Source organism: Nycticebus coucang, chromosome 8, assembly GCF_027406575.1.
Source record: "Nycticebus coucang isolate mNycCou1 chromosome 8, mNycCou1.pri, whole genome shotgun sequence".
Lineage (NCBI taxonomy): Eukaryota > Metazoa > Chordata > Mammalia > Primates > Lorisidae > Nycticebus > Nycticebus coucang.
The window spans coordinates 77032508-77176686 of record NC_069787.1 but is presented as its reverse complement, the minus strand read 5'-3'; the positions used below and the strand labels follow the sequence as shown (position 1 = coordinate 77176686).

General features: G+C 45.6%; 2 protein-coding genes and 1 pseudogene across 2 annotated transcripts; 1 reads left to right on the top strand and 2 right to left on the bottom strand.

Annotated features, from left to right (window-relative positions):
• Window positions 1-5498: 5498 nt before the first annotated feature.
• On the bottom strand, window positions 5499-8225 carry CCR4 (C-C motif chemokine receptor 4). The gene has a single exon (XM_053599853.1). The coding sequence runs from the start codon at window positions 8180-8182 to the stop codon at window positions 7100-7102; it is 1083 nt and encodes a 360-aa protein (XP_053455828.1). The 5' UTR covers window positions 8183-8225; the 3' UTR covers window positions 5499-7099.
• Window positions 8226-11354: 3129 nt separating this feature from the next.
• On the top strand, window positions 11355-12615 carry LOC128591370 (SWI/SNF-related matrix-associated actin-dependent regulator of chromatin subfamily E member 1-like; annotated as a pseudogene).
• A 55212-nt stretch (window positions 12616-67827) lies between these two features.
• TRIM71 (tripartite motif containing 71) lies at window positions 67828-141508 on the bottom strand. Its single transcript, XM_053600067.1, has 4 exons — window positions 140533-141508; window positions 80693-80860; window positions 71755-71889; window positions 67828-69737 (listed from the first exon to the last, which is right to left on the bottom strand). The coding sequence occupies exons 1-4, from the start codon at window positions 141391-141393 to the stop codon at window positions 68286-68288; spliced, it is 2616 nt and encodes an 871-aa protein (XP_053456042.1). The 5' UTR covers window positions 141394-141508; the 3' UTR covers window positions 67828-68285.
• Window positions 141509-144179: the final 2671 nt, after the last annotated feature.

The window sequence follows — 144179 nt, the reverse complement described above, 5'->3', positions numbered from 1 at the left end:
CAAATCAACAAGAAAAAAGTCAGGCTCAGTGCCTATAGCTCAGCGGCTAGGGTGCCATATACACTAGAGCTGGCGGGTTCGAACCCGGCCTGGGTCTCCCAAACAACAATGACAACTCCAACCAAAAAATAGCCAGGCATTGTGGTGGGCACCTGTAGTCCCAGCTACTCAGGAGGCTGAGACAAGAGAATCGCTTAAGCCCAAGAGCTTGAGGTTGCTGTGAGCTGTGACACCGCAGCACTCTACCCAAAGCTAAATAGTGAGACTCTGTATCAAAAAATAAAAATAAAAAATAAAAAAGTCAAACAACCCTATTAAAAAGTGAGCAAAAGGGTGGCGTCTGTGGCTCAATGGAGTAGGGCACTGGCCCCATATACCAGAGGTGGTAGGTTCAAACCCAGCCCCGGCCAAAAACCACAAAAAAAAACAAGTAGGCAAAAGACATGAACAAAAGCCTTTCAAAGAAGATAGTCTGATGGACAATAAACATGTTTAAAATGCTTAATGTCACTAATCATCAGAGAAATGCAAATCAGAACTACAGCAAGATATTACCTAACCCCAGTGAGAATGGCTTTCATCAAAAAAGTCCCAGAACAATAGATGCTAGTGTGGATACAGAAAGAAAGGAACACTTGGCCCAGAGCCTATAGCTCAGTGGCCAGGGCACCTGCCACATACACCAAGGCTGGTGGGTTCAAACTTGGCCCCGGCCTGCCAAACAACAACAACTACAACAACAACAAATAGCTGGGCATTGTGATAGGCGCCTATAGTCTCAGCTGCTTGGGAGGCTGAGGCAAGAGAATCACTGAAACCCAAGAGTTTGAGGTCACTGTGAGCGATGATGCCACAATACTCTACTGAGGGCAACAAAGTGAGACTCTGTCAAAAAAAAGAAAAAAAGATTTGCAGCTAGGTGTTATGGTTTATGCCTGTAATCCCAGCACTTGGCAAGAAAAAAAGAAAAGAAAAGAATACTTATATGCTGTTGGTGAGACAGAAAACTAGTACAACCTCTATGGAAAAGAGTACAGAGATTCCTCAAAGAACTGAAAGTATATCTACTATTGAATCCAGCAATCTCATTACTAGTTATTTATTCAAGAGCAATAAATCATTTTATCAGTGCGGTGCCTGTGGCTCAGTGAGTAGGGTGCCGACCCATATACCAAAGGTGGCAGGTTCAGCCCCGGCCAAACTGCAACAAAAAATAGCCGGGTGTTGTGGTGGGCTCCTGTAGTCCCAGCTACTCAGGAGACTGAGGCAAGAGAATCGCCTTAGCCCAAGAGCTGGAGGTTGCTGTGAGCTATGATGCCACAGCACTCTACTGAGGTTGACAAAGCAAGACTGTCCTTTAAAAAAAAATCATTTTATCAAAAAGATAATTGCAGTCAAATGTTTATAGCAGTGCACAATTCACAATCACAAAGATGTGGAAGCAACTCAAGTCCCATCAATTCATGAATGGATTAACAAAATTTAATATATATACACCATGGAATACTACTTAGCCATGAAGAAAGATGGCCTAATCCCTTTGCACCAATTTGGATGGAACTAGAGACCATTATCCTAAGTGAAATACCCAAAGAATGGAAAAACAAATACCACTATCAACTTGGGAGTAACCAATCATCACTCATGTGCACAAATGGCAGTAAAACTCAATGGAAATCAAGCAGGTGGAGGGGGGAGAGGAAGGGTTGGGGGAAATCAGACCTAACAGGTACAGTGAACACTATACTGGGTCTGAGCACACTCAGAACCCCGACCCGAGCAGTATAACCACACATTTATACCCCCATAGTAATCTGAAATTTTAAAAAGAAGGGGAATTTGGAACCATTTTAATCTTTTAAGGAGTAAAGTATTATGACCACAAAAAATGACCTATAATCATAGCTACAGCTGAGGATCACTTGAGTCCAGGAGTTTGAGGCTATGGTGAATTATAATTGTTCCACTTCATTCCCACCCAGAGGACAGGGTGAGGAAAAAAGGAAAAAGAAAAAAAGGATAGAGCTTGTATCTGGTTCATTTGAGCAGAGAAAGGTTGGAGATGGAGATGGAGTGGACAGTCAACTGGCCAGTACAGGATCTACCCTGTTTCCCCGAAAATAAGACATCCTCCGAAAATAAGACCTACTTACAGGAAAGATAAGACGTCCCCTGAAAATAAGACCTAGCGCATCTTTGGGAGCACACCTTAAAATAAGACACTGTCTTATTTTCAGGGAAACAGGGTAGGAGTCAGGTATTTGTGGGATGGCCAAGGGTACAGAGGGGCCATGACAATAACAGCAATGAAGTGGCATAAGGGAAGATGCCTCAGGGCTTGAGGTAGGTAAATTATTGGGGCCAAGGAGAAACTGAAGGAGAGGAAGTGCCAAAAGTCAGATGGGGTTGATGGTGAGGGGGCAGTGAATGAAGGACATCCCTGACTCCAAGACTATACCTCCCCATTTTCCCACATCTGGGTCAGTTTCTGTTTATGTTAGGTGCTCACTAGTGTCCAGACTCCAGAGTGACCAGAAAGTCCCTGTTATTGTAGATTGGAATTCCCAGAACCAGACCAGGAGACCCTGAGATTAGACTGCAAAAGATTTCAATAAGAGCGCCTGTAAGGGCTTAACACAAGGGTGTCCAACCTTTTTTCATCTCTATCACACATTGGAATAAGCATTGTCCTGGGCCACACATTAGATACACAAACACTAACAAAAGATAATCAGCAAAAAAAGGTCCATGCATACTTTTCGTGATATCCAACACCACAGATAAGCAAAAAAAGTCCTCCTACAATCAGGTAGGGACTTCCTTCCCTAACTTAAAGGAAGCAGGACGGGGCAGGAGGAAAAAGTAAACCCCAATGTAGTTGCATTTGAGGCCTCCGCTGACCTGGGAGCTCTGGAGTAGCAATGGCCCTTAGAGTTGCCCCAGATCTAAGCCAGGGGGAAAGTGCTTGGATCCCTTTACTCAGTCATTATGAGCTGCCCGCAGGGAGGACGATTCTGACCGGAGGCCAGCGGAGAGCCATCAGCCAACACCCATAACTGGCTGGTAGAGCAAACGCTTCAGCCCTGCGCAGGTGGGTATGTGGCCAGCGCCCCACAGCACCCCACAGTCTCCTCAAGCCCAGGGTAGCTGACTCATCATAATTTTTCTTTGGTGTCATCTTTCTCTACTTTGCTCCGCTCCTCCACTCCCACGTATTCACTTGAACTACCAAAAACCCTACTCATCACTCTCTGAATACGCAGGGCTCCCTTGATACCACCTTTGCTTTTCATTTGCTATTTCATCAGCCTAGAAAGTCCTTCCTCCCTTTCATCTGTCAAAATCTTGCTTCTCCTACAAGGTCTACTTTGAAAGCTAACTGTAGGTGAGGTGTGGAGACTCACGCCTGCAATCCTAGCATTTTGGGAGGGTAGGGGGGTGGATTGCTTCAGCTCAGGAGTTCAAGAATAGCCTGAGCAAGAGTGAGACCCTGTTTCTACTAAAAATTATCCGGGCATTGTGGGGGCACCTGTAGTTTCAGCTACTTCAGAGGCTGAGACAAGAGGGTTGCTTGAACCCAGGAGGGTTTTTTTGTTTGGTTTTTTGTTTTTTTTTTTTTTGAGACAGAGTCTACCAAGACTTTGGTAGAATTTTACTTTGAAAAAAGTCTACCAAGGTTGCCCTTGGTAGAGTGCTATGGTATCATAGCTCACAGCAACCTCAAACTCGGGCTCAAGCAATCCTCTTGTCTCAGCCTCCCAAGTAGCTGGAACTACAGGCGCCTGTCACAATACCTGTCTAATTTTTAGAAATGGGGTCTGCTCTTGCTCAGGCTGGTCTCGAACTCCTGAGCTCAGGTGATCCATCTGCCTCAGCCTCCCAAAGTGCTAGGATTACAGGCATGAGCCTCCGCACCTGGCCCTGAACCCAGGAGTTTGAGATTGCTGTGAGCTACGATAAGTCCACACCATTCTACCCAGCATGACAGAGTAAGATTCAGTCTCAAAAAAAAAAAAAAACAAAACTAATTGTATTAGGACAATTTGAAATCAAATCCATTTCTCCTTCTTCTGGAGTCCCAAATAATCCTTTACCATATTTTCTTGCTTGCATTATAATCTTGGTTTGTGTTTTCCCTTATCAGATTGTAATTTCTGTGAATGCAGAACTCAATGCTTTATCCTTTTATTCACTCTGTAACCTAATATTCTGCTTGGTACAAAATAGGCATTCAACAGATAGGAATTAATTGCATCAAATAGTTCCAAATTGTTAGTAGAGTTTCTTGCATAAAATTTTTCTGAAAGTCTGAAGAGCCTTTGGCTTCACCCTATATTGTTTTTTCTCAGGGGAAACAGATGAAATTAATTTATTCACTAGAATTTGAGTGCCTACTATGGGACAGATATTGGCTGAGCTAGTTCCAATTATTTTTTTATTATCTAGATAAAATTTGCATAATATAAATGTAACCATTTTATAATGTGCAATTAGTGGCATTCAGTACAGTTCACAATGCTGTGCAGTCATCACTCTATCTAGTTCCAAAACACGTACATCAGCCCAAAAGCAAACACATTTCTATTGTTCTTAAGCAAATTACACCTCATCTGTGGTTCCCAGAAGCTAAGCATGTTGTAACAAGGACGGGTAAATCTAATGTCTGAATATTTACAGTTAAACCCACCTTTGTGTGGAAATCATGCTGGCTTGCTTTCTATAGTTCTGTTACTGAATTGAAAGAAACTTTGTTTTCTGTATTCTGGGAGTTATGTTTGAATGTCACTAGAGGTTCTAAATTCTTATCCTAAAGGAATACTTACCTGCCTGCCCCCCAACTTTGGAGCAAGGGGAGCGCTGAGCAACTTGAGATGAAGGAGGAAGGCGGACGCCTCCTAGTTGCTTAGTATTGAAAGTGATGGGAAATGAAAGGACACTAAAACCCCTCTGGCCAGCTTGTCTTTTTGGTGCCCTAAAGTTTTTGTGACTCAATGAATAAAATTATAAGCTCCATCAGGAAAAGGGAGGCAACCCCTGGCTGGGCAGATCCAAAACCATGCTTTATTCTGACCTAGGAACAGAGGTGCTTTGCATTAATCATTCATTTTTTCCATCACTCTGAAGTAGATTCCAGTTTACAGAGGAGGAAACTGAGGCTAAGAGAGGCTAGTAGTGTACTCAGGCTCACTGAGGAATGCGCAGTAGGATTTGGCAGATCCTAGCAACCCCTCAGAGGTCTTCTAAGGAAACACTGCCTGGATAAGATCCACTCTGATCTCCAAGTGCACTGCAGCAGGCAGAACTCCTTTCCCACCCAAGTGGAGGTGGAGGTCTCACTCTGGGCAGGCTGTGAGGGGGTGACACGCACATCAGCAGCTCTGATTCCCACCCACATCAGATCAGACACAAACAGGATCAGGAAAGGAGGCTCTGTGGGGCTGCAGACAAATTTACTTTGCTTTATTTTCTATAAAGGCAACACAGCTTGCCCTCTTAAAACACTTTTATGAAAGTAAAATTTTCTGGAAATGCATTCTTCATAAATGTAGATAGAGCATGCAATAAGGTGTGAATATAACTGAAGCATTTGAAACTGGTTAACTCAGTAAATCGCTTGTGAGATACGTTTTTGTTTTGGGAGGAATTAGAGGTCTCCCAGATCTTGTTGACATCTTTGCTTAATTCTAATGACAGCCGTAAGGGCAGAGATAGCAATTGATCTTAGTGGTATAAATGATTGAGATGAGTAAAATAATTTGTAAGAAATGGCTGACCAAGCTTTTGAGTCACCCGAAAGTTAAACAACAAGGACAGGGCCAATATTTTAAGAGAGATGACATTCTTCAGAATTTCATATTTGTTTAACAGCTATTTTTTTTTTTTTACCACATCAGCAAGAACTTTTAGTTGATTAGTCTTACCTCAATTGATGGCAGGCGCTTCAAAATGATTAAGGAAGTATTGTTATACTTTACTAATCCTCCTTATTTTTAATTTTGAAGGCACTATTTATAAACAAGCAAAAGATCCCAAACAAATGTATTCTTGGGCTATGTGTTATTTTTAAAATTTGAATTTTCATCTGTTATATTTAAAACAAAACAGAGTCAGATGCAGTGGTTTGTACCTGTAATCCCAACACTTTGGGAAACAGACATGGGAGGATTTACTTGAGGCCAAAGATCAAGACCAGCCTGAGCAACAGTGAGACCCCATTGCTACAAAAAAATAGAAAAATTAGCCAGGCATGGTGGGGCGCTCCTGTACTCCTAGTTACTGGGGATGCTGAGGCAGGAGGATCACTTGTGCCCAGGAGTATCAGGTCGCAGTGAGCTATGATGATGCCACTGCACTCTTGCCTAGGAGACAGAGTGAGACCCTGAATGTATGAAAAAAAAGAAAAGTCCACAAAGGAAACTGTGTTTGAATTTTTGCAATTATGTTAGGATTTTGAATGTCTTGTAATTCATGTTTGGAAATCGAAGCACACTAACGTCTTCATATCCTTACTCTTCTAATTAGCACAAAAATAATTGGCTTCAGTTAGCAAATAATCCTTTACAATAAAAGAATTACCCAGATCCTCACTTCATGATTGTTTCCACATACTTCTGACTGCATGGAATATAACATGCCCCAGAGATGTCAGAAAAAACAGTAGGACAGCATATCAAAAGTTTCTGTATTGTTCCACAAAAGCTAGAAATTGATTGCAGAGCCCATTTTCCACGGCAGAAGATAGCAATTTACTCCATCAGTCTGTGCTCTCCAATTCCCTCTGGAGAACACTGTCAGTTCTGGTTAGAAGGGAATGGTCTTTCTCTTGCAGCATTATCCACAACCTCATTGAAACCCTGCCCAGAATTCTCCTCGGATTGACTTATCCCTGCAGGCAAGTCTGTGCGAGGAAGGACTGTTCAGTCCTTTGCTGGGCTGGGCTGGTCTGCTGGGAGAGGAGAAGCTGACTGCAGGGTGGGTCTCTTTACCATGGAGGTTAAGCCTTCTTCCTGACACTGGCTCAGGCATCTCTTACTAAAATACAACTTCAAGTAAGCTCTGCACGCGGGAAGCTCACTGGCTGTATTTGCATTTTCCTTTTTTACAGAGCATCGTGGAGATCATGATCCACAGTGGACTGCGTGTAAGATGAGCTGGGGGTGTCGGCAGGGTAAATTTGGAGGAGTCCGCAGTATTGGCAGAGTACAAAAGGGCCCCTGCAGGTTTTGAAGAGCTGTATGATGTACTTGCGAAATTTCTCCCCCAGAAAAAAGTAGATGACTGGATTAAGGCAGCAGTGAACAAAAGCCAGGGTTTCTGTGGCCTGCATGGCATAGTCCAGGTATCTTTCAAAGGTACAGTCCTGAAGGACTTCCAGCTCCACCAGGGTCTCCAGGAACAGCACTATGTTGTAAGGCGTCCAGAACCCAAGGAAGAGGACCACCACGGCAAAGATCATCTTCACCGCCTTGTTCTTCTTCTCGTTCTTACAGTGCTGCAAGGTCTTGATGATCGTGGAGTAGCAAAAGAGCATGACCCCCAGGGGGATCACCAGTCCCAGAATGTTGATCTCCAGGGAACTCAGAACCTTCCACGTCGTGGAGTTGACAGAGTACTTGGTTTTGCAGTAGGTATAGTTTCGCTCAGTATAACAAGTACTGAACAGAAGGCCAGGAAGAGAGGCAAATACAGCCACTGACCATGTAGCCAGACTGGTGATGACCCCGTAAGTCAAGGTCCTCGCTCTCAAGGAAAACACAGCGTGCACAATGGCCAGGTATCTATCGATGCTCATGAGCATGATGAAGAATATGCCACTATAAAAACCCACCAAGTACATCCAGGAAATAATCTTGCACAGGCCTAGTCCAAAAATCCACTGGTCCGCAGCATAGTAGCCCCAGAAAGGGAGAGAAAATACGAAGAGCAGATCCGAGATGGCAAGGTTGAGCAGGTACACGTCAGTCATGGACCTGAGGCGCTTGTATCTGAGTAGGACCAGAACCACCACGGAGTTTCCAAGCAGACCAAACAGAAAGACCAAGGAGTAGAGTGGAGGCAGGAAGAGCACCCCAAAGGCCTTGATACCTTCTTTGGTGCAAGGTTTGGGCATGCTTTCATACAGGTAGTAATTGCTGTATATGCTTTCATCTGGCGTGGTGTCTGCTACATCCGTGGAGTTCATTTTTTAATTCCACAGGCTCCTCAAGGCAGATCAGGGCCCGATAAGAAGCTAATGAGGAGAAGAGCAAACAAGATTTCTGTAAGAACAAAAAGAAATCGTGCTAAATGCAGATGAAGCTACATCCTGTCTCACCGCAGATTATTACACATCCTTTGCAAGACCAGGGGGCTCAATTCCTCACAGGGCCCTGGCTTTTTGGACCCCACATGAAATAATTCTGGCTTTGGACTCACATAGATTTGTTTCAAATGCCTGCCCTGCCACTCAGCAGTTGTCCTCCCCCTCTGCTGGGAGCTTCAGTTCTCTCATTTGTAAAGTGAGGGTAGTAAAACTTCCTTTTCAAGGATGTTTCTAACAGATATTTTATAGTTTGGGCTTACTGAAAGCACTTTCAGGGATGACAAAATCAGGTGATATTCCCAACAGTACTGCACCCAGGGCCTTTCTGACATTTAAAAAAAAAAAAATTAAAGATCAACATTGTGGGACTGGTGATCCCCTTGGGGGTCATGCTCCCTTGCTATTCCTTGTGTCCCCTCCAAATTGTAACTCCAAAAGGTCAATAACTCCTTAGGTGATCTCATTCAGCTAGAATGAAACCAGCTTGGTCACCTGCCTTTCTATAAAAATTTTAATACCTCCTGTATACTTCGCATTTTGTATTTTTCAAAGCAGGCTTACCAGCACTGTGCATTTAATCCAATCCGCTTGCTCAACAAAAATCTTATGCTCTAAGCCAAGCCAGCATCTTGGTCTAGATGACTCATGAAAGACCTAGTCATCAGAAAGGTTAAGTGACTTCCAAAGACCACACAGTTGTGTTTAGAACTTGCTATTTGAGCCCCAAGTCCCAGTGATGTGCTGGAAAATCAGATCTCTGAGCCAGGCAGATAAAAGCTCTGATTTTTTAGCCGGGCGTTGTGGTGGGTGCCTGTAGTCCCCAGCTACTCAGGAGGCTGAGGCAAGAGAATCGCCTTAAGCCCAGGAGTTGGAGGTTGCTGTGAGCTGTGTGAGGCCACGGCACTCTATGGAGGGCCATAAAGTGAGAGTCTGTCTCTACAAAAAAAAAAAAAAACCTCTGATTTTTAGTAGTTGCTGGTTTCTGTGATGTAAATTCTTGCACCATGGCCAATTCCAAGCTACCAACTGCCTCCCCAAATTCCTGAGTATATATGCCAATCGATTCTTGGGCACTGGTGCAAGCCAGCCGCAGCACAGCCCTGCCTCTTGCTGTCTCTTCTCTAGGGCATGTGCCTGGCTGTCCAGGCGTGGCAACCAGTGGTCCCAGGTCAATCTGACACTAATCCAGCAAGTGCATTTTCAAGACCTTTCAGAAAATTGCAATAATCAGTTAGGGAATTTGAAAAAATTTTCTGGTCTTTTCATCTAACGTGATATAGAGAGCAATTCTATGCACAGAATCCTATTAGAGTGCAAATGAGCCTGATAAACCAGGAAAAGGCACATCATAGCCGGAAACAACTACCTGTATTTCCTATCTTAATCGGCAGATAGGCTGGGCACGCAGCTCATGCCTGGAATCCCAGCACCTGAGGAGGCTGAGGTAAAAGAATTCCTTGAGGCCAGGAATTCAAGACCTGCCTGGACAATGTGGCAAGACCCCCATCTCTATAAAAAAAATTTTTTTTTAATTAGCCAGACCTGGTGGTACCTGCCAATAGTCCCTGCTACTTAGTAGGCTGAGGCAGAATTGCTTGAGCTCAGGAGTTCAAGGTGATAGTGAGCTATGATTGTGCCACTGCACTCTACCTTGGGTGACAGAGCAATACCCTCTCTCTTAAAATAAATAAAGTATAAGAATAAATTTTAAAAATTAAAAAAAAATGGTAGATGAGGAGGTTAACCTTCTTAAAGTTCATCATATGCTCATATGTTTATGGGAGCAATTCTGGAATGAGCTGCTCTCGGACTCAAGGCCACCCCCTTTGCTTCCTTCTTGATGCTTCTGTGGCTTCCCAACGTTCCTTATAAAAACTCTGTTCGTATCATTCAGTAATTTACATCTACTCTCTCCCCCCACGCTCACCACCACACACCCAAACCGTGTGTTTCTCAAGAGAGAGATTTTGACTTATTCCTGTAAATGGATGCTGAAGACCTGTTGTATCACAGGCTCTCCAAAAAAAGTTTGTTCAAGACAATTCTAGTCTTTCTCCACCATTTTAACAGTGAAAATTCAAGGAATAAATGAGGCTGAGGAATTAAGAAATTATCATGAGAATAAACGAACAAGAAACAGGTGGTTAATGTCTGGAATTATTCTGTAAGCCCTGTGTGCGTAGTGTGTCTTGGCCTGGGAGTCTTGCTAGAAGGAAGAGGTAGAAAAGTGTGTGTTTTTGATGAAGATTATATTTATGTGGGGCATGTGGAATTAGGCCAGATGTGTGCAGGGGGAGAGCCCCATATATATGAATGCCTATCAGATGAGGCTTGGAAAGTGTGGGGACAGGTAGAGGGTGTTGTGGGCTACAAGGTAGGTGTCAACAATGAGCCCCAGACTGGTGAGGGACCTGAGTGTCTGGGCTGGGCAGTGACCAGCCAGCGTGCAGGGCTTCCTCATGTCCACACACAGAGAAAGCAGTGTGGAAATGATCCTGTCCCCACTTACCTTGCTTTCCTGAAGACAGCTCTGAGGAAGATCTACGAGGCAGTGCCAGGCTTGCTCAAGAAGCCCAGGGCTGAGAAGGACAGGTGCCTTTGAAGGATGTGTCGCTTCCTGTGAGCACCACTCTCTGCCTCATCCATCTGTGCTGAGTTCAAGTGGGGGTTTTTTGACAGAGTAAGAAGCAGATAACGAGCGACTCTTAGTCATTCATTTCCTCAAACTGAAAGCCAGGAAAGTTTGCCTCTTGCCAGATGGAAGAAAATGAAGTCAGTTTTTAAAAAGAAGGTTTTTAATGTTTTAAATTTTATTTGTTACCTTTTCAACTTACAGAAGATTTCCCTTTGACCGGCTACATGTGCAGCAGTGACCACTGAGTGGGTCCAGAGGCAAGATGTGCAACGTTCTCCACACGGTGGGCTCTGAGGAGGCCCCAGGGAGAAGACAGGCCAGAGACTGTCAAGAAAAAGGATATTCAAAAATAGAGACGAGAGGAGGGGCACGTGCGCCCGACAAAGGGAAGCGAAGCCTGAGCTGCAGGCACTTTTCCTGCCCTCAGTGTCTCAGATTCATTCTTAAGGAACTGAGAACTTAATCTTCCAAAATGTCAAAAAGACCATCTTATGCCCCACCTCCCACCCCAGCTCCTGCAACACAAATGCCCAGCACCAGGGTTTGTGGGATACAATCCATACGGTCATCTCGCCTCCAACAACTACAGGCTGGGAGGGAACCCGGGCACCAAAAGCCGGGTCACAGCATCCTCTGGCACTACAATTTCAAAACCCCCAAAGCCACCAGATAAGCCGCTGATGCCCTACATGAGGTACAGCAGAAAGGTCTGGGGGAAAGTAAAGGCTTCTAACCCTGACCTAAAGTTGTGGGAGATTGGCAAGATTATTGGTGGCATGTGGGGAGATCTCATTGATGAAGAGAAACAAGAATATTTAAACGAATATGAAGAGGAAAAAGAAAGTAAAATGAATCTATGAAGGCCTATCATCATTCCCCCGGGTACCTTGCTTACATAAATGCAAAAAGTTGTGCAGAAGCTGCTTTGGAGGAAGAAAATCGACAGAGACCGTCTCACATGGAGAAAGGAGAACCTTACTTGAGCTTTCAGCCTGCTGAAGATCCAGATGATTATGATGATGGCTTTTCAGTGAAGCATATAGCCACTGCCCGTTTCCAGAGAAACCACCGCCTCATCAGTGAAATCCTCAGCGAGACTGTGGTGCTGGACGTTCGGTCAGTTGTCACAATAGCTAGGATGCTGGTCCTCAAACGGCAGGTCCAGTCTTTAATGGTCATCGGCGAAAACCAGAAGCTGAACTTCTTCAAATAGAGGAACGACATCAAGAAAAGAAGAGAAATTTCTGGAAAGCACAGATTCATTTAACAATGAACTTAAAAGGTTGTGCGGTCTAAAGGCAGAAGTGGATATGGAGATTGCACAGGCAGAGGAGCAGGCCCGCAGGAGGAGCGGGAGGAGGCGAGAAGGAGGCTGCCAGGCAGGCCGGGCAGTCAGGGCAGTGTCGTCCCCGAGGAGGAGCAAGTGGCTAGCAAAGCTGAGGAAAAGAAAGACGACGAGAATATTCCAATGGAGACAGAGGAGACTCACCTTGAAGAAACGACAGAGAGCCAGCAGAATGGTGAAGAGGGCACAGCAACTCCTGATGACAAGGAGAGTGGCCAGGAGGGGGCCGACGGCACGGCCGAGGACGGAACCAGTGACAGCAACACGGGCTCAGAGAGCAGCAGTGCCTCTGTGGAGGAGCCACCAGCAGATCCCATACCAGGAATGGAATAGATGTTGCCTCGTTTTAAGTGTTCTAAATACTTTTTTAGACGACTCTGTCTAAAAAAAAAAAAAGAAGAGAAAAATACGAGTTTGTATGTGTCTGTGAGTCACTCAGGTGATGTTAGACAGCAACATTCTTTGATTCAATGATTAAAATGCCCTCAATCTTATGTAAATGACATGAAAACATAATTTTATTCTTTTGAGACAGAATTCTTACTATGTCACCCTGGGTAGAGTGCAGTGGCATCACAGCTCACAGCAACCTCAAACTCTTGGGCCTAAGCGATTCTCTTGTCTCAGCCTCCCAAGTAGTTGGGACTGCAGATGCCCGCCACAATGCCCAGCTATTTTTTTTTTTTTTTTTTGGTTGTAGTTGTCATTGTTGTATGGCAGGCCTGGGCCGGGATTGAACCCCCCAGCTCTGGCTTCCCAATACTAACGTCATCTTGGGCCTCCGGAAGCCAGATTTACAATGAAAATGTTCTAGGTGTATTTGACTAGCTAATCTATGTCCATTATGTGGGCTCATTTATACACTGAATATATTTTCAGAAACACAGAGCCTAAAGAAGGTCCTAACATGGACTTATAGACTTTGAGGAACAAGTTACAGGGCTGGGGGTGCAGTGTGGAGGGGGTGGAGCACAGGCCCTGGCGAGGCCCCGGGCAAGGCCACCAGGACGCACTGCCTGAGCTCCACGGGGGCATTAAGGTTCTAGAACATACACTCTAGAGGTGCAAATCATCATCTGTGCTCGTGGCTCGTGGGTCAGCGTGGTTCTCTAGACAGTCCCTGGAAAGCCAGTTAGTGCTCCTTGCCTGAGCCCAGCCCCGTGCCTACCATCCTGATTCCGTGAGTGAGGAAGCATGAGCTCTCGTGTCTGTGTTGGCCAAGAGCGCTTGCTGTGAGTCTGGGTTTGGATTATAGTATCACCACTTACATGCTGTGTGAGCCTCAATTTTCTTACCTAGAAAAGGAGGTGATAATGAGGATGTGAGGGAATTAAATGAACTCAGATTTGTAAAGCACTTAGCATAGCGCCCTGTGTATACAGGTGTTCAACAGTGGCACTAGTAGTGAAAATTAGTACGATAAATAAAATACACAAGAAAAGCTTCCTCTCTTGAAATAGCTGAATCTGGCATGTTGCTCTTAGCCATTACCAAAATCCCAAGAAATCTTTCTTCTTCTTTTATTTTTTAGCAGGTTTTGGCTGGGGCTGGGTTTGAACCCGCCACCTCTAACATTTGGGGCTGGCACCTTACCCCTTTGAGCCACAGGTGCCGCACACCCCCCCCTTTTTTTTTTTTTTTTGGAGATAAAGTCTCACTCTGTCAGCCTCGGTAGAGTGTTGTGGTGTCACAGCTCACAGCAACCTCCAACTCTTGGGCTTAAGCAATTCTCTTGTCTCAGCCTCCCCAGTAGCTGGGACTACAGGTGCCTGCCACAATGCCTGGCTATTTTTAGAGACGAGATCTTAGGTTTCACTCTGGCTCAGGCTGGTCTGGAACTCGTGAGCTCAGGCAATCCACCTGCCTTAGCCTCTCAGAGTTTATTTTCTTTTTAATAGAGACAGGATTTTGCTCTGTAGACTGGGCTAGAGTGCAATGGCGACATCATAGCTCACAGCAACCTCCAATTCCTGGGCTCAAGTTACCCTCCTCCCTCAGCTTCCTAAGTAGCTGGATGCACACCACCACACCCAGCTAATTTTTCTATTTTTTGTAGAGACAGGGTCTCACTATGTTGTCCAGACTCATCTGGAGCTCCTGGCCTCAAGCAATCCTCCTGCCTCAGCCTCCCAGAGTGCTAGGATTACAGTAAAAGCCACTGTGCCTGGCCCCAGGAAATATTTTAATTTAGAATTATTAGGCCACATTTCAATTTCCAAAACAATTTTCAGGTTAAAAGCAAGTTTCAGATTTCCAAGTTGCAGAGGTTACTATTTGCTCTGGAGAAAAGATAGTCTTCAGGTTGACAAAGTAATGACTTTATTGTGTTGGATAAACATTAAATATGTTTCCCTCCATTTAGTAAGGGTTTCAAAACTAAATATCAAAAAAACAATCCGACCCCCTCAAAAAAGGACCAAATTTTCAGTAATGCCTATTTCATAGATGGAGAAATAAGAACCCAGAGAGCTGATGTGTTGTGCTCAAGGCAACACAGTCAGAGACAGTCCTAACATTTTCACAAACATGTTCCATTGGGCTTACTTTCTGAAACCTGGGCAGAAAGGAGCAGATCAATAAAAGACTCAGGGCAAACCCCACCCCAAACCATAGTGACACACAGCACAGCTAGGGCAGCTAAGAAAGAAGTCGTAACATGAAATGACAGCGCCTTCTGGTGTACAAAATCTTTTTTTCTTTTTTGAGATGAGGGTCTCACTGTGTTGCCTAGGCTAGAATATCCAGGCGTCAGCCTAGCTCATAGCACCTCAAACTCTGGGGCTCAAGTGATCCTCCTGCTTCAGCCTCCCAGACAAAACCTTATTTCAATCCCAAAGACGTCAAGGTAAGTTCCCTAGGCCACACATACCACAATAACTCACAGGGACCAGCACATCTAAAAGTGGAAACCACGACCTCCCAAAACCTTCACAAGAGCACCACAGGACTCAGCTGCAGAGTTGTGGGGGTTAATCATTCCAGGTTTGGTGTCAAACCTGTTATTACAGCTCCAGATGGGAGAAGTCTGCCAGGCAGAGCCACACAGGGATTGCACCCAGGAACAAAGTAGCAATAAGCCTGGAGCTACAGGGGCAGACTATGCATGGCAAGCTCATCAAATCAGTCAGGTTTCAAGGACTCTCTGTGGATTGGCTAAATTGAGTAATTTTGTGCAGTCAGAGCAGAGGGGCTGACCCTAGAGTCTAGTACCTGGCCTCAGGACAACTAATGTATAGTGATCACAAGAGTAGGAGGGCCTGATAAGAAGCAATTGGGGTATGGACTTAGCTGCTAAAAAGGAACACTGACTGACCTCTAGCCAGGCTCTCAAAACTGGGTCAAGATAGCATTAAAAAAACAAACAGAGTTGGCACCTGTAGCTCAGTGGTTAGGGTGCCAGCCATGGGTTGGAATCCAGCCCGGGCCTGCCAAACAACCAAAAAAAAAAAAAAAAAAGCCAGGCATTGTGACGGGTGTCCCCTAGTCCCAGCTATTTGTGAGGCTGAGGCAAGAGAATCGCTTAAGCCGAGAGTTTGAGGTTGCTGTGAGCTATGACAATACAGCACTCTACTGAGGACGACAAAGTGAGAGTGTGTCTCAAAACAAGCAAACAAATGTCTGGGCACCCATAGCACAGTGGTTATGGCACCAGCCACATATACCTAGGCTGGCAGCTTTGAACCCAGCCCAAGCCAGCTAAATAATAATGACAATTACAACAAAAAATAGCCAGGCATTGTGGCAGGCACCTGTAATCCCAGCTACTCAGGAGGCTGAGGCATTGCTTGAGCCCAGGAGTTTGAGGTTGCTGTGAGCTATGACACCAGGGCACTCTACCAGGGTGACAAAGTGAGATTCTGTCAGGAAAAAAAAAAAAAAACTAGCAAAAGTTGGTTTTACAGGGAAATTCTATCAAACATTTAAGGTGTCTACATTAGGCTCCTCTTACCCTCAGGGGATATATTCCAAGACCCTCCGTGGATGGCTGACACCACAGATGGTACTGAACCCTATGTGTAGTACTATGTTTTTTCATCTTAAGCCAGTGACTAAGGGGTGGAGAGTATAAACAGTGTGGGTACTGGACAAAGGAATGATTGACGTCTCCTGCAGGATAGCCAGAGATTTTATCATGCCACTCAGAATGGCATGCTATTTTAAATGTATGAATTGTTTATTTTGGAAATTTTCAGTGTAATATTTTCAGACCAAGGTTGTCCATGGGCAACTAAAACCCCAGAAAAGGAAATTGCAGATAAAGTGGGGACTATTATATAATTCTAATCTCATGAATCTTCTTTTCCAGAGAAATACATAAAGAAAATACTCAAAACTCATTTGATGAAATTAGTGTAACCTTAATAACCAAATCAAACAGAAAGTATGGAGAAAAAGATCACTCCATTTCACTTGTAAATATATTGATGCAAATATCTTAATACAAAATATTAACAAACCAAATTTACCATGGTAGAAAAAATACATAATGACCATGTTATTTCATTGCAGAAATGCAAAGTTAGGTTATTGATGCAAACCACCAAATTAACAGAATAAGAAAGAAAAGCTACATGCCACAGAGAAAGCATTGAATAAAAACACCAGCCTGTCGTGTGTGACCACCTAGATGAACCAGGGGACGTTATGTTAACTGGAATAAGCCAGGTGCAGAAAGACAAATACTGCCTGATCTCACTTATATGTGGAGTCTAAAAAAGTCAAACTCCAGGCCGGCGCCTGTGGCTCAAAGGAGTAGGGCGCCGGCCCCATATGCCAAAGGTGGTGGGTTCAAACCTAGCCCCCGCCAAAAAGTGCAAAAAATAAAAATAAAAAAGTCAAACACATAAAAGCAGAGAGTAGAACGGTAGTCACCTGGGAATTAGGGGCAGAGGTGGACAAGACCTGGAGAGACTTGGTTAAAGGATACAAAATTTCAGTTAGGAGGAGTGAGTTCAAGGGCACTATTGTACATGATTGTGGCCATAGTTAATAACAATGCATCATATACTTGAACAGTATTACAGAGAGTAAATTTGAGTGTTCTCACTACAAAATTAAAAAGTGAGGTAAGGCATACGTTAATTAGCTTTATTTAACAATTCCACAATGTATATATATTTCAAAATATAATGATGTATACCATAAATACATAATTTTGTCAGATTATATTTCCAAATATTCCTATTTTGGAGAAAACGTTAATTGCACACATGGGGCTTTAATCTAAGGGTAAGACACTTTTGTTTTTTGGTTTTGTTTGTTTTGTTTTATTTTGTTTTTTTTGAGACAGAGTCTCACTTTGTTGCCCTTGATAGAGTGCCGCAGTGTCACAGCTCACAGCTACCTCAAACTCTCAGGCTTGGGCGGCACCTATGGCTCAGTCGGCAAGGCGCCGGCCCCATATACCGAGGGTGGTAGGTTCAAACCTGGCCCCGGCCAAATTGCAACCAAAAAATAGCCGGACATTGTGGCGGGCGCCTGTAGTCCCAGCTACTCGGGAGGCTGAGGCAAGAGAATCGCTTAAGCCCAGGAATTGGAGGTTGCTGTGAGCTGTGTGATGCCATGGCCCTCTACCGAGGGCCATAAAGTGAGACTCTGTCTCTACAAAAAAAAAAAAAACTCTCAGGCTTAAGTGATTCTCTTGCCTCAGGCTCCCAAGCAGCTGGGACTATAGGTGCCTGCCACAATGCCCAGCTGTTTTTTTTTTTATTTTTTTTTTTTTTGTTTGTTTGTTTTTGGCCAGGGCTGGGCTTGAACCCGCCACCTCTGGCATATGGGACCGGGGCCCCACTCCTTGAGCCACAGGCGCCGCCCGATGCCCAGCTGTTTTTGTTTTTGTTTATTTTTTTAGTTTATTCACTTTATTGCCCTCGATAGAGTGCTGTGACGTTACAGCTCACAGCAACCTCCAACTCCTGGGTTAGGCAATTCTCTTGCCTCAGCCTCCCAAGTAGCTGGGTATACAGGCAGCCGGACAACACCCGGCTATTTTTTTGTTGCAATTTGGCCAGGGCCGTTTTCTAACCCGCCACCCTGGGTATATGGGGCCAGTGCTTTACCCATTGAACCACAGGCACCGCCCCCAGCAATTTTTTTGTTGTAGTTGTCATTGTTGTTTTTAGTAGGCCTGGTCTGGGTTCAAACCCGCCAGCTCTGGTGTACGTGGCTGGCACCCTAGCCACTGAGCTACCAACGCTGAGCCAAGTAAGACATTTTGGGGGGGTTTATGTTCATATTTTGGAAAAAAACAAACAAACCCTTAGCTTATTAAGAAAAGGGAATTCTGGCTCAGCGCCTGTGGCTCAAACAGCTAAGGTGCCAACCATATACACCTGAGTTGACAGGTTCTAATCCAGCCCAGGCCACCAAACAACAATGACAGCTGCAACCAAAAAATAGCCGGGCATTGTGGCAGGCACTTGTAGTCCCAGCTACTTGGGAGGCCGAGGCAGGAGAATCACTTGAGGTCAGGAGTTGGAGGTTGCTGGGAGCTGTAATGCCATGGCACTCTACCCAGGGTGACAGCTTGAGGCTCTGTCTCAACAAAAAAAAGAAAAGAAAAGAAAAGAGAATTCTACTATAGTCCCAGCTACTCAGGAGGCTGAGGCAAGAGAATCGCCTACGCCCAGGAGTTGAGGTTGCTGTGAGCTGTGACACTACAGCACTCTACTGAGGGCGACAAAGTGAGACTCTGTCTCTAAAAAAAAAAAAAAGAAAAGGGAATTCTAGGCTGGGCATGGTGGCTCACCCCTATAATTCTAGCACTCTGGGAGTCTGGGGTGGGTGGATTGCCTGAGCTCATGAGTTCGATTGCCTCACCAACCTGAGCCAGAGCCAGAGCAAGACCTCATCTCTAAAAAAAATAGCCGGGCATTGTGGCGAGCACTTGTAGTCCCAGCTACTTGGGCGGATGAGGCAAGAGAATTGCTTAAGCCCAAGAGTTTGAGGTTGCTGTGAGCTGTGATGCCACAGTAGCACTCTACTGAGGACAACAAAATGAGACTCTGTCTCAAAAAGAAAAAAAATTATACATAAAATGTTATTGAAAGAAAGTAATGATGACAGACACAATTACATGAAAAGACACCTTGTGTTTGTGACTTGGAAGATTGAATATTGTTAAGAAGTCAGCACAACCCAAATCTACAGATTTAATGCTACCCTATCAAAATCTCAATGGCATTTTTTTCAGGAAATAGAAAAATCCATCCTAAAATTCATATGGAATTTCAAGGATTTTTATAATACCCAAAACAATCTTGAAAAAGAACAAAATTAAGAGGTCTTACACTTCCCATTTTCAAAATGTATTACAGAGCTACAATAATCAAACCAGTGTGGTATTTACTAGCAGAAAGACATACAAATAAATGGAATAGAATAGAGAGCCCAGAAGTAAATCCTCACCTATATGGTCAAATTTTTTTTTTCTGCATTATGTTTACTTTGTCTCCACTCCCATTGTGTAGTAATAGTGTCCCTCAGTATAATCTTTGGGGGTCCTGGTCAAATTATTTTTGAGAAGGGTGCCAAAATCATGGAATAGGGAAATGACAATCTTTTCAATAAATGGTGCTGAGAAAACTGGATAGTCACATGCAAAAGAATAAAATTAATTAACTCAAAATGGATCAAGAATCATAAATGTAAGAGTTAAAATATAAAAATCTTAGAAGGAAACAGGGGAAAAGTTTCATGACAGTAAATTTGGCAGGAATTTCTTGTGCCAAAAGTACAGATAACAAAAGTAAAAATAGATTCACTGGACTGCATTAAACAATTTAAAACTTCTTGGCTCAGCACCTACAGCTCAGCGGCTAGGGTGCCGGCCACATACACCGGGGCTAGTGGGTTCGAACCCAGCCTGGGGCCTGCCAAAACAACAATGACAGCTACAATTAAAAAAAAAAAAAAATAGTTGGGCATTGTGGTGGGCTTGGGAGGCTGAGGCAAGAGATTCATTTAAGCCCAAGAGTTTGAGGTTGCTGTGAGCTGTGATGCCACAGCACTCTACCCAGGGCAACATAGTGAGACTCTGTCTCAAAAAAAAAAAAAAAGGAAAGTATAGTAGGGGAAAGAGAATATCAGGAATTTTTACCACTGAGAAATAGCTACCATGGCCCTCAGGAAGGTGACATGAGGAGCTCCCCATCAGGAAAGGAGTTGAAAAGAGATCTTATTACTCCTGCAGCTCTGAGAATCCTTGGGTGGGACCTGGGCAGGCAGCAAGTGGCCATGGTGACTGCCTGACAGACTGCAGAGGTCCTCTCTAATCTGTTGCTGCCATCTTTTTTTTTTTTTTTTATTCTAGGGTGAAAAAAGGAGGAGAGAAACCTGTCAGGAAATAATGCACCATGATGAGCCAAATACTGGGCCCCAAACTGCAGAGCCTCAGCAAAGAAAAATGAGCATGTTTAGAAGCAGTGGAAGAAATCCTGGGCCAGCCCCTTAGGATCACTCCCTCCGCAGTGTCCTCAAACACTGTCCCTCCCATCTCTTAGGGAATACATATCCTTTTTCTCCTCTCCCTCCTCTCCCCCAGCCTCCTCCAGCCCCTGCCATTTCCCCACACTCCCACAGCAACACTCAATCACACACGTGGCTTCGATATTTGCACCACAGGGTTAAGGGCTGGGATGTACTAAGCCTCTCTAAGTGCCAGGTGTCAGAGGGGACAGAGAGCTGAAATTCAAAAGGCTGAGTATTTACCTTACATTCACATGGTCACTGTGGTTCTCTCCTGCCATGATAAATTTGAGAATGTTCCAAGGTAAGGAAAGATACATAATATAAAATAAAATGTAAACATTTTCATATATTTCAGTGGTACACTTAAAAACATGGATTTTTCTCTTTTCAGAAAATATTTAAACTTTGTGTAATAAAACGACATGAATGATCCAGTGCGCATGTTATTAAAGAATGTGTGTGTGTGTGCGCATACGTATGTGCATGCCTGTGTATATATATAGTATATAATTTGGGGTGCAAAAATTATGACATGAGTGACACTCCCCACACATAGAGCTGATGTAACAAGTTTGTGTATTAAATGCATCCACAGCACAATGGTTTGTCCTGATGATAAAAGCCCTGCCTCCTTTACCTCTTTTGGAACTGGAGTCGTTTGCTTAATGAAACATGTACATGTTGTTAGAAGTTCCAAGACATATTTATTTCAGCATCTTGGTTTATTTAAGAAGGATAAAAAGAAGGGGTGCTGTGATCAACTATTGAGGCCGATAAAGGAGCACTCTTGCATATAATTGGAAAATAAGAATGATGTGGTCAAAAGTGTCAAACTACATTATCAAATTTAAGAATATGCCTATAAAAATAAACATATATTCATTTTGAGACAGAATCTTTTTTTTTTTTTTTTTTTACAGTTTTTGGCCGGGGCTGGGTTTGAACCTGCCACCTCTGGCATATAGGGCCAGCACCCTACTCCTTTGAGCCACAGGCACCGCCCTTGAGACAGAATCTTACTCGTCACCCAGGCTAGAGTGCAGTAGCATCATCATGGCTCACTATAACTTCAACCTCTTGGGCTCAAGTGATCCTCCTGCCTCAGCCTCCCAAGTAGCTGGGATTATAGGTGTGCATCACCATCCTGGCTAATATTTCTATTTTTTGTAGAGATGGGGTCTCATTCTTGCTCAAGCTGGCCTCAAACTCCTGGCCTTAAGCAATCCTGCCTCAGCCTCCCAAAGTAGTAGAACTCCAAGCATGAACCACTGGGTCTAGCAAAGAATTTATTTTAAACCACAAAACTGATTTCATGGCTCAGCACCCATAGCTCAATGGTTAGGACATCAGCCACATATACCAAGGAAGGCGGGTTTGAACCCAGCCAGGGCCTGCTAAACAACAATTACAACAATAACCAGCAGTCCCAACTACTGGGAGGCTGAGATAAGAGAATCACTTAAGCCCAAGAATTTGAGATTGCTGTGAGCTGTGACGCCACCGCACTCTACTGAGGGCAACCAAGTGAGACTCTGTCTCAAAAAAATAAATAAATAAACTGATTTCAGAAATATGAGAGTGAAACAAAGAAATATGTTTTCCACTCTAAATATAACATATCACTTATTCATCAGCAAATCCACAAATCAGCTATGTTTTACAAATAAGAATAACCAAATGAAAGTCATAGTATTTAAACTCACCAATGTAATATATTTTTAAATGCCTTAGTGTAGGGACCATGCACCAGGCTTATAGAAGCAACCACTGGTTCTTGAAGAAGGTGCTGGGAACAAGACAATCTCACAGGCGGCATGGAGATGTTTTGCTGCCCAAAGACAAGCCCTCAAGGAGCTGCAGATGTTAATGAATTAAGATTGGTCGCTCCTTAGCAAGCAGGTGTGTTATACTTAGAACGTTTGTGGTACAGCAGGGTCAGAGTTGAGCCTGTGGGGAAAGAGCACGTAGGGATCATTAAGCACGTGATCCTAGTACGTGAGCCCCCACACATGTTGTGTAATGCTTCAATAAAAGGCTATAACAGAGGTTGCTCAGGGCTCTTCTTGGAGATATGGGAAGCCGCCCTCTTGTAGGCATTTGTACCTTCAATCTGGGGTCCCGGCTGTTTTTATTCACGTGGTGACTGGGCGCCACAGCAGGCACCAACACTTTAGCTTCTGTCAGCTTCTCTAAGAGTTCATATTTGGTGCTTTTATTGCCTCCAGAATTGACTGCCACTCCAAACTCACTGTCACATCCCCATGTGCTTACTAGGGGCCCTTGTGGCTCATGTGCTAGAAAATAATATAAACAGCTTTCACCTCAATCTTATTTTATATCTAACATTTCTTTTTCTTTTTGTTTTGTTTTGAGACAGTTTCACTTTGTCACCCTTGGTAGAGTGCCATGGCATCACAGCTCACAGCAACCTCAAACTCCTAGGTCAAGCAATCCTCTTGCCTCAGGTTTCCAAGTAGCTGGGCCTATAGGCACCCGCTACAACACCTGGCTATTTTTACAGAGTCTCATTCTTGTTCAGGCTGGTCTTGAACTCATGAGCTCAAGCAATCCACCCTCTTTGGCCTCCCAGAGTATTAGGATTCCAGGCATGAGCCACTGAGCCTGGCCTTTATATCTAATGTGTAAATTCAGAAGTTCAAAATGAAAGGCGGCGCCTGTGGCTCAACGGAGTGGAGCGCCAGCCCCATATGCCAGAGGTGGCGGGTTCAAACCCAGCCCCAGCCCCAGCCAAAAAAAAAAACTGCACATACAAAATGAATCTAGAGGATCTAAAGAATATTACCATTCTCAGATATGTAGAAAAATACATTTGAAAATAGCATATTCCAGCTTGGTGCCCATCACATGCACTGAAGGTGGTGGGTTTGAACCCAGCCCTGGCCTGCTAAACAACAATGGCAACTGCAACCAAAAAAAAAAAAGCTGGGCATTGTGGCAGGCACCTGTACTCCCAGCTATTTGGGAGGCTGAGGCAAGAGAATCACTTAAGCCCAAGAGTTTGAGGTTGCTGTGAGGTGTGACGCCACAGCACTCTAACGAGGGTATCAGGACTATGTCTCAAAGAAAAAAATGAAAAAAGAAAATAGCATATTCCTTCTCTTAAAACTGAGAAGTATGTGGTCCCAGCTACTCGGGAGGCTGAGGCAAGAGAATCGCTTAAGCCCAGGAGTTGGAGGTTGCTGTGAGCTGTGTGAGGCCACGGCACTCTACCGAGGGCCGTAAAGTGAGACTCTGTCTCTACAAAAAAAAAAAAAAACTGAGAAGTAAGTTTCAGAATTCTTACACATGTGCTCAAGTTGACCACCAACATCATTCCCATATATCTCACGGCTCAGCAGAAGTAGTTTATTACTGCATAGCTTAGCCTCTTGTATGGGCGGGACTCTTACTATAGGCTAACACCTAGAAAAGTTCACACAATTAGTTTTACGATAAATATATCACTCTAGCTGTCATTTCATACAAAGTCTTTACTGGCTTGGTACCTGTAGCTCAGCCGCTAGGGTGCCGGCTGAGTTCGAACCCAGCCCTGGCCTGCTAAACAATAACAACTACAACAACAATAACCAACAACAATAACAACAACAACATAGCCGGGCGTTGTGGCAGGCACCTATAGTCCCAGCTACTCGGGAGGCTGAGGCAAGAGAATCACTTAAGCCCAAGAGTTTGAGGTTGCTGTGAGCTGTGATGTCACAGTACTCCACTGAGGGCAACAAAGTGAGACTCTGTCTCAAAAAAAAAAAAAAGAAAGAAAGAAAAAAACTCTTTACTATTGTTCTTGCACCCAAGTTGGAATTTAATCTTTCCATTTTTGCGGTTATTTTAGGAATCATAACCTGCTTACATGCATGAACAGTCTTTTTTACCATTGAGTTTAGAATTAATAAGTTAAAGATAGGAATTTATGGGTGGTGCCTGTGGCTCAGTGAGTGAGGAGCCGGCCCCATGTACCAAGGGTGGCAGGTTCAAACCAGACTCCGGCCAAACTACAACAAAAAAATGGCCAGGCCTTGTGGTGGGTGCCTAGGATCCCAGATACTTGGGAGACTGAGGCAAGAGAATCGCCTAAGCCCAAGAGCTGGAGGTTGCTGTGAACTGTGATACCACAGCACACTACCGAGGGCGACAAAGTGAGACTCTATCTCTAAAAAATAAAATAAAATAAAAAATAGGAATTTATATTCAGGGCTACTTGAATTTATGCTCCCAAGTTGAAAAACAAAATTTTTAAGTTAGGCCAGGCACAGTGGCTCATGCCTGTAATCCTAGCACTCTGGGAGGCCAGCAGTTGAATTCAGCAGTTCAAGACTAGCCTGAGCATAAACAAGACTCTATAGCTAATAAAAATAGAAAAAAAGGGGGGGAAACTAGCTGGGCATTGTGGCAGGTGCCTGTAGTCCCAGCTACTCAGGAGGCTGAAGCAAGAGGATGGCTTGAGCCTAAGAGTTTGAGGTTGCTGTGAGCTGAGATGCCATAGTGCTCAACACCAGGGCGACAGAGTGAGACTCTGCCTCAAAAAAAAAAAAAAAGAAAAGAAAAGAAAGAAAAATTTAAGTTAAAGACAGATATATGTACTAATTTATTTATTCATTTATTTATTTATTTTTATTGTTGGGGATTCATTGAAGGTTACACTGATTGCAATTGTTAGGTAAAGTCCCTCTTGCAATCATGTCTTGCCCCCATAAAGTGTGACACACACCATATATGTACTAATTTAAAATGAACAGAATCGGGAACTGATCCCACAGCAGGGAGAAGGCCAGGATTGTCCCCATTGCCCCCTCGTCGGGCCCTGTCAAACCTGTCTAGAAAGTATCCAGAAGCCAAGCTGTGGATCCAGCTGCACATAAAGAAGAACCCAAAGTTAAGGAACCTGTCAGCAGAGTTGAGAAGGCTAAGCAGAAATCAGCCCGGCAGGAGGTGAAGCAAAAACAAAGAAGTCCTGACCCGGCTGGAGCAGCAACAATTCAGGAGTTCTGTAAACAGATGCAGCCTCGAGAGAGGGACCCCTGCTGTGTTCAAGTTGCTTGGGACCCTGAGAGTTTTGTTTGCCAGCCTGTTACCAGTTTTAACCAGAAATGGCCCTTTGGATCCTCCCTGAACTAGACAAGAAGAAATTTGTTGATAGTATGAAGGTACATATGTAACTTCTACTTCACTCCTTCTCCATTCTGAATTGGCCCCCTGCTTGGTGAAGAGACTTGTTTTCTTCTTTTAAAACAGTAGATTCTTTTATTAAAAAACTTCTTTCTGGGCGGCGCCTGTGGCTCAAGGAGTAGGGTGCCGGTCCCATATGCTGGAGGTGGCGGGTTCAAACCTCGCCCGGGCCAAAAAAAAAAAAAAAAAAAGTAAAAAACTTCTTTCTATTGTTTTAGAAAAATCAGTGTTTCTTGTGAAACTGTATAGCTTTTCCAAAAATGTAAATAAAGTACTAATAAAATGTTAAAAAAAAAAAAGAACAGAGTCATAATGATATAGTAACCGATACTGATATAAATTTAAAGTGCATTTCAAGTAATTATTCCATCAAAAGATCTATTGCAGTAGTATAGTGGTTCTCAAAAGGTGATCCTAGGACTCCTAAGGGTCAAAACAATTGTTATAATATTATTACTACTAAGTTAAATACTTTTATATTTTCTCCTTTTCTCTAATGAGTATATAATGAAATTTCCCAGAGGTTACATGATGTGTAATGATGCCAGCAGCTTTACCCAGTGTCCCTACCATGCAAAGGTCAGCACAGTAAAAAAGGAAAATAGGGGCGGCGCCTGTGGCTCAGTGAGTAGGGCACCGGCCCCATATGCCGAGGGTGGCGGGTTCAAACCCAGCCCCGGCCAAACTGCAACAAAAAAATAGCCGGGCGTTGTGGTGGGCGCCTGTAGTCCCAGCTACTCAGGAGGCTGAGGCAAGAGAATCTCCTAAGCCCAGGAGTTGGAGGTTGCTGTGAGCCATGTGACGCCACAGCACTCTACCCGAGGGCAATAAAGTGAAACTCTTGTCTCTACAAAAAAAGGAAAATAGGCTTGGGCAAGGCTGAGAGCTCAGGAGTTGGAAACCAGCCTGAGCAAGGGTAAGACCTCCTCCCTACTACAAAAAAAAAAAAAAAAATGAACTGGGTGTTGTGGCAGGCACCTGTAATCCCGCCACAGCACTCTACCCAGAACAAAAGAGTGAGACTATCTCAAAAAGGGGAAGGGAGAGGAGAGAGAGAAGAGAAGAAAGAAAATAATATCTTATTTTCATATCTATTATGAAAATATTTTGGCCTTGTAAATATTCTTAAAGCATCCCTGGTTCCTCTAAAGCTCCACAGTTTGAAAACTGCCGTCTTAGTAATGAATCCTGCCAGCACATGACAGCAGATATAGTGTGGCATCTTCAAATTAATGTTGACCACGATTTAGGATATTGTGAGTTATCTTATGAACAAAAATTAAAACTTTGCCTCATGGCGGTGCCCGTAGCTCAGTGGGTAGGCGCCGGCCACATACACCAAGGCTGCCAGGTTTGAACCTGGCCCGGGCCAGCTAAAACAACAATGAGAACTGCAACAACAACAACAAAAAAATAGCCGGGCATTGTGGCGGGTGCCTGTAGTCCCAGGTACTTGGGAGTCTGAGGCAAGAGAATCACTTAAGTCCAAGAGTTTGAGATTGTTGTGAACTGTGATGCCATGGCACTCTACCCAGGGTGATATAATGAGACTCTGTCTCAAAAAAAAGTCATATTAAAAATTACCAACACACGGGCGGCGCCTGTGGCTCAGTCGGTATGGCGCCGGCCCCATATACCGAGGGTGGCGGGTTCAAACCCGGCCCCGGCCTAACTGCAACCAAAAAATAGCCGGGCGTTGTGGCGGGCGCCTGTAGTCCCAGATGCTCGGGAGGCTGAGGCAAGAGAATCACTTAAGCCCAGGAGTTGGAGGTTGCTGTGAGCTGTGTGATGCCACGGCACTCTACTGAGGGCCATAAAGTGAAACCCTGTCTCTACAAAAAAAAAAAAAAAAAAAATTACCAACACAGGTCAGGCGTGGTGGCTCACAACTGTAATCCAAGGACTGTGGGAGGATGAAGTGGGAGAAGCACTTGAGGCCAGGAGTTCGAGAGCAGCCCGGGCAACATAGCAAGATCACAGCTCTACAAAAAGCAATTTCTTTTTTTTATTATTATTATTAAATCATAGCTGTGTACATTAATGCAATCATGGGGCACCATACACTGGTTTTATAGACCATTTGACATATTTTCATCAAACTGGTTAACATAGACTTCCTGGCATTTTCTTAGTTATTGTGTTAAGACATTTATATTCTACATTTAGTAAGTTTCACATGTACCCTTGTAAGATGCACCGTAGGTGTGGTCCCACCAATTACCCTCCCTCTGCCCATCCTCCCCTCACCCCTTCCTTCTCTTTCCCCCTTCCCCATATTCTTAGGTTATAATTGGGTTATAGCTTTCTTTTCTTTCTTTTTTTTTTTTGAGACAGAGCATCAAGCTGTCCCCCTGGGTAGAATGCTATGGTATCACAGCTCACAGCAACCTCCAACTCCTGGACTCCTGGATTCTCCTGCCTCTGCCTCCCAAGTAGCTGGGATTACAGGCGCCCGCCACAATGCCTGGCTATTTTTTGGTTGCAGCTGTCATTGTTGTTTGGCAGGCCTGGGCTGGATTTGAACCCACTAGCTCAGGTGTATGTGGCTGGCGCCTTAGCCGCTTGAGCCACAGGTGCTGAGCCTGGGTTATAGCTTTCATATGAAAGCTATAAATTAGTTTCATAGTAGGGCTGAGTACATTGGATACTTTTTCTTCCATTCTTGAGATACATTGCTAAGAAGAATATGTTCCAGCTCCCTCCAGGTAAACATGAAAGAGGTAAAGTCTCCATCTTTCTTTAAGGCTGCATAATATTCCATGGTGTACATATACCACAATTTATTAATCCATTTGTGGATCAATGGGCACTGGGCTTCTTCCATGACTTAGCAATTCAAAAAGCAATTTTAAAAATAGCCAGGTGTGGTGGTGCACATCGGCAGTCTCAGCTATTTGGGAGGCTAAGGTAGGAGTCCAGGAATTGGAGGTTACAATGACCTATGATTGGGGCCACTGCATTCTAGCCTGGGTGACAAAGTGAGAACCTGTCACTTAAAAAAAAAAAAAAGAGGGGGCGGCGCCTGTGGCTCAGTGAGTAGGGCGCCGGCCCCATATGCCGCGGGTGGCGAGTTGAGACCCAGCCCCTGCCAAACTGCAACAACAAAAAAAATAACCAGGTGTTGTGGCGGGCGCCTGTAGTCCCAGCTGCTCGGGAGGCTGAGGCAAGAGAATCGCGTAAGCCCAAGAGTTAGAGGTTGCTGTGAGCCGTGTGACGCCACTCTACCCGAGGCACTCTACCGAGGGTGGTACAGTGAGACTCTGTCTCTACAAAAAAAAAAAAAAAAGAGGGAGGGGCGGCACCTGTGGCTCAAAGGAGTAGGGCGCCGGCCCCATATGCCGGAGGTGGCAGGTTCAAACCCAGCCGTGGCCAAAAACTGCAAAAAAAAAAAAAAAAGGAGAGACAGATCAATGAAATAGAATAGAGAACCCCAAAATAGACTCACATAAATATAGTCAACTAATTTATAAAAAAGGAGCAAAGGCAATACAGTGGAGAAATGATATTTTCAATCAATGGTGCTAAAAAAACTGTCCATTCTCTCTCTCTCTCATGTATACACACACACACACACAAACCTAGACACAGACTTTATATCCTTCATAAAAATTTAACTCAGGCTCGGCGCCTGTGGCTCAACTGGCTAAGGCGCCAGCCACATACACTTGAGCTGGTGGGTTCGAATCCAGCCTGGGCCCGCCAAACAACAATGACGGCTGCAACCAAAAAATAGCTGGGCATTGTGGCAGGCGCCTGTAGTCCCAGCTACTTGGGAGGTGGAGGTAGGAGAATCACTTAAGCCCAGGAGTTGGAGGTTGCTGTGAGCTGTGATGCCACAGCACTCTACCCAGGGGGACAGCTTGATGCTCTGTCTCAAAAAAAAAAAAAAAAAAACAGAATTTAACTCAAAATGGATCACAGACCTAAGTGTAAAATGCAAAAGTATAAAAGTTCTATAAGAAACATAGGAGGAAAAAACCTAGAAGAACTTGGGTGTGGTGATGATTTTTTTTTTTTGGAGACGGAATCTCACTATGTCGCCCTCACAGTAGAGTACAGTGGTGTCACAGCTCACAGCAACCTCCAACTCTTGGGCTTAAGCGATTCTCTTGCCTCAGCCTCCCAAGTAGCTGGGAACTCAGGCACCGGCCACAACACCCAGCTATTTTTTTGTTGTTGTTGTAGTTGTCATTGTTGTTTAGCAGGCCCGGGCTGGGCCATACCCACCAGCCTTGGTGTATGTGCCTGGCACCATAACCACTGTACCATGGGCACTGAGCCAACTTTTTTGTTTTTAGACAGAGTCTCTCTGTTGCTCAGGCTAGAGTTCCCTGGCCTCAGCCTAACTCACAGCAACCTCAAATTCCTGGTTCATATGATCCTCCTGCCTCAGCCTCTTAAGTAGTTGTGAGTACTGGCATCAGCCACAATCCCCAACTAAGGCTAATGGTGATGACTTTTTAGATATAACAAGAAAGCCACAGTCTACCAAAGAAATAATCGATAAGCTAGACTTCATTAAAATTAAAAATTTCTGCTCTAGCCAGGTGTGTGGCTCATGCTTATAATCCTAACACATTAGGAGGACAAGGTGGGAAGATCACCTGAGCTCAGGAGTTCAAGACCGGCCTGAGCAAGAGTGAAACCCCTGTTTCTACTAAAAAAAAAAAAAAAAAAAAAAAATTTAGCCATTGTGAGAGGTGCCTGTGATCCCAGCTACTCAGGAGGCTGAGGCAGGGCAATCACTTGAACTCAGGTGTTTGAGGTTGCTGTGAGCTAGGCTGATACCACAGCACTCTAGGCCTGGTAACAAAATGAGACTGTCTCAAAAAAAAAAAAAAAAAAAAAAAGGCTCTGTGCCCGTAGGTCAGTGGTTACAGCGCTGGCCACATACACCAAGGTTGGTGGGTTCAAACCTGGCCTGGGCCTGCTAAACAACAATGACAATTACAACAACAAATAATAGCCGGACATTGTGGGGGGCACTACTTGGGAGGCTGAGGCAAGAGAATCGCTTAAGCCCAAGAACTGGAGGTTGCTGTGAGCTGTGACATCACGGCACTCTGCTGAGAGTGACATAATGAGACTCTGTCTCAAAAAAAAAAAAATTCTGCTCTATGTAAAATAGTCAAGAGAATAAGAAGACAAGCCACAGACTGAGAGAAAATAGTGGCAAAAGATGTATCTAATATGGGAGTATTATCTGAAATACAAAGATCTCTTAAAACTCAACTTCATTAAAATCATGGGCAAAAGATCTGAGCAGCCACCTCACCAAAGACATACAGATGACTAAAAAAGTATCTGAAAAGATGCTCCACACCATGTGTCATCAGGAGATTGCAAATGAGCAATAATAAGCTCCTGCTACACATGTATTACAGCCAAGACCCAAAACTCCGACAACACTGAATGTTGGCAGGGATGTGGACCAACCTCGTTCATTGCTGATGGAATTATAAAACGTACTGCCATTTTGGAAGACAGTTTGGAAGTTTCTTACAAAACTAAATACATTTTTGCTATGTGATCAAGCAATTGCGTTCCTTTGAATTTACCCAAAAGGAGCTGAAAACTGATGTCTGCACCAGAACTCTGCGTGCAAGTGTTTTATCAGCTTTACTTCTAGTTCTTTGGCAGGTGAGTAAATAAATACACTGAGGTACATTCAGACTATGGAGTATTATCCAGTACTAAAAAGAAAGGTGCTAACAAGCCATGAAAAGACACGGAGGAAGCTTAAATGCGTATTAGTAATTAAAAGCCAGTCTGGAAAGGATACACAGTCCTGGAAAGGAAAAGGTAAAATTGTGAAAGGATACACAGTCTGGAAAGGAAAAGGTAAAATTGTGAAAGTAGTTAAAAGATCACCGGGTATGGTGGCTCACACGTGTAATTTTAGCACTCTGGGAGGCTGAGGCAGGTGGATTGCCTGAGTGCACAGGTTTGAGACCAGCCTAAGAGCAAAACTCTGCCTCTAAAAATAGCTGGGCATTGTGGGGGGCGCCTGTAGTCCCATGACTCAGGAGGCTGAGGCAAGAGAATCACTTGAGCCCAAGAGTTTGAGGTTGCTGTGAGCTATGACGCCATGCCACTCTACTGAGGGCAACAAAGTGACACTCTGTCTCAGAAAAATAAAAATAACAAAGTTAAAAATTAATGGCTCAGCACCTGTGGCTCAAGCACTAAGGCGCCAGCCACATACACCAGAGCTGGCAAGTTCGAATCCAGCTCGGGCCTGCCAAACAACAATGATAACTACAACCAAAAAATAGCCGGGTGTTGTGGCAGGCACCTGTAGTCCCAGCTACTTGGGAGGCTGAGGCAAGAGAATCACTTAAGCCCAGGAGTTGGAGGTTGCTGTGAGCTGTGATGCCACGGCACTCTACCTAGGGCAACAACTTTAGGCTCTGTCTAAAAAAAAAAAAAAAATTAAAAATTAAAACAGCCGGGCCTTGTGACAGACACCTGTAGTCCCAGCTACTTGGGAGGCTGAGGCAAAAGAGTCAGTTGAGCCCAAGAGTTGGTGGTTACATGAGCTATGACACCATGGCATTCTACCAAGGATAACAAAGTGAAACTCTGTCTCAAATAAATAAATGATTAAATAAATAAAAGATCAGAGGCTGCTAGGGGTTAGGAGAGAGGGAGGAATGAATAGGCAAGGCACCGCGGATTTTAGGGCAGTGAAACTACTGGGTGTGATACAATTACGGCAATGCATGTCATTATACATTTACCCAAACCCACAGAATGTACAACACCAGGAGTGAACTCCCGCGTTAACTACGGACTCTGCATGTTGGTGACGTATCGACATAGGTTCATCAATTTTAACAAATGTACCAGTCTAGTGTGCAGTGATAGTGGGGAAGGCTGTGTGTATGTGGAGACAAGGGTGGGTAGGAGGGAAATCTCTGTATCTTCCTCTCAATTTTACTATAAACCTAAAACTGCCATAAGAAAGTCTTATATTTTTGGTGGCGCCTGTGGCTCAGTGAGTAGGGCCCCGGCCCCATATACCAGGGGTAGCAGGTTCAAACCCAGCCTCGGCCAAACTGCAACCAAAAAAGAGCCGGGCATTGTGGCGGGCGCCTGTAGTCCCAGCTGCTCCGGAAGCTGAGGCAAGAGAATCGCGTAAGCCCAAAAGCTGGAGGTTGCTGTGAGCCGTGTGACATCATGGCACTCTACCGAGGGTGGTAAAGAGAGACTCTGTCTCTACAAAAAAAAAAAAAAAAGGTCTTATATTTTTAAAGGAAGAGAAAATAATTATAATAATAATAACAACACTCTGGGTGATGGAGGCAGGAGGATCACTTGAGGTCAGGAGTTTGAGACCAGCCTGAACGAGAGAGTTCAAGTTGACTATTTATACTGTTCAGATCTATCCTATCATTTATTCACTGCTAAGAGAAGTCTTTACCCTCGTGATTTTATATTTGAAAGCTTATCCTTATAATTCTCTCAGTTTTTCTCTATAATCTTTGACTATGTTATTTCCACTTTTCTCCAGTTTTAGGCAGCTAAAATCAGTCAATGCATGTAGAGTTCACCCTTAAGCTTTAAACATACAAAATTAAAGGCCATCAGATAATCTTTGAACCCTTAAAAACCTTCCCTCCTATGTTTCATGCTATTGATCAGTGTTTTAATTCTACCTCCTTTTGAGTTACCCTCCAAAATTAGAGGATGCTATTTTTGTTTTAGTCAACGTTTATTTACTGTTATTCACACGTCTGCCAGTGTTGCCCTCACTTGTGGCATCTCCTACTCACTTTCTTTGTTTTTGCAGTTTTTGTCCAGAGCTGGGTTTGAACCCGCCGCCTCCAGCATATGGGGCCGGCGCCCTACCCCTTTGAGCCACAGGCGCCGCCCATCTCCTACTCACTTTCAGGGATCCTTCGCAGTACTTACCACGAAAATTTGTTGCTTTGAATATAATTCAAAACTTTTTTTTTTTTTTTTGAGAAAGAGTCTCACTTTGTCACCCTGGGTAGAGTGCTCTGGCATCACAGCTCACAGCAATCTCAAACTCTTGGACTCAAGTGATTCTCCTGCCTCAGCTTCCCACAGCACTACAGGCGCTCACTACAATGCCCAGCTATTTTTAGAGGTGAGGTCTCACACTGGCTCAGGCTGGTCTGGAACCTGTGAGTTTAGGCAATCCACCCGCCTCGGGCTTTCACAGTGGTAGGATTACAGGCGTGAGCTACCTTGCCCAGACTTTTAATTCAAAATTTTTGTCTGTAAAGTACAAAAAATGTATCAGCTGAAGTCTTTTTTTTGAGACAGAGTCTCAAGTTGTTGTCCTTAGTAGAGTGCCCTAGCATCACAGTTCACAGCAACCTCAAACTCTTGGGCTTAAGTGATTCTCTTGCCTTAGCCTCCTAAGTAGCTGGGACTACAGTTGCCTGCCACAACACCTGGCTATTTTTTTGCTGCAGTGGTCATTGTTGCTTAGCTGGCCCAGGCCAGGTTCGAACCTGCCAGCTTCAGTGTATGTGGCTGGCACCATAACCACTGTGCTATGGGCGCCAAGCCAAGACTCACTTTCTTGCCCCAGATAGAGTGCTGTGCAATCATAGCTCACAGCAGCTTCAACTTCAAACTTTTGGACTCAAGAGATCCTCTTGCCTCAGCCTCCCAAGTAACTGGGACTACAGGCACCTGCCACAGCACACAGCTATTTTTTTATTTATTTATTTATTTATTGAGACAGAGTCTAAAGCTGTCACCCTGGATAGAGTGCTATGGCGGCACTGCTCACAGCAACCTCAAACTCTTGGGCTTAAAACATACTCTTGCCTCAGCTTCCCAATTAGTTGGGACTACAGGCGCCCACCACAACACCTGGCTATTTTTTTTTTTTTTTTTTTTGTAGAGACAGAGTCTCACTGTACCGCCCTCGGGTAGAGTGCCGTGGCGTCACACGGCTCACAGCAACCTCTAACTCTTGGGCTTACGCGATTCTCTTGCCTCAGCCTCCCGAGCAGCTGGGACTACAGGCACCCGCCACAACGCCCGGCTATTTTTTGGTTGCAGTTTGGCTGGGGCTGGATTTGAACCTGCCACCCTCGGCATATGGGGCCGGCGCCCTACTCACTGAGCCACAGGTGCCGCCCAACACCTGGCTATTTTTGGTTATAGTTGTCGTTGTTTGGCGGGCCAGGGCTGGATTCGGACCCTCCAGGTCCAGTGTATATGGCTGGTGCCTTAGCTGCTTGAGCTACAGGCACTGAGCTGGCTATTTTTTTTTTAGAGAAGGGGTCTCACTCTTGCTCAGGCTGGTCTCGAACTCCTGAGCTCAAGCCATCCACCTGCCTTGGTCTCCCATATTGCTGAGATTACTGGCATGAGCCACTTTGCCAGGCCCCAGCTGTAAGTCTTAAGACAATATACATGTGAGTGAGTTACAATAATTTTAAGGTTTTTATTTGTTAAGCTATTTTATGATGCACTGTTAAAAGTGTAATAAAAATTATAAAGGACTGGCTCGGCACCCCTAGCTCAGGGAGGAGGGCGCCAGCCACATTCACCAAGACTGAGGTTTAGAGCCCGGCCTGGCCAGCTAAAACAACAATGACAACTACAGCCAAAAAATAGCCACGCATTGTGGTGGGCGCCTGTAGTCTCAGCTACTAGGGAGGCTGAGGCAAAAGAATCACTTAAGCCCAAGAGTTGGAGGCTGCTGTGAGCTGTGACACCACAGCACTCTACTGAGGACGACACAGTGACACTCTGTCTCAAAAAAAAACAAAAAAAAATTAAAAAAGACCAAGCAGTAACATTAGAGAGAGATTTTTTTTTTTTTGAGACAGAATCTCACTTTGTTGCCCTCGGTAGGGTGCCGTGGTGTCACAGCTCACAGCAACCTTGAGCTCTTGGGCTTGGGTGATTCTCTTGCTTCAGCCTCCTGCATAGCTGGGACCACAGGCGCCCACCACAATGCCCAGCTATTTTCTGTTGGATTTTGGCCAGGGTCAGGTTCGAACCCACCACCCTCGGAATACGGAGTCAGCGCCCTACTCACTGAGCCTCAGGCACTGCCCTAGAGAGAGATTTTTATTTTTATTTTTTATTTTTTTTATTTATTATTTTTTTTGTGTGTGTGATTTTTTGGCCGGGGCTGGGTTTGAACCCGCCACCTCTGGCATATGGGACCGGCGCCCTACTCCTTGAGCCACAGGCACCGCCCAAGAGAGATTTTTAAAAGCCTAGGTCTGATTATTTTTGTAAACTTGTTAGTTCTATATTAATACAATTGATAGAAAATCTAGAACGGGTTTGGGGTTTTGTTTTATTTTAGTTTTGTTTGTTTCTTAGTTTGTTTGTTTTTTGAGACAGCGTCTCACTCCTTAGCCCCAGACAGTGGAGTCATTATATCTCACTGCAACCTCAAACTCCGGGACTGAAGCAATTGTCCCACCACAGCCTCCAAGTAGCTGGGACTACAGGCACATGCCACCGGGACTACAGGCACATGCCACCATGCCAGGCTAATTTTTTTTTGAGACAGAGTCTTACTTTGTTGCCTGGGTAGAGTGCTATGGTGTCATAGCCCACAGCAACCTCAAACTCCTGGGCTCAAGCAATTCTTTTGCCTCATCCTCTCAAGTAGCCTGGGACTACAGATGCCCAACACAACACCTGGCTGTTTTTTGTTGCAGTTGTCATTGTTGTTTAGCTGGCCCAGGCCGGGTTCAAACCCACCAGTCTTGGTACACATGGCTGGAGCCGTAACCACTGTGCTATGGGTGCCAAGCCAGGCTAATTTATAAAAAATTTTTTTATAAAGGCAGGATCTTGCTATGTTGCCCTGGTTGATCTCAAAACTCCTGGGCTCAAGCAATCCTCCTGCCTGGACCTCTGAAAGTGCTGAGACTACAGGTATGAGCTACTGCACCCAGCCCTGTGTCTTTTATAAGGGCATTCATAAAAGTACCATTTGCCGGGCATGGTGGCTCACACCTGTAATCCTAGCACTCTGAAAGGTGGGTAGATTGCCTGATCTCATGAGTTCGAAACCAGCATGAGCAAGAGCAAGACCCCATCTCTAAAAATAGCCAGGTGCTGTCGGGGTAGTCCCAGCTACTTGGGAGGCTGAGGGAAGAGAATCACTTAAGCCCAAGAGCAGGAGTTTGCTGGACACCAGGGCACTTTACCGAGGCCAACACAGTGAAAACTCTGTCTCAAAAAAAAAAAAAAAAAGTGAAATGTGTGTGTGGATATTATAAGTGCAGATTATAAGGCCTCAAAACCCCCTCAGCCCGGGAGGGATCAAGAAATGATCCCCAACTGCTTCTCCCCCGTTTCTAAAACAATAGGCCTTTCTCCTCGCTCCCTCTGCCAGAAGTCACGTAGCTTCTGTATACTTTCCTATCTTTTGCCAAAAGCACACAGCCTTCTCTCTCTAAAGTTAATCTTTACCCCATGTACAAAAATTCACATCATTAAGAACGTTGCTTATGATAAGGCTCCTTTTACTTATCCAGTTAAGACCCCTCAGCCTTGTAAGATGAAAATATTCCCACTAGTTTTCCTTGCTGATTTGCAACATTGTTAATATAACCAACCTTGTTTAGGCACTATATAAAAAAAGCTGTTCACACTGTTTGGTGCCTGCTGCAATCATTAGCTGAGTCGGACCTCCCCCTCTTTGTCTTTGGTGTTATCTATGCTTTTTATTTTTATTGGGACAGAGTCTCACTGTGTTACCCTTGGCAGAGTGCCATCGTGTCACAGCTCACAGCAACCTCAAACTCTTGGGCTCAAGCGATTCTCTTGCCTCAGCCTCCCAAGTGGCTGGGACTGCAAGCACCTGCCACAAGGCCCGGCTATTTTTTTTGTTTGTTTTAGAAGGCCCACCCAGGTTGGGTTCGAACCAGCCCTGGTGCATGTGGCCAGCTCCCTACTCACTGAGGTACAAACACCGACTAATCTGTGTTTGTTTTGTAATTAATTTTCTTAATTCCACACCATTCCCACTGTGGTTCATTTACTCTTTGTGCTATGGTTTTTGTTTTTGTTCTGTTTTGTTTCGTTTTTGTCTTTTTTTTTTTTTTTTTTTTTTGGCCGGGGCTGGGTTTGAACCCGCCACCTCTGGCATATGGGACTGGCGCCCTACTCCTTGAGCCACAGGCGCCACCCGGTTTTTGTTTTTTTTTTCTTTTTGAAACAGAGTGTCACTCTGTCATCCTAGGTGGAGTGCTGTGGCATCATAGCTCACAACAACTTCCAACTCTTTTTTTTTTTTTGAGACAGAGTCTCACTTCATCACCCTTGGTAGAGTGCCATGGCGTCACAGCTCACTGGGTTTAGGCGATTGTCTTGCCTCAGCCTCCCCAGTAGCTGGAACTACAGGTGCCTGCCACGACTCCTGGCTAAACTTCAAACTCTTGCACTTGAGTGATCCTCTTGCCTCAGCCTCCTGAGTAGCTTGGTCTATGGGTACCTAGCAGAGATGGAGTCCTGCTCTTGCTCAGGCTGGCCTCAGGCAATCCACCTGCCTTGGCCTCCCAAAGTGCCAGAACCACCATGCCCAGCCTGTTTTTATATAACATAGAAGACAATATGAAATAGTTGTCTATTTTAAATTGCACGTGAACTTTACGGACACCCTGTATAGTATGATTCTTATTTTGTATCATAGTTATGTTTATGTAACACTTGAGCTCATTTATTTTATGTATTATATATATTTCCGTGTTACCATATAATCTTGTGAATTACAGCTGTCTTTTCTTCTGGGTAACTTTTTAGAATGTGGCTCAAAGGAGTGGGGCACTGGCCCCATATGCCGGAGGTGGAAAGGCGGGTTCAAGCCCAGCCCTGGCCAAAAAACTGCAAAAAGAAATATATATATCAAGAGTATTTTTTAAAGAAGTTTCAAGTTGATAGCAAAATTGACAGGAAGAACCAGAGATTGCCTGTACCCTTCCCGTCCCCACACATGCCTTCTTCCTTATCCATACCCCCCACCACTGTGGTACGTTTATTACAGTTGCTGAACCACATCGACACATCATTACTACCCAAAGTTTATAGTTTATATGAGGGGTCACTCTTGGTGTTGTACATGCTCTAGGTTTGGACAACTGTATGACCTGTGTCCGCCCTTGTAGTACCACAGAGTAGTTTCACTGCCCTAAAAATCCTCTGCGCTCTGAATAGTCATCTTTCCCTCCCTCTTGAACCCTGATAACCACGGATCTTTTTAGTGTTTCTATAGTTTTCCTTTTCTTTTTTTTTTTTTTTTTTTTTTTTTTTGGTTTTTGGCCAAGGCTAGGTTTGAACCCACCACCTCTGGCATATGGGACTGGCGCCCTACTCCTTGAGCCACAGGCGCTGCCCATAGTTTTCCTTTTCAAGTACTATGCAGCCTCTTCAGATTGGCTTCTTTCACTTAGCACCTCTGCATCTTTTCATGGCTTGATAGCGCCTTTCTTTTTAGCATTGAATAATATTCTGTTGTCTGGATGGACTATAGTTTATTTATTCACTCACCTACCGAAAAACATCTTGGTTTCTTCCAAGTTTTGGCAATTATGAATAAAGTTGCTATTAACATCTATTTGTAGGTTTTCGTGTGGACATAAGTTTTAAACACCTTTGGGTAAATACTAAAAAGTATAGTTGGTATTAAGAGTACAATTACTTTTATTTATTATGTTTGTTAATTATTATCATTGTTACTTTTTGGAGACAGGGTCTCATTCTGGTGTCTTGGGCTAGAGTGCAGTGGCATCATCACAGCTCACTGGAACCTCAACCTCCTGGGCTCAAGTGATCCTCCTCCCTCGGTCTCCCGAGTAGCTAGGATTACATGTGTGTATCGCAACACCCAGCTAATTTTGTTTTCTATTTTTTGCAGAGATAGGGGATCTTGCTCCTGCTCAGGCTGGTCTCCAACTCCTGAGCTCAGGCAATCCACTTGCTTTGGTCTCCCAGAGTGCTAGGATTACAGGCATGAGCCACACATCTGGCTTAATTTTTTGTTAGAGATGGTGTCTTGCTATGTCTCCCAGACTGGACTAGAGTGACTATTCACAGACATGATCATACAATACCACAACCTCGAACTCCTGGTCTCAAGCAATCCTCCCACCTCAGCTTCCCAAGGAGCTGGGGCTACAAGCATGCACCATACTACTCAGCTGTTTGGTTTTATAAGAAACAGACAAACTGTCTCCCAAAGACAGTTTGTCACTCTACCATTCTCCCCCCCGCTTTTTATTTTTGAGACAGAGTCTCATTTTGTCACCCTCGGCAGAGTGCTGTGGCATCACAGCTCACAGCAACCTCCAACTTCTGGGTTTAGGTGATTCTCTTGTCTTAGCCTCCCGAGTAGCTGGGACCACAGGTATCTGCCACAACCCCTGGCTATTTTTTTTGTTGCTGCACTTTGGTCCTGGCCGGGTTTGAATTCGCCACCCTTGGTATATGGGGCCGGTACCCTACTCACTGAGCCACAGGTGCTGCCCCCAGTTTACATTCTTTTTTTTGCTGTTTTTGGCCGGGGCTGGGTTTGAACCGGCCACCTCCGGCATATGGGGCCGGCACCCTACTCCTTTGAACCATAGGCACTGCCCCCATTTTCCATTCTTTTTTTTTTTTTAATTTTTTTTTTTTTTTTGGTAGAGACAGAGTCTCACTGTACCGCCCTCGGTAGAGTGCCGTGGCGTCACACGGCTCACAGCAACCTCCAGCTCTTGGGCTTACGCGATTCTTTTGCCTCAGCCTCCCGAGCAGCTGGGACTACAGGCGCCCGTCACAACACCCGGCTATTTTTTGGTTGCAGTTTGGCCGGGGCTGGGCTTGAACCCATCACCCTCAGTATATGGGGCCGGCGCCCTACTCACTGAGCCACAGGCGCCACCCCCATTTTCCATTCTTATAAGCAATGAACGAGTGTTCCTGTCACTCTACATTATCACCAGCTTTGGTGTTAAGCGTTCTGGATTTTAGTCATCTTTTTTTTTTTGTAGAGACAGAGTCTCATCCTATGGCCCTCGGTAGAGTGCCGTGGCCTCACATAGCTCACAGCAACCTCCAACTCCTGGGCTTAAGCGATTCTCTTGCCTCAGCCTCCCAAGTAGCTGGGACTACAGGCGCCTGACACAATGCCCGGCTATTTTTTTTGTTGCAGTTTGGCCGGAGCTGGGTTTGAACCCGCCACCCTTGGTATATGGGGCCGGCGCCCTACCGACTGAGCCACAGGCGCCACCCTAGTCATTTTTTTTAATTTAATTTTTTACTAAATCATAACTGTGTATGTTTATGGGTACAATGTGATGATTTGATATACAATGTGGAATGCTTAAATCAAACTGATTAACATAACTATCACCTCACTTATTTGTTGTGGTAAGACATTTATAAATTACTCTTATTTATTATTTTTTATTTTATAAATTTTTTTGAGACCGAGTCCCACCCTCGGTAGAGTGCCATGGCGTCACAGCTCACAGCAACCTCCAACTCTTGGGCTTAAGCGATTCTCTTGCCTCTGCCTCCCAAGTAGCTAGTACTATAGGCGCGAGCCACAGTGCCTAGCAATTTTTTTTTTTTTTTTTGCTGGGGCGGGGTTTGAACCCACCACCTCCGGTATATGGGGCCGGCGCCCTACTCCTTTGATCCACAGACGCTGCCCTGCCCGGCAATTTTTTTGTTTTTGTTGTAGTTGTCATTGTTGTTTAGCAGGCCCAGGCCAGGTTTGAAACTGCTGGCCCCCAGTGTATGTGGCTGGCTCCCTAACCACTGAGCAATGGGCACTGAGCCCTCACTGTCATTTTAATTTGAACTTCCCTGATAACATATGATGTTGAATATATTTTCATATGCTTATTTGCTTTTTTTTTTTTTTTATGACTGGATGAGCACAACAATGTGCCAACTGTCAACTCTAGGACTCTAGGGAGTCTGTTTTCACCAGTGAGCCCTTGCCGACTGTGATGCTACCACTAGGGGTCAGTGGTGAAATAGATCTAGGGAATCTTTTAGGGAAAAGATGCCTCCCTAATGTAAGAGAAATTCAAACCCACTACTGGAGATGCTGTTGTCCCCTTAACAACACCTTATGACACATTTCCTAACATGAGGGATCCGCCATCAGCACACTGGCTCCCATCCGCGGAGGATTTGCAGGGAGCCAGGCACTCAGTGAAGCCCTATCTATATGTGATTTTACGTAATTCTCACTGTGACTTTGGACAGTGGCTATTTAGTACCTTTTTTTTTTTTTTTTTTTTTTTGCGTTTTTTGGCCGGGGCTGGGTTCAAACCCGCCACCTCCGGCATATGGGGCCAGGCCCTACTCCTTTGAGCCACAGGCTCCGCCCTTTAGTACCCATTTTTATAGGTGAGAAAACTGAGATTGAGAGAGAGAAAACAACCCACCCAAGATCACTCCACTAGTAAGTCGTGATGCCAGTATTTTATAACCATTGCTAGACAGGGCCTCTCCTTCCCCTGTAATTTGCTGTGCAGAAGAATAAATAGCAACACTCCCGGCATTTTTAGGGCATTTCCCACAGGTTGCATTGTTTGAACTCAGCCACATTTCTGGGAGGCAGCACAGGGCAGGGTTTGGAGACTTGGCCAAAGTCTCTTGGTTTGCTATAAAGATAAGAAATGTGAGCCCAAATTAAAGACAGCTTAAGACTTGGAGAGGAGGTGGAAGAATCTGAATTAGAGACCTCTGCAGGCTGGAATTTCCTGGACCAAGGCCCACAGAGGTCTTCCCTGAGGAAAGGATAACAAAACCTGGGCAAGAGGAAGACAGAACCTCCCCTTCAGTTCACTAGAACCAAAATTTAGAAAGGTCAAGTGCACGGGCTAGAATCAGCCCCTCTGCACTTGGACCTCTCTCTGTCCTGGGGCAAGTTACTGAATCTTCTAATTTTCCCCCATCCAACTCCATTTATCTCTGAGCCTTCCGGAGCCCTGCTAACATGTTTTCCCCCTAACTTTGCTCAGCTTGAGCTCTTCCCACCTATTCCTCAGTCTCCCCTCTGGGCCTGTCTCTGGCTTCTCATCTTTCACCCTGGCCTTCTGCACCTACTATGGAATCAGGCCCCCAAACAGAGACCTCACACCCTTTGCTTGTCATCCTACCCCACAAAGCCAAACCATTGATTCCTCTCTTTCTCAGAACCTATTTGTCCCTACAGGACCTGGTCCCAAACAAACTGTGTCCCCTCTCCCCCACACCTCCCCTTGCAATGAGCTCATCCTACCTCTTGCAGACTCTCTCCTAATCCAGAGCCATTTTTCCTGGGCAAACCCAAATCTGAGTCCTCAGGATTGGAGTCCTGGCTTGGATTCCCTCTGCCTTTGGCTAACTGTGGCATTTTATGTCAAAAGGTGTATGTGAAGGAAAAAAATAATAAATTTGCATGAAAGTTACTTTTTTTTTTTTTTAGAGACAGAGTCTCACTTTTTGCTCTTGGTAGAGTGCTGTGGCGTCACAGCTCACAGCCACCTCCAGCTCTTGGGCTTAGGCGATTCTCTGGCCTCAGCCTCCCAAGTAGCTGGGACTACAGGCGCCTACCACAATGCCTGGCATGAAAGTTACTTTTTAAAAAGTATGATACAGGGCGGCACCTGTGGCTCAGTGACAAGGGCGCCAGCCCCACATACCAAGGGTGGTGGGTTCGAACCCAGCCGTGGCCAAACTGCAACAAAGAAAAAAATAGCCAGGCATTGTGGTGAACGCCTATGGTCCCAGCTACTCGGGAGGCTGAGGCAAGAGAATCACCTAAGCCCAAGAGCTGCAGTTTGCTGTGGGCGGTGACACCACGGCACTCTACTGAGGGACAAAGTCTCTTTAGTGAGACCCTAAAAAAAATGTATGATACAAATGTAAAGTGCCCTGGGATAAAACATTAGACATTAGTTTTTACTCTCACAAAAACCCTTTCTAGAAACTAGAATAGCAAATTTCCCCTCCTCAAAAAATGTCTTCCTGGGTGGCGCCTGTGGCTCAAGGAGTAGGGCGCCGGTCCCATATGCCAGAGGTGGCAGGTTCAAACCCAGCCCCAGCTAAACTGCAACAAAAAAACAAAAACAAAAAAAAATGTCTTCCTGATAACCCCACCTCTCTCCTGCACTCTGTCCTGTTTGCCATCTTCTGGTTGCCAAGTAGAAATTTGCTTCCTTTGGTGGGATAAGAAATTCAGAATGTTTGGAGTGAGCTGGAGCTGAAGTGGAATTTTGGCTCAGCCACTTTCTTTTTTTTTTTTTTTTTAATTTGGCCGGGGCTGGGTTTGAACCCGCCACCTCCGGCATATGGGACCGGAGCCCTACCCGCTGAGCCACAGGCGCTGCCCGGCTCAGCCACTTTCTAATTCTGCGTCCCTACGCAGGTTTCAGTACCTCTGCTCTCTCATCTAAGATCAGTATTATGGTTTATTTGCTTGTTGTGATATTTAAACAAGAAAATACGTATAAGGCCCTTGACAATAACTAGAAGTTTTCTTTTTTAAGTCGCTCTTTCTTTTTTTTTTTTTTTTTTGAGACAGAGTCTCACTTTGTGCCCTGGGTAGAGTGCCACAGCATCAGCCCAGCTGACAGCAATTTCAGACTCTTGGGCTCAAGCAATCCTCTTGCCTCAGCCTCCTGAGTAGCTGGGATTACAGGTGCCTGCCACAACCTACTCCGCTAATCTTTCTTTTCTTTTTTCCTTTCCCTTCTCTTCCCCTTCCCCCTCTCCTCCCCTCCCCTTCCTTTCTTCTCTTTCTCTCCCTCCCTCCCTTCCTCTCTTCCTTCCTTTCTTTCTCTCTCTTTCTTTCCTTTCTCTATTTAGACAGAGTTTCACTTGTCACCCTCAGTAGATGCCCCGGCAACACAGCTGACAGCAACCTCAGACCCTTGGGCTCAAGCAATTCTCTTATCTCAGGCTCCTGAGGAGCTGGGACTATAGGCACCCGCCACAATGCCCAGCTATTTTTAGAGACGGTGGCCTTGCTTTTGCTCAGGCTAGTCTCGAACCTGTGAGCTCAGGCAATCCACCCACCTCAGCTTCCCAGAGTGCTGGGATTACAGGCATGAGCCACTGCGCCTGGTCCTTAATTTTTCTATTTTAGTAGATGGGGTCTCCCTCTTGCTCTAGCTGGTCTCAAACTCCAAAGCTCAAGTGATCCACCTGTCTTGGCCTCCCAGAGTGCTAGGGTTACAGGTAGGCCCCCTTTTTTAAGTTTCTTGATGACCAAGTCTTCACTAACATAGTGGTGACAAAAACCATGTTACCACTAAACACGGGAAACCAGAGATCCTGGATGCTATGACCTCCTTAAGCAAAGGATGACTTTGTGCAGGGTGTAAATACTTCAGCTTCCAATCCCTGTTTAGGACGAGTCCGAGTATGCCCCACAGTATCATTAGATCTTTCCCTTGCAGGATGAACCAAATTTACCTCCTATGGGACTGTTATTTTTTTCTTTAATTGTTATTATTTTTACAGCTTGCTGTTCATACTCTTTCCCCCAAAATATTAAGGGCATACAAATGTTTTTGTTATGTAGTTTGCTTTTACAATGTTTGACTCACCGCTCAGGCTAAGTGTGCCCATCACCTGAACAGTATTTATTGTACCATTAGGCAGGTTTTTGCCCCATCCCGAGCCTGCTCTTCATACTGCAACCCTTGTTTGGCCTCCTTCTTTTCTGACGTCTCTACTTCCTTACTGTTTTCTTCTGGGAAAGTGTTTTATCACAAAACACTTTCCCAGAAATCCTCATTTCATGCTCTGCTTCTAGGGAGCCCAACCCAAATCTAAGAAAGGCTGATAATGACTTTGCTGGCTGCTGTGGATAAGAGTGTACATACGGCAGCCAGCAGACAGACCAGCCCATAGAGTGACCCACCACATGGCTGAGCTCAGAAGTGCCAACAGAGAGACACCAGCGCCTAGGTTTAAGAGTGGACCAGGAATGGGAAGGGGATCTCAAAGGACGTGGTGGAGAAATGGTAGTGTCTGCTACACATCCTGATGACATGCATAGGGAAACAGGTGCTCAGGCTTTATATCACTTGCCCAAGTCCACTTAGCTAGTGAGTGACTGATTCGGATTCAGGCCCAGGTCTGTAGTGCAGTGACAGAACACAGGAAATGCAACCAGGACATCGGGATCTGGAGACCAGAGGCAGAGGAGAGACAGTGTTGGGAAAATAGATGGTCACGTATACACACACACACACACGTCTGGCATGATCAAGAATAAAAATAATTGGCTGAGCTCAGTGGCTCACACCTGGAATCCTAGCACCCGGGAGGCTCAGGCGGAAGGTTCCCTTGAACTCTGGAGTTTGAGACCAGCTTGAGCAAGAGGGAGACCCTGTCTCTACTAAAATAGAAAAATTAGCCAGGGAGGTTATGGCAGGCACCCGTAATCCCAGCTACTCAGGAGGCTGAAAGCAAGAATATCGACTGAGCCCAAGAGTCTGAAATTGCTGAGTTGGGCTGATGCTGTGGCACTCTACCCAGGGCAGTGAGACTTTGTCTCACAAACACACACACACACACACACACACACACACACACGGGCGTGGTACTTGTCCTGAGTCCCAGTTGGGTAATCTGTCCCACCCATAAAAGACATATTTCTCTGTCTCCAACACACTTCCCAGTCCTTCAGGGGTGGGCGCCTGCCCACGACTCGGTCTGCCTGGAGGGAGATCTTTTCAGTGGAGGCTATGTTCCTGTATGGAAGGTTGGAAGGTGGAGCAGTAACGGGTGGTGCTGGAATTAAGGCAGAACTTGTTTCTCAGATTCTGCTGGAATTGGCTGGGAATCTGGTCATGCTGGCACCTGCCCAGTCCTTCTTTCATGAGGGGTGTGGAAAGTGTATTCTGGGTGGATCCCTTACTCCTTCTCTTCTCGTTCCCATCACAGACTCTAAGTTTGCCGGCACATTCCTAAACGGAGTACCCAAACCTCAAGAGGAGATCTCTCTGTCCCAGATTAGAAACTGTGTTTAAGTCACTGCTCCACCCTACCCCATTCTTACTTCATCCTAGTACCAGCCGCCCACACACACCCAGTAACTCATCTGGGAGAAGGTGCTCTATGCTGCTATTGAAATTTTTCCAGTGCGGCGCCTGTGGCTCAGTGAGTAGGGCGCCGGCCCCATATGCCGAAGGTGGCGGGTTCAAACCCAGCCCGGGCCAAACTGCAACAAAAACAAAAAAATAGCCGGGCGTTGTGGCGGGCGCCTGTAGTCCCAGCTGCTGGGAAGGCTGAGGCAAGAGAATCGCATAAGCCCAAGTGAGACTCTGTCTCTACAAAAAAAAGAAATTTTTCCAGCAACAGGGTCTCTTCCTGCCCAGGACATAGTGTAAAGTGCTGACATTTTCCAATTAATGCCAGTTAACTCCACCTATAGAAAATACTTGGATTTTATTTAGCCTTTTGCAGCAAAGGGCAGCACATATTATCAGAAACAGAATGCTAGATCTTATATATGACAGCCATTTTATTTTTTATTTTTATTTTTTTTGTAGAGACAGAGTCTCACTGTACCGCCCTCGGGTAGAGTGCCATGACGTCACACAACTCACAGCAACCTCTAACTCTTGGGCTTACACGATTCTCCTGCCTCAGCCTCCCGAGCAGCTGGGACTACAGGCGCCCGCCACAACGCCTGGCTATTTTTTTGTTGCAGTTTGGCTGGGGCTGCGTTTGAACCCGCCACCCTCGGCATATGGGGCCGGCACCCTACTCACTGAGCCACAGGCGCCGCCCATGACAGCCGTTTTAAAACATGTTGGGGGCCATGCACAGTTGTGATCCTAGCACTCTGGGAGGCCCAGGCAGGTGGATTGCTTGAGCTCAGGAGTCCAAGACCAGCCTGAGCAAGAGGGAGATCCCAACTCTACTAAAAACAGAAAAATTAGCAGACTGTTGGCGGGGTGGGGGGCACGTGTAGTCCCAGCTATTTGGAAAGCTGAGGCAAGAGGATCTCTTGAGGCTAGGAATTTGAGGTTGCTGTGAGCTATGACACCAAGGTGCCTGAGACAACAAAGTAAGACTGTCTAAAACAAAACAAAACAAAACAAAACATTAAGAAAAAAATCCCCCAAACCCTCCAGCAAACAATGCTTAGCCATAAAAGATCAAGATCAGCCAGGCTCCGTGGCTTAATCCCAGAACTTTGGAGGCCGAAGCAGGTGGATTGCTTGAGATCATAGGTTCGAGACCAGCCTGAGCAAGAGCGAGACCCTATCTCTACAAAATAGCTGGGCATTGTGGCGGGCACCTGTAGTCCCAGCTACTTGGGAGGCTGAGGCAAGAGAATTGCTTAAGTCCAAGAGTTTGAGGTTGCTGTGAGCTGTGTCACCACCAAAAAAAAAAAAAAGCCAAGATCTGTCTTAATCACTAAAATCAAAGTTGACATCTTTTGAGAAAAACATGAAGAAACTACTCCACCCAAGAAAAGAAAACAAAGTTGTTGTTGAACCACTTGTCTTAGCAGGCCCCAAGGGGCTTGGTTGAGCAGAAAAGTACATTCACATCACAGAACCCACCAGGCAGAAAAGTGTGTGAATACACAGCCAAACTATGTGTCTGTAGGACTTTTGACTTAGTAATAGACAGGACCAGCTCCCAAACCCAGCCCCAAACTCCATACAACTTCCTCCCACAGAATGGCTCATTTCTTCCAGGAGAGCCTTTTTCTGGTACTAGGCTAAGTGTAGAGAACCAAGAATAAATATAAGTCATAATTCTACCTTTAAAAAAAAAGCCTTGTTGGGAGAGAAAAAAATATCAACACTGAAAATGGTGACTTAAATGAGACTATGAGATTTTTTTTTTTCTTTTTTGAGACAGGGTCTCGCTGTCACCCTGACTAGAGTCAGTGGTTTCATCAGAGCTCACAGCAACCTCAAATTTCTGGGCTCAAGTGATATTCTCTGTCTTAGCTTCCCCCTGCCCAGCTTTCTTTTTTTTTGTAGAGATGGGGTCCAGCTCTTCTTCAGGCTGGTCTCTTAAATCCTGCCTTGGCCTCCCCTCCAAATGCTTGGACTATCGGCATGAGCCCCTCTGCCCAGCCCATTGTTTGTCTTATATCGTGCTAGAATTTTTTCCACAGCATATTCTTGGATGTGAAATTACTGGATGTAAGTGTATGTCCACATCTTCAGCTTTACTGGACAAAGGGCTGTACTCCTTTTTATATCCACTGTGTAGCAAAGTTCCTACTTCTTACCAACAGCTGCTATAATTAGACTTTTATATTTTCATCAATTGGATAGAGAGGAAAGTGTATCTTGGTTGGTCACGGTGGCTCACCCCTGTAATCCTAGTACTCTGGCTTGAGCTCACAAGTTTAAACCAGCCTGAGCAAAAGCAAGACCCCATCTCTACCAAAAACAGAAAAAACTGAAGAGGATCACTTGAGCCCAAGTTGGAGGTGAGCTATGACGCCATGGCACTCTACCCAGGGTGACAGCTTGAGACTTGTGTCTCAAAAAAATAAAAAAATAGCTGGGTGTCGGGCGGCACCTATGGCTCAGTGAGTAGGGTGCCAGCCCCATATGCCGAGGGTGGCGGGTTCAAACCCAGCCCCGGCCAAACTGCAACAAAAAAATAGCCGGGCGTTGTGGCGGACGCCTGTAGTCCCAGCTACTCGGGAGGCTGAGGCAAGAGAATCACGTAAGCCCAGGAGTTGGAGGTTGCTGTGAGCTGTGTGACGCCACAGCACTCTACCGAGGGCGGTACAGTGAGACTCTATCTCTACAAAAAAAAAAAAAAAAAAAAAAAAAATAGCTGGGTGTCGTGGCAGGCAACTGTAGTCCAAGTTATATGGGAGCCTGAGGCAGAATTGCTTGAGTACAGGAGTCTGAGGTTGCAGTGAGCTGTGTTGATGTCACTGCACTAAAGCCTGGGCAGCAGCAAGATCCTGTCTTAAAAACATAACAAAAACCCACCACTCAGGCGGCGCCTGTGGCTCAGTGGGTAGGACGCAGGCCCCATATACCGCTGGTGGCAGGTTTGAACCTGACCCCGGCCAAACTGCAACAAAAAATAGCTGGGCGTTGTGGCAGGTGCCTGTAGTCCTACCCTGTTTTCCCGAAAATAAGACATCCTCCGAAAATAAGACCTACTTACAGGAAAGATAAGACGTCCCCTGAAAATAAGACCTAGCGCATCTTTGGGAGCACACCTTAAAATAAGACACTGTCTTATTTTCGGGAAAACAGGGTAGTTACTCAGGAGGCTGAGGCAAGAGAATTGCCTAAGCCCAGGAGTTGGAGGTTGTGAGCTGCGACACCACAGCGCTCTACTGAGGGCAATAAAGTGAGACTGTCTCTAACAAAAACAAGAAACCCCACCACTCTATGTTTTTGAGGCATGTGCATTCCTGGCTGGCTGGGCACTACTCAGTTAGTCAGCCTTACTCCCAGATTTAGTCTGATTATGCTTTCTGCTACTAGAATAATGCCCATGGTTGTGGGAAAGGGTAGAGGATCTGGAAAAGTTCACCCTGACAATGAACTAGCTATCTTGGTATCAGTGGGAGATTGGTTCTAAACCCACCAATATGGAGGGCCCACTGTATCTACTAAAAAAATCTGCATGTAAGTGGACCCATGTGGATCAAATCCACTTTACTCAAGGGTCAACTGTACTGCTGCTCACCTCTGACCAGTCACATGGAGCTTCCAACAGAAGGGGGCCAGAGGCTGGGCATGGTGGCTCACGCCTGTAGTCCCAGAGCGGTGGGAGGCCGAGACGGGTGGATTGCCTGAACTGGGGGTTCGAGACCAGTATGAGCAGGAGTGAGCCAGAGTGAAACCCCATCTCTACCAAAAAAAGAAAGCTGGGCGTTGTGGTGGGCACCTGCAATCCCAGCTACTTGGCAGGCAAAGGGCAAGAGAAACGCTAAAGGAAAACAAAACAAAAAAAAACCCTAACAACTTCAAACTAAGAAGAGTGAAAGTCAGCTGAAATTGAAAGAAAAAAAAAAAAAGAAAAAGAAGGGGGCCAGAAAAGGGAATCAGGAACTTTTCATTTAACAGAAGTTTTTTTTGTTGTTGTTGTTGCAGTTTTTGGCTGGGGCTGGCTGGGTTGGAACCAGCCACCCTCAGCATATGGGGCGGGCGCCCTACTCCTTGAGCCACAGGTGCCGCCTCTGAACAGAATTTTTTTTTTTTTTTTTTTTTGTGAGACAGAGTTTCACTTTACTGCCCTTGGTAGAGTGCAGTGGCGTCACACAGCTCACAGCAACCTCCAGCTCTTGGGCTTACGTGATTCACCTGCCTCAGCCTCCAGAGCAGCTGGGACTACAGGTGCCAGCCATAATGCCCAGCTATTTTTTTGTTGCAGTTTGGCTGGGGCTCGGTATATGGGGCAGGCGCCCTACTCATTGAGCCACAGGCTCTGCCCTGAACAGAAGGTTTTTTTTCTTTTTTTTTGAGACAGAGCCTCAAGCTGTCGCCCTGGGTAGAGTGCCATGACTTCATAGCTCACAGCAACCTCCAACTCTTGGGCTCAAGCGATTCTCCTGCCTCTGCCTCCCAAGTAGCTGGGACTACAGGCGCCCACCACAACGCCTGGCTATTTTTTGCTTGCAGCTGTCATTGTTGTTTGGTGGGCCCGGGCTGGATTCGAACCCGCCAGCTCAGGTGTATGTGGCTGGCGCCTTAGCTGCTTGAGCCACAGGTGCGGAGCCTGAACAGAAGGTTTTAATGTAGTCAGATGTGTTGATTTTTTGACTGTATCTTTTCATAGATAATTCACTGATATGTAAGTGACAGTTCAGCATATTCACCAAGTTGTGGAACCATCACCACTATCCAATTCCAGAGCGTCTGGGGGGTGGGGGGGAGGTGAGGCTGAGTCTCACTCTTTCACCCTGAGTAGGATGGTGTGGCATCAAAGTTCACAGCTACCTCAGCCTTCCAAGTAGCTGGGACTCTGCCTCCACCTCCCAGAGAGCTGGCAATTCCAGAGCATTTTTATAGAAAACTCCATAGTAGCCCCTCAAAATGCCTCCTACTCTCCCAGATCTTGGCAGGCACTGACTGTATTTCACCACTGGATGTTTCTTGTGTGTGAAATCACGTCTCTGGCTTCTTTCACTTTCAAGGTTCATCCATGTCATAACGTACATTGATACATCACTTCTCTTTACAGCTGAATAACAGCCCCTTGTAAAGATATTTTCCCTCTGTTTATCAAGTTGTCAATTGAGTGACATTTGGCTTGTTTTCATTTTTTGGTTACTGTAAGTAATGTTGCTATTAACATCTATGTACTAATTTCAGTATGGGGAGGTCTTCAGTTCTTTTGGATATATATCTGTAAGTGGTGGTGTTGGGTCTAATGTTTGACATTATGACGAACTGTCAAATTGTGTTCAACAAATGTTTAAGTACACCATTCTACAATTTTATCAGCAATGCTTGAGGGTTCCAATTTCTCCACATCCTTGCCAATACTATTTTTTTTAAATTATGGGCTGTTAATCTTCTAAGAGGGGCAGACCAGTGGCCTGCCCAGGAAGGGGTCTAGCCAACCTTAGTTTAGTTTGACCTTTTGGAGGTTCAACTCACCCTGTTGGAAGAGGCTGCAGGAATGAGGGGGGCTAGGAAGCTGGCGTGGATTTTTTCTGCAGCTTTTTTCCTCCTACACCTCTCAGAAATGGGCCCTACCTCATCTTATTAGCTTCTCCTGGAATTTTTACAGAGGAATAAGCAGACAAGAATCCTTTATTTAAAAAAGAAAAAAAGTACACCCATACAACTTTTATATCCAAGAAAAAGCTTCCCATTGTGCCCTGCTAGGGGTAAAAGGGAAATGAGGTGAGGGGACTGGAAAAATTGGAGCATGGGAGGAGAGAATGGAGACAGAGATTCAGTCTGTTAACCTCCTATACTGAATCTTTGAGAAAACTGTTACATGGGCGGTGCCTGTGGCTCAGCGGAGTAGGGTGCCAGCCCCATATGCTGGACGTGGCAGGTTCAAACCCAGCCCTGACCAAAAACCGCAGGGGGGAAAAAAAAATAAAACTGTTCCTTGGGATGTGCTACATTTTCAAGCTGAAGGTATCAACAGGACAACAATCATCCTAAGTGCTCGGCCAACACCAGATTAAGTGAAGAACAGAAGTCCCCCCCCAGGACCAGGCACTGATGCTGTGCACTTTAAAAAAAGGTGGTTCCTGTTCTGTATGAGGGAAAGGGGCACAGGGCAGGAAAAAACATTAAGTAAAAAAATGGAAACCGGGGGCAGTGCCTGTGGCTCAAAGGAGTAGGGCGCCAGCCCCATATGCCAGAGATGGTGGGTTCAAACCCAGCTCTGGCCAAAAACTGCAAAAAAAAAAAGGAAACCGGTGCACTGCCTCTATTTTGCCATTCTCCAGAAGTCAAAATTGAAGCTATGTGGTTAGAGCAGAGTTGAGCAAAGCTGGGGAAAGTTCGACTCCAAGGAAAAAATGATGCCTCAAGGCAAATTCTGAACACGCTGGGCTCAAAAGAACAGTCTTTGTCCATCCAGCACCTGTTGTTCTCCCCTATCCCAAAGAAGCCCACGAGATGAATGCTCACTTGCCTGGAACACTGCTTAGACCCAAAGTGGTTTCCTGCCCACCCCCCACCCTGCAGAGGTTATGAGGCCAGCACCTGCCCATAGGGAGGGGAACAGAGCAGTGGCAATTGGGAAATCCTGCATTTGCTCCTCAGCTCCTAGGGAGAAGGTAGGTCTAGGGCAGCGGTTCTCAACCTGTGAGTTAGAGTTACTACCCACAGGAACTGTATTTTTTTTTTTTTTTTTTTTGTAGAGACAGTCTACTGTACCGCCCTCGGGTAGAGTGCTGTGGCGTCACACAGCTCACAGCAACCTCTAACTCTTGGGCTTACGCGATTCTCCTGCCTCAGCCTCACGAGCAGCTGGGACTACAGGCGCCGGCCACAACGCCCGGCTAGTTTTTTTGGTTGCAGTTTGGCCGGGGCTGGGTTTGAACCCGCCACCCTCGGCATATGGGGCCGGCGCCCTACTCACTGAGCCACTGGCGCCGCCCAGGAACTGTATTAAAGGTTCGTGGCATTAGGAAGGTTGAGAACTACTGGTCCAGAGATTCCAGTTCTCAATTTCCCAAGAAGCCAGAAGTCCAGATTTTAAAATTTCTAGGTTCCTTAACATTTCCTGTTTTAAAATATTACCACTTTTGCCCTTTTTGAAACTACCACATGGGCCCCATCTGGCCCAGCAGGGTAAGTACAGCCCCTGGGCCATCTACCTCATGGGCTCCCTTTTCTTTTTTTTTTTAATTTTATTATTTTTTTTGTAGAGACAGAGTCTCACTGTACCGCCCTCAGGTAGAGTGCCGTGGCGTCACACGGCTCACAGCAACCTCTAACTCTTGGGCTTACGCGATTCTCTTGCCTCAGCCTCCGGAGCAGCTGGGACTACAGGCGCCTGCCACAACGCCCGGCTATTTTTTGGTTGCAGTCTGGCCGGGGCTGGGTTTGAACCCGCCACCCTCGGTATATGGGGCTGGCGCCCTGCTCACTGAGCCACAGGCGCCGCCCTCTTTTTTTTTTTTTAAAGACAAATTTTATTTTATTTATAAAAATAACTTGTATTTATGCATAAAAGATAAGGTTTTAGATTACAAATGATAATATATTACACTTATATAACATGTAAAAATCAAATCAGTTTACTTATCTATCCCCTTAAAATAAGACAGATTTTAAATGGGAATGGAGTACAGTGAAATGAGTGGTATCAGAAAAGAAACTCTCATATGTGTGTGAAATAATGTTCTTTTGACCAGTGTTTTCTTTTTTCCTTTTTTTTGTTTGGCAGAGACAAAGTCTCACTTTATGGACCTCGGTAGACTGCCATGGCCTCACACAGCTCACAGCAACCTCCAACTCCTGGGCTTAAGCGATTCTCTTGCCTCAGCCTCCCGAGTAGCTGGGACCACAGGCGCCGGCCACAACGCCCGGTTATTTTTTGGTTGCAGTTTGGCCGGGGCCGGGTTTGAACCCGCCACCCTCGGTACATGGGGCCGGCGCCTTACCGACTGAGCCACAGGCGCCACCCTGACCAGTGTTTTCTTGAAGGCAGACTCATTTTTCACAACTCATGATTGATTTCTCCTTGTACTATTTTTTAAAAATTTATCTGTGAATTATATATCTTCATATAAATACAGTTTATCAAACTTTCAAAGCAGGTAAAGAGCTCTACAATATAGCTATAACATTTTTCTGAAAAAGGCTTGGCTATAGTTAGTTAACCAAAATTTTTGACTAATTCAAAAGAATTGTTTTTTGTCCTTTTATGCTGCAGTTTCTTTCTACCTCTTGGGTATAATTCTGTGTTTTGTATCCCAGTTAAATCCCTGAGAATGAAATTTCTGTTTTTCTTTTCTATTTTTTTTTATTGTTGGGGATTCATTGAGGGTACAATAAGCCAGGTTACACTGATTGCAATTGTTAGGTAAAGTCCCTCTTGCAATCATGTCTTGCCCCCATAAAGTGTGATATACACCAAGGCCCCACCCCCTCCCTCCGTCCCTCTTTCTGCTCCCCCCCATAACCTTGTCATTAATTGTCCTCATATCAAAATTGAGTACATAGGATTCATGCTTCTCCATTCTTGTGATGCTTTACTAAGAATAATGTCTTCCACATCCATCCAGGTTAATACAAAGGATGTAAAGTCTCCATTTTTTTTAACGGCTCAATAGTATTCCATGGTATACATATACCACAGCTTGTTAATCCATTCCTGGGTTGGTGGGCATTTAGGCTGTTTCCACATTTTGGCGATTGTAAATTGAGCTGCAATAAACAGTCTAGTACAAGTGTCCTTATGATAAAAGGATTTTTTTCCTTCTGGGTAGATGCCCAGTAATGGGATTGCAGGATCAAATGGGAGGTCTAGCTTGAGTGCTTTGAGGTTCCTCCATACTTCCTTCCAGAAAGGTTGTACTAGTTTGCAGTCCCACCAGCAGTGTAAAAGTGTTCCCTTCTCTCCACATCCACGCCAGCATCTGCAGTTTTGAGATTCTGTCATGTGGGCCATTCTCACTGGGGTTAGATGATATCTCAGGGTTGTTTTGATTTGCATTTCTCTAATATATAAAGATGATGAACATTTTTTCATGTTTGTTAGCCATTCGTCTGTCATCTTTAGAGAAGGTTCTATTCATGTCTCTTGCCCATTGATATATGGGATTGTTGGCTTTTTTCATGTGGATTAATTTGAGTTCTCTATAGATCCTGGTTATCAAACATTTGTCTCATTGAAAATATGCAAATATCCTTTCCCATTGTGTAGGTTGTCTCTTTGCTTTGGTTATTGTCTCCTTAGCTGTACAGAAGCTTTTCAGTTTAATGAAGTCCCATTTGTTTATTTTTGTTGTTGTTGCAATTGCCATGGCAGTCTTCTTCATGAAGTCTTTCCCCAGGCCAATATCTTCCAGTGTTTTTCCTATGCTTTCTTGGAGGATTCTTATTGTTTCATGCCATAAATTTAAGTCCTTTATCCATCTTGAATCAATTTTTGTGAGTGGGGAAAGGTGTGGGTCCAGTTTCAGTCTTTTACATGTAGACATCCAGTTCTCCCAACACTATTTACTGAATAGGGAGTCTTTCCCCCAAGGTATGTTCTTGTTTGGTTTATGGAAGATTAGGTGGTTGTAAGATGTTAGTTTCATTTCCTGGTTTTCAATTCGATTCCAAGTGTCTATGTCTCTGTTTTTGTGCCAGTACCATGCTGTCTTGACGACTATGGCTTTGTAGTATACACTAAAATCTGGTATGCTGATTTATTTATTTTTATTACTAAGAAGTGCCTTAGCTATATGGGGTTTTTTCCGGTTCCATACAAAACGCAGAATCATTTTCTCCAAATCTTGGAAGTATGATGTTGGTATTTTGATAGGAATGTCATTGAATAGGTAGATTGCTTTGGGAAGTATACACATTTTAACAATGTTGATTCTTCCCATCCATGAGCATGTTCTTCCATTCGTTAATATCCTCTGCTTTCCTTTCTGAGGATTTCATAGTTTTCTTTATAGAGGTCCTTTACCTCCTTCGTTATATTCCTAGGTATTTCATTTTCTTTGAAACTATGGTGAAGGGAGTTGTGTCCTTAATTAGCTTCTCATCTTGACTGTTATTGGTGTACACAAAGGCTACTACTGACTTGTGGACATTGATTTTATATCCTGAAACATTACTGTATTTTTTGATGACTTCTAGGAGTCTTAAGGTTGAGTCTTTGGGGTTCTGTAAGTATAAGATCATGTCGTCAGCAAAGAGGGAGAGTTTGATCTCCTCTGCTCCCATTTGGATTCCCTTTATTTCCTTGTCTTGCCTAATTGTATTGGCTACACCTTCCAGCACTATGTTGAATAGTAAAGGTGACAGAGGACAACCTTGTCTGGTTCCAGTTCTAAGAGGAAAAGCTTTCAGTTTTACTCCATTCAGTAAAATATTGGCTGTGGGTTTGTCATAGATAGCTTCAATCAGTTTTAGAAATGTGCCACCTATGCCTATAGTGTTCTAATTAGAAAAGGATGCTGGATTTTATCAAATGCTTTTTCTGCATCTATTGAGAGGATCATGTGATCTTTGTCTCTGTTAATATAGTGGATAACGTTTATGGACTTCCGTATGTTAAACCAGCCTTGCATCCCTGGGATGAAGCCTACTTGATCATGATGAATGACTTTTTTGATAAGCTGTAATCTATTGGCTAGGATTTTGTTGAGAATTTTTGCATCTATATTCATGAGTGAGATTGGTCTGAAATTCTCCTTTTTGGTTGGGTCCTTTCCTGGTTTTGGTATCAGGGTGATGTTTGCTTCATAGAATGTGTTGGGGAAGATTCCTTCTTCCTCAATTTTTTGAAATAATTTCTGCAGTACAGGAATAAGCTCTTCTTTGAAGGTTTGACAGAATTCTGGAGTGAAGCCATCCGGACCAGGGCATTTTTTGGTTGGAAGATTTTTTATTATTTCTTTGATCTCAGTGCTTCAAATTGGTCTGTTCAGGAGCTCTATTTCTTCCTGGCTGAGTCTAGGAAGAGGGTATGATTCCAAATATTTATCCATTTCCTTCACATTGTCAAATTTCTGGGCATAGAGTTTCTGGTATTATTCAGAGATGATCTCTTTTACTTCTGTGGGATCAGTTGTTATTTCCCCTTTATCATTTCTGATTGAGGTTACTAGAGATTTTACTTTTCTATTCCTCGTTAGTCTGGCCAATGGTTTATCTATTTTTTCAAAAAACCAACTCCTTGTTTCATTAATTTTCTGAATGATTCTTTTGTTTTCAATTTCATTGATCTCTGATTTGATTTTGGATATTTCTTCTACTGAGTTTAGGCTTAATTGTTCTTCTTTTTCCAATTCCATAAGATCTCTTGTGAGATTGTTGATGTGCTCTCTTTCTGTTTTTCGAATGTAGGCATCTAAAGCGATGAATTTTCCTCTCAAAACTGCTTTTGCAGTATCTCACAGGTTTTGATAGCTTGTGTCTTCATTGTTGTTATGCTCAAGGAAGTTAATGATTTCCTGTTTTATTTCTTCCTGCACCCATCTGTTATTCAACAGAAGACTGTTTAATTTCCATGCCTTTGGGTGGGGTCGAGCATTTTTGTTAGAGTTCCACCTTTAGTGCCTTATGGTCTGAGAAGATACAAGGTAAAATTTCAATTCTTTTGATTCTGTCGATTATTTGTTTTCTGTCCCAGGATATGATCAATTTTGGAGAATGTTCCATGGGGTGATGAGAAGAATGTATATTCTTTATCTTTGGAGTGGAGTGTTCCGTATGTGTCTATCAAGCACAGTTGTTCTAGGGTCTCATTTAAATCTCTTATATCCTTGTTTAATTTCTGTTTAGAGGATCTGTCCAGCTCTGTAAGAGGAGTGTTAAGGTCTCCTGTTATTATGGTATTATCAGATATATTGCTCAGACTGAGTAAGGTCTGTTTCAAGAATCTGGGAGCATTTAAATTGGGTGCATAGATATTTAGAATTGAAATGTCTTCTTGTTGTATTTTTCCCTTGACGAATATAAAGTGACCATCTTTGTTTTTTTGACTTTAGTTGCTTTAAATCCACATGTATCTGAAAATAAGATTGCAACTCTTCTTTTCTTCTGAATTCCATTTGCCTGAAAAATTGTCTTTCAACCCTTGACTCAGAGCTTTGTCTTTTGAAGCCAGGTGTGTTTCTTGCAGAAAGCAAATGGATGGCTTGTGGTTTTTAATCCAGTCAGCCAATCTATGTCTCTTCAGTGGGGAATTCAAGCCATTAACATTTGAGATAATTGATAATAGAATTGATTCTATTCATCTTATTTGGTGAGAGTCCATTGCTTAGTTTTATGTTTTGCATCAGTGTGGAGGTTAGGTTCTGTCCTTTAATTTCTGAGTTCTTACTTTGCTGCTGATCCATTGTGGTGGTCAGTGCGTAGAGCAGGTTGAAGTATTTCCTGTAGAGCTGGTCTTGTGGCGAATTTCCTCAATGTTTGTATATCCGTAAATGATTTGATTTCTCTGTCAATTTTTAAGCTTAGCTTAGCAGGGTACAGAATTCTGGGCTGGCAATTGTTCTGTTTAAGTAGATTAAAGGTAGATGACCATTGTCTTCTTGCTTGGAAAGTTTCATTAGAGAAGTCTGCGGTCACTCTTGATGGATTTGCCCCTGTAGGTCAACTGGCGCTTACTCCTGGCAGCTTGCAGAATCTTTTCTTTTGTCTTAACTTTGGACAGGTTCATCACAATGTGTCTTGGAGAAGCTCGGTTAGAGTTGAGGTGACCTGGGGTCCGATATCCCTCTGACAGCAGGGTGTCAGAATCTTGGGTGATTATTTGGGAAATTTTCTTTTATAATATTCTCTAGTATGGCTTCCATTCCTCTGGGGCATTCTTCTTCCCCTTCTGGAATTCCTATAACTCGTATGTTGGAACGCTTCATAAGGTCCCATAATTCTGACAGTGAACGTTCTGCTTTCTCTCTTCTTTTCTGCCTCTTTTACTATCTGAGTTATCTCAAGAACTTTGTCTTCTACCTCTGAAATTTCTTCTTCTGCATGGTCTAACCTGTTGCTGATACTTTCCATTGCATCTTTAAGTTCCCTGATTGACTGTTTCAGTTCCTTCAGCTCTGCTATATCCTTTTTATATTCTTCATATCGTTCATCTCTTATTTGATTGTTTTTGGATTTCCTTTTGGTTATTCTCCACTTTATTAGCAGTTTCCTTCATTGTTTCCATCATTTCTTTCATTGTTTTCAACATGTGTATTCTAAATTCCCTTTCTGTCATTCCTAACATTTCTTTATAGATGGAATCATCTGCAGTAGCTACCTCATGGTCCCTTGGTGGGGTTGTTCTGGACTGGTTCTTCATGTTGCCTGGAGTTTTCTGCTGATTCTTCCTCATGAGTGATTTCTTTTATCTGTTTCCTTGCCCTAATTTTCCTTTCACTTCCTCTTGCTCTTTAAGTTCTCGTGCCTGTGGACTAAGGGTTACAGGACCAGAAGGGTGAGAAGGATGAAGAGCAAAAAAGGGATCAAAGAAAGGAGGACCGAGTGATAAGAAAAAAAAAGAAAAATAGAGAACGGAGAGGGGGTGGGTAAAAGGAATATTGACAAAAAGAAGAGGGGCACAGAAAGAGGGAGACAGAGCAATATAGGTGTACAGTAGGGTACTTTGACACAACCTTAAAAAAAACCCCACCTTCTGGGGGTGCCCAGTTGGGTGGTTCCCTTGAGGTCAGCAGCTCTTTGCTAACCTGATTAGACACAGTACCCCACCTCCACCAAGTAGAGAGGAAAGATAAAAATGCTATAAATCAAACCAAAACAAGCAAACAGAAAACTTCACAGGATAAAATTGGGTGAAAAACTAAATAATAGCGGTAGAAACACTAGCAAAAATGAAGTTCTAGTTATTGAAAAAGGCAGCAATGGGAAATTATAATTAAACCAGAAAAATTGAGAAAGAAAAAGGATCTGTATGGAAAAAACAGGGCGGCGCCTGTGGCTCGGTCAGTAGGGCACCGGCCCCATATACTGAGGGTGGCGGGTTCAAGTCCGGCCCCGGCCAAACTGCAACCAAAAAATAGCCGGGCGTTGTGGCAGGTGCCTGTAGTCCCAGGAGACTCCCAGTCTCGGGAGGATGAGGCAAGAGAATCGCTTAAGCCCAGGAGTTGGAGGTTGCTGGGAGTTGTGTGAGGCCACGGCACTCTACAGAGGGCCATAAAGTGAGACTCTGTCTCTACAAAAAAAAAAAAAAAAAAACATCAAAATAAACAAAAAACCCCAACCAAACCAAAAAAACAAAACAAAACAAAAACAAAACACAACCAAAAACAAAGCAGTATGTGTATGTTATTGAATATTGTCTGGGCAACACGTGGTCTTCTGGGGTATGAGATGTTAATCACAGTTCTGATACAACTGGAGGCTGCTGATTTCTCAAACCCCAGCAGGTAGACACCCTAAATCTCTCTTCAGCCCACTTAGAAGGCATTTTGAACTTGTAAACTTGCTGAGCAGCTTTCCCAGGAAAGTACTTGTTGCTGGAATTGCTGCTGAAGTGGCTATCCACTTACCCAGTTTGCCAAAACCGGTCTCACTCTGCCCCTGAGGGTTAGGGCTGCAAGGCGGCTCAGACCCCACCCTTAGGCTACTTGGTCGCTGGGTTACCAGCTCCCACCTGATTCTAGCTCTGCGACCCTGAGGGCGGACCTTGCCGGGGCAGATCGCTCACAATGGCTCCCTGTGACCCACAGCCAAACACTATTAACTGCATCTGGCTCAGCGGCTCAGACTGGGGCCCTAGACAACGGCCGAAATTCTCAGCACTCCTGCTCAGGCTCTCCCCAAGGTAGTTCAACTGAGTGCCAAGTCCAAAGACAGCAAAACAGTTCACAGGTAAGGCCTTTCTGGTTTGCAGTCTCTCTGCTGCTGAACTTACAGTTGCGGGCGGGTTTAGACAGATTGAACACACGGACCACTTGCCGTTTTCCACTGTTTTAGTCCTCCTCTTGGGGTCCAGAAGTCACTCGCTGACTCCCTGTATCCTCAGAGGGGTGATGATAGGCAGATCCCACCAGCCAGAGATGCCTGGAGTCCTATCTCCCCAGACTCATGGTGCCCAGATGCAAGGAAGGTGTTACTCGGCTGCCATCTTGCTCCGCCTCCCGGGGCTCCCTTTTCATTAAACACAGTGCACACATACTTAATTATCCTGGGGTAAAGGATCACACAGACACACTGTATCCATGGAAAAACCCTCTTGTTTATTTGATTAAACAAAAATAAAATAAGCTGCATAGGAACAATTTTAAAGTCCAAAGAGACACCAACTTTGTTTTAAGGCTGTAGTAGCTGATACAGCATCTCCTTGCTACCTTCTCCAGCCTTCTCTGTGGACCACAGCGATACATTCAGAAGCCTGTTAGCTAACACAGGAGTTTTTGAACACTTTTTTTCCATTAGTTCTTCACCTGCTCATTGCCTGTCATGCCTGCGGCCTGCAATATTAACATTTAAGATTTAAAAGGGAAAGCCAAAAGGAAAAAACAAAAACAAAAACCCCACTTTTGCCTAAAGGTTTGGGGGAAAATCTTCATTTCCCCACCACCTGCTGAATTGATAGGATTCACACTACCATGGCAATGCCCATTTAAAAAGTGGCAAGAGGCAGGCAGCACTCTACATGGGCCTGCAGCCTGGTTTCTGCGGCCAGGGGAGTTATTCCGGTAGTGCATATATATATATCCTTCTATCATGTCTGCCTTGGACAATAAACATGAGGTTTAACTTAGTGATTTTAACATAAGGCAATATATGCTCATGTTAACTCTCCCAATTCTGCATTTACTTTTCTTCTTAAACAACAACAAAAAAAAGACTCAACCGAGTCTTGTGTTCCAAAGTTGAAAATTAAATCATTTTGCTGACCAGGCATGAGAGCTAACGGACAGTATTAAGCAAGATTCGTAAAAAAAAAACCAAAAAAAAAAAAAACCACCCGCCCACCCACCCAAGTATACCTAACATGCTAGTTAAAACAACGTCCCTTACCCACCCACCCTCACCTGCATTGATTTTAGGAGAACAGAAAGAAATCTTACCACCTTAAAAACAAGAAAACCCCAGAAACGTGAAAATTTTTCCTCTGAAGAAAACATCACTACACAGACTGCTAGAAACATAAACTATTACAGAGCTGGTTATTTAAAGAAAGTAAACATTTTGCTACACACGTCAACATTCAGTCAGTGTGCTCTGAGATAGAGCTGTAAGAAAAATACTACCTGAGCTTGTTAAGTTAATACAATCATTAAAAGGAGGTCTAAGACCATGTGGATACACAAAACTTTTAGAACCATTACTGGTTAAACAATGATGGAAAACATCCCACCAGGCTGGCTTGTTAACCCGTAAGATCAGTTTTAAAAATAGACATCACTGAGGTTATTTCTTCACCATGACATTTTTAAACCCAACTCACAGTAACTACAGTGGTCTTAGGACCCTCCTCTCTTCCAAGCAAACCAAAAGTTACCTAGGATAGAGGGATGGAAGGATCAATACAGTATATCTTGGTAATGTGCTTCTCAACTTTATCAAGTATTTAACAAACAAGGAGAAAAGGAAAAAAACCCATGAACACGTTACCTTTGGTAGAAAAGAAAAGAACACAAAACAAAAAGAGCAACACACACTCCCCCAGTCACTGCCCAGTAAAAACAGTGATTGTTGCAACATCACGGTGATGAACATCCTGCAGAAAGCTATAAATACAATCACCAAGTCAAAAGAATCCTCATTCCCTTCAAAAATCTGAGGTTTCCAGTAACTAGACCTTTGGAATGGCTCTTAAAAGGGTATTATTACCTGCAGACACCCAAATACACATAAAATATTTTTCTCTTGAAGAGAAAAAGAGACCTATAGGTTTTTCTTTGTAATTAAATTCTCCAATAGGTCAGATTCACCAGTAGTTTTATAATACTGAACAACATGGTAGTAGCATGCATAATTCTTTTTCGGGGGGGGGGAGAGAAGTCAGATTGGTAAGAACTATTTAGACTTATAACTTTATTTGCCTAGTGTTTCTCTTTTGAGGTCAAACATTTCTCATGGGAGAAATCAGTTCTACATTTATGGGAACGTTTCTTCAAGAGGTAGCTTCCTATCCCACCCATTCCCCACTGGGTTAATACTATTCTTTTCGATACCTGTCAGGTGCGAACACGAGGTAGATGAGTTTCGCCAAAAGTGAGGTAGATAGAAACTCAACAGAAGCAGTCAGTGTGCGTGGAGTGCTGTGTGCCCTGTGCCCCTCGCCTGCAGGAAGCCAGAGGAAGCCACAGAGCTCGGGCAACACGGCTCTGTGACATCATCATCTGTGAGTACAAGAGTTTGACTTTTATACAGCCCCAGACTGTTGGAAACTCATTAAGAGTGATGTTTTAAATATACCTTAAATATTCCCTAAATACTTTTTGGCACCACTGGATTTAAAAAAATAAAACAAAAAACAACAGAGAAACACGCCTAAAACTTTGGCATATCTTTTACTATCTACCAGAACACAGCAATCTTAGAATCTTCCAAAGCGGAAGACAACACATATACAAATAGTATTCTGCTGCTTCAAGCCTAAAAGACTTTCCTCCTCAAATAATTAAGCTTTGGCTTAAGTAGGATAAATCAGACTGAGCCAATTTCAAGTTATTTCTCTTAACTCAAAGTGCCCTGTTTCTGGCAACTTTTTTGGCCCAGCACATAATTTAGATTCTGTTTTATGGTACCCTTGGTGTGTGTTTCCCCAAATAAGTTAGACTTAAAAGGGCACTGAGGAGTTAGTGCACTTGGGGTACAGCCCAGGCCACCGGGCTCTAGTCAACTCAAGTGCCACCTGCCAGCCACAACAGAGCACAGGTTCAGAGAAAGGATTGATTCTCATGACCAAAAATAACACTTTTGAAATGTTAAAGTCGGTGTCAACCAAAAGTGGTTTTTACTTATAGGTTATTGGGATTTCCTTCAAGTATATCAAGACCCAAACCTATATATCCAAATCCAATGGGCATCTCCAAACACAAACTGACCTTACATCCCACCACACACCATCCACCTGACCAGATCAGACCTACACAGGTACTGTTGTCTAAATCATATTACTCCCTAGAAATATTTTATTCTCTTTGCTCACAACACCCAGGATGTTTTCACCATGTTGAAGTCTCCCCTCTTTGACCCAATTCCTAGCACCTCAGCACTGCCTCCTAACAGGCAGGAGATGTGCGTTTGAACACATGAACTTCTAACAGCCTCATACCAGAGAGTACCAAAGGTTGGCTTTCATCATCTTTGACTCGAACAGTCCACATCATACAATAACACTCTCCAAAGTGCTTTGCACCAATCCCTATCGGTCAGGAGTCAATCGTGGGCAGCCATAAATGGCCAATGTTTTAAAAACAAAAGCCTCTCAAACGTGACTGTGTTTCTCAAATGCCGATCGTGCACCCTTCTGGGTACAGAAGGCAGTGTGAGCTACACCACGATGGAGCACACAGAGGCAGTGCTCCCACTTACACACTCATTTCAAGGGATGACTCCATTTGCTCTAAGCCTGCAAATATTTCCAGTCTATTAATTAAGACCTAATAATTTCAGCCAGGGAGTGGAAACCCTGGCTTTGCAACCAAATCCACAGTGAAATGTTAAATAAGTAGCTTTAGTTAATGCTACTCACCAAGACATCTTCTCATTCGGGTCCCAAAATATTACTACACATGAGGAAAATTGGAAGGAAAGAAGGGAGTGAAGATAATTATGAAAATGAAGAGGGAATGAAAAAACAAAAAACACAGGGACTAATGGAAATAACTTATCCCAGGCATGATCACGACATACGTTCCTGAGAATTTTTATCAAGATCCATTCCCTCAATAAGAAAATTTTTTTTCAAGCATTTAAAACCAGTTGTCTTTGGTATTTAAAAGGTGATTTGTTGGGCTTTTGGGGAGAGGGAAGAAAGATCAGCACCAAGTTGCTCAAATAAAAAAAAACAAACAAACAAAAAAAAAAGCTTAATGACATTAACTCTTTACTAGTCAAAGAAATTAGAGCTTAATAGCAAAAAGGCAATTGAATAGGCATCAGGGAAGGATTCCCTATTAGACTCTTTAAAAAAAGAAAAGGAGCTTCCATCAAATAAGATTCCTTAATTCCTTTTCTCCCTGCAATGCAGCACCTGTGAGCCATTTGAAGCTACTTTTCAACTTCTGGATCTTTTTCGGCATGCAGTGCTCCTTTGCAAGATGGAACACCCCCCTTCTGCCCTGATCTTGGTTACTTAGAAACCCTATACGGGGTAGCCTGACCTAGTAAGAGGTAGATGGGAAAAGCAATTTGATTGACTTGTCACATTGCCCTTATCTCCTTTCTATTGGGATGACAAGAGCAAATGGCTCCATCTGTCAATTTATTCTGTTCATTTAAAACTACATCCATTTTTGCAATAGAACTTTCTCTTACATATGAGTAGAAACTGATCCATATGTCTGTTTAAACAAGAGGTCTCCCCTGTAAGCCATCACTGGGCTTAGAGCACCTCTTTTCCCTGAGGAGCCTTACTCCGGAATTTGGTTCTCATTGAAGGCTGGGGAAAGCAGGAACCCATCCAAGTTCTGAGAAACAGCGCATCAGCTGTATCTGCTTCCACTTGAAAGACAGATCATGCCCAGAAGCACAAAGTTTTGTACACAAGTCCAGACTACAACCAGCCGATCCTGTAAAGTGACACAGATGCCATCCCACAGTTCTGAGTGGGAGCCTTGCTTAATATTCATTCTTTGGTACCGAGTTACAGGTTTAAGAAGATACGACATCCCTACATGTTAGGTTGGGGTGATTTGGTTTACAGATCAGTTACATTCAAAGGCCTTGGGGGAGAAAATTCACCTTAATCCTAAGGCCCTACAGCATGGCTGGGGGGGGGTGGGGGGTAAACTATTCTGCAAAAGTGACCAGAGCAGAGGTAAAAGTGACCCCAGCGGAGGGTGCGGGCATGGGCTGTTCTATTAAAATTTGAGGTTCAAACATTCTATTTCCCTGAACTTCCAAAGCAGGAAAAAATTGTGCTTGTAAATTAAAAGTTCATTCCTTTGTCTATTCTTCTTAGGAAAAAGGAAACTCCTAGCCCTACAGAATAACATTCACTCCTGGCCCTTCCTCAGAGTCCCTAGTTAGGGGGTACCTGGCTTCTTCTGTGTGCTCTTTACACACTCCCCCCCACATTCATGTCCATAAGTCAACCCATGTCTGAAAACCCTCTCTCTGAGAATGAGTGTAATTTTCTTCTTCCTTCCACTTAACTCTATACCCAACAGCAAAATAAGAATAATCTTCGAGAATACTTTTTTCATCAAAAATCCTGAGCTACATCTATCTTTTAGAAACCAAAGTGTTTTGAAAGTAAAAGGTTCTCTGGGAGGTGGTCTGTCATTTCTCACTTAACTTTTTGGGTGCAAGATGGCTTTAAAATAAAACACACATACACACACCTCTTCCCTTAAAAGAAATAAGATTATATACCCTAAAATATGAATGGTCTGCTTTTCTTGGCTAGCAAGCCACAGCCACAATTTCTAGGATTAAGAAAAGATGCTGAAGATGATGTAAAACGCACTGAGGTATAAAAGAACAGAGGAAAGTTCCCTGTTGCAGCATTTAAAAAAAAAAAAAAGAGAGAGAAAAAAGGTTGCCCCAAAAGATCAAAAAAAAAAAAAAAAAAAAAACACAATCTAACCCCACATAAAAACAGTATTCTCAAGAACACAGATACTCTATACTTATGCATTTTAAATCCTATTTTCCCATGTTTTATAGCTTTTTTTACTTAGTAGTTTTTTGTGTTTCCTTGGCTCAATCTACAGAGTACACCCCACCACACACATCCAGTGCCCTCCCAGCCATGGATGCTAGGCTTGTGCATATCATGCCCCATGTTGGGGAAGAGGGAGATGTGACCATGCTGAGGGGGGAAAGAGGGTCTGCTGGAGAAGGAAATGCAAAAGATTTATGAGGTAGATAGAAATCATCACTTCACAGGCTCAATCCCTGCAGAAAAGATAAGTACATTCATCTGTAAAAAAATAAAGATGAGGTAGGACTTAAGCAATGTTGTACGTTTCTTGTTCTCTTAAAAAAAAAAAAAAAAAAAAAGAAAGAAAGAAAAAGAAAGAAATTTCCCTGAGACTGTTTTCGTCCTTGAAATTCAAAAAGAGAGATAGAGAGACATGCGTGCGCACAACCCCCCCCCCCACCACAGAAACCTAGAAAATGCCATTAGAAGACGAGGATTCGATTGTTGCCAAAGTCGACCACGACGATCATTCCATCAGGGGTGACAGCAATCCCAGAGGGGCGGTCCATCTGCCCAAAGCCGCTGCCTTGGGCCCCAAACTTGCACAGGAAGCTGCCGTTGGACTCAAACATCTGTACCCGGTGGTTCCTGGAATCCGCCACAATGATGCGCCCTTCCTGGTCCACAGCCACACCTTGTGGGCGTAAGAACTGCCCATTGCCGGTGCCCTCCGACCCCAGGAAGCGTGCTGATTGGCAGTCAGGGTGAATGACCAAGAGCCGGTGGTTGTTGAAGTCAGTGACCACCAAGTGGCCCTCATGGTTGAAGGCCACACCCCGTGGGGAGTCAAAGTGCTTCCAGAGAGCCCCCTCGAAGCCGTACTTATTTAGGAAGACCCCATCGGGCCCAAACAGCTGGATCCGGTGGTTCCGTGTGTCCGAGACCAGGATCTTGCCCTCAGAATTCACTGCCACATCCCATGGGTAGTTGAACTGCCCGTTCTTGGTTCCCTTCTCACCAAACTTGAGCAGGAACTGGCCTTCGAAGGTAAAGACTTGGATGCGATGATTGTCCTTGTCAGCCACCACGATCCTGCGTGAGGCATCACAGGCCACCCCAGCTGGTCGGTCGAACTGCCCAGGCCGAGAGCCCAGGGTGCCGAATTTGTGGTGGAAGGCACCACAGGGCTTAAACACCTGGATGCGGTTGTTGCTGCGGTCGGCAACAATGATGTAGCCCTCCTTGTCTACACTCACGCCCCAAGGGCGGCAGAGCTTGCCGTCACTGTCGCCCTCACTGCCAAAGCTCAGGCCCGGGAGCCCGATGCCCACGTAGCTGCGGCCTGACTTGACCACCACCTTGAAGGGACTGTTCTCAATGTGCTGGTTGCACATGGTCACAGATATCAGGTGCTCGCCCTCTAGCTGGGGCCGGTAGCTCACCACGTAAGTCCCGTTCTGCTGATCACTCACATCTGCACCAAACAGGTTGCCATCTGGGCCCAGGACCACAGCTGACATCAGGTCACCTCCAGAGAGACGGGGCTCACCATCGTGGTCATAGCCAATGACAGTGAAAGAGGCCACCTTACCTTGGAGGGCCCTCTTAAGGCCATCCCCCGTGGCCTTGGTGAGTGGCGCAAAGGCCCCACTGCTAACGAAGCCAAAGGACTTAATGGCGAGGTACAGGGCCTGGTCAGGGGGTGTGAACATGACTCGGTCGTCTTCCTGGGGCTGCAGGAGACTCCGCACAGTCTTCAGCTCCTGTACCTGGGCCAGCATCCGGTCTCGGGCCAACAGGATGTCCAGCGCCCTACCCTCCTCCAAGACCTGCTGGACAGCACTGATGGTGCTCTCAAGCTTGTTGAGGTTTTGCCGCAGCTTCTCTACCTGCAGATACAGAGACTTGGCTTTCACCTGGCGGATCTTCTCTACCTGCAGGGAAAGATGAGGAAGGAGAGAGACATGGAAGCTTAGTAGCAAGCACGGAATACAGCACATACCCACAACTAAGCATGAGGAAGCCTCAGACCAACCACACGGAGGGATAGTCTCTAAGATACAACTGGCCAGCCCTCTTCAAAAATGGCAAAATCAGGCTTGGCGCCTGTAGCTCAAGCGGCTAAGGCGCTAGCCACATATGCCAGAGCTGGTGGGTTTGAATCCAGCCCAAGCCTGCCAAACAACAGTGACAACTACAACCAAAAAAGGAGCCGTGTGTTGTGGCAGTCCCAGCTACCTGGGAGGCTGAAGCAAGAGAATCACTTAAGCCCAAGAGTTTGAGGCTGTTGTGAGCTGTGACACCACGGCATTCTACCCAGGGCAATAGCTTGAGACTCCATCTCATAAAAAAAAAAGAAAGAAAGAAGGAAAGAAAAATGAGTAGCCAGTGTGCGAAAGGGACTCCCTCAGAATTTGGGGCAAAGTTCCACAGCAAAAAGTAAAGATAAAAACTAAGGCGTATGTCTAGATAATAAGCAAGCTTATTCTGGAATAATCTGAGAATAAGTTTTTAGGCAAGAAGTGATGGTTTATTACATGAAGAAGAAATGGGCTCTTCTTCCAAACATGTTTCTTCTAGGAGTAAAAACTATTTCTTCTCAAAGAACCTCCCTGAAAGAAAGAACAAGGCCAGGTGTGGTGGGAGCGAGACCTCACCTCTAAAAATAGCCAGGTGTTGTGGCGGGCACCTGTAGTCCCAGCTACTTGGGAGGCTGAGGCAAGAGAATTGCTTGAGCCCAAGAGTCTGAGGTTGCTGTGAGCAATGACACCACAGCACTCTACCAAAGGTGATAAAGTGAGACTCTTCTCTCAAAAATAGAGAACAGTGAGCGAGTCAGCCTCACAGGAAGAAGGGTAACTAAAGTGAGAGCTGCCAAACTCCCATACACAATGGCCCTTTTCATCAGGAAATCCAGAAGAGTTTGTGGCAGAGTTCACTACAAAGTTCTCAGGTTGCAAGACGTGGGCCTCTTTATAATTAACATTCATGGGTGGCATAACACTGGCATACCTAAAGGAACTGTCTTAAAACTATGTCATGACCACAAAGATACTCCGCAAATATGTGCTAAATTAATATTGCACTAACAGCTTCCCCCCACCCCAAAACTCCTCTTATCAAAAAGCAATTCATCCCTATTCCTACCGAGGACAGAAGATGGAGAAAGCAGCTAGCTGTAAGATTAACTAAAAGGAAAATGCCCTGCAAAATATATCACAGTTTTTTATAAAATGTTATTTAAGGCATAATTATTAGCAAGGGTCACTTTCAGAAACCGAGATGCCATCCAGACTGTCAGGTAGTTTGAGGATCAAAACCAGTGCACTTACACATAAGCATACCCTTTAAACTACCTATGCAATCTTATTTTTGGTCACAGAACTGGTGTGGAGTGCTAAACCATTCATAGGCATAACTTCCCTCTTCAGGGGGAAGTGCTGATTCAACAAATCAGAAAAGATGAGAGATGCTGACTTGGGTGGGGTGCCCAGCCTTTCCAGCCGATTTTTATCTAAACAGCACACCAGTGTATTCTGCACTCTTTCCTGCTCCAACAGGAAGAAAGAATACTCACTGCCCTCGCCAGGGGAAAACTGGCTTTCCACAAGAGGTTAGGAAGTGCAACTAGCCAGGACACCAAAAATAAGGATGTTTCCTACCAACCTGCCTTGCTCAACAACAGTTTTGATTGTATTCTCTCCTTTCAGCCTCCCTTTGAGTGGATGCAGTTTGAAGCTTGAGGCTCGTTCCAGTCTTGGTTACCCAACTACGTCTGAAAGGCCTTCTTGTTATTTAATGTTCCAGAGACCCCTGGATTTTTCTGCCAACAAGCTTTCTGGAAAATTACCAAGGGTTCTAAACTTAGAATGTGGGCCTGGGATCTGGAGTCCTGATGGGTTGCACGGCCTGGGTGGGGCAGGCCCGAGGCAGGGACACTCTGTTAGTTACCTTCCACAGCAGCTCGCACTCACGCTCTTCCAGGGCCTTCTTATGCCTTGCAGTCACAGCTTTGACCTCCGACTGTACGACCTTTGCCTTCATCTCCACCTGTTCTGCCACCGTCTGGGCCTGCTCAATGCTCAGCTGGAAAATAAAAAACTACCTTGAGGAGGAGGACTGTCAGTTCTTAAATAACACAATTAAATCTGCTTCTATCGGCCCTAAAAAGCTAACACCCTGGGTCACTTGGTCCACTTTCCTTGGAAAGAAAGCAGGCACTCAGGGGGAGACTGTTTGATGTGTAACTGAAGGAGCTTGCTGGCAAGAGCTGGGCTTCTTTGCATGAGAAATGCCACCTCTCACGTAAGCCCAAGAGCTGAAGGTTGCTGTGAGCCGTGTGACGCCAGGGCACTCTACCGAGGGCAGTAAAGTGAGACTCTGTCTCTACAAAAAAAAAAAAAAGAGAGAGAGAGAAATGCCACCTCCATAGTGAGTGTCGGGACTATTAAGAGATACTCTGACATAGAGAAACCAGTGTAGTTGGGTGACAGCTGAAAACTGGAAATGAGGATCGGATGTAAAATGTACAACTCCGGGCACATGAGCAACTTTCCCAGCCTTTCTGGCCTCATTCCCTGCCTGGGAAGAGCTCCACAAGCGGGCACATTCCTCATGTGAGGGCATTAGGTAGAATCCATCCTGTTCTTGTCAAGTCACTAGCAACATAGCTCATTGCAGCCAGAACCAATGTTTCAAGTGCACACTGGTGTAACATCACCCAAAAAAACCGTGCCCTGGGGTCAGAGACCACCTACACTCCACCATACACCCCACCTTGTACCACCAGCCCTAGTCAACCAGAAGCCAGTTTAATCGGATGTATTATTGTTCATAAAAAATTAATCTGAACAGAAGGAATGGTGTTTTCATTAATATTACATGCTATGTCTTGAAAAGTGACAAGGATTTCTTTGAGATGCTAAGGTATTAAATCAGTGATTCCAAACCCACTGTGGATGATATAGCAGGTTTTAGAGCATATGACTCAATCAGGAGGGTCCTTCAGAAGCACGAAGGGTCTGAAGGCTGATCTGGGCTTAGGAGTCAGTTAGGGTGACCCACCAAGCTAGTCTGCCCCGGACTGCAAGGTTTCTAGGACGTGGAGCTTCCAGTGCTAAAACTGGGGCAGTCCTAGGCAAACGAGGCTGTGGTCAGCCATCCTTGGAGTTGAGTTCAAATTCTGGCTATACCTCCTACTAATTTTAAGGCCTTGGACAAGTTTAGTCCTCCCCAACCTCAAAAAAGGGTAAATGTGAGGGAAACACAGAGCAGTACATGGGAAGAGCTGAGCAAGCACTTGGCCCAGAGTGAAAAACTGTTGTAATTAATAGTTCTCAGTCGATAGGCACTTGCAACAAAAGTTGTCTCCCCATGCCCACATAGGACCTTAATCATAAAAGAAATCAGATCACATATCCAGGCCTATTCACGCTTTGTACCTTATTTTGAATAAATGTAAGTGATAAAAAATATACATTACATAAAATTTCCCATTAGTCACATTTAGTGTGCTCAGTGTCCCCCAACCATCACCACTATTAGCTCCAGAACATTTTCACACCCAAAAAGGAAGTCCACGTTCAGTTCATTCCATTTCCCTTCCTTCTCCCCCATGGCAACCACCCTCTCTAGATCTGTCTGCTCTGGGTATTTTGTATAAATGGAATCACATGATCTGCTCTATTTTTATAAACATTCTTCCTTCCTGCCCAACAGTTTTGATCGGCTCTGCCATATTTAATTCCTATAATCCTCTCTATCTGGAGGAAGGTTGAAACATTCATGGCATCAGGCAAGTTACACTCACAGTACAGCCTCCAAAACGCCCCTGGCTCAGATGCCTAACTGCTTAACAACTGCACTCCCTGTCCTCGTCCCTGTGAGATCTGAGGATGTACTGCGCTGATCACAGCTGGGGTGGATCTGGATGGCTCACAGCCTGTCCACAGCCCGGAGTGCCTTCTCTTCCAAATGCACCCTGAATTTCAACTCTGGAAAGATGCCGTCCATTTCCAGCTTCAGGAAGGAAGTAGCATCTGTCCTAAGTGCTGGTACATATCAAAGTGGGGATGCTAAGATATTAAACCACAGTATTTAAAGTCACCTGGACGGTAACAGAACAGAATAATCTCTCTGAAACCTCAGAATGTGACCTTGTTTGGAAACACAGTCTCCACAGATATAATTAGTTAAGATGAGGCCATACTAGGTTAGGTGTTGTCCACAGAAGGTTGTGTGAAGATAAGAGACACAGACACAGGTTGGGGAGAAAATCTCATGTGGCACCAAAGGCACAAATTGGGAATGATAACAGTATAAGCCAAGGATTGCTAACAACCATCAGAAGACAGGACGAGAAAGCAAAGAGTCCTCCCGACAGCTGCCAGAGACAGCACGGTTCTGTTAAAACTGATTTTGAGCTTGGCACCTGTGGCTCAAGCAGCTAAGGCACCAGCCACATACACCTGAGCTGGTGGGTTAGAATCCAGCCTGGGCCCGCCAAACAACAATAACGGCTGCAATAAAAAAATAGACAGGGGCAGCGCCTGTGGCTCGTCGGTAAGGTGCCAGGCCCATATACCGAGGGTGGCGGTTTCAAACCCGGCCCTGGCTGAATTGCAACCAAAAAAAAAATAGCCGGGCGTTGTGGCGGGCGCCTGTAGTCCCAGCTACTCGGGAGGCTGAGGCAAGAGAATCGCTTAAGCCCAGGAGTTGGAGGTTGCTGTGAGCTGTGTGATGCCACGGCACTCTACCCAGGGCCATAAAGTGAGACTCTGTCTCTACCAAAAAAATAAATAAATAAATAGACGGGCATTGTGGTGGGTGCTTGTAGTCCCAGCTACTTGGGAGGTGGAGGCAGGAGGATCACTTGAGCCCAGGAGTTGGAGGTTGCTGTGAGCTGTGATGCCACAGCACTCTACCCAGGTCTACAGCTTGAGGCTGTCTCAAAAAAAAAAAACAAAAAAAAAACTGATTTTGGACTCCTACTCTCTAGATCTGTGAGAGAATAAAATGCCTTTTAAGTCACCGAGTTGGTGGCAACTTTTTACAGCAGCCCTAGGAAACTAATGCAGAAGCTGATAAATTAAAGCAGACAGCAGACGCTACATCCAAATTACCTAAAAGATAAAAAATTAGAACAATCAATCAAATTAAGTGTTGACTGGGACTGATAAATTTTGAGCATCCAAGGTTGTTAGTCAGAATTAATTTGGGGAAAAAAGAGAAACCTCATTAGACATTTAAGCAGAGAGAACCTAGATAGAGCAAGGAAATGGTTAAACAGGTAGGGGGGAATCACTGAGGGAAAAGGGCACATGGAGAATTTGAGACAGGCCCTGTAGAAGCAGCAGCCTCAGGTTGGGCTAGGAGAAAAAAAGGTATAAAAGTGTGGTTTTATGGGAACTAATTTTGGGACTGGAAATCGGAACCAATTTCTGAGACCAGGGTGAAAGAAATGCTGCTTTATTAAGAATAAGAAGCAAAAGGGAAGAAGTTCCTTTCTCCAGATACGAAGTTTGAAGCATCACAGCCCCCGTACCACATAGCAAGGGTGTGAAAAGATGGTTGGAGCTCAGAGAAAACACAGTATCTGGCATACCCTGTTTTTAGATGTGTTATTAATTAGGACAGCTGGTGTCCAAGACAATATTTGACTGAGGCAAACAAGCCAGTGTCTGTAAAATTTCGTAACAATTCCTCAACAGAAAAGGCAGAGGCAGCTAATTGCTTTTCATTTATATTAATGTCATATTACTTGCCAAACTAATTTTTCCATTAAAAAAACACAGAAGGGGCCAGGTGCATGGCTCAGGCCTATTATTCCTAGCACTAAGAGAGGCTGAGGTAGGAGGATCCCTTGAGTTCAGTTAGACCAGCCTGGGTAAGAAAGAGTGATAGCCTGTCTCTACCAAACATAGAAAAATTAGCCAGGCATCCTGGGATGTGTATGTGTGTCTGTAGTCCCACCTACCCAGGAGGCTGAGGCAAGAGGATCATTTGTGCCCAAGAGTTTGAAGTTGCTGTGAGCTGTGGCGTCACAGCACTCAACCCCAGGGTGACTGAGTGAGACTCTGTCTCCAAGAAAAGAACGGTTTCTTCCATTTGTCAAAGCTTTTATTGCAATTCAGGTCATCAACAAGTAGGCATATAGTAGCATTCCTTAGGTTGAGAATCATAAAAGCCTTACTCTGTGATGAGAGGGAAAATGGTTCTATCCTCGCCAAATTGAGAAATATGGCAGACAGGCTGGGGAACATAATGACAGATAAAAGAGCTGTGTAAACTTCCAAAGCAGAAATGTATACTTCACAGCAAGAACAAAGTAATCACAGTGCTGGAGAGAAAAATTAATCAAATTAATAAAAATTAATACAAAAATCTCTTGTATTTTAAACAGACCCAATCCAACATTTATAACAGTGTGTCTTAATAGGCAAATCAATTGATCCTGGCCAACTATTGAGTCATAGCTACTCCATATGAAGGGAGTCTGAAGCCAAATCTGGGTTTCAAGGTAAAGGGTACAGATATTGATCAGTAATGTCTGCATGGAGAACAGTGCAGTGGTCTGGTCAGGAGATTATAAAAGAATGCAAGTATCACAACACATCCGTACTAGATACAGGACACTACTATGGTCCACTCTAAAATGTAATTTTTTTCACATTTAACATCTTTCAGGAGTGGTGCCTGTGGCTCAGTGAGTAGGGCGCCAGCCCCATATGCTGAGGGTGGCGGGTTCAAATCCAGCCCCTGGCCAACATGCAACAACAAAAAAAATAGCCAGGTGTTGTGGTGGGCGCCTATAGTCCCAGCTGCTTGGGAGGCTGAGGCAAGAGAATCGTGTAAGCCCAAGAGTTAGAGGTTGCTGTGAGCTGTGTGAAGTCATGGCACTCTACCAGAGGGCCGTACAGTGAGACTCTGTCTCTACAAAAAAAAAAAAAAAAAAAAAATCTTTCAAACTATGATTCACCTCAAAATTGTTACCAGGTTTTTTTTTTCCTTTCTCAGTTGTATGTAAGATATGTGTACATCCTAGTCAATGGCATCTTTAATGTGATGAAATGCAGAAATTAGAGAACCAAGGCTTTCTTATGTAGAGGCAATTATTTTTGATCATGTTCATCAATGTCCTGAGGGAATTAGTGCAGTTTAAGACTCTCAGAACATAAACGACTCACATTATATAATGTCAGGAAAAGACGCAAAATGAAAATACAACCTAAAAAGCAAGGAAAATGAGTGGTTGCCCTGTGAATGCCCCCCAGAGCATCTGTGAGGTACTACAGGCATCTTTCATGCTTTCTTTGGTTGTGGCTGATTCAGCAGAGTACCCTGTCTCCCCGAAAATAAGACATCCTCCGAAAATAAGACCTACTTACAGGAAAGATAAGACGTCCCCTGAAAATAAGACTTAGCGCATCTTTGGGAGCAAACCTTAAAATAAGACACTGTCTTATTTTCGGGGAAACGGTAAATTCTTTTTATGGGACTATCTAAAACAAGAAAGCCTATCTGGGTCTCTTTCTAGAAATAAGACTCGTAAGATGAGTTGTAAGTTTCTCAGAATTATAACTTACTCCGATTCATAGTCAACTATACATTTGACAAGTGTAATACCAGATAAAAAAGATCCACTCCAACCAGAAATGTATCAGAAGCTTACAAGCGGCAGACAAACTGATCTTGAAAAATCAGTGGATGAGGTGGCAGTGGTTCAGGCCTGTAATCCTAGTATTCTGGGAGGCTGAGGTGGATAAATTGCCTGAGCGTAGAAGTTTGAGACCAGCCTGCGCAAAAAGAGAAAACCTTGTTTCTACTAAAAATAGAAAAACTAGCTGGGCAACACGGCAGGTGCCTGTAGTCCCCAGCTACTCAGGAGGCTGAGGCAAGAGGATCTGCTGAGCTCAAGAGTTAGGAGGTTGTTGTGAACTATGACACAACAGTATTCCACCCAGGGCAACATGGCACTCTCTCCTGGGTGACAGAGTGAGATTCTGTCAAGAAAGAAAGAAGAAAGAAAAGAATGAAGAGAGAGAGGTGGCGGGGGGTGGGGGGGGAGAAGAGGGGAGAAAAGAAAAGAAAGAAAAAGAAGAAGAAAAACAAGTGGACAAGGACATCAGGACTGAGGTGTACAAGACAAAAGAGCCTCACTATGGAGGCCGATAAGAAACCGCATGCAGTATGGGGTTGCTAGTTTATTACAGCACAGGGGACAGGAATATCAAGCCTCCTGGGCACTAACACAGAGGGTGACATAGTGACACTCTGTCTCAAAAAAAAAAAAAAGGGCAGCACCTGTGGCTCAAGGAGTAGGGCGCCAGTCCCACATGTCGGAGGTGGCGGGTTCAAACCCAGCCCTGGCCAAAAGCCACAAAAAAAAAGAAAAGAAAAAGAAATAAAATTGCTGAAAAAGACTCTTTTTTTTGAGACAGAGCCTCAAGCTGTTCCCCTGGGTAGAGTGCTGTGACATCACAGCTCACAGCAATCTCCAACTCCTGGGCTCAAGTGATTCTCTTGCCTTAGCCTCCCAAGTAGCTGGGACTATAGGTGCCCACCACAAAGCGCGGCTATTTTTTGATTGTAGTTGTCATTGCACCGCCTACCAGTTTTTCTTTTAAAAAAAAATCTTTTTCAGGCTCAGCGCCTGTAGGCTAAGGCACCAACCAGCCACATACACCAGAGCTGGTGGGTTTGAATCCAGCCTAGGCCTGCCAAACAATGACAACCACAACCAAAAAATAGCCAGGCACTGTGGCAGGTGCCTATAGTCCCAGCTACTTGGGAGGCTGAGGGAAGAGAATCACTTGGAGGTTGCTGGGCACATAGTGTTAAACAATGTTTGAGTTTCACCCCTTGGGTCTATGCCTAGGTTCTTTACGCTGCTCACATAGCAGACCCTCAGCTGACTATATTTAGTTTAAAAAGTTAAGTATGGGCTTGGCGCCTGTGGCTCAAGCGGCTAAGGCGCCAGCCACATACACCTGAGCTGGAGGGTTTGAATCCAGCCCGGGCCCGCCAAACAATAACAATGGCTGCAACCAAAAACTAGCCAGGCGTTGTGGCGGGCGCCTGTAGTCCCAGCTACTTGGGAGGCGGAGGCAGGAGAATTGCTTAAGCCTAGGAGGTGGAGGTTGCTCTGAGCTGTGATGCTACAGCACTCTACCCAGGGCAACAGCTTGAGGCTCTGTCTCAAAAAAAATAAATAAATAAAAAATAATAATAATAATAATAATGATAAAATAAATAAAAAGTTAGGTATGGCAGACAAAAACCTTCTACCCCTCTATTCCCTTTTCTCTCCACAGAAAGTTCAAATGTCCCATTCTGTGGGATTTCACCATTTTAACCACTCATGATTTGTTGAAGAACTCCTTAAGTTCCAGCAAATCTGGAGGACTCACTTTCTCCCCAGAGTAGCTGGTCCCACAAAGAACAGAGCACCAGCAATTCTCCCAACAACAATGCTTCAAGTGTTCTCAATCTCCAAGAACAGAAAGGAGTTAATGAGATCATACCACGCAGGAGTCCTCAAACTTTTTAAACAGGGGGCTAGTTCACTGTCCCTCAGACAGTTGGAGGGCTGGACTATAGCTAAAAAAAAAAACAAAAACAAAAAACAAAAAACTATGAACAAATTCCTATGCACACTGCACATGTCTTATTTTGAAGTAAAAAAACAAAACGGGAACAAATACTGCCTCTTGTGGCCAGCGGATCGTAGTCTGAGGACCCCTAGTAGGGGTTAAGTTCCCCAGGTGATACCTGAGTGGAGACTGGGTACCAGACAGAGGAAGACATTTGTCAAGGTCTTGACTATATGTTGCATAAAACAGAAGATAAACGTCTTCGTTCACGGAGATGTAGATAACAGTGACTCATGATACTATAGCGCACTAGTTGAGGCATGAGAACAGCGCCCAGAGACACCCTGAGGGCATTAGAGAAGAAAAAAAAAAAAAAAACTGGGCAATTGTGGTATAAGAATATGACAGGATTAGTCATTCCAGAAATGCAGGCTTTCAAACTTTCAGTTTTATGTCTTGCACATCAGAAAATCTGACTCATCAGAAAAGACTAGTTCAGTATCATGCAAAGGAACACAATAGCTACCAAGGAACTTATTAAATCAAATCCACCCCCTCCTTTAGGGCACAGGATCTCAATTCAGCATTTTCAAAAAAGATCTTAGACTTAAAAACAATTCACTCACTAATGTAAACAATGGCTTCCCACCCAGTTTCTGACTGAAAGTACCTTTTTCTGACTTTCAAACCTATCCTACAACACAGGGGAACCATGTCAGAATTTTCTCATTTCCCAAAACTTTGTCACCTGGATCAGAAAAGATTTAAAAGCAATTCAGGCAAGTGATTATTTAAGAGAATTTTGGCAACTCTCAATGCTGCACATGCCCCTCCCCAAAGAGATGGGAATTTAACAAACACAAAGATTTAAATTACCAAGGCTGTTTCAGATAAGAAAGAGTTCAAAACTGAACCTTGCATAAACTTCCCCATGCTCACCTATAAATCAATAAATGTGCATAGTGAAGGTCTCTGTCTAAAAAGCATTAAGTGTCTCGTCTTTCTGCAGTCCTGGCTAGAAAGTGCAAATGTCTACCTGTACGTGGATGGGACATGCAGGTGATATGATGGGGCCCAGACTAGTGTGAGAACCCTGCCAGTGGCTCTGGCCCCATTCCTGTCATCTTCACATCCGGGGATAGTTGCATGGATGTCACATGAGTGCATATGAATCACCACTCCATACTCCCAGCCCCCCCAGTAACACACATCACAGGAGTCTGCATCCACACAAGCCGTCTCACAGAAAGGGGGGAAGGTTTCACGTGGGAATCAGCGAAGGGCAAGGGAGGGCTCACCTGGATTGCCTGTCGACCCTGCTGGGCGTCAGCCAGTAGCTGAATGGTAAGTGCCCTTGAGTCCTGCAGCGCCTCCTGGAGGTAGATGAAGCTGTGGCCCCCGTGCCGGCCCATTGTGCATTCCCGACAGATGGGCACAGAGCAAGTGTCACAATACAGATGCAGCACCTGGGGACAAGGGAGGGGACAGGCACATGAGAGATGCGGTACGACAGGAAGAGGGGATACAACAACAGTAGTGCCCTGGGTCCTGCACCCTGAACCACCCGCTTCCCAACAAGCAAGCACACCCCTTCAAGGAAGGGGCAGTAATTGCAAACACAACCAACAGTGCCCACTTGCTCATCTTTCCCGTTCCCCATGCCCCAAATCAAGAGAAAAAAATAGCCAATTGGCACATCCCACTGTCATCTTATTCAGAACTGTAACTGAGACACTTCAAAGATAGGGAGAGATACTGTATTTTAGATCAATTATGCAGAAAAGTTGTAAGATTATTATTACTCCCGGGTCTGAGATTGGTGGCCTGAATGAAAGAACACACCAGAAAAGTTTCTTGTGCAAAGCCAGCCTGGATATGTAAAGCAAGTTGAAGAGCCCGTAAAAATCGCCCTAACCCCATAGCTTGTTGGCTCATCAAAGGAGATTAGTGCAAAGGGTGGTTCTCCCAGTCACTCACTATAGCCGGGCTATAGGCTCTAAGCCAGGGGTCCTCAAACTTTTTAAACAGGGGGCCAATTCACTGTCCCTCAGACCGTTGGAGGGCCGGGCTATAGTTTAAAAAAAAAAACAAAAACGACTATATGAATCCCCAACAACAAAAAACTATGAACAAATTCCTACGCACACTGCAAATATCTTATTTTGAAGTAAAAACAAAACAAAACAAAACAAAACAGGAACAAATACAATCACACCACCTCATGTGGCCTGCGGGCCGCAGTTTGAGGACCCCTGCTCTAAGCTTTTAGAAAGAAGGTAAGGCTAGTGGTTAAGTCCAGCTGGCTTCTTGCCTTTCTTCTTCCTGCCAAGTTATTCCAAGGAGGTGAACCAGAGAGGTGGCCAGAGCTGACAGACCTACTTTATGTGATGTTATGTACTTCTCTGGGGCCAAGGAGAGAGGGAAGGGTTGGCACAGCCCTCACTTGCTGATAAGGAGCTCTCAAGAAAGAAAGCTCCTTGGCACAGAAACTGGGCCAGTCTCATTATGGTGTATCTCCATGCAGAGCACTTAGCGCCACTCTCTGTAAATGTTTGCTGGATTGCTTTCAAGACCAGAGTTTAAATTTGCATCTGGTACACCTGGGTGGTAGGGAAAGCTCCCTAACCTGCAACAGGGAGGGAAGCCAAGTGGAGGAATCTTTACATATGCAACAAAATACTTAATTGCCAGGGGAAGAGAGCGTTTATATGGTGCTCAGGGCCACTCGGCAAGTACACAGCAGGGAAGCCAACAGGAGTTCCAACACATGGGTGGGCCTGGCCACCTCAGAAGAACCGAGTACTCTGCTGGGTATGGTGGAGATCCAGGATGCAAAAAACTCCAAATATCTGCATAGACCTCCCGAACAGCAGCACATTCAGGCCCAGAAGCAGGACGGATTGTTGCATAAGATAAAAAAAGACCTGGAGGTAGCCCTGAGGGCCAAAAAGTCCTAAAGGCAAAGAGAGGGAGAATTCTGCTTCTCCCCTCCTCCAAAGTTTTTATTTTATTAACCAAATGCTTGGCATAAAGCATGTCCACTAGAAAATACTCCCCGAAATCAGTCAGGGAAAGCGGGTGCTCCACTCAAAGTTAACTAACTGATTTAATAGGTTAGTGTGTAATTTAGCACAGGTTAAGCTACTTCTCTGGAAACTTTTAGATTCAGAAACAGGAAAAAGATTAGGATATTACAGTCTTTATTGTAAAGAAATTACTCTGATACAGCAGGCTTTACGAGTCCTACTTTATGACAAGGGAAATGTGGTAAGATTTGCAATTTACTACCAGTTTTGATCACTGCAGTACTTTTTAGCAACATTAAAAGACTGAAACGAGGTGGTGGTGATTTGCCCCCCCCCCCCCCACCTTTAAGGCCAATTCCTTTTTCAGCAGATCTACTCTGTAGAGATGATCTTCTAACTCTTCCAATTGCTCACATCTAAAATTCTCAAGTCTAAATTCTAACCAAAAAACAATAAGCTGGATAAAATTCAGGAACAATTCATGGACAAACTCTTTTTGTTTCAGATGTAGTGCTAAAAAGCAACTCTGCCGGTTTCAACCACATTCCTTCCCTTTGCTCTCTCCATTTGTCATGGGAATAAAGGATCACTCCTATGCTAATGTGAAGTGTGAAAGCCTTCCATCGGAAGGTTCTTTTTAAATTTGAATAAAGCATGCCTCTGACCCTCTGTGGCCTCCCGCATTTTACCCAACAGCTAACCTTAACCTGAAAACACATCTCTTTTCTTTCCCTCTTCTCCGGACAGATGTGTGGACTGACTGGCACCCCCTTGTTTGTGGGCTCATGTGAGTTTTACTGACTGGCTTGTAAGCTTACCCTCACACCTCTATGGCCAGGGCGTGGGGAAGGACTTGAGACTGTTAACCTGAGCCTGGAGCTAGTTACCTAGGTGTGGGACCATCTACCTAGGCACCTCTCTTGAAATGCTTGGGCTTCAATCTCATCTGTGAAACACTTGGGGTCTGATTAGGTGTATCTCAGGAGACTCCTTTGACCCCTGAAATCCCAGGAATGTATCTTTAAAGACTTGACCACAGAAACCAAAAGCACTCAAGAGTAATTTTGGACTGAGCCAGGAGGCTGGGCTCCAGGTTTCACTCGTACAATCCAAGGAATTGAGATGATTTTTCTTAGCTTTGGATTGTTAACCTTAAAATACAAAGTGTAGCTGATGGGAGATTTTCCCTGTGAACGGTAGGTTTAAAAGTATTCTGCAGATACAGTAGCAAAAAAAGAAAAGAAAAGAAATCCTGGTCACAACCGTTGACAGCAGAGCAGAGAAAGGCAAGTGCCTGAACCTCTGGGCCCCAGAGCCCTTCTGCCTCCTAGCCTTGAGAGTGCCGCTAAATGGCTGAAAGAGGTACATGGATGCAATCCCTGCCTGGCATCATCTCACACTGTATCCACACAGCTCCGAGTAGCCAGAATTGTGGATTCAGAAGAACCAGTGCTTTTGCAGTGCCAGGCTGCTTGCACACAGGTGGGGGTGGAGAGGCAATTGATAATAAAAAGCTACAGGTGCAGCATGGTACCCGTAGCACAGTGGTTACGGCCCTGGCCACATGCACCAGGCTGGCGGGTTCAAGCCTGGCCCGGGCCAGTTAACCAACAATGACAACTGCAACAACAAAAAATAGCCAGGCATTGTGGCGGGCACCTGTAGTCCCAGCTACAGGGAGGCTGAGGCAAGAAAATCGCTTAAGCCCAAAAGTTTGAGGTTGCTGTGAGCTGTGATGCCACAGCACTCTACCGAGGGCAACGTACTGAAACTGTCTCAAAAAAAAAAAAAAAAAGAAAGAAAGAAAAAGAAAAAAGCTACAGATGAGTGAGTAAAAGAATATCTTCAATGTACTTATATTATAGTTAATAAACTATGAATTTTTTAAAAATGCATCATTCCCTAACAGTAAAATGGGTTCAATTATTTGTAAGCTTTCCAACTAAAAGTTGAAAAAATCTGTATCTCACCTACCCCCAATTTCTAAGATTGATAAACAATTTTAGAGCTCTTGAAACAAGATCAATAGGTAAGGGATGTTAATGCATGCGATTCTCTGGGAGAAACAGCTGGAAGATTAAAAGAATAAATGGAGGCTGTATAGAGGGTCCTCTGGCTAGAAATGTGGGAGCAGCCAGGAACTGTGGCTCCCGGGATTAGGAAGAAGAGGTCCTCTGGCGGCAGGAATTCCAGGCCCTGGTTGGGGCTTCCCGGGCAGATGCATGGACACGCCCCCTCAGGCCTGGCGACAATCTGGCTGCCCCAGCTAAATGGAGCAGGCTTGACCTCTGACCCTGCAAGTGACCACCCTCTTCCCTGCCCCCAGCTTCCACAACGTCCCACCCACTGCCTTCCTCTCCCAAAATTTCTAAAATACCAAGCAGAGACAAAGACCTAGGAATGTGGGCCCAGCAGGAAAGGAATTGCGGGAAGGAGGAGGTTGGAGGAAAAATAAATAAATAAAAATACAAAGTAGGCATGTCTGCCTTAGCCAGTGTTTAAATGAAATGTTTTGTTAATGAATATGTGTGTGTGCATGCACATGCGTGTGCTCTTAAAATCTAGTTCTTATGCTACCTGTGGTGCAACAATGAACACACACACCAAGGGATTCCTCTTAAAGAGCCCCACACATCAGAGAGGGAGCAAAATACAGCTACTCACATCAGTGTCTTAAGCATGTAAACTGACAGGATGAAGGGAGGCCCTGGGTTACCATTTAAAGTTAGTCGAAATGCCTCAAGTAAAATATATCAACTGCTATAAGGTTTTTTAAGTTTAGTTTAACATCCTTTACCATGACTGAAGACATTAACTTGGCCTCCCACAAACTAAGGCTGAACACTGCTGCCTGGACAGGAGGTTTCCGCCCACCCAAGAGGGTTTCTGAGTTTCTCACTACAGAAATTAAGGGGCAGTGACAACCCATTCCAGAAGCAACACAGGGCCCACGAGCCTTACCTGTGTGCCCTACTCTGCAGGCTCTCACAAGGGACAACAGAGGACTCGTTCAAATAATGGTAAACCGAGTGCCAGGCATAAAGTCTAGCCATGAAATGAAGTCTATTAAGTAATGTTAAAACAAAGCTTTACTTGAATGCTCTAACAACCTGCAGTCCAGAAAAGAAAAATCAAAAGAAGAGGCAAAAGCTGCTCCAGATGAGAAGTAATCAGCGAAAGAAAATGTTAACTCCATACCAATGGAGAAACCAACGAAAATGAGAATTTTGAAATGACTGATAAAGAATTTCAAATATGGATTGTTAGGAAGCTCAATGAAATACAAGAGAATATAGAAATCCAATAAAACCTGCAGTCCAAAACCCTCGAAGTCCGTCTCGCACCTCTGGCCATGTGCTGCCCCACAGCTGTGGCATAAGAAACAATAAGGCCTTCGTTCACATGCACAATCACCACTAGTTCAAGACAACAGATTCCAGCTGTAGACAAATTATCTTTTTTAGTCAATTGGGGAAGAGTCCAAAATTTTTTATTTCAGTAGGTAACACCCATCCATTTGTTCAAACTGACATTTTGGTGGGGGGGGGGCAGTCTCACTTTGTCACCCTCGGTAGAGTGCCGCGGTATCACAACTCATAGCAACCTCAAACTTTTGGGCTTAAACGATTTCTCTTGCCTTGGCCCCCCCAAGTAGCTGGGACTGCAGGCGCCTGCCACAACACCCAGTTATTTCTTTGTTGCAGTTGTTTAGCTGGCCCGGGCTGGGTTCGAACCCACCACCCTCAGTGTATGTGGCTGGTGCTGTAACCACTGTGCTACTGGCGCTGAGCCAGGGATTTTTTTTTTTTTAATGTACATACTTGTTAAATATATCCTCAATGTCTCCCTCAATTGTTTCACAACCTCAGATGACCATCCAAAAATATGCTATATTCTATGCATAATCGAATTTCTCTTTTTTAAAGAGAAGAGTCTCGGGCGGTGCCTGTGGCTCAAGGAGTAGGGCGCCGGTCCCATATGCCGGAGGTGCCGGGCTCAAACCCAGCCCTGGCCAAAAATCACAAAAAAAAAAAAAGAGAAAGAGAGAGAGAGAGAGAGAAGATTCTCACTTTGTCGTCCTCAGTAGAGTGCCGTGGCGTCACAGTTCATAGCAATGTCTAGCTCTTGGGCTTAGGCGATTCTCTTTGCCTCAGCCTTCCGAGTAGCTGGGACTAAAGGCGCCTGTCACGCCTGGCTAACATACTCGAATTTTTAAAGACAAAAAAATTTTAACTTAACTATATTAACTTGTAGAATGCTCTGGGTCACTCCATGCAGAGCTGCCTGGTTTTCTGAATGGCTGCATGGTATACCACCATGTGAATGCACCACAACTTATCAGTACATGCTAATAATAAAATTGTAAAGCTGGGCGGCGCCTGTGGCTCAATGAGCAGGGCAACGGCCCCATATACCAAGGGTGGCAGGTTCAAACCCAGCCTCAGCCAAACTGCAACAAAAAAATAGCCGGGCATTGTGGCGGGCACCTGTAGTCCCAACTACTCAGGAGGCTGAGGCAAAAGAATCACCTAAGCCCAAGGATTTGGAGGTTGCTGTGAGCTGTGACGCTACGGCACTCTACCGAATGTCAATAAGTAAGACTCTGTCTCAAAAAAAAAAAAAAATTGTAAAGCTGTTTCCTGATTTTGGGAAAGTCACAAGCAATGCTGTAGTGAAGATCCTTGTTCTTTATACAACTCCAACTTTTCAATTTGGTGATATACTCCTTGCTACATCACTTGATGTAATGGTCATCAGGGAGAAAATCGAATTGCAAACAGGGGTGATCAAGGGTTCCTAAATCCTAAAACTTTGGAGTTGAGTCAACCAACCTCCATCCAGATGATGGGCAAAGGTACTCAAGTGCCAGTTTCTGTTCTCCACAGGACCAGATACAAAAGGCCAACGGGGGTGCAGAGTGGGAGGCCAGGTGAGGCAGTGAGCATGGGCACTGGATTAAAGATTCATTTCTGGGGCGGCGCCTGTGGCTCAGTCGGTAGGGCGCCGGCCCCATATGCCGAGGGTCACGGGTTCAAACCCAGCCCCGGCCAAATTGCAACAAAAAAATAGCCGGGCGTTGTGGCGGGCCCCTGTAGTCCCAGCTGCTCGGGAGGCTGAGGCAAGAGAATCACTTAAGCCCAGGAGTTGGAGGTTGCTGTGAGCTGTGTGAGGCCACGGAACTCTACTGAGGGCCATAAAGTGAGACTCTGTCTCTACAAAAAAAAAAAAAAGATTCATTTCTGCTTAGCTGAAAGCTTTAGTGGATGCTGAAACTGAAAACAGGGCTAGAATCTTTCCTCACTCACTGTCTCAAAACTAGTGACCACATGTTAACTAGATCAATATACCCATTCTACAATGCATACGTATCTCTAAATACCACATTTAGATATTGTCCACAATAAACATCAATTAGCCAGGAGTGTTGATCTCTAAAAATAGCCTAGCAGGGCGTTGTGGTGAACACCTGTAATCCCAGCACTTTGAGGCTGAGGCAAGAGAATCACTTAAGTCAGTGGTTCTCAACCTATGGGTTGCAACCCCTTTGTTACAATGAAAATACATCCTGCATATCAGATATTTACATTTACAATTCATAACAGTAGCAAAAATTAGTTATGAAGTAGCAACAAAAATAATTTTACAGTTGGGGGGGGCACCACAATATGAGGAACTATATTAAAGGGTCGTGGCATTAGAGGCATTAAGAAGGTTGAGAACTGCTGGCTTAAGCCCAGGAGTTTGAGGTTGCTGTGAGCTATTACGTCACAGCACTCTACAAAGTGAGACTGTCTCAACAACAACAACAACAAAAAAAATAGCCTGAGCAAGACCCTCCTCTACTAAAAATAGAAAAACTAGGCAGCACCCCATAGCTCAGTGGGTTAGCGTACCAGCCACATACAACTGCAACAACAACAACAAAAATAGCCAGGCGTTGTAGTGGGTGCCTGTAGTCCCAGCTACTTGGGAGGCTGAGGCAAGAGAATCATTTAAGCCCAGAAGTCTGAGGTTGCTGTGAGCTGTGTGAGACTGTCTTTAAAAAAAAAAAAAAATAGTGGGTGGCACCTGTGGATCAAGACGTAGGGTGCCAGCCCCATACACGTGTGTGTGTGTGGCAGGTTCAAGCCCGGCCCTGGCCAAAACTGCAAAAAAAAAAGAGAGAGAGAGAAAGTAGGCCTATACAGCTATTCCGAGAGGCTGAGATAAGAGAATTAATTCCTTGAGCCCAGAGTTTTTAGGTCGCTGTGAGCTATGACTGATACAAAACACTCTACCCAGGGTGAAAGAGTGAGACACTGTCTCAAAAGACTAAGAATATGAAAATAAACATGCCATTTCCCCCAAATTTTCTGGCACAAAAATGTCTTAAGGTTTTTAATCTACATCATTAAGCGAATTTTAATATATTTCACTGCAGAAACATGAATATTTATTATTTTAGGTTACTGTTATGTTATATACATGCAGAGCATTAATTTCCTAAAATAAAAAATTATAAATGCTGAGGCACATTTGACCCCAAGGGTTAAGAAATCTATACAGATAATACCGTTGTCTGGCCAGCTGGCTGAGTCAAGACCCATGGGAGTTGGAAAGAGGATGTTCAAGAACAGCCTAAAGTAGAGTCCCAGCCATCTGCTCAGTTCTACTCTAAATTTTCAGGCTCCACGAATAGGCAAGGTTCAAGGTTCAAATCGGGAGAGGGATATGGTTATCTCGGAATCTGGCCACAATTCAGTTGCCAGCACCAAGAGAGCAGCAGAGTGTGACGATCATAAAATTTCATCTGTTAGTGTTTGTTCGCTTGAGATTTATGTGAGAATCCAAAAACTGCAGCGTGATTTCTTTCTCCTTATTTTGTAGGAAAAAGGTCTTCACCCTGTCCCAACAGCTGCTGTTGCTCCTCCCCAACACCAGCTACCCACCACACCAGGGCTCAGCCCCTCCCACACCCCATTCCACGGGCTTCCTCAAGCTCTGCTAATTCCTTTCCCTGCCAGTCACCTGTTCCCCTGCTTGTGGGGCCAGGTCCCGCAATCACACAGGCCCTTTGTAAAGTGGTCCACAGCGCTATCAGCTCCTACTTTACATGCCACACCACCACCCTGTCCAGAGTCTCAGGGCCTTGGCACACACTGTTCTTCCCTGCAAGGGCCCTCCCTGTAAGCATATGTGCACATAGCTTTTAATAGTACATATTAAAAAATGGAAGGGTTACATCTTACCCCGAAATCAAAGGCACAGATATTCAATTAGATGAATAAGTTCAGGTGACAAGAGTTATTAAATGCTTGAGTTTGGCCAAGCTTACTTGCTAATTTGATTACAAAAAAAATAGAATGGGCTCGGCGCCTGTGGCTCAAGCGGCTTAGGCACCAGCCACACACACCTGAGCTGGCGGGTTCGAATCCAGCCCCGGTCCGCCAAACAACAATGACGGCTGCAACCAAAAAATAGCCAGGCATTGTGGCGGGCACCTGTGGTCCCAGCTATTTGGGAGATGGAGACAGGAGACTCGCTTGAGCCCATGAGTTGGAGGTTGCTGTGAGCTGTGATGCTATGGCACTTTATCCAGGGTGACAGCTTGAGGCTGTCTCAAAAATAAATAAATAAATAAATAAAATAAAATGTTTTGGCTCTTTAGGATTTGTCAGAATTATGAAAGACATGAAAAGTTCATCCTGGAAGAAAATTAATTCCCCCAGCACTGACTCTCTGAAAGAAGATGAAACCCCAGCTACAGAGGACACACTCAGCAAAACCACAGTTTTTGCCAGAGTCACAGTCAAACTAGTTCCATGACTATTTCCTGCTCCCTTTTAAAGCTGAGCATGTGGCAGTAAACATGGGTGGTATAACTCACCTGTGTAGTTTGCTGTGATCCTGACCCTACACAGGGAGGGACAGGAAAAATTCCCCAGGTAAGCTATTAAGAACAGAGGTCAGGACAGGGAGGAGACATGGGGATCTGAGGTATGGAAAATGGCTGGCACCTCTCACAGGTGCTAAAGCCAGCAGTTCTCCAGGCCTTTGTGAAATCATAAAAAGAAGAAAAAAAATATTTAATTAGGATGTCACAAAATATCAAGTATAGGACCAGACACGTGGCATCTGGGGAGGGGTACGTAGCTAAGTCTCTGTTCAGACCATCTACTCTATAATGACCTGAAGCCTGGGTGGCAGCAGTCAGGCTCTGCCCCCACCCACCCCATGGAGGGGTGTCAGGGCCCTGCTGGGTCTGCCTTTCAGAGGTGTGGATCACTAGTAAACAACAAGTTCTCCAAATTCTGCCTCTGGGGAACCCAGCCTGCTACAGCTCTCAGCCTCTAGACTACTCAGCTGCCCCCTGGACTTCAGGCTGGCGCCTTCAGCTTGCACCCTGCCCATCACTGCAGTCTCTCTCACGCGGTCCTTCAGGGAGTTAACAAGGACCCACAGTAACCAACGGGCATCTTCTTCGAGAGTGGCCCCTAAGAGATCAGATAGAGTTCATGAAGTGATGTTTTTTGGTTATGTCAGAATTATTTTGGATTACTGCCTTCAGTTTTTAACAAATAAATGTGTTTATGTAAATGAAACCTAGGCGTTTGAAAACGTCCACATCAACATATAAACAGACCACAGGTATATCCACACAACAGAATGTTCTGCAGCAATAACGAGGAGACGGGTTACTGAGAACTATACACAAAACAAGTTTAAAGGCAATTTGCTTGATGGGAAAGGGCCAGCCTCCACAGAGAATGAATATGTTGCATAATTCCATTTATCTGAAGAGAAAACTCACCCTCAAGTAGCAAAAAATCAGAACAGTAGCTGCATGTGAGGACAGAGGTGGACTGGAGGGATCTCAAGGGAATCTTTCTGGAATGAGGGAAATATTCTATTATCTTGATGGGAAGGGTGGTTACACGGGTATATATAATCATCAAAACTGAAAGTGTACGCTTATTATATCCCTCTCCAAGTGAGGGAGGAAGGATGATCCCTTCCACCCGTAACCTAAGCGTTGACCGGCATGAAGCTTGGAGCCAAGCCACAGCAGCAGTCTTCATAGCTAAGGACCTAATAAATACTCGTGGAGCCTGTAAATGAGTTAACTCCAATGGCCCCACATAATTTACTTCTAACAGATCTTTTCACAATGTTCCCATTAGCTATTATTTTTCCTTTGCCTATAAATATTATCTTAAGTTCTATCTCCCAAGAGACAAGCCTCTACTAACTCCCTAGAGGTTTTAAAAAATTAGAACCCTGAGTCCGATTTACAGCACCACAGGCAGCCAAGCAGTCATCCAGAGCTGTATGAAATCATTAGCGTCCCAGCTGCCGCCCTGGCATGCATCTGACCTCTGATGTACTAATGAGTGGCCCATGCAGTTTCTAGCAGCAAATAAAAGACATCTTGTTCCAACACTGAGATCACTGACCATGTAAATTATAGATTTTTAAACCAGACATGAGAAGAGAGATTTTGATGCCGACACAGAGTTTTCCCATTGCTTCCAAGGTTGCAAAAGTAAGGGACAGTTTTAATCTGTTGTGTTCTGAACAAGAGTCAGTGGTACCTCAGGGCTGACTTTTAAAAAATGGCCAGACTCTGTAGGTGGCCGTGTAACTCAGTCCTTCCCTCTTGAACAGTGGGCAACATTGTACACCTGACACGCTCCTTCCCTGCCCCCCACAGAAGTCGGCGAGGTTTCAATTGCCTGTGTGGCCAAGATTCTGTAGACAGGTGGACATTTAAAGCAAGAGAAGGCACTCACCACCTGGGGGAAACTGCTAAGAAGAGAAGTAGAAATAAAGACTCAGGTGAGAAAAAACTAGTAAACAAAAGGTCTGTAAATATACTAGCCACATTTTTTCTATCCTAAACACAAAATCTTGTTTCCCTGCTCTCCCTATGCTAGTAAGTTTGGATCACTGTATGTAGTTGGACCCATACATTATTCAGTTGCCATCTGTCTTAATTACGGTTACTGGCTCAAGGTTTTTTGGGGAGGCCAGGCCCAGTGGCTCACGCCTGTAATCTCAGCACTCTGGGAGGCTGAGGCAGGTGGCTTGCCTGAGTGTAGGAGTTGGAGACCAGCCTAAGCAAAGCAAAACCCCATCTCTACAAACAGAAAAACCAGCCAGGTGTTGTGGCAGGCGCCTGTAGTCAGAGGTACTTGGGAGGCTGAGGCAACACGATCCCTTGAACCCAAGACTTTGAGGTTGCTGTGAGCTACGACACCACATCACTCTGAGGATGACCAAGTAACACTCTGTTTAAAAAAAAAAAAAAAAAAGTTTTGGGGGGTGAGACAGGTCCAATCCTAGCCTTCCTGGTGGCCCATGGTTACATTGTCACATCTGTTCACAATGCTAAGAGCTGGTGATCTTCTCACACAATGCCTCCAAATCAAGTGGTTGCGTAAGTATATGTTCCTATAGACGTTTTGTTTTAATCCAGAGCTATTCACAGGCAGGAATTCTTTTAAACATTAGGGAAATGACAATCCCAGGAAGTAGTAGATGGTATACACATGGCCTTGTGAATTCTCGAAAGCCAGGAAGCGCCCAGGCTGGAGGTGGGGAGGTGAGGTGGGTATGTCTGTGAAGTAATGAGGGTTTGTCCCCAAACCCCAAGCCTGGGCTCTTCTGTGGCACTACCCAAAACTGCACTGTCATGGATAGCATTAAAGACAGAGGCCAGACCTAATATACCCTCAACAAGTGCTACAGCTCCTCTTTCTCCCTGACATCCTGGTGATAACCAGCGCCTCTCTCAATAGCTTCCTCTGCAAGTAAAAGGCAAAGTGAGCAAGAGTAAAACCACAGTCTCTAGTGCAAAGGCTGGGGGTAAAAATAAGGTCTTAGTCTTGAGAAATTTATTTTTTTCTATTTTTGAGACAGAGTCTTACTGTGTTGCCCTCGGTAGAGTGCCTGGCATCACAGCTCATAGCAACCTCAAACTCTTGGGCTTAAATGATTCTCTTGCCTCAGCCTCCCAAAGATGGGACTACAGGCATCCGCCACAATGCCCCTATTTTTTGTTGTCGTAGTTGTCACTGTTTAGCAGGCCCGGGCTGGGTTCAAACCTATCAGCCTTGGTGTATGTGGCTGGCATCCTAACCACTGAGATATGGGCAACAAGCCAAGAAATTGATTTATTTAAAAAAAACTCTTTTCGGGCAGCGCCTGTGGCTCAAGGAGTAGGGCGCTGGTCCCATATGCCGGAGGTGGCGGGTTCAAACCCAGCCCCAGCCAAAAACCACAAAAAAAAAAAAAACCTCTTTTCAAGTTAGCAGTTTGTTAGGCAACTTAACACACACACACACACACACACACACACACACACCCCAATAATAGGAAACCTAATCCATGGACAGCACCACAAATGCCAAAGGGGCAACAGGCCAGCTGGGCAGAGCCCAGGCCAGGCCACCTGCCAGACAAAAGGGACACAAAAGGGACCAAAGTATAGAGTGCAATGTTGACCTTCTCTTATAAACCACCAGGCCTGGGAGATCCTGGGCAGAGCAATGGAGAGAAAAGGGGAACCCAAGTAAGACATCAAAGGTAATATATTTCAATAAACACGTACAGGTTTCCAAAGTCAAGTGTGGGGGTGGCATTCTTCCTTCTTTCTTTGGAAGGGCAGGCCATTCTCTCCTTTTCTCTCTACCCCCCACCCTCCCTTCTCTCATTCCCTGCTCTCTTCCCTCTTTATCATCTCTTCCTCTCACTCTCTTCCCTTTCTCTAATGTAAACCTACACTTTTATTTTCATTAAAAAAAAAAAAAAGAAAAAAGAAAGGTATGAGGAAGAGAGACACAGCTCAAAAAAAGGAGGGGTTACCTCTCTTAATGCTACCTGCGGAGGTGGCAGCCATCTCCTATCCAGCATCATGGCTGTCCTCAGACCCTCTATGAAGACAAAGGTCGTCAAAAAGAGGACGGAGAAGTTTTTCTGGCACCAGTCAAACCAGTATTAAGTGTAACTGGCGGAAACCCAGAGGTACTGACATCAGGGTTCCAAGTTCTGAGAAGATACAAGGACCAGATCTTGTTGCCCAACACTGGTTACAGGAGCAACAAGAAACCAAAGTATAAAGTTATGATTAATAAAAAACAATTAAAAAAAAAAAAAGAAAACAAAGCATATGCTGCCCAGTGGTTTCCGGAAGTTCTCATCCACAATGTCAAGGAGCTGGAAGTGCTGCTGATGTGCAACAAATCTTACTGCGCAGAGACTGCTCACATTTCCTCCAAGAACCGCAAAGCCATTGTGGAAAGAGCAGCTCAGATGACTGTCAAAGTCACCAATCCCAATGCCAGGCTGCACAGCGAAGAAAATGAACAGACAGCTCATGTGCACATTTTATGTGTGTTTGAATAAAACCATAAAAACTGCAAACAAAGGGCGGCGCCTGTGGCTCAGTGAGCAGGGCGCCGGCCCCATATATTGAGGGTGGCGGGTTCAAACCTGGCCCCGGCCAAACTGCAACAAAAAAATAGCCGGGCGTTGTGGCGGGCGCCTGTAGTCCCAGCTACTCGGGAGGCTGAGGCAAGAGAATCGCCCAAACCCAGGAGTTGGAGGTTGCTGTGAGCTGTGAGACGCCATTGCACTCTACCGAGGGCAATAAAGTGAAACTCTGTCTCGCAAAAAAAAATAAAAAAGAAGGTAAGCGCAGAACTCTAACTCTAGGCAAACCAGTAGACACTGGCCCAACAGGAAAATAATTGGGAGGGGAAAAGGCTGGATTCCAGTTTTAAGTGGTGTAACCTAAGGGGAAAGGGCCTGACCTATGCAGGAATCACACAGGATAAATAAACCCAATAGCAAAGGATCAATTCAGCTGCCAAACCAAAAGCTGCATTGGGCCTCGCTAACGACAGAAATAAAAGGAGTATGTTGGGGTTCACCCATCCTTCTTCCCACCAGTGTGCACAACTCTTCAATAGCTGTGCTATAGAGAAGCACCAGTTGTAGCAGGATTCAAAGCAAGGAGTGAGTTAGATGCCTCTGCAAAGTCAGAGAACCCCTGCAGGGAGGGGATTTCCAGTAGGGAGATGCCACCTAACTGGTGGTATTAAGACACAACCAGTGGGCGGCTCCTGTGGCTCAAAGGGTAGGGCGCCGGCCCCATATACGGAGGATGGCAGGTTCAAACCCAGCCGCGGCCAAACTACAAAAAAAAAAAAAAAAAAAACAGCCAGGCGTTGTGGTGGGCGCCTGTAATCCCAGCTCGGGAGGCTGAAGCAAGAGAATCGCCTAAACCCAAGGAGTTGAAGGTTGCTGTGAGCTGTGTGATGCACAGCACTCTACGGAGGGCGATAAAGTGAGACTCTGTCTCTTAAAAAAAAAAAAAAAGAAAGAAAAAAGACACAACCAGAAAAAGACCAGTATTTGGGGACGCTGTAGGTAATAACCAATGGGATCAAACTCAAGCCTGAATTCCTAGTGCCGGTCATCACACATTATTTTTCTTCTTTTGAGATAATGGTGGTAAATGGACTTTTCTCAGAAATCCTATCTCCAATAAATTAAGCTTGTCTGATGCTCAAGTGAAGTGCTTCTTCAAACTATCTGTGTGCTGTTCAACAGAACTTAGGGAGCCAGCAACAATCAGGTGGTTTTCAGATATGTGATCTAAGGTTTCAGGAGGAAAATAACTAACAATATTCCTTAAATTGGTCTTCTTAACTTGGGTCTTGAAATTCCTGTCTTGCGGGCAGTGCCTGTGGCTCAGTCGGTAGGGTGCCGGCCCCATATACCGAGGGTGGCGGGTTCAGACCCGGCCCCGGCCAAAATGCAACCAAAAAATAGCAGGGCGTTGTGGCGGGCGCCTGTAGTCCCAGCTACTCGGGAGGCTGAGGCAAGAGAATCGCTTAAGCCCAGGAATTGGAGGTTGCTGTGAGCTGTGTGAGGCCACGGCACTCTACCGAGGGCCATAAAGTGAGACTTTGTCTCTAAAAAAAAAAAAAAGAAAGAAAGAAATTCCTGTCTCGCTCCATCTGACCCTTGTTGATGAAAAAGTCACCCTTATTTTGGCTCTCACCTATATAAGGAAAAAGTGAGATAAAGGGAGGAGAAATCTAAGTATTGATGCTGAACTGGTGTGTTCGGAGGTTCTGGCCCCACCTGACCTGTCCTTAGTCTTCCTGCCCAGGCATTCTTCTAAGAGGCTGCTCAGCTGGGCCTCCAGGCCCTCCCAGCATTTCCCTCCTAGGTCTTCAACTTCATTTGTTTTAGAGGCAGACAGCTCTTATACTTGGGGTCTGCACTCCAGTTGTAGTTTCTGAGGCCACAATACCTTAATCAACTGTGCCATGTTCACTGATAAATTTTAAACTATTGACATGGTATTTAAGGCTCTCTGCTAAGAGTCGTGAGAGAAAACTAGAGAAGCTTCCAGTCTTTTAGAGGTCTTGGCTGGTGTGTCCTAAGTCTAGTTTGTGTTGTCTATTAACAGCACTTCTTTCACTGTCAAAAACTGTCCTGGTTTGGAAAATACACCGTTTGTCACTCCTGCTTAAGAGGATAAGTAAGAAAAATGGGGGATTAACCAAAATACAGCTAAATCTTGAACAGGAGAGTTTGAATTGCAAGGGTCCACTTACATGTGGATTTTTTTCTCTACCACCCTGAGGTCCAGCCTCTGTCCCAACCAGTGAGACTCCTTCCAAAGCGTGCCACATGAGGCGGTGTGATTTTTGTTTCCGTTTTGTTTTTTTACTTCAAAATAAGATATGTGCAGTGTGCATAAGAATTGGTTCATAGTTTTGTTTTGTTTTTTAACTATAGTCCGGCCCTCCAATGGTCTGAGGGACAGTGAACTGGCCCCGTTTAAAAAGTTTGAGGACCCCGGGCGGCGCCTGTGGCTCAGTGAGTAGGGCGCCGGCCCCATATGCCGAGGGTGGCGGGTTCAAACCCAGCCCCGGCCAAATTGCAACAAAAAAATAGCCGGGCATTGTGGCAGGCGCCTGTAGTCCCAGCTGCTCGGGAGGCTGAGGCAAGAGAATCACGTAAGCCCAAGAGTTAGAGGTTGCTGTGAGCTGTGTGATGCCACGGCACTACCTGAGGGCGGTATGTGAGACTCTGTCTCTACAAAAAAAAAAAAAAGTTTGAGGACCCCTGCTAGACCTTCTAACTTTAGGCCCAACCACCTTAATGATGATCCACTTGCACTTAATGACATTACTAAATATCTTCTCTTGTAATTTTCTTTTCTTTTTTTTTTTTTTTTTGAGACAGAGTATCACTTTGTCACCCTTGGTAGAGTGTCGTAGCATCATAGCTCACAGCAACCTCCAAATCGTAGACTCAAGCAATTCTGCTTCAGCCTCCCAAGTAGCTGGTCTGGCTATTTTTAGAGACAAGGTCTCGCACCTGTGAGCTCAGGCAATCCACCCACCTTGGCCTCCCAGAGGATCATAGGCATGAGCAACTGCGCCAAGCCCTCTTATGATTTTCGTAACATTTTTTTCTCTAGCTTACTTTTCGAATACAGTATACAACACATAAAATGTGTTCATCACCTGCTTATATTATTGGCAAGGCTTCTCTTCAACAGTAGGCTATGACTAGCTAAGTTTGGGGAGAGTCAAAAGTTATACATCAATTTGATTTGGAGATTTTACCTCTTTCACGTTTACATATTCTTCTTAGCAAAGTGTCTCAAGAATGGAAGAAAAAGTATCCAGTGTACTCAGCCCTACTATGAAACCAAGTTACAGCTTTCATATGAAGCTATAACCCATTTATAGCCCAAGAACATGGGGAGAGGGGATGGGAGAGGGGAGGATGGGTGAGGGGGTAATTGGGGGGACCACACCTACACTGCATCTTACAAGGGTACATGTGAAATTTACTAAATGTAGAATATAAATGTCTTAACACAATAACTAAGAAAATGCTGTGAAGGCTATGTTAACCAGTTAGATGAAAATATTTCAAATTGGGGCGGCGCCTGTGGCTCAGTCGGTAAGGCGCCGGCCCCACATACAGAGGGTGGCGGGTTGAAACCCGGCCCCGGCTGAACTGCAAACCAAAAAATAGCCGGGCGTTGTGGCGGGTGCCTGTAGTCCCAGCTACTCGGGAGGCTGAGGCAAGAGAATCGCTTCAGCCCAGGAGTTGGAGGTTGCTGTGAGCTGTGTGAGGCCACAGCACTCTACCGAGGGCGATAAATCTGTCTCTACCAAAAAAAAAAAAAAAGAAAGAAAAAGAAAAGAAAATATTTCAAATTGTAAATAAAACCAGCACACTGTACCCCACGATTGCATTAATTTACACAGCTATGATTTAATACTACTAATAAAAAGAAGCTAAGCAATTTGACTGCATACAGGGTTTGGTGCCCCTAACCCCTACATTGTTCAAAGATCAACGGTACATAAGACCACGTATGAAAAACTGCTTAAAAATAGCCAGAAAAGTTGAACTAGATAACACCCTTCCAATCAGAACTTCAACACTGTGGTAGTAGTATGCCCTTGAAGTTTAGCATAAGTTTAAAATGGCTTTCTAGAGAGAATGAGACAGACCCAGCAGGACTGAGGTCTGAGATTTATAAATCCAGTTGAAAGGAACGATTTGAGCAAAGCAGCACATTGTTCCTGGCCAAAGTGTAGGGGGAAATGAGGAATAAAATGGACAAGGGAACAGGGTGGGGACTGTCCAAGTGAAGACTTGTAAGCAGGATGGATGACCTTGAAGGGACAGACTGACTGTGCCAGTCATCTAAACATGGAAGGAGCCCAGGGCACAGCTTTGATCACCCTGTGTTGAGAAGTCAGAAAACCCGAGTTCAGGGCGGCGCCTGTGGCTCAAGGAGTAGGGCGCTGGTCCCATATGCTGGAGGCGGCGGGTTCAAACCCAGCCCCGGCCAAAAACAACAACAAAAAAAAGAAAACCTGAATTCAGGTATTGACCTTTCTTCAACTCTTTGGGGTAAGTTGGCTCCCTGCTTCTTGCTTCCACACATAAAATGGGGACAATACATTTAATCTCACGGGTGGTGGTAAAGGATTCATAACAAGAGAAAGAACATGAAATCCAAATACTGATGGCAAACAGGATCCCAACAGAAAGGGGCGGGCTGGTGGCCAGCCCGTAAGGGTTCCGACCTGGTAAACAGGATGGCAAGTTAAGTCAAACTATGTTCCCCAGACAGGGTAGGTAACCAGCTGTGGAGGCACTCCTCCCAGAGCTCTCCAAGCTTCCTCTGCCCACTGAAAAGAATGGTGAGAGGCTCCATAAATAAGATTTGGTAGATGTGTGCTGAATACCTCTGATAGGTACGTATCCCAGCGTCCTCTGCAGACCACAGTGCTGCTCATGTGGCCCATGAGGACAGTGACTCTACCTCTCTAGTTGGAATAGCCTTTCACCCCACAACAAGATGTCATATTTTTGACATAAATTTTGTTTATATTTTTGTCATATTTTTGACATGAATTCTAGTACACGCACACTTCATTCCTGCCCCATGCTTACACTACGATGCCTTTGCCTTCAAGATGGCTATGGTCATGTAAAACAGACAATTGAATATGGCCAGCAATTACAGGGCTAGGGCAGAAGTCAAGATGGCATAGGACTACGGTGTAATCTCAGAAGACTTCCTGGAGGAGGAAAAGTCTAGTTTTTTTCTGAGACAGAGTCTCAAGCTATTGTCCTCAGTAGAGTGCCGTAGCATCACAGCTCACAACCTCAAACTCTTGGGCTTAAGCAATTCTCTTGCCTCAGCCTCCCAAGTAGCTGGGACTACAGGTGCCTGCCACAATGCCAGACTATATACATGTATTTGTTTTTGTTATTGCAGTTGTCATTGTTGTTTAGCTGGCCCAAGCTGGATTGGAACCTGCCAGCCTCAGTGTATGTGGCTGGTGCCCTAACCGCTGAGCTATGGGAGCCACCAGAAAAGTCTAGTTTTAAAGTCCAGCTGGGAATGGGTAGGAAGTCCCAGGTAAGGAAGACTATTAGGGAGGAACACAAGTTAACTTTGGTAACTTAAAAAAATTCTGGTCTACCCAAATTGGCACCAATGCTGAACTCCAGGCCCTGCTTCTGATAGGGTCTATAGCTGCCACCAGCTAACCCACCTTTGGGCGCCTCTTTTTTGTGCTATGTACTGTCTCGATTGTTTTACAAAGATTCAGAAGCAGCAGCTCATTAGCACTATGCCTAAGGTATCACACCTTGTAAAGGGCAAGATCATCCTCCCTCCCTCTATTTTGGTGATCCCTGCTGTGTTCTCCAAAATTACCATCCTTGAATCTCAACCTTCCCTTTGGGACAGTTAAGTCCCTCTGTGGAATATGAAATACTCTTTCTCCCACAGAAATTCCTAAGCAGGCCACCACTTTCCAGATTTGTTTCTCAGGCTCTCTCTGTTGCCCTACAGTAGTCTCTTCCCCCGTGTAGCAGCCAGAGAGAGAAGAGAGCATTTCAGAGACTGCATCCCTCCTTCAAACCCTCTAGCGGATCCCTGATTTCAGTCCAGAAGGCCAGTCTGCCTGCAGCTTTTGGCTGGGTCATCTGGAACTCCCTGCTGTTCCTCTGCCCGGGAAAGGTGCTCTCCCTACAGCTGCCTGCCTCATACCTAAAAGGCAGGCTTTTCACTCAAGTGGCCATATCACTTCTGCAGACACTCCCTACTTCCCCTCACTTCCATACCCATACCTGGCTAAACTTACTCACAGAACTTTTCACTCCCTCAAAGTGTGTATTTAGCAACTTGTTCCTATTTATCTGCTCACTGGAACTTAGGTACAGTAGTTCCCCCACACCAAACCCTGTGGATGTGTGTGTGTACAAAAATATACTATGTTTTTCCAAACATACATACCTATGGTAAATTTACAAATTAGGTACAGTAAAAGATTAACAATGAAATAGAACAACTATAACAATACACTTTAAAGTAAGTTAAAGGCGGTAGGTAGCTCACGCTTATAATCCCAGCATTTGGGAGGCCGAGGTGAGTGAATTACCTGTGCTCACAGGTTTGAGACCAGCGTGAGCAAGAGCAAGACTCCCGTCTCTAAAAAACAGGCGGGCAGGGCTTGGCGCCTGTAGCTCAAGCTGCTAAGGCTCCAGCCACATAACCTCATAGCTGGCGGGTTTGAATCCAGCCCAGGCCTGCTAAACAACAATGACAACTACAACCAAAAAATAGCCAAGAGTTGTGGTGGGCATCTGTAGTCCCAGCTACTTGGGAGGCTGAGGCAAGAGAACTGCTTAAGCCCAAGAGTTAAAGGTTGCTGTGAGCTGTGATGCCACAGCACTCTATCCAGGGTGACAGCTTGAGGCTCTGTCTCCAAAAAAAAAAAAAAGGCAGGCGTTGTGGCAGGCACCCATAGTCCCAGCTATTCAGGAGGCTGAGGCAAGAGAATCACTTAAGCCCAAGAGTTTGAGCTGTGAGCTGTGACTCCTCAGCACTCTACTGAGGGCAATAAGATGAGACTCTGTCTCAAAAAAATAAAGTAAAATAAGTTACAGGAATGTGGTGCCTGCCTGTCAGTAATTATCTTCCTGTTGTGCACTCACCTATTTTCCACCTAGGCTAGCTGCAGGAAAGGAGTCAACCCCAGGCTACAGAGCCTTTTCTGTCTTGTTCACTGCTTCATTCTCAGCACTTCCAAATGTCTCGCACACAGACGACTGATAGATTTTTCAACAAGAGGGTGGTTTGCACTGTATCCCACCAGAATAAAATTGTGGCTGGCAAAGAGACAGTGTCTCATCAGCTTGATCAGCAGTCCTACAGCAAATCTCCAGAGTGCTGAATGAATTGAAAAGTTGTGGGCACCTGTTTGATCTTGTCTAACAACCTCACTACTTGCTGATGGAAAGCACTACCCCTTTCAAAAAACAAAACATGCTAGTGAAGGGGCAAGCAGAAAGAAACAAGGTATTTGATAGAAATGTGTTTCATGGCTTGCAGTTCCTCTGAATAGAAATTTAGGCCACATTACAGAAATCCAGTTTCCATCACTGGGAGATGGTGTCCAGGTGAAGTTATGGACTTTTCCTAGAAAACCCATTTGTGGCCAATTAAAGATGGCTGCGCCTTTCTGGCCAATCGTCCCATAAAAACATGGACCTTGCCTTATCCCCTGGAATGTGGAAGAAGTCATGCTGTGTTACTTCCAAGTGGGACAGCTTTCACGTGTTGGAACCCAGCACCACCATCTGAGAAGTCCTGATTAGGAGACCAGGCACTCTAGTTGACAGCCCAGTCCCCCCCACCCAACTGCCAGTCAGGTAAGTGAGACACCTTAGACCGTCTAACTTCAGGCCCAACCAGTAAGAAGTAAAGCAGAAGCCTCACTTCTGAGCCTAGTCTGTTTACAGAATCCTAAGAAACAACTGATAAAAAACCAATTGGAGGTAGAAGCAGGTGGGCTGCTTCAGCTCTTGAGTTCAAGACCAGCCTGAGCAAAAGCAAGACCTCTGTCTCTACTACAAGAAAAAAAGAAAAACTGAGGCAAGAGAATTGCTTGAACCTTAGTTGAAGGCTGCTGTGAGCTATGACACTATGGCACTCTACTCACTCTACTCTGTCTCAGAAAAAAAATATCTATCAATTAAAGGACATAAAACACAGCTTTTTGGCTTGGCGCCTGTGGCTCAAACGGCTAAGGCGCCAGCCACATACACCTGAGCTGGCGGGTTCAGATCCATCCCAGGCCTGCCAAACAACAATGACAGCTGCAACCAAAACATAGCCAGGCATTGTGGCAGGTGCCTGTAGTCCCAGCTACTTGGGCGGCAGAGGCAGGAGAATTGCTTAGGCCCAGGAGTTGGAGGTTGCTGTGAGCTGTGATGCCACAGCACTCTACCCAAGGCGACAGCTTGAGGCTCTGTCTCAAAAAAAAAACAGCTTTTTGGGAACTGCAACTGAGGGCTAAATATCTTCAGCCAGATAATACCTTATTTCTTCCTTGAGGCAAGGTTCCTAGCTCTGCGCCCAGCTAATTCCATCAAAATTTGATTAATGTATTGGTCAAGGAGAAGCCACAGTCGAGGGAAATTCAGACCCAAAACCCAAGAGCTGGTCACAACCTCTCAGAACCTTAACAGACCGAGTGATGTCTAGAAGTGTCTTTCCACATCTGAATCTGTGAACCAGGTGCCTCTCCAGAAATACCTACATCACATGGATGTCTAACTTGTTTCTTTTCCGCCTTACACTGGAAGAATCAGCATTGTCCTGGGTCACACATTAAATAAACAAATACTATCAGACACTTATTAGAGAAAAAAAAAAAAAGTCTGTGCATATTTTATACTTTTCATTGTATCTCAACACCATATACAAAAACAAAACAAAGTCCTCACAAAATCAGCATGTGGCAGCCCTGCCCCAGCAGAATTCTAAGATAATGTGGTAGAGAACACAACTATTAATATTAAAATGCTAATATAAATGCCTAGGAAGTCTCCAAAGGGCTTCTGCAAGTCTTCTGCATACACTTTTGCTAAAACCAAGTTTCAGAATTGCTATGCCTGTGGTCCAGAACTATATCTCTTATTTCTCCACTAATTGCAGTAAAAACTTCTAACCTCCTTTTCTCATCAGAGAAAAAAAACAGGAGGCAACCTTTCTCCAATAAACACGAACCTTTACATGTTCTAAGATTTGTCTTTATGGAATTGGGCTGTGCCTGTGGCTCAAAAGGTTAGGGCGCTGGTCCCATATGCTGGAGGTGGCGGGTTCAAAACCCAGCCCCGGCCAAAAAAAAAAAAAAAAAAAAAAAAAGATTTGTCTTTATGTAATCAAGCCATATGGCTAGAAATAAAACACTTCCTTAAAAACAGGTGATTGAGGGCGGTGCCCGTGGCTCAGTGGGCAGGGCGCTGGCCCCATATACCATGGATGGTGGGTTCAAACCTGGCCCCGGCAAAACTGCAACAAAAGAAATAGCTGGGCATTGTGGCGGGTGCCTGTAGGCCCAGCTACTAGGGAGGCTGAGGCAAGGGAATCACGTAAGCCCAGGAGTTGGAGGTTACTGTGAGCTGTGTGACGCCATGGCACTCTACTGAGGGTGATAAAGTGAAACTCTGTCTCTACAAAAAAAAAAAAAAAAAAAAGGTGGGGCGGCGCCTGTGGCTCAGTCGGTAAGGCGCCGGCCCCATATACCGAGGGTGGCAGGTTCAAACCCGGCCCCGGCCAAACTGCAACCAAAATATAGCCGGGCGTTATGGCGGGCGCCTGTAGTCCCAGCTACTCGGGAGGCTGAGGCAGGAGAATCGCTTAAGCCCAGGAGTTGGAGGTTGCTGTGAGCTGTGTGAGGCCACGGAACTCTACCAAGGGCCATAAAGTGAGACTCTGTCTCTCCAAAAAAAAAAAAAAGGTGATTGATGACACCATATTTGAGATCTAAAGCAAACTGATGTCCATCAATAAGAGACTAGTAATGGGTTCGAACCCAGCCCCAGCCAAAACGCAACAACAACAAAAATCGCCGAGCGTTGTGGCAGGCACCTATAGTCTCAGCTAGTCAGGAGGCTGAGGCAAGAGAATCACCTAAGCCCAAAAGCTGGAGGTTGTGGTGAGCTGTGACACCACAGCACTCTACCGAGGGCAACAAAATCACACTAGCTCTTTAAAATAAATAAATAGGCACAAATATTCCTTGATAACCAAACCTATAGTGAGGGATACCTGCATGTGTTTCTATGTCATAAAATAATACAATTATGTATTTGCTCCACACCAAACTAGGGTGTATTTTATGTAGTTCCTCTGACTTCAAAGCTACGAATTTAACTACTGTTTTTTTTTGTTTTTGTTTTTTTTTAAAGAGAGACAGAGTCTTACTTTATTGCCCTCGGTAGAGTAATGTGGCATCACAGCTCACAGCAACCTCCAACTCCTGGGCTTAGGCAATTGTCTTGCCTCAGCCTCCTGAATAGCTGGGGCTACAGGCGCCCGCCATAACGCCCGGCTATTAATTTTTTGTTGTTGTTGCTGCAGTTTGGCTGGGACCGGCGCCCTACTCACCGAGCCACAGGCATCACCTGTAACTACCGTTTATACTAAATAATAACAGATATTAATATAACATGGAAGAATAGAATACAAGTGAGTTACAACATGATCTTAACTGGGAAACTGGGGGTGGGGGGGTCTTTTGTTTTTTAAGCCATAAAACTAGAATGATACATACGAAATTGTTAATAGTCATCTCTGGGTAGAATAACTAGCAGTTTAGTTTTCTGTATTTTTTATGTAGGGTTTAAAGAAAGCACAAGATTCTCCTCTGAGGTTCATTTCCCAAGCTTTGTCAGATCCGGAGGGAATTCAATAACCGCCAACACTTATAGAAGTACTTACTAGGGTAAAGCCTTGTGCTGGGCGAGCACTTTACAATATATTAAGTCATTTAATCCTAACCACAGTCCTATGAGGTGGCTACTATTATCAGCCTCATTTTACAGAAGAAAAAACTGGGGCATGGGCAGTGTAAGTAACTTGCTCAATAGGACACAACTAGAAAGTGGCTCCAGGTCAATATAGAAACCAATAGGTTTTGCTGCCTTAACTAAATAACAACATTCCTCCCTCTTTAAAAACTCGCCTTTATAAACCTTCATCTACCCAGCTGTGGCTTTTGTAATCCTGCTGCAGCCATTTCTATTTGTGTGCCATGGACCACAGCTAAATGCAGTTGTTTCTTTTTTCCTAACTTCCAAACTCACAACACTCAATAGTCCCCCATTGCCCTCAAGTCAAGAATAAATTTCTCTTGGGTTTAATAACAGCACATTCTCTTAGCTCCCTAATATGAGCCAGTTATAAAGAAACCTCTCTGGCCAAACGTTCATGTTGCTTTGGGGCCCTATTCCTGCACAGTCTCATCTCTGAGGGCCTCACTCTCCTATGACACTGCATTTATTCAGACCACCCATCTAAGTTCCAAAAACCTCAAATTTCTACGCAACCACTTCAGGCACAAACCCAGTAGCAGACTTACAGAGAAACTGGAAAAACCTACTTATCTGCCTCCCAACCCCCACCCTCCTTCTGGTTGGAGAAAAGGAACACAGCCCTCCAAGTCTTTCTCCAGGATGTGCCCTGGAGGCTCCTGCTTGGGCCAAGACACTGTCCCCTGTCCCCAATTTCCCTCATGGCCCCACAATCCAAAAGGCAACCCCCACGAAACCTGATCAATGTAGCTCAAGGCTGAGGGCCAATCATTTAATAGCTGGGCCCGAGATGGCAGCAGGTCCAATACAGAGCCTTTGTTCCCCGCGATCCCTCAGGCATGCTCCTGCAAGAGGTTCCAGGCGCACGAACTCTCCCACTGAACAGTTTCTTGCAAGCGGGAACAGAAAATTCCTACCCCTCCCTCCAAAAGAGAAAGCTGTGCTTATGACTGGAGGGTAAAAATCAACTTTCTTTTTTTTCTCTTCCCTACTTTGCCACCCTGAAATTGTGAAGTTTAAAGTTTTCTAAGATGAACATCGGCATAATAAAATTGTCCCACCCCTCTCACAGTTGCCGGGTCTTCTATCACCATTACTACTAAAAAGAAAATGTATGGACAAAACTAAGAGACCTGAAAACCACCTCGTATTTACTTGAGTGGGTTTGGTTAAGGACTCATATACCCACGTCAGTCCAAGTCAATTCTGCACATTTTCTTCCTTGGCTCAGCCATGTTAATTGTATTTAGCTCTTATTACCACCTGTATTCAGTTATTTTGCTAGCTGTACTACAAAATTGAAGTTTCCCCATCTACTTATATCTTCTAAAAAGTGAGAGTGGGGAGAGAACGAGAACTAAAGCTTATCAAAAATAATGAACTTTCTCCATCAGCCCCAAGCAACACCAAGTTTTGAAATGTACAAGTTGAACTAGTAACATTTCCAGAGTCACATTTTGAAAAGGAGAGCTTTCCCAATGACAAACATCCTTAAAACACAGAACAGGAAAGTAGAAAGGGTTGTTGTTAAAAATAATGATAATATGTTTTTCACTTAGTGCATTTTAATAAAGAATAACTGTTCTATTTAACCCCCCTCCCCCCCACCGCACCTCAGGATTTCTAATTAGATTGGGGTGGGGGTGGGGGGTGGAGTGACTTGAGATTTCAGATCTGATCAATGCAACATGTTAGGGGCAGAGCACAAGGTCAAAAGGAAATGATTAATCCCACCAGAGAAACAGGCGGATGGGGCAGGGAATGGTTGGTTCCCCTACAAAACCCTCACTAACAAGACAGGTCAAAAGACACTCTGCTTAGCAGGGTTTTCTTCCCAACCTGGACTCAGTATTCTTAAAACATGAATCTTAAACATTCAAAGAAAGTTGGTCTACGCAAGCTAGTTTTCCTTACAAGTAATTTTTACTTGCTGATTACATTCCAGTTGTTGAGAAAGAGGGTCCAGAATTAAGCAGGAGAATGACTCTAGTCATCAGGATGACTAAGATTTTCTATGACAATTTCCATTCCTGGCAGGAACCGGGCTGATCATAACAGAGGAGGGAATATTTGGGGCCTATTTAAAAGTTACCAGGCAAGACATACAATATCCCTTTGAAATGCTATGACATCAACACTCTGAAAGTACATAAATAGGTCAAACGGAGGAGCGGGGAGGGAAATGCTTTGCAAAAACGCTTTGGGAAACAATTTCCTCTCTAATGCTAGCTTTTAGAGAACCACAAACAAAAATCTGTATTTCCTAATTAATGATGCAAATTTCCCCCTCTAATCACATTCTCCTAAACAAAACTTCAGGTCTGCCATAAGGCTAACATTTTAAACCAGCTCAGAACTGCCTCAATACCCTTATATCCCATTACCTTCTCACCCCAAAAGGAAGAACAGGAAACAGTGAGGCTGGAAGTTTGCACCACCAGGGCCTCAGGGACACAGGGGCTAAATTCTGAAATCATTCAGACTGGGTGGAGTTTTATTCCATTTTGGGAAATACATGATAACAAATGACTATCTTGGTTTGAAAGACACTGAAGACATACCCTAAGAACATTCTGAACCACAAAACCTTACAAGCTAGACGAGAGTCACCTTCAATTTGTTTGCACAATTTGTTACGATCTCAAGGCCTGGCAATCCTTCAATTTGTGTGAAAATTGTGAGTGTGCATTTCTTTCTGGAGAGAAAGTACACAAGTGTCAGATTCTCAAAGCGGTCTTTGACTATTTGAAAATACCCAACTCGGGCGGTGCCTGTGGCTCAGTGAGTAGAGCGCCGGCCATATATGCCGAGGGTGGCGGGTTCAAACCCAGCCCCGGCCAAACTGCAACAACAAAAAAATAGCCGGGCATTATGGCGGGCGCCTGTAGTCCCAGCTGCTCGGGAGGCTGAGGCAAGAGAATCGCAGAAGCCCAAGAGCTGGAGGTTGCTGTGAGCCGTGTGACGCCACGGCACTCTACCGAGGGCAGTAAAGTGAGACTCTTGTCTCTACAAAAAAAAAAATTAAAAAATGAAAACACCCAACTCTACCCCCAGTAGACAGAAGAAAGGAAGAAGGTCCATTTACCCAGCCAGCCCAATCTCTGGTTATAATTTAGAAATAAAGATTAGAGGGTGGCGCTTGTGGCTCAGTGAGTAGGGCGCCAGTCCCATATGCCGGAGGTGGCAGGTTCAAACCCAGCCCCGGCCAAAAAAAAAGAAATAAAGATTAGAACTCCAGGCCCTAGCCAGGCTGTTCAATGAGTAGTCCTGGCTGGGCGTGGATGCCATGGTGTCATAGCTCACAGCAACCTCAAATTCTTGGGCTCAAAGGATTCTCTTGCCTCACCCTCCCAAGTGGCTGCTGGGACTATAGGCGCCAGCCACAACTGTAACTTAATAACCCAGCTATTTTTTTGGAACCAGGTCTCGCTCTGGCTCAAGTGGGTCTGGAATCTGTGAGTTCAGGCAATCCACCTGCCTTGGCCTCCCAAGTGCTAGGTTTACAGGCATGAGCCACCACGTCTGGCCAACAATTTAACAATTTTCTTTATCTTCGCCCCCTGCCCCCGCTGTTTTGCAGGCCTGGACCAGGTTCTAACCTGCCAGCCCCGGTGCATAGGACCAGCACTGTAACCACTGAGCTATGGGCACCCAGAAAGGGGGATTTTATATTTCTTTTTTTTTTTTTTGAGACAGAGCCTCAAGCTGTTGCTCTAGGTAGAATGCTGTGGCATCACAGCTCACAGCACCTCCAAGTCCCAAGTAGCTGGGACCACAGGCGCCCACAACGTCCGGCCATTCAGAAAGGGGGATTTGGGTGGTGCCTATAGCTCAAAGGAGTAGAGCACTGGTCCCATATACCGGAGGTGGCGGGTTCAAACCCAGCCCCAGCCAGAAACAGCAAAAAAAAAAAAAAACCAAAAAAAAAACAGAAAGGGGGATTTTAAATAGCATCTGAACCCCTCCCCAACCCAAGGGCTATAAGGAGCTCACTGATGGGGGTTGGAAAGTTAGTGGTATGTTGGGCAGAGCCCTGAAGCCCAGGAGTCTCCACTGCTATGATGCTACCAACACAGTTTTCTGGGTTTTCCTTGTGACCTCGAGTCCCAGCTGGTCCTAGCTGACTAAAGAGACTCCACTTTTGCTCCTCAAACCCTAGATGCATACAGTTGGCCAGGACTGGGATCTGAAGGGCAGAAATGAAGGAGGACAAGAGCAGTGCCTCATACCTGTAATCCCAATACTCTGGGACACCAAAGACTGGAGAATCACTTAAACCTGGAGTTTCACACCAGCCTGGGCAACATAATGAGGCCCTATCTCAAAGAAAAAAAAAAAATAAAATTAAAAATAAAAATAAAAACAAAAAAACTGCCTTAGAGTAAGGGGAAAGTAACCTTAGGCTCTTACTTCTGGATAAATCTGGGTATATTTTTGAACCCCAATTCCCAAAAGGAAGCATCAGAAGCAGCAATATTTAGAAATGAGAGGAAGAGGCAGTAAAGAATTAAACAAACTATCCCATTACTTCTCTGAAGGGACCCTTCCACTACAGCTTCCTGCCTTGATGAGTCAGGCCCCCACCCCTCCAGGGAGCCCTCCAGGGAGCAGGAGTGGTTATCAGGGACAAAAGTGAGAAGATCAGCCGACCTGGGAGACAAGATAAAATTTATGCGCCAGCCCCTGCAGAACTCCCTCAGCAGGATTCCTCTGACCTGTAGAGCCGAAGGGCAGAAAGGCACCCTACCTCGGGGTAGGGTATACAACTGTCGAAATTCACTGTATATTTGTACATTCGGTTCTGCACATTTCATTTTGGGTATTAGTACACCATCGATGTATGGCCTATCATTATGGCTGTTTTAACAAATAGGGGCTCTGAGGCAAAGAGAGATTAACTCACACAAGGTCAGAGTGTTACGTAGCTCTTTGCCCCTCTTATATAAAGTAACAATTGTCACTCAGTATCTGTGGAGAATTAGTTCTAGGACCCTCCCCCATACCAAAATCTGAGGATTCCTTATATGAAATAATGCATTTGCATATAACCTACACACATGCTACCCTAGCTCTAGATTAGCTATAATACATGATGCAATGTAGTTATTATACATCATCTTAAAAAATTTTTTTCCTAAATATTATCCATTCTCAGTTGGTAAAGCTCATGGATAGGGAGGACCAACTAGACTCCCAAACACACTATTTCCAAAATATGTTCTATCACAACTTGATGGGAAAAAAAAAAAGAACAGAGCCCCATATGGAGAGAGAGCCAGCTGAGCCAAGACTCCAAGGCAAATAAATGTGGGAGGGGGCAGACCCCAGACAATCTCCGGTTGTCGGCACATTCATTTGTCATATGAAGAAGGGACTGTATTTAACTGGACACAGAGCTGAGCTCATAAGAGATACTCAATGCACAGGCACCTATCATCCCAGCTACTTGGGAGGCTGAGGGCAAGAGTTTGACATTGCTGTGAGCTGTGACTCCACAGCACTCTACCCAGGGTGGCAAAGTTAGACTGTTCCCCCCCACCCAAAAAAAAAAAAGGGTAAAAAATGATACAAACTGAACTATTGCCCAGGTCATATGGTTGGTATGCCACTGACCTAGAAACCTCACAAAAGATCTCCAAGTCCTTTATTGTTATTAATCCACAAATACACACAACTGGCTTATGATTTCATATAATGTTCAGTTACCTAGTGTCCACCGTGATGAAGAAGCTTTAATGCCTATGAGTAACCTCAAACTCAAGACTCCCTACAAACTCGCTGAAGTGTGGAAGGAGGAGAGAAGGGTTGCCAAGCAGGGTGGCCACGAGACTGCTCCTGGCATGGTGCAAGAGCTACTCGGCCAGATGATGGGTGTAGGGGACATCCTAAAAGTTGTAAGCAGCTGCCTTCTCTTCCATCCTTTTTGTCCTGGCTCCTGTATCTCTGGCAAGGTTTTTGTGGGTCCAGGCCTGCATCAAGATCAGGATACATTAGGAACCATGCATTTCCCCCATTTCTACTCAATTAATCCTGGGAGTTAATACCAAGTCCTGCTTGTTGCGGGAGACAAAGCCACAAGCCAGAAGCTCAACATTTCAGCTCTGTCTTGAAATTACTATGTTCTCCAGCACGGTACCAGCTATTTTAATACAATCTCCAAATAAAAGAAACACTTAGGCAGAAGTTGTCTGGGCTTCTTGGTGAGGACTACAATCAACTCCCTGGCTGACTTGAGGAATGGCCACCTTTCCTCTCTCCCAGGAGCCCTCCTGCACTTTTCAGAGCTCCCTGCTGCATAAGCAGGTCCCGTAGGCTCTGTGGCCTGAAGACAGGTACCTGGAAAGCCTCCAGGTGGCTGCTGTTCAGCTCTATTTAGAGAGAAGAGAAAGATGCCAACTGTGGGTGAGACCGTAAGTGAAGACCTGGCAAGGCCCTCAGGTGCACAGCCTCCTCACCCTCAGAGCTGCTAACCTCGTTCTAGCTGCCTTTGTCCGTGTGGAAGGCAGAGTCCAGCATGAAAACAGCTCAAATTCAGGCCGAAAACTCACTGTCTTCATTAACCTGTCTAAATTTGGTTTTTATCGCTGTGTCATTAAGACTGGGGAACTTTGGGAGTATGGAATGACTTCTTAGAAACATAAAGTCCCCACCAACCCTCTTTTCAAAGGTAGCTCATAGGAGGGGCTGGCCACACGATGATGCAGTATTCTAGAAATGCTATGCCTGGAAGAACAAATTAAAGCTTCATTGTCATCCAGGACTGCTTAAACCTGGGCATCTGATAATAAACAGCTCTAACAACTCACAACTCAGGTGAAATCACTTTAAACTATTTAGAGTCATTAATGGCAGACAAATGCCAATTCAAAAAAAAAAAAAAAAAAGGCCACCTGAAGTCCCCTCTTTCTCCTAGGCAACATTTAAATCTATTTCTCAAAGAGGCCACCAGGATTAGAATTCCCCCCATAGGTGCTTGTTAAAATGTAATAGTAGCCCTGCCCCACTTTTAGAGAATGGGGAGCAGGGGAGTAACCAACTCCCAGGTCACTGTTAAGTTTTGGTTTTTCTTTAGATCACACCAGTCCATAACCTGAAAAAGGTACATTATTCTGGAGACATTTACATAACATTAAACACACACACCCACCCCACCCCACCCACCCACCCCACCCCCCCACCCCCCCCCCCGCGCAGGATTTATGGAGCTCCTCCACAAAGGCAGGGTGGGTGGGCAGCGGCCAGATTAACCCTTGCCCACAACCTAGATCAGCGGTTCTCAACCTGTGGGTCTCGACCCACAGGAACTGTATTAAAAGGCTGCGGCCTGGGCGGTGCCTGTGGCTCAAGGAGTAGGGCGCCGGTCCCTTATGCCAGAGGTGGTGGGTTCAAACTCAGCCCCGGCCAAAAAAAAAAAAAAAAAAAACACACACAAAAAAAATAAAATAAAAGGCTGCGGCCTTAGGAAAGTTGAGAACCACTGCCCTAGATGCTTTCGGGTCTGCTTCCCAGAAAAGGAATTCAGGGAGGTTCCCTTAGCTAATGGCCCTTGGGCATAGAAGATTCCTCCAGAATGGTACCTGTCCCTGGCAGGGCTGGAACAGAAAACCCAGCGGGTAACGGGATAAGCATGCAGGCGGGCATTAAGCCTGCTTCCCAGGGAAGATTAAACGCAGTTAATTAAAACCCTGCAGAATGGGAGGCACAGGGATTAGATGGCAAGGAAAGGGAGGAGGACTAGCTACAAGGAGAGGTGATGCCTGCCCAGCTTTCTTCCCAGAGTTCTTTTCTGACTAATCAAGATTAAATGTGCAGGTTACAACCAGGCCATCCATTCCCTTTTGACAGGTCCCAGGAACCCTTACTTGAAGGCCACTGGTATAAGCCTGTCCCAAGAGCTGGGCAACCTCAGATGCTTTTTTTCAAATATTAAACTTACTGGGGAATTACTGGTATGTCTTAAAATCCTGGCGAATTAAACAAAGGAATGGGGCAGAGAGGTGTCCTCCAAGGTGCAAAAACCACTGAACCCTCAATTATGATTACCTTTACTTTTCTTCCACCCCCTGCTATCACACCAGCCAGATCTGGGGGCCTGAAAGCAGCAGGAAGTAGAGGGCTCCCTTTGGAGGGTAAAGTCCTGCCCCTCCTGCATTCCTCCACAAAGAAAGGCCAGACCTGACAAATTCAGTCAAACCCGGCTCCTTGCCTGGCCACAATGTCCCTCTCAGGCCCAGGCCCAGCTGGAGAGGCTCTAGCCAACACCCCAATAATCCTACAAACCTTCCCACCTCCGCCTCCCAATTACAGAAGACCAAGGGCATCACCATCAAAAAGCATTTATTAAGCACCTAACTGCCTAGAGTCCAGGCAAAGACTCATAGGGGCCTGGCCCTACCCTGAGATAGGGTGGTTTATGGCCATTAAGGCCAGAGTAAGGCAGGCTCCCAGAGGCCCATAAAACTCCCAGGGAAGGAAGTGGGGATTAACCACTTCCTCCCACCTCTCAAGAACGGGTTTCAAGTTGTACCAAATTGCGCAATAGAGGGTTTTGGGGAGAAGGTGGGGGAGACGTGGATCAGAAGAGCCTCCTCCTGGCCAAGGCCTGTACAAGGGGACGTGAATAACCCTGGGGTTTCTCCAATCACTTTGATTTTCACGGATGAGGGCCTTGTCCTCACTGCCCCGGCTTCTCTGTGAGGCACATTCTGACAAGTCTCTGCACCCTTCCCTTGGCACGGGTCTGGACTCTGTCCAGGAAGGAACGGAGACTACATGGGGATTACATGAGCATTTGACAAGTGCACACTGGTACAATGGCTTAATTCTTTTACATACTCAAGTCAGATCTGCTGAATCAAAAAGTGTCTATTCTGGACAATCTACACTCCCCCCCCCGCCCCATTTTTCACTCAATTTTTACTGAAATTTATTTCAGCAACTCTTTCCCACACCTGAAACAGCTTGCAAAGAAAACCAGTAACAAGGGAAAGCAAGCTTGAGTCAAGCACGGAGTAAAGCAGCATGCTGATGGAACTTCCTCTGAGCTTCCACAGTCAAAGCAAAATGAGCAACATTGAACAATTCTGTCATTAACAAAACTACCAATTTCCAAAAGGGCCAACATTTTCCCGGCAGCACATTCACAGATAGTCATGGCAACCTGTAAGTTCCCTTCCTGGGCAGTCCCCAAACGCTCAACCACAAACAGGCAGAAAATAATGGCCTGCACAGAGCCCTGCTGAAATGGCAGGGCAACCTTTCTTTATAGTGCTAAAGAAAAGCAGGTCAAGACTCGGCACCCATAGCACAGTGGTTACAGAGCCAGACACATATACCCAGGCTGGTGATTTGAACCCATTGAACCCAGCTTAGGACAGTTGCACAACAATGACAACTGCAGCAAAATAATAATAATAATAATAGCCAGGTGTTGTGGCAGGTGCCTGAGGCAAGAGAATCGCTTATGCCCAAGGTTGCTGTAAGCTGTGATGCTACGGCACTCTACCGAGGGCCATATGATTAAGACTCTGTCTCAAAAAAAAAAAAAAAGAAAGAAAGAAAAGAAAAGCAGGTCAAGGCAGGTGCCCAAAACAAATGAGAGTTGTTCCTAAGTACATAAGGTGAGTTCAAGAACTGCACCCCAGGCCCAGCGGGCGTGGTGGCTCACACCTGTAATCCTAGCACTCTGGGAGGCAGGCTGAGGCATGTGATTGCATGAGCTCTGGAGTTTGGCTGGTGCCAGCCTGAGCAAAAAGTGAGAGACCCTATCTCTACGAAAAATAGAAAAAACTAGCCAGGCATTATGACTATATAGTCCCAGCTACTCAGAAGGCTGAGGAAGGAGATCACTTGAGCCCAAGAGTTTGAGGCTGCTGTGAGCTATGATGCTAACCCAGGAGGACACAGTGAGACCAGGTCTCAAAAAAAAAAAAAAGGAACAACAAAAAACTACATCCTAAAAATCCTGTTCCAGGCTACCCTATCCTACTACCCAAAACATTAGACACAGGAATGGTGGTGGCGGGAGGTGCCTCCTTATTATGACACCATCCTCATAAGCAGAGGCCCAGGCATACCAACTACCGTGGGGTGCAGGGTGGAGGAAGAAAGCTTTCTCTCCTCTCTTGGGCTGGTGTTCAGTTCCCAAGCAGCCATTGTGTCCACCACCACCATCCTAAACCAGGATCCCCCTTCCTTGCCAGAATCGGCAGTAATGGAAGTCAGAAGGACCCTGTTTCACCTAGCGTTATCACTATGACAAACTTTTATCTCCTATGAGAAAACTTCTACAAGTACCTGGGGTGCGGGGGCACAAATACAGAGTTGGGGGGAGGATGATCTTGAAAAGCTTCTCCTCACAGTCTTTCAGATTGGCATATCAGCCCTTGCCAACAGCTTTAAAAGCGGGTGTCAGAAGTAGGGTTAAATGCAGGACACCCAAGTTAAATTTAAATTTCAAGCCTAGGCTAAGTGGCTCACACTAATCCTAGTACTTTGAGAGGATCACTGGAGGCCAGGAGTTTAAGAAGACCAGCCTGGACAACACAGCCAAACCCCATCTCTACAAAACAATTATTAAAAATTAGCCAGGTGTGGTAGCATGGGCCTATAGTTCCAGCTACAGGGGAGGATGAAGCAGGAGGATCACTTGAGCCCGGGAGTTCAAGGGTGCAGTGAGCTATGACGGCACCACTACCCTCCAGTCTAAGTGAAAGGAAATCCTATCTCTTAAAAACCTATAAATAGGGCGGTGACCGTAGCTCAATGGGCAGGGCGCCGGCCACGTACACGGAGGCTGGTGGGTTTGAACCCAGCCCAGGTCAGCTAAAACACTAACAGCTGCAAAAAAAAAAAAAAAAAAAAAAGTAGCTGAGTGTTGTGGCAGGTGCCTGTAGTGCCAGCTACTTGGGAAGCTGAGGCAAGAAAATCGCTTAAGCCAGGAGTTTGAGGTTGCTGTGAGCTGTGATGCCACAGCATTCTACCCAGGGCAACAACCTGAGACTCTGTCTAAAAAAAAAAAAAGAAAGAAAGAAAGAAAGAAAAAGAAAAATTAAACACATACACACACAATTTTTTATACATATGTACATATACTCAGCACCTGTAGCTTAGCAGCTAAGGCATCAGCCACATACACTAGGGCTGGTGGGGTTGAACCTGACCGAACCTGCCAAACAACAACAAAAAAATAGCTGGGCATTGTGGCAGGTGCCTGTAGTCCCAGCTACTTGGGAGGCTGAGGCAAGAGCTCAAGAGGCTCTCTTAAAGAGGCTTTAAGCCCAAGAGTTTGAGGTTGCTGTGAGCTGTGACACCACCGCACTCTACCAACGGTGATATATTATAAATATATAGATAATAATATATAAAAAATAAATTTCAGACAGTTACTTTTTACTATAAGTATGTTCTAAATACTGTGGGGAATATACACTAAAAAATGATTTACTGTTTATCTGAAATTCAAATTATCTTTTTTGCTGGGAACAGGTTAAAAATCTCACCATACTGGTTAGAAAGCTTCCCGATTTTAAGTTCTGAGATCCAAGTTGGGAGAAGGCCCAAGAACCTCTTTAGAAGGAGCCATGTTAAGCCCTTCAGCCCCCCAAAAGGAAAGTACTAACCTTATCACCAAGGTCTCTCTCCTTTTTTTTCCCTAAAGTGGGAGAAGCACTCTTTAGCTTGTAAAATAAAAGCTGGCTCACTCAGTCCAGCCCAGTCACGGCTGGGCATACCTCTCCTTTTCCCACCCCCATCTGAGCCCTGAGAGCTCCCTAGCAGCAGAGAGACAATGTTTTAATGTTGCTGGCCACTCTGACCAGGACGATCAACATTCCAGCAGCCATTCCCACCAAACAAAGAGCCAGGGAGGAATTTCTGCTGCCCCAAGCATGTGGGTTGGGGGTGGTATCCAAACAAAACTGAACTGGAAAAAAAGCACCCCCCAGCAAGGGGTCGGAGGAAGCCCACTGCTCTCCACATCCTAGAAATGGAGAAGACCCAGGGAAAAGACTGGCGCAAATACTAAAACTGGACCTTATAAACACAGAATCCAATATGGGGGGGGCTTTGTCTCCAAATTGGGGTAAAGTTCAGGAGAGAACATTCTCTATAAGAAACAGTCCAAAACCTCTGAATTTAATCATTAACTTTGTCTGAGGGTCTTCTTTGGATTCATGCTATGTACTGGCTTTTACTGTAACCAATGCAAACATTTTACTATCCTTCAAAGCATAGAATGTGGGGATCAGTTAGCTTTTTTAAAATCACCCCTGCATTAACATAGATGATTCCAAGGAGATTCCAATCAGAAATTGCCAGCAAAAAGGACCTTGGAAAGGGAGGTGGGTAGGGGATGGGAAGTGGTGAATGCAACCTTTTCTCCCTCCCTCTCGCTGGTGCACCCTTCTATTGACAATAGAATGGGGAGATCTTTAGACAGCTTGAAAGGGAGATGAGCCACTTGGGCTTTCAGAGGCCTGGGAAAGAAATTTGGGGCGGACTTACACACTGCAAACTTCTCTCTTGCTTTGAGGGCAGAGGTGACAGGTTTTAAATGGGGCCCAACAGATCCCTGGAGCCAGTTTGAATTAACTCTGTAAACATTGGTTGAACATTTGCTTTGTAGATATAGTTCTAATCACCAATGAAGAACTCAGCAAAGTGCTTCCCAGTTTTTCAAATGCACAGCTCCTCAAAAGCTCCCAGGCCTTTCTTCTGAGACTGCCAGAAGAGGATTTTCTTTCCTTTGCCTGGATGCCACCCCCACCTTCACAGGCCCTGCAACCAGTTCCATAATGTCCAACCCTTACCCTGGTTCCAGCAGCCCCAGCAACCTTCTATTTCCCAGTAGACCCAGGTCTCACTGGCATCCAAAGACCATGCATGAGGGAAAGTGGAGAAACCAATCCTGAATCCTGATAGTGCCAGGTGGTGAGCTCCTCCCCACAACAAACTGCAATAATCAACTGTACTTTCTTTCTTTCTTTTTTTGAACCAGAGTCTCAAGCTGTCACCATGAGTAGAGTGCTGTGGTGTCGCAGCTCACAGCAATCTCAAACTCTTGGGCTTAAGCGATTCTCTTGCCTCAGTCCAAGTAGCTGGGACTATAGGCACCTGCCACAAGGCTCAGCTATTTTTGTTGTTGGTATAGTTGTCATTGTTGTTTGGCAGGCCCGGCCTGGGTTGGAACCAGCCAGCCCTGGTGTCCTGGTGTATGTGGCCTGCGTCCTAGCCACCGAGCTAGGGGCACCAAGCCAATCAACAACACTTTCTATGCTGAAGACTTAATAATTCTGCACAAAGGAAAATAACCACTAAAGTATACTGTGAAGTTCTAGGGCTGGGGATGTCAAATGTCCCTCCCTTGGCAGGATCATGTCATAGGAAATCATCATCTAGGCAGTGCCTGTGGCTCAAGGAGTAGGGCGCCAGTCCCATATGCTGAAGGTGGTGGGTTCAAACCTAGCCCCTGCCAAAAAAAAAAAAAAAAAAGGAAATCATCTAGTACAGTAGTTCTCAACCTTCTTATACAGTTCCTGTGGGTCGTGACCACAGGTTGAGAACCGCTGATCTAGAGAAAGGCAGCTCTGAAGGGCACAGCATGTACAATAGCTCCTCCCTTTCAGGGTCTCCAGAAAGCAAGTTCTATTCTATTTCTTTGTGTCCTCCAATACCCAAAAGAGAGCCAGGCATGGGCAGATGCTCAATGAAAAAAGTGTGACACCTGAAGGGAACTCAATTCCACATTTTCCAAGCAATCTTTGAGGAATCTGCCTCCTAGCAGGCATCTGCTTACTGGAAAACAATGTGATGTGCCTGGGACATTGCACTATGGCCCTGAAATGGCAAATGTTTGAAGACACAAAAAGATAAAATCGGCGCAGAGTTGTGCTTCACGCCTGTAATCCTAGAGGCCGAGGTGGGTGGATTGCTTGAGCTCACAAGTTCGAGACCAGCCTGAGTAAAAGTGAGACACCATCTCTACTAAAATATAAAAACTGAGGTAAGAGGATCGCTTGAGCCCACCCAGATACCATGGCGTTCTACCTGGGGTGATAGCTTGAGACTCTGACTCAAAAAAGAAAAAATGAAAAAAAAAAAAAAAAGATAAAATCTTGGGTTTCCTCAGAGACTAAATGCCTTAGAGGTTAAAGATTTTAGGGAGTTTTACAGCTATCCTCCTGAGCAGTAAGCCAGGACAGACATCAGATATTGCAACATTCTGTCACTAAAGAAATCATCCCTATGGCTCTACTTTCCATAAATCTTTCTGATTTTTCCAAAAAGCCCAAGAAACTGCCCAAGCAACCTGAATAGCAATGCAGGGGGAAACCCAAAGAAAAGAAGCTCACGCTTACCTCATAGTAATCAGAACAAACCATTTTTCTCTTTCCCATTAGATTGATGGCAACAGGGAGGGCTAGAAAGGGAGGAAATGTGGCTGGTGGGAGGCAAGGTCTCAGGAGCAAAGTGCAGGCTCTATCTATTAACATTTCAAATGTGTCTCACTAGTGTCCTAGCAATCTCTGCAGTGGGGAACTGGGTAGGAGGCCCTCCCCTATATAATAGGCTGTGCACTGAGGGACAAGGACCAGAGATAGCCAAAGGAGAAAAAGGTAAACTCAGAAAAAATCACAATATAAAACATCAAGCGCTGCAAACTCTGAGCAAAAGGTCGTCTATTATTTTATTTATTTATTTTTTTTTTTTTGTGGTTTTTGGCCGGGGCTGGGTTTGAACCCGCCACCTCCGGCATATGGGACCAGCGTCCTACCCCTTTGAGCCACAGGGTTTATAAAGGGCTCAGCGCCTGTAGCTCAGCTCAGCAGCTAAGGGCGCTGGCCACATACACCAGGGCTGGTGGGTTCAAACCCGGCACGGGCCTGCTAAACAACAATGACAACTACAACAAAAAAATAGCCAGGTGTTGTGGCAGGTGCCTGTAGTCCCAGCTACTTGGGAGGCTGAGGCAGGAGAATTGCTTGAGTCCAGGAGTTGGAGGTTGCTGTGAGCTGTAGATGCTACTATGGCACTCTACCCAGGGCGACAGCTTGAGGCTGTCTCAAAAAAAAAAAAAAAGAAAAAAATCTTAAATGGTACAAATTTTTTAAAATTAAAATTGCTACCTCTTTCTCCCTCCCCCCCTTTTTTTTAAAGAGATATCATCTCACTTTAGCACCCTTGGTAGAGTACTATGATGTCACAGCTCACAGCAACCTCCAACTGCCGGGCTTAGGCGATCCTCTTGCCTCAGCCTCCCGAAGTAGCTAGGGTTACAGGCACCCACCACAGCACCTAGCTATTTTCTTTGTTGCTGTTTGGCTGGGGCCAGGTTCGAACCCGCCACCCTCAGTACATGGGGCCAGCGCCCTACCCACTGAGCCATAGGTGCTGCCCCTCTTTCTCCCTTTTTAACCCAAGTGTTTACAAACATAATTTTAGTAAGCCTTCATTCATCCAGGTTCCTCTTTTCTGTTCACTGGGGGCAAACCTGTCTGCTTTCACCACAGAGAGAGAACCCTCACATAGTGACATTTATAAGTAAGCATATAAAGTCAAGGAACTGAAATGAGAAGGGCTTGGCAAATAGGACAGGAACCTTCCCAGGTTTTTAGAGCTTTGTTTCTTACACTTTTCAAACCAATTATACATTGGACATCCCCAACTCCCACCATCAGGTTATACATGAGAAAACTGTTATTTGTCCAGATGTCCTTACATGCCAACAACAGGAACCCCGAAACTCAACTTCTCCCAATGGAGGGCCAAACATCACCTTCTCATCTTTGTTATTTGCTCTGCCACATGACTTAATTTATTCCCAATTATTTGCCGCTTGCTTTTCATGTCTTTTTTTTTGGGGGGGGGACTAATTTTTTATACCAATAAGAATGCAGACAAGGGCAGCGCCTGAGGCTCAGTGGGTGGGACGCCAGCCCCACATACGCAGGGTGGCAGGTTCAAACCCAGCCTGGCCAAACTGCAACAAAAAAATAGCGGGGTGTTGTGGCAGGCGCCTGTAGTCCCAGCTACCCGGGAGGCTGAGGCAAGACAATTACCTAAGCCCAGGAGTTGGATGGAGGTTGCTGTGAACAGTGTGACGCCATGGCACTCCACCAAGGATGATAAACTGAGACTCTGTCTCTACAAAAACAAAAAGAGGCTCAGAGCCTGTGGCTCAAGCTAAGGCACCAGCCATATACACCTGAGCTGGTGGGTTTGAATCCAGCCTGGGCCCGCCAAACGACAATGATGGCTGCAACCTAAAAATAGCCGGGCATTGTGGCGGGCACCTGTGGTCCCAGATACTTGGGAGGCAAAGGCAGGAGAATCACTTGAGCCCAGGAGTTGGAGGTTGCTGTGAACTGTCATGCTACAGCACTTTACCCAGGGCAACAGCTTGAGGCTGTCTCAAAAAAAAAAAAAAAAAAAGAAGAAGAAGAAGAAGAAAGCAAACAAAAATAATCTTGATAAATAAATTCTATGGGGCTAGGACAAAAAGACACTCAGTATCAATAAAAGGCGAGAGTTATCATTAAATTCAGACCAATTCTGTTTTCAGATAATGCAATAAACCCCAGACCACAACAATGTTCAAAACACCAAAAGTAGGCCGGGTGCAGTAGCTCATGCCTGTAATCCTAACACTCTGGGAGGCCAAGGCAGAGATCTCTTGAGCTCTCAAAAGTTAGGAGAGCAGCCTGAAAAAATAGAAAAAAAATTAGGGTGGCGCCTGTGGCTCAGTGAGTAGGGCGCCAGCCCCGTATACCGAGGGTGGCAGGTTCAAACCTGGCCCTGGCCAAACTGCAACCAAAAAAAAAGGAAAAGAAAAGAAAAAGAAATTAGTGGGCACTGTGGGGGGCACCTGTAGTCCCAGCAATTCAGAAGCAGGAAGGACTGCTTTGAGCCCAGGAGTTTGAGGTTGCTGTGAGCTAGGCTGAGGCCGTGGCACTCTATCCCGGATGACAGAGCTCTGTATCAAATAAAAAAAAGAAAAAAAAAAAAAAAGAGGGGGACCCTAGCAGGAGACTGACCCACACTCCACACAAAACTACACATTCCTTTCCTTCTTTTTTTTTTTTGAAACAGAGTTTCACTTTGTCGCCCTCAGAAGAATGCCCTAGTGTCACAGCTCACAGTAACCTCCAACTCCTGGGCTTAGGCAATTCTCTTGCCTCAGCCTCCCAAGTAGCTGGGATTACAGGCGCCCACCACAACTCCTGGCTATTTTTTATTGCAGTTTGGCCGGGGCTGAGTTCAAAGCCGCCACCCTTGGTATATGGGGCCAGCGCCCTTACCCACTGAGCCACAGGCACCACCCAAAACTGCACACATTTCAAGCATTAAAATAAATTATTTGTGCCCAGCAAGGTGGCTCACACCTGTAATCCTAATACTCTGGGAGGCTGAGGTGGGTGGACTGCCTGAGCTCACAGGTTCAAGATCAGCCTAGACCAGAGCAAGACCTCGTCTCTAAAAAAAAAAAAAAAAAAAAAAATAGCTGGGCATTGTGGTGGGTGTCTGTAGTCCCAGGTACTTGGGAGGGTAGGGCAAAAGAATCGCTTACGCCCAAGAGGTTGAGTTTGCTGTAAGCTATGACACCACGGTACTCTACTGAGGGTAACAAAATGAGACTCTGTCTCAAAAAATAAAAAGCAAAAATAAAATAAATATTCACAATGCCCCCCCCCCAAGAAAACTCCAGGAAGTTTAAATGTGGCTTGGTACCCAAGCTGCGGTACGAGCAAGCATTCAATGGCAAACTATACTCAGCAATAGAGTAACTACTGATACCCACAAAAACGTAGATGCATTATTTAAGAAAAAGATAACCAGGGCTGAGAGGCACCAGTGGCTCAAAGGAGTAGGGCATCGGCCCCATATGTCAGAGGTGGCAGGTTCAAACCCAACCCTGGCAAGAAAGGAAAAAGGAAAAAGGAAAGGAAAGGAAGAGAAAGATAGGGGGCGGTGCCTGCCTGTGGCTCAAAGGCAGGGCACTGGCCCCATATGCCCGAGGTGGGAGTTCAAACCCAGCCCTATATAACCTTTAAAGAGGTGAACCAGTGGCTCATTTCTGTAATCCTAGCACTTTGGAAGACAGAAAGAGACCAGCCTGAGGAAGCTCAAGACCCCACCTCTATAAAAAGTACAAAAAAGAAAAAATACAAAAATATCCAGACATAGCCCAGACCAGTTTCCCCATGGCTCCTGGGGAGACTGAGGCAAGGGGATTGCTTGAGCCTAGGAGTTTAGGATTGCAGTAAGCTACAAGAGCATCACTATATTCTAGCCTGGGTGACAGACTGAGATTCTGTTTCAAAAAGAAAAAAAAAAAAAATCAATCATTAATGTTACTATATGCAAGTTATACCAAATGGGGAGGAAAAATAAAAGGCTAGGACTTTTCTCTAAATCTGGGTCACACAGCACAAAGCATGGGGGGATGCTATTGCAGGCCATCCTGCATAGGGCTGAGCAGAAGAAGGGAAGGCAGGGAAAGGGGGCTCCTTCCTTCCTTGCAGCCTGCACTGAAGGTCCCCATCTCACTCACTTTCAAAACTATAACCAGAATGCACTGGTTACACCAGGGAGCTGCCCAGTGTCCCCTGCAGCCATCCACAGACGTCCCCTCTAGGCAATAAGGGGACCCTCCACTTGGGTCAGAACCAAGGCTACAGGGTAGCCTTAGAATTGCCTCATCCCGAATTGCTGGATAAACTCTACAAGGGTCTGGAGTTATTCTGCTCTCTGCTGTTCTCCCAGGGAAACTTATCAAATCAGTTTTCACAGGAAGTCAGATGGGCTTCATTGAAATTACAATGATCTGCACCCATATTTCACATTTGACTTAAAACTGTAATTACAATCAACAAATATGATGACATAGACAGACAGGTTTGGGAACAAAAACAGCAGTCTCTCTTGGTAAGAAGAGCTGAAGGACACAGAAGTGGCTGGTAATGTTGCCAGTGCAGCCTGCCTGCAAGAGTCAGCAGTAAGGCACAGGACTGGAGCCAGCTGGTTAAGTAGAGTCTTACCACACTTCTGGGACATGCTAACCAGGACATATGCTGGTTATCATTAGTCTCAGGGGTCCTCAAACGATGGCCTGTGGACCACATGAGGCGGTGTGATTGTATTTGTTTCCGTTTTGTTTTTTTACTTCAAAATAAGATATGTGCAGTGTGCATAGGAATTTGTTCATTGTTTTTTTTTTTAAACTATATAGTCAGGCCCTCCAACGGTCTGAGGGACAGTGAACTGGCCCCCTGTTTAAAAAGTTTGAGGACCTTGGGCAGCGCCTGTGGCTCAGTGAGTAGGGCGCTGGCCCCATATGCTGAGGGTGGCGGGTTCAAACCCAGCCCTGGCCAAACTGCAACAGAAAAATGGCCGGGCGTTGTGGCGGGCGCCTGTAGTCCCAGCTGCTCAGGAGGCTGAGGCAAGAGAATCACGTAAGCCCAAGAGCTGGAGGTTGCTGTGAGCCGTGTGACGCCACGGCACTCTACCGAGGGCAGTAAAGTGAGACTCTGTCTCTACAAAAAAAAAAAAAAAAAAAAAGTTTGAGGATCTCTGAAGGTATTCTCCACATTTGCATGAGAAGTTTCAAGTGGAATCTAGTCAGGTGCTACTGCCAGGAACAACGCTCTACCTGGCATGCCATCTCCACAGCTGTGCTTACTGGGCTATTTTATTATTGTCTCTCAGCCCCTAACCTACCCTCTCTCACCTGTCCTCTCCTGTGTGATGGAGGCACTAGGACTAAGCACATCATATCTCTGGCTTTGCCAGCTAGGTCCATCTTAGGCCAATAGGGTAATATGCTAGAGGGAGAAAGGATTTTCTCTGTCAGCTTCCTAGGTCTTGACATCAACAAACTTTTTCTTTTTTTTTGGTAGTGACAGAGTCTCACTTTATTGCCCTCGGTAGAGTGCCATGGTGTCACAGCTCACAGCTACCTCCAACTCCTGGGCTTAGGAGATTCTCCTGCCTCAGCCTTCTGAGTAGCTGGGACAAGCGCCCGCCACAATGTTCAGCTATTTTTTGTTGCAGTTTGGCTGGGGCCGGGTTTGAACCTGCCACCCTCAGTATATGGGGCCGGCGCCCTACCCACTGAGCTATAGACACCGCCCAACAAACATCTTTACCGCAACACCACGGGTTTATTCCAACAGTAGCACCAATTTGCAGTTCTTTTCTTTTCTTTTTTGAGACAGACTCTCACAATGTCCCCCTGGGTAGAGTGCTATGGCATCACAGCTCACAGCAACCTCAAACTCTTGGGCTCAAATGATTCTCTTGCCTCAGCCTCCTGAGTAGCTGAGACTACGGGTGCCAGCCATAATGCCTAGCTATTTTTCTTTTTTTTTTGGTTGCAGTTGTCCTTGTTGTTTAGCAGGACCGGGCCAGGCTCAAACCTGCCTGCTTTGATGTATGTGGCCGGCACCCTACTCACTGAGCTACAGGCACCGAGCCCAGGTTGCAGTTTTCTTTTTTCTTTTTTTTTTTTTTTGTAGAGACAGTGTCTCACTTTACTGCCCTCGGTAGAGTGCAGTGCCGTCACACGGCTCACAGCAACCTCCAGTTCTGTGGCTTACATGATTCTCTTGCCTCAGCCTCCCGAGCAGCTGGGACTACAGGCACCCGCCACAACGCCCTGCTATTTTTTTGTTGTAGTTTGGCCGGGGCTGGGTTTGAACCCGCCACCCTCGGTATATGGGGCCGGTGCCCTACTCACTGAGCCACAGGCGCTGCCTGAGGTTGCAGTTTTCTAATGCTGGAGGAACCAGCTTCATCGCTCCCATGGATGCAAATGTACAAGTACAAGATAAACAGCCTCCTTCTCAGGTGCCAGGCCCACAGGAAGCCTCCCAAGTGTTAATAACTCAAACCACTTCCTTTTTGTTCTCTCAGACCTGGGTGGAAGCTGCTACTTCCTGGATTTCTCCTCTTGCCATTCAGCTACCTAGAAAAACGTTGGCAATTTTTCACATTAAAGTCTCTGTTAAAATAGCCAGTGTGGCTCTGGCTCCTCAGTAATATACTAGTTTTTTCTTCTATGTACCTTCTACTGATGTGGGTGGATTGCTTGAGCTCAGGAGTTCAAGACCAGCCTGAGCAAGAGCGAGACCCCATCTCTACTAAAAATAGAAAAACTAGCCAGGCATTGTGGTGGGTGCCTGTAGTCTCAGCTACTTGGGAGGCTGAGGCTAGAGAACTGCTTGAGGCCAAGAGTTTGAGGTTGCTGTGAGCTACGCCACCAAGGTGGCACTCTACCAAGGGTGGCAAGGTAAGACTGTCTGGGGAAAAAAAAAAAAAAAATCCACCTCCTATGAAGAGGGGGAAAGGGAACCCTAAAACCTTCTTTAGGGCTGCTGAAAGGATTAGAAAATATTATGTGTAAGTTCTATATTATTGCATACCTCCTCCAATCAACCCACTGCAGGCTCCGTCAAAACCACTCTATTAGGCTCGGTGCCTATAGCGGCTAGGGCACCAGCCACATACAAGGGAGCTAGCAGGTTTGAATCCAGCCCAGCCCACCAAACAACGAGAACTAGAACCAAAAAGTAGCTGGGCATTGTGGTGGGCGGGCGCCTATAGTCCCAGTTACTTAGGAGGCTGAGGCAAGAGAATTGCTTAATTTCAGGAGTTGGAAGTTGCTATAAGCTATGATGCCAGGGCACTCTACCCAGGGCGAGAGCTTGAGACTCTGTCTCCAAACAAACAAACAAACAAACAAAAAAAAAAACCCTACTCCATTAGCCAGCATCTGTCCAAATTCTACCCTTCTCCAAAGTTCATCTTCAACTCTTCATTCAGCCCCAAACTCATCACCCTTTGACAACCCAAATAGGTGTAATGAACTTTAACATCTGAATTTCACCTAGTAATTTAAATAAGAGCACATAAAAAGGAGCTATCTAGAAAGGTGAGAATCTTCCCTTCCGGAGAACCTGGCTCCTTTTTCAGTTTTATATTCCCAAAAGACAAACCACCAGGCTCAAGCAGGGAACAGGATGCAGACTGCTCTTGGACATTATTAGAATGGAGCAGAAAAAAAGACATTCAAACATTTCGATGACAAATCTTTTTTTTTTTTTTTTTTAGACAAAGTCTTAAGGCAGACTGTCACCCAGGTAGAGTGCTGTCGCATCATGGCTCACAGCAACCTCAAACTCTTGAGCTCAAGGATCCTCCTACCCACATAGCTGGGACTACAGTTACCAGCCATGACGCACACCTCGTTTTCCTATTTTTTTTTTTTTTTGTAGAGACAGAGTCTCACTCCATGGCCCTCAGTAGAGTGCCATGGCATCACACAGCTCACAGCAACCTCCAACTCCTGGGCTTCAGCGACTCTCCTGCCCCAGCCTCCCGAGTAGCTGGGACCACAGGCGCCCGCCACAACGCCCGGCTATTTTTTGGTTGCAGTTCAGCCGGGGCTGGGCTTGAACCCGCCACCGTAGGTACATGGGGCCGGCGCCTTACCGACTGAGCCACAGGTACCACCCTCGTTTTTCTATTTTTAATAGAGATGGGGTCTCACTCTTGCTCAGGCTGGTCTGTAACTCCTGAACTCATGTGATCACTCAACTTGGTTTCCCAGAGTGTTACAATTACAGGCATGAGCCACCTCCATCAGCCCCCTTGATGGACAAAATCTTGTTTTTCTTTTTTTGAAAGTCTCACTTTGTGGCCCCTGACAAAGTACCACCATGACGTCATAGCTCACAGCAACCTCGAACTCTTGGACTCAAGTGATTCTCATGCCTCAGCCTCCCAAGTAGCTGGGCAACAACACATCAAATCTTGTCAACGATGAGGAAGTGCCCAAATTATTTTATGGTTATCAACTATCACTTGGCCATCAACCAGGAAGATAAAATAACATATTTAATTTCATGAAAAGGAATTTTAACTGTTTGGCTGCAACTTGTGAGAAAAGTTGAAGCCAAAAATATTTTTCAGGATATTTACAAACAATTATATTATGTATGTGCATTAAAACAAAATTTTCTCACCAAGTGAGGCAAGAGTCCAAAGATCACACAGACTGCAGGGCCAAACTAAAACTTAAACCCAGTTCTTACTCTACCAGGGGTCCTCAAACTTTTTAAACAGGGGGCCAGTTCAATGTCCCTCAGACAGTTGGAGGTGGCCGGACTACAGTTTAAAAAAACACTATGAACAAATTCATACTCACACTGCACATATTTTCTTTTGAAGTAAAAAAACAAAATGGGAACAAATACAATCACATCGCTTCATGTGGCCCACTGGCCGCAGGTTGAGGACCCCTGCGAGTCATGCTCTTATCCACAACAAACACCTGCAAGCATTTCTCAAGCTACTCTTCCCCTTTCATCTCCAAACTTTCTTCTATTAGGTGGAAGAAAAGTCCATCAAAACTCAACATTGGGGCTCTGTGCCCGTAACAGTGGTTATGGCGCCAGCCACATACACCGAGGGTGATGGGTTTGAACTTGGCCCGGGTCAGATAAACAACTGCAACAACAAAATAGCTGAGCATTGTGGAGGGTACCTGTAGTCCCAGCTACTTGGGAGGCTGAGACAAGCCCAAGAGTTGGATGTTGCTGTGAGCTGTGATGCCACAGCACACTACGGAGGTCGACATAGTGACTGTCTCAAAAACAAACAAAAAGGGGTGGCGCCTGTTACTCAAAGGAGTAGGGCTCCGGCCCCATATGCCGGAGGTGGCGGGTTCAAACCCAGTCCCAGCCAAAAACCGCAAAAAAAAAAAAAATTTCAACCCTGGGTGGTGGAGGGGGAATTCCTTAGCTTGAAAACTAAGAGGAATCCTTCAATTCTACAGAAGGAATGCAAGTAGAACCTGGGCATCTCCTGAGAGTCAAACCAAATTGGATAACTGAGTGGACAAGTGAGCAAACACCAGCATTGTTGCTTAAATCCACTGATACCTGCCAAATGAGGAGGCTGACACCTGTAAATTCTAGCACCCTGGAAGGCCAAGGAGAGAGGAGGATCCCTTGAGCTCAGGAGTTTGAGACCAGCTTGAGCAAAAGAGAGACCTTGTCTCTATTAAAAATATAAAAACTGGGTGGAGCCTGTGGCTCAAGGAGTAGGGCGCACGCCCCATATGCCGGACATGGTGGGTTCAAACCCGGCCCCAGCCAAAAACTGCAAAAAATAAATAAATAAATAAAAATAAAAATATATATATATATAAAAACTTAGCTGGGCATTATGGTGGGCACCTACTTGGAAGGCTGAGGTAAAAGGATGGCTTGAACCCCAGAAGAGTTTGAGGTTACTGTGAGCTAGGCTGGTGCCACAGCACTCTAGCCTAGGGCAACAGAATGCGACTCTGTCCAAAGAAAACAAAGATCCAGTGATACCAATAAGGGGCAGGTTTAGTTTAAAAGCCTACACTCCACTAATGCCCTGAGGCACTGGGGCCAAGAAGAGGGCTCAATTCTCCACCACTGGACTAACACATGCCAGGTTGTAAGTTGTTTGGCAGAGGCAGCGTCTCACACTGACAATGTGGAGATCTCCTATGAGACTTAGGTGTCATGATTTCATTAATTATGCTCAAAGCTTTCTCCCTTGCTAAATTATTGTTCCTATTAAATTAACTTTGGGGGCTGCGCCTATGGCTCAAAGGAGTAGGGCACGGGCCCAGTATGCCAGAGGTGGTGGGTTCAAACCCAGCCCCAGCCAAAAAACTGCAAAAAAAAAATTAACTTTGGAATCAGAATCAATTGCAGCAGTGATGATCCAACTCATGTTTTTAGCCAAGAGGTCTATGTCCCATGTGTTATTTAATTTTCTCCTTAATAACATAGAAAAAAAATAAAAGCAAGAAGACAAACTTTCAGGCAGTTGATTATTAATTTACAGGTTTTTAGGCCAGGCTCAGTGGCTCCTACCTGTAATCCTAGCACACTCTGGGAGGCCAAGGCAGGTGGATAGCTGGAGCTCATGAGTTCAGGACCAGCCTGAGCAAGAGCAAGATACCATTACCATCTCTAAGAAATAGCCAGGCATTGTGGTGGGAGCCTGTAGTCCCGGCTACTCGGGAGGCTGAGGCAAGAGGATCACTTGAGCCCAAGAGATTGAGGTTGCTGTGAGCTATGACATCATAGCACTCAAGCCCAGAACTGAGTAAGACTGCCTCCCCCCCCCAAAAAAAAAGAAAAATTATCAGATTTTTAAAGGACACATCTCAAAAAAATAAACTTGTCAAATGATGTTCATCCATAAATAGCAGTGTCGAAAGAGTATCCTGACTAGGACAGTTATTGATCAAGTCGCTTCACCATCCCAGGTGCAGATGGGGGATGACACCATCCCCATTTGTAAGTAGCAGCTTTTTCTATGATTGTTAGGCCCCTCTTGTAATAATTTAAGATTCTTTGAATGCCTCCTCCAAAACACACACACACACTCTGACAATACCATGGAACTAATGCTTACTAAATTCTTCCAGAAATTAGATATTCCATTGAGCAAGTTGATTTTTTGTTTAAAGAGTACCACTTGGCTCAGCGTCCAGCGACCATAGCAGTAGTTAGGGCACCGGCCACATACACCCGGGCTGGTGGGTTCGAATCCAGCCCAGGCCAGCTAAGCAGCAACAACAACTGCAACAGAAAAATAGCCGGGCTTTGTGGCGGGCACCTGTAGTCCCAGCTACTTGGGAGACTGAGGCAAGAGAATTGCTTAAGCTCAAGAGTTTGAGGTTGCTGTGAGCTGTGACACCACGAGGGTGACATCGTAAGACTCTGTCTCTAAAAAAAATAAAGACTACCATTTCTGCATGGGGAATTTTTTTTTTTTTTTTTTTTGTAGAGACAGAGTCTCACTGTACCGCCCTCGGGTAGAGTGCCGTGGCGTCACACGGCTCACAGCAACCTCTAACTCTTGGGCTTACGCGATTCTCTTGCCTCAGCCTCCAGAGCAGCTGGGACTACAGGCGCCCGCCACAACGCCTGGCTATTTTTTTTGTTGCAGTTTGGCCGGGGCTGGGTTTGAACCCGCCACCCTCGGTATATGGGTCGGGCGCCCTACTCACTGAGCCACAGGCGCTGCCCAATGGGAAATTATTTTTTTTTTTTGTGGTTTTTGGCCGGGGCTAGGTTTGAACCCGCCACCTCCAGCATATGGGACCGGCGCCCTACTCCTTGAGCCACAGGCGCCGTCCAGGAAATTATTTTTAAATTATTACAACTAACTGCCAATTTTTTGTGCCAACTGATAATTAATTTTGGATCATTATATAGTTAAAAAAATGTATTTGATGGGAATTGATGCCTAAGTTAGGACCTATCTTGGGCTAGTAGAAAATCTACATTAAGAATAAGTACTGGCCAGGTGTGGGTCGCTCACAGCTGAAATCCTAGCAGGTTGGTAAGCCTAGGAGAGAAGATTGCTTGAGGCCACTCATAGTGTGGGCAACAGAGTACCACCTGTCTCAAAGAAAGAAAGAAGAAAAAAGGGCAAAATAACGGTTATTAGTCAAATTGAAAGAACTCAAAAATTTAGCTAGATGTAGGGGAAAGATGATACCGGAGTTGGGTGAGATCTCCCCCATTCATTCCATCCTACCTTCAAAGCCAATGGTAAAAAGCAAACTACCTACAACACACGAGGAAAAGCAAGAGAAGGCAAGCAGAAAGGGAAAGACTTCGGATATGGATTAAGAGTTTCAAATGCAAATATCAAGCACTAGCCCCCCGCCCCCCAATATCTCTGAAGTTTTCTGTTAAGTCAGAGTCTTGTCAATCAAAACAGCCAATCTGGTTTCAGTCAACTCCATTCGTTGGTATAGACAAAACCACAAAGGGAGGGCAATAATTTAGAGTATTGAACAAGCAGGCGGTCACATAAGCTTAAGAGGAAAGATAGATCAAGCTTCCTCTCGCAAGTCACAATGCTTGAAAGGTTAAGAAAAGAGAGAAGAGAATGGAGTGGGCTTCAATGAGTGTCATCTTCATTTAGGCAACTGTAATTCTTCAATATCTTTCTCTTATTCTCTTCCAAAGTAACAGAAATGGCAAAAGTAGCCTTAGAAGGGAGGCCTTTACTTCTCTGTCAATGTTAACGGGTGGGGGAGGGAGAGGAACCACTACTTTGAAAATGCTGCACAGAATTCATCTTAACCTTTTGCGTTAAGTGTCATGAATGACACCAAAATGGTCCTTTACTTGCTAAGAATGAATTCAACTAAAATAAACCTTGTCCAGTGTGAGGAACTGGATGGAGAAGTGGCAAGATTAAGCAAACCATGTGATTTTTAGCACCAGAAATAATTCAAAGGGGTTATAAACTAGGAAAATCTATAAACACTTTTTACCCTGGCAAACACTTCAACAACCAAAGAATTTAATCATTTCACTTCCTCACGTTAGCTTCTGCAAAAGCCAATTCCCTTACTATATACGCTCAACTATGAGGATTTTTAAAAATGAAAAGACAAAAAAAAGTGCTCACACTTGGAATCCTATAGTACTCTGGGAGGCTGAGGCAGGAGGACTGCTTGAGCTAGGAGTTCCAAACTTGTCTGTGCAACAATGAGACTTCATCTCACCAAAATAAGTAAATTATAAACAGCCCGGGTGTCCCAGTAGTCTCAGCTATTCAGGAGGCTGAGGCAGGAGGATCCCTGGAGCCCAGGAGTCTGAGGTTGCAGTGGGCCATGATGATGAGGACACCACCCACCTCACCTCACTCTGCCCAGGGCTACAGAGCTAAGATTTTGTCTCACCCCCACCTCAAAAAGGGGGGGGGGAGTGAGTTAAACAAAAGGATGTGCTCAAAATTTTGTGAGAAGTTGCATCCATTTTTAAGTACTACTTTAGGAAACTAGACATTTCAGCCCCCTGAAATCTGAAAAGGACTCTCTAAAAGTAGTATTTATAAAAATAGCTATAATCAGAGGGAACACTGTGGTAGAAGAAGCGATTTTACTCACTCCTCAAACACTTGAGATTTTTCCATTACAACTATTTAACTTTGAAAATATGTTAATAACAAAGAAACGTATGGTAATGTCAAATGAAGAACTGGAAGAAAGCACCCATTTTCTTCCCAAAGTATGTTCACTGTTTTCTACATATTCCTGGAACTGAAAATAAAAATCCCATGGACAAATATCAAATCTGTGCAATCTTCAAACCACTGTAGCTAGCTTTTTTCTTACAGAAGAAAACTTCAGATAGTTACAGAAAGTTCCCCAGACCAATCTGATACCACAAGAGCCTATTACTGTTTATGACAGGTTATGCCTTCAAGGCAACCTCATCATCACACAGGCCTTGCTGACTAGCCATGGCGACTTCCCTTAGTTCATATTGATAAAAGTCCATTCCCATGCACTTTAATGGAAAGAGCTCAAGTGTGACTTTTTAAAAGCTCACGGATTATATTTAAAGGCTTAGAAATTAAGATCCCAGGGGCGGCGCCTCTGGCTCAGTGAGTAGGGCGCCGACCCCATATGCCGAGGGTGGCGGGTTCAAACCCAGCCCCGGCCAAACTGCAACAAAAAAAAAAAAAGAAAAAGAAATTAAGATCCCAGTAACAAATTATTTCTTTCCCATGTTTTTATCAAGCATTTTCTCAATTCAACAAAATTCAATCTATATAAACATCTGAACTGGATTCAAACTAGCATCTCTGCAATGATTTCCAAGGTATGTAAAGTTTGCCTTTTTGGCCAATAGGTGACATGTATGCATACTTTCACCTCCTAGTGTACAGTGAATGGAAGGTAACAAATACAATACCATTTCTTTTCGTTTTGTCCCCTTGTCGTTAACAACAACAAAAAGCCTGAAATCAACTCCTGAATCAATGGCATTCCAATTAAAAATCTCATTTTTATTTTAGTAGAAATTCAGTTTGCTTGGGCGGCGCCTGTGGCTCAGTGAGTAAGGCGCCGGCCCCATATGCCGAGGGTGGCGGGTTCAAACCCAGCCCCGGCCAAACTGCAACAGAAAAATAGCCGGGCGTTGTGGCGGGCGCCTGTAGTCCCAGCTGCTCGGGAGACTGAGGCAAGAGAATCGCGTAAGCCCAAGAGTTAGAGGTTGCTGTGAGCCGTGTGACACCACGGCACTCTACCCGAGGGTGGTACAGTGAGACTCTGTCTCTACAAAAAAAAAAAAAAAAAAAAGAAATTCAGTTTGCCATAAATTTTACCAATTTGTTATATCCACAAGATGGACAGAGAAGGGTAGGAAAGTAGATTTTTAGCTATCTCCTTTTTTTTTTTTTTTTTGTAGAGACAGAGTCTCACTGTACCGCCCTCGGGTAGAGTGCCGTGGGTCACACGGCTCACAGCAACCTCCAACTCTTGGGCTTACGCGATTCTCTTGACTCAGCCTCCCGAGCAACTGGGACTACAGGCGCCCGCCACAACGCCCGGCTATTTCTTTGTTGCAGTTTGGCCGGGGCTGGGTTTGAACCCGCCACCCTCGGCATATGGGGCCGGCGCCCCACTCACTGAGCCATTGGCGCCACCCTAGCTATCTCCTTTTTAACTCCCTTAAAAAGAAAACTACTTTTACAAAAAAAAAAAGAAAAGAAAACTATTTTGGCATGTAGCACAAGAGAGAAATTTGTATTATGTTTTTAAAAAGCACTTCAGCAGCTCAGCACATGGAGCTCAGCAGTTAAGAGCTGCCAGCCACATACACCAGAGCTGGCAGGTTCCAACTCAGGCCAGGCCTGCCAAATAATGACAACTACAAAGAAAAAATAGCCAAGTGTTGTGATGGGCGCCTGTAGTCCCAGATACTTGGGAGGCTGAGGCAAGAGAATCACTTAAGCCCAAGAGTTTGAGATTGCCGTGAGCTGTGACATCACAGCACTCTACCGAGGGCAACATAGTGAGACCCTGTCTCAAAAAAAAAAAAAAAGTTAGTCCCAGCTACTCAAGAGGCTGAGGCAAGAGAATCGCTTAAGCCCAGGAGTTGGAGGTTGCTGTGAGCTGTGTGAGGCCACGGCGCTCTACCAAGGGCCATAAAGTGAGACTCCGTCTCTACAAAAAAAAAAAAAAAAAAATATTTTAGCATGAATTTTATATTTTTTAAAAGAATATGCATATAGTTTTTAAGTAAACAGTATACATACACATGGCTAGAAAAGTTTAGACTTAAAACATAGAATAAAGTATGCTGATGCTGGGCACAGTTTGTTGATCATATGAGATACAAGACAGGAATTCATACAGCTAATTATTTTAGGCAGCGAACTGCCTTACTCAGAGTCTGAAGCCACATAAGGTTACCTGCAAGGAGATAGTCCTCGTTGCTCAGTATTCAAGGTCAAATCAGGCTGGAATTCTAAAACCTATTTTTCCAGGAAGCATTTTAAAGCCCAATGCAGCAACTAGATAAACTGCTATTACTGGCACCCGCACCCCATTTTCCTTCATGCCCCTTGGCCTGTCCACCGAGAACAATATTGCCATCCACAGGTAGGGTGGGCTACAATGTTTCCCTGCCTCAAGATAGAAACAGTGTCACCCCCCCTGACCCCTCACTAGGCTAGTGATGTGAGCCTTTCTTGGGTACCTAGACACGTTTAAACTCTGCTCAGCTTCCCACCATTCACAGAATCCTGACACTCAGCTCTTAGAAACCGAACACACAACTCTGGATTTCTGCTCCCGGTGTCACCTCCAAGGCAGCAAAGGCTCACATCCTATATGCCAAAACACAAACTAAAGTGCCACTCGTGAGCGGTTGCAGAAGCGCATGCGCCAAGTGAACACTCTCTCCATGACCCGAGTGACCGAGAGCGCCTGCCGCGACCGCGGTGCCGGCGGGGAGAGGGGAGAGCAGCCGCGCACCGCGCGCCGCGCTGCGTCCCCAGAGCGGGCCGGGCTGCCCCGCAGGCCCACAGGGCTCTAATGCGCCCGCCCGGCCTCTCCAGGGACCCGCGGCCGGCGTCGTGTGCTCCTCGAATACCCGCCCGGCCATAGCGCCAGCAAGCCTTTTAGACTTGACTCCAGGAACAGAACTAGCGAGAAACCCAAACTAGGTTTTATTTTTATTTTTTTTTTTAGAGACAGAGTGTCACTTTAGTGTCACCCTTAGTAGAGTGCCGTGGCGTCACAGCTCACAGCAACCTCCAGCTCTAGGGCTTAGGTAATTCTCTTGCCTCAGCCTCCTGAATAGTTGGAACTACAGGCGCCCGCCACGACGCCCGGCTATTTCTTTGTTGCAGTTTGGCCGGGGCTGGGTTTGAACCTGCCATCCTCGGTATATGGAGGCGCCGCCCAGTTTTATTAAATGAGCCAAGATAAGAGTGGCAACAAGCAAATCTCATTACTTCGTTGGAAAACTCAGCTCCCTCCCTTTAAGGTTTCCAAATTATGATGTTTTAAACCAAACGCCCAAAAGACCTCACTTGCCAATCCGAAGAAATCACTTCTGGAGGGATACTCAAGGAAAATAGTATCCGCCGGCAAACCCTACCATTGCTTCTCCCTACCCTAAATGGCAGGGGAAAATCAGTCGTCCAGGTCAGGCGGCATCAGGCACCTTAAGGAAAAAGCGCCCAAATTACTTTAATGAAGCCTACTGACACAGGAGGCAACTCAGTAAAGGAGCACATCTTAAAAATCGAGGTAAATTGTATATACAGTAAGATATATGGACTCTGGCATTCAGCCTGTCACAGTCAAGACAAGGGTCAACCTATCATCCTCCAAAGTGCCCTCAAGAGCCTTCCCAAGCCATGACTTTTTTTTTTTTTAAGAAACAGAGTCTCGTCACCCTCGGTAGCCTGTCATGGTGTCACAGCTCACAGCAACCCAGCAACCTCCAACTCCTGGGCTTAAGACAATTCTCTTGCCTCGGCCTCCAGAGTAGCTGGAACTATAGGCACCTGCCACAACACCCGGCTATTTTTTGTTGCAGTTTGGCCGAGGCCGGGTTCGAACCCGCCACCCTCGGTACATGGGGCCGGTGCCCTAACAGGTGCCGCCCGCAAGCCATGACTTTTTAAAAGAAAAATAATTTGAAACTGCTAACGATCATTTCCTTCAAAAGAAAGGAAGAATTTAGGCTGTGGATGGGACCTCTTAGGTGAACCACACCACTTCCGTCTTCTACTCAAGAGCATTCTGTTTGTAACCTCCAAACTCAAATTTTCTAGCATTCTAAATCCAGAAAAAATAATGAGGACAAACTATTGGTTTCCAAGTTTTCTTTTCTTTTCTTTTTTTTTTTTTTTTGAGACAGAGTATCAAGCTGTGCCCCACCCCCACCAGTAGAGTGCTTCGCTTTCATAGCTCACAGCAACCTCCAACCTCCAACTTGGGCTCAAGTGATCCTCTTGCCTCAGTTTTTCTACTTTTAGTAGAGACAGGGGTCAGGGGTGGGGTGTGTCTTGCTTTTGCTCAAGCTGGTCTCCAACACTTGAGCTCAAGCAATCCACCCACCTTGGCCTCCCAGACTACCAAATTTTCTTTTCTAACAAAAACCTAAAGAGAGGCAGTTGAATCTTGCTCAAAACTAGGCAAATGTTATTTTTTAAGATTTAGTTTAATAACACAGTCTTTTTTTTTTTTTTTTGAGACAGAGCACCGTGGCATCACAGCTCACAGCAACCTCAATCTCTTGGGCTTGAGAGATTCTCTTGCCTCAGCCTCTCAAGTAGCTGGGACTACAGGCGCCTGCCACAATGGCAGGCTATTTTTTGGTTGTAGTTGTCATTGTTGTTTGGCAGGCCCAGGCTGGATTTGAACCTGCCAGCTCCGGTGTATGTGGCTGGCGCCCTGGCTGCTGAGCTATAGGTACTGTGGTAAGGCTTGCCCTAGCATTGCACGTGCTAAAAGGTGAACTTTAAGGGCACCTGCGTATATCCCAGGGTCAGGAAATTGCATTTCTCATGTCAGGATTTCCTATGCAGTTTAAAAAGTGAATAAAACCTTTTGCAAGTCTAACAACCGAGCATCTGCTGTTTTAGGCCAAATAAAATGTAAATGGATCTTTAACTGGAAATATAAATAAAAACTGACATTTAAACACGACTCCCCTAGATGTTTCCAGGTGCCAGTTCCCCCTCAACTCCCTCTGTTTACCTTCCATTTAATCCCAGTCTGCTAATGAATTGGCTCCATTTTTCCATTCCTGGGACTTGGACTGATATTTACCTCGATAATTCATTTTTCTAAAAGTGATTAAAGAATATACTAAAAACATTCATCCATGAATGTGTTAAAACCGTAAGAGTCTATTAAAAACTTTAAAACTCAGAAAAAAGGACAATTGCCCAGTAGCTTCTTACCTAAACGGAACCTTTTCAAAAGGAGGTGCCCTAGATAAGAATTAGCTTTTTTTCCAATAAGAGAAGCCTGTTTCAGGCCATCAGGCAATAGCTCCGCCCTCTCCCCAAATAACAGGTTAGGAGGGGAAAATGTTGCCGCCGCCGTGCTCACCTTAGCCTTACTCTGTAGCAGCTCACCGGCTCCTACTCACGCAGACAGCAACTTCCACTAGCATTTTTAAAGCCTCTGACGTCCCCAGCTCTCCCTCTAAGGCAAGACTATATAGTGATCACATACACACCAACTCTCACGGGTCTACAAGTAGATCACTAAAGCTACCGGCCCCCTTCGCAGAACCTGCTCCTCGCAACTTCTGGCCCCTGCCTCGGATGGGTTTCGGTAGTTAGAAGGCACTCATCTAACACCAAAGCAGAAAAGGAGAAAACATGGCGTGGAAAATAATCACGAAAAGTTTATTCGACAGCTAAAAGAGCGAAATCAAGCCCAAAGGCTGCAGTGCAGCCGTAAGACCGTAAACACCCTCACAGTAAAGCCGCGTGTGTCTGCTCCAGTTTTGTGCAAGGGCAGTCGAGCCCCTGGTTGAAGATCCCTCCTAACCAGGGAAACCGGTTCCTCGGAAGGATCGAGGCTGGGGCAGGCGGGAGCGGCCCAAGAGACTTCCAGCCCAGGAAAGACAAGGTCCTCCTCTAATTCCACTTCTATCTCAGGTACAGCCGTGGGCAACAAGGCGGAGCAGAGATTCTCTCTTATAGAGCTCTGGGGCCAGAACACGCTCTGGGGAAATCGCTGTGGAGCAGACAAGGGCTCAAGACTGGGGGCCCCTTGAGACACACAGACAACCACTCACTTGCCCAACACAGGAGGCAAAGACGGCCGCGCTGTCCAAAACAAAAATAATCAGTCTTTCCTTCACCACAGCACACATGGAAATCAGGTCTACACAGGCGCACACCCACCCACTAACCAACACAATCATCTCATGCCGCCTCATTCAACAATCTACCGATTTTATCGATAAAAATTATAAAATAAAGGAGCGCCCTCTCAGCGCGCTCTGAGACCTCTGGCGTGCCCGCACAGGGAGGCCACGTCTACACAAGCACACCTATTTCTTCCCAACTCGCGCCTAATTAGAGACAATGGTTGCCGCGGTTTGCCGCACTGAAAAGTGAAACACGGAGAAGGCGGACCCACGCAGTGGGATTTTTCGGGGGGCCCCTCAAGGCACGAAGAGAAGACAGGTCTCCTACTTCCACACATTTCCCAGATTATGTTCTACTCGGTAACAACGACTGCCACGTAACCAAAATAAATACAAAGAAGTCCAGAAAAGAGAGAATCCCCCTCTCCTCGCTCTGGGGCCGTCCAAGGCCCTTCTCGGTCACACACGCCCCCACCCCTAGGCACTCACCTCGTCGTCGTGGTGCTGGCAGAAACCGAGGCGCTCGGGAAACACGGAGAGGATGGAGAAGGGCGGGCCGGAGAAGGGCGGCCCGAGTCCCAGCTGCTGCGCCGCTGCCGCCGCCGCCGCCGCGGCGGGACCCGGCGGGCCGCGCTCAATGTAGTGGTCCTTGGTGAGGCGCACGCGCTGGTGCGCGCGGACGCAGTTGTCGCACAGGTGCTCTTGGCAGTCGAGGCAGCGTGAAGAGGCTGCGTTGCCCTCGTCGCAAGAGCTGCAGCCGTGAGGCCGGCGCAACAGCAGCGCCGACGGGGAAGCGGCGGGGCCGCCGGGAGCCGAGCGGGAAGGCGCGGGCGGCTGCGGCGGCTGCGGGAGCGCCGGCGCGGAGGCGGACGCGCGCGGGTGCGCGTGGTGAGCGTGGTGCCGGTGGTTGCTGTGGCCACCCGCGCCCGCTGGGGCGCCGGCGCGCCCGTTCTTGGGCGGCGGCTCGTCGGCGGTGGCCACCACGGCGTCAAGCAGGTTGCTGAGCAGGAAGGCAGAAGAAGGCAAAGCGTCCATGCCGGCCGCCTCAGCTAGTACTACTTTCTGGTCGCACACCGGGCAGCGCAGCTTAAGCGGCTCTCCCGGAGCGCCGCCGCCGGCGGCCGGCAGCCGGTGCGCCTCGAGGCAGGGGCGGCAGAAGGCGTGCAGGCAGGGTAGGACGTGCAGGCGGCGCGCCGCCGCCCCAGGGCCCCCGCCGCCGCCCCCCGACGACGTGGACGTCTGCGAGGAAGAGGACGACGCTGAAGAGTTGGAGGAAAGCGGCGCCGGCGAGCCGCACATCTCCTTGCACAGCAGGCAGATCTGGAAGTCGGTCTCGGGGAACGAAGCCATTTGCAACCTAGTCCGGAGGAGGGAGGAGACCAAAGAGGAAGAGGAGGAGGAGGAGGAGAGAGCGGACCAAGAGGGTGGGGGAGCCGACTCACTCAGAAAAATGCATCGATTAGGCCTGCAATCCGGGAACCGGCACCAGAGTAGCGCTGCCCGCTTGGCCTCGCCACGTCCGACCCAAGCGCTGCCACCCCTGACGCTACAGGCATTAAATGCCACTATCCAGCGGCGACACAGATTCCTCCCGGAGGAATTGGGGGCCGCGTGCCTTCCGAAGAGGGAACGCCGGAACAAGCCTAGACACGCAAGGGGCGAATGAGGGCAGGGAGGTCAGACGACTCCCTGGAGCAGCCGGGGCTTCGCTTCGCGATAGCCAAGAGGAGTCCCCAAAAGGGGAGTCCGCTGTGCAATCCCAGTCCAGGCGAGAGCAGAATTTGGTTCGACGAGTATTTGGTGCGTTGCTTTTCTTTAAACGGATTTAGTCTCTTCTTGGGAGGGGAAGGTGCCCCAAAGTAGTAAAGGCGGGAGCGGCGCGTCGCCAAGCCGGTGTCCCCCCGCGCGACGCCGGCCGCCCCGCCGCATGACGCGGCGGCCAGGGGCTCCTGGGTGGCCCGGCGTGCTGTGCTTAGGGCTTGCGTATGGCCAGGCGCGGCCTCCCCTGCAGGGCTCTCGGCCCTACAGCAGCTGCAGCTAGTGGTTGCCCAGCCGCGGCCGCTCGCGTGCAGTACGCACGCGCGTCTCACGCGCCTCGAGTCTCCCGCGCGCCCGCCCAGTCCGGCCGCGGCTGCCCGCGCTTAACACGCACGCGCGCCCCACGCGGCCCGGGGCCCTCGTGCCCCCGCCTCGCTGGGCCTGGGCGCTTCCTGCACGCTCTTTCCAGTCCTCGCGTCCGGCTTAGCCACGCTGTAGCGCGGGGCCGCAGGTCCCCGCGGGCCGCCCTGAATTATTCATCGGCAGGAAGATATTAGATGTACCCGCTCCGCGCGGGCCGTCGTGCAATGCTATCCGAGCTCCGCGCGCGCCCTGCGCCCCTCCTCCTCCTCACGTCGGTCCTCACTGAAACCTTGGCAGCGAAGGGGATCACATTTCCTTTGTCATCGGGCCATTTCACCCTGGTCTTGGTTCCCCCTCCGATCCCGAGCCACGGGGATGGAGCCTCCTCCCGGGCGCGCTGGAATCAGTGGAATCGGCAACGGCCCCGCGCTGCAAGCTCCGGAGTAGCGTGGCCGACGCAGCTGGCTGGCGCCCGCGTCATCTTCTCTCTAAAATGAGTCGCCGATCAGGACGCGGGTGGCCTCGGCCGCGCAGAGCCTACCGGGCTCTGCTCCCGCCGTACCCTAGCCTCCTGGGGCTTTGAACAACTCCCCCCAATTCGGGTTGCGGGAGCGCGCGCGCGCCCCCTCTTTCTCTGCTTTGCCGCCTCTTCCTCTTCCTCCTCCTCTTCTCTGTGCGCTGGTTATTGGGACTGATCGGAATTCGGAATCCTTTTAATCTCCAAAGGAGCAAACTCACTTCCGCCCGAGTGCTGGGAGGGGGCTGGGGGAGGGGAGGCAGGGGAGGGGGCTGCAGGCAAACAGGAAACATTAGCCCTCTCTGCACGGCCTGCTTTTGTGTGCTCCCTCCCTCCTCCCTCCGACCTCCTCCCTTCTCTCGGCTGCTGGGGAGATGAACGCCCCCGGGCTTCAGTGTGACGACCTTTGAAACCTTCTGAGCGAGTAGTGGAGAGCTACTCTTCCGTTTATTTAAAAAGAAAAGAAAAGATTTCATTCTATATCCCTGGCTTTACGGAGGCTGATAACCACTGCCCGGGAGATCTGGGTTTCCCCCCCACCTTTTCTTTTTTTCTTTTTACGTTTTTTGAGGACACGCAGTTGTGTGCAGATGGATGTGTAGAACTGACCGAATCTGAATTATGATCTTAAGAGCGGCCGGTTCCCTGTTGAGTTTTAATGGGGGTAGGAGGAGGAATGAGGCAGCTGTTCTGGGGAGGCGACCTGGTGACGGCCCCACGGCCATCTGGGTGGTTCCCGAGGCTGCCTGGGCGGTTCTGGAAGAGGAACTTGCTTGGAGGGCAGAAAGGGCCACTTAACCAGAATTTAGGGAGTATCTGGACTGGAGGTCAATGAGGGAGAGGGAGCGTACAATTGTCCCGAACTTACTCTTGCTGTTAGTGATATCTTGGGGTCTATTTCAACTGGTGTAGGCAACAACCTGATGACTTTCCAAAACATCATGGTGGGAGAAAGACACCAAACACGGAAGAGTTCATACTGTGCGATCCTATTTATATGGGAAATTATAGAACAAACAAAACTAAGCTTTGGGGATGAGGAGGTTTTGACTGGGAAGGGGATTGAGAAAACCTTTTGGGGTAATGAAATAAAAATATGCTGATGTGTATGTACATTTGTCAAAACTTATAAATGCCACTTAAGATGAGTGCAGATTTTCACTGCGTAAAAATTACACCTCAATAAAAAAATAAATCTTCGGTGTCTTGCATAATCATGTTGGATCATACAGTTGGAAACATTCAAAAATACACTAAATAGACATCCCCAGCCTATCTGATTTTGCTTTCTGGAATCCAAGTAAAGATCAACCTGGAAAGAGCCCTTAAGTCAACCCAGCTGGACAAACGTGCTGAAGGCCTGAGGAAGCTACAGAAGCACCTCCCTAAAAGGACAAAGCCATTTCAGAGGCCCAGGTGCTGTCCTGAGATGGGAAGAACTTCCCAGGACGAACTTCCCAGGCAAAGAGCCTGGCAGCCTTACCAGGAAGGTCCATGT

What these genes read in the sequence shown, in the direction of transcription:
- CCR4 (XM_053599853.1), bottom strand. Translation starts at nt 8,182, where the DNA reads ATGAACTCCACGGATGTAGCAGACACCACGCCAGATGAAAGCATATAC.
- TRIM71 (XM_053600067.1), bottom strand. Translation starts at nt 141,393, where the DNA reads ATGGCTTCGTTCCCCGAGACCGACTTCCAGATCTGCCTGCTGTGCAAG. An exon ending in GCCAGCACCACGACGACGAG is followed by an intron (nt 80,861 to 140,532) that starts GTGAGTGCCTAG and finishes CCTTGTCCCCAG; the next exon opens with GTGCTGCATCTGTATTGTGA. An exon ending in AGTGCGAGCTGCTGTGGAAG is followed by an intron (nt 69,738 to 71,754) that starts GTAACTAACAGA and finishes CTTTCCCTGCAG; the next exon opens with GTAGAGAAGATCCGCCAGGT.